General features: G+C 35.8%; 1 protein-coding gene across 1 annotated transcript; it reads right to left on the reverse strand.

The window, feature by feature from the left end:
• Positions 1–39252: 39252 nt before the first annotated feature.
• Positions 39253–102191, reverse strand: LOC141506713 (radial spoke head 1 homolog). Its single transcript, XM_074213715.1, has 7 exons — positions 101771–102191; positions 91781–91894; positions 91573–91678; positions 87714–87804; positions 76127–76262; positions 64098–64169; positions 39253–42171 (listed from the first exon to the last, which is right to left on the reverse strand). Exons 1-7 carry the CDS (start codon positions 101828–101830, stop codon positions 41932–41934), a joined length of 819 nt encoding a protein of 272 aa, XP_074069816.1. The 5' UTR covers positions 101831–102191; the 3' UTR covers positions 39253–41931.
• Positions 102192–130431: the final 28240 nt, after the last annotated feature.

Below are 130431 nucleotides of genomic sequence, written 5' to 3' on the forward strand. Positions count from 1 at the left end.
TGCACTGTCAAATGATTCAGTGTCTGAAATAAATGATTTTATCAAAGTGATATGAGGAAAGTACATTACCATGTGCTTTGCCACTGTACCCCCCAAACCATGAAACTATTTGATTTGACTTGTAACTGAAACCTCTCCTTTTTGAAAGTTATCTTCTTGAGAGCAGGGTCTGTATCTTCATCACTTAGTATAATGCTTTTGCATTTATTTTCTTATTCATTCATACATATATAGATATTTTTTCCAGTCCCCTATAAATGCTTTGGGAATTTGAAGGTGAATTTACATATTTCTTTTGGTTTCATAAATTCAAATAACAGTTAAGCACCAAAAGATAGACTCTCTGTAGCTTGGGGGAAAGGAGGAGAGAAAGTGGTTATATCCTGTAGGTGTTTGCAGTATACAAAGATAGAGCAATCCAAAGCAATAGTAGAGAGATTCTTACTCACAACCAGAACTGTAATCATACTGGGGCAATAGGCTTCTGTGTGTGTGTGTGTGTGTGTGTGTGTGTGTGTGTGTGTGTGTGATTTCAAAATTATTACTATATGGCAGATATCCAATTATTTCTTTGGGGTGTCTGTTTCCTGCAAATTATAGGCTACCTTTTCAGGGGAAGGGTTCTTTAATGATTTTTAAATTTGTCAGGCATTCAAGGAAATCAGATCCATCATTTAATGTTCTTGGATGCATACGGGGTAATCATAGAACACAGCATGAATCAGTGGAAATACTAGTCAAAGTCTGAAATGTTGTCAATGCTGTTTTTCCAGTATCTTAGCTATCTTTCTTCTTTTCCCAGGTTATCTTACCTGCCCCTTCTTGTCTCAGGCCTTGTTCTGAATCCAAAGTTCTGTTTTTAATTACACTTTCCTATTTAGCTGTTGTTAAAACCTGGAGAACTGGAATTTTCTTATTGAATCTCCAACAGTGTAGAATGTGCTTAATAGTATGTAATACAACTGAAGTTAGAACGTTTTTAGACAGGAACAACAAAGAGCATAAGAACTTTTGTTTCCATAGTCTTAACTGAAAAAATCCAGAATTAGTCATGCCTGAAAAGAAATAACTTTGAAATATAAGAAAATCCATTTCCTCCTTTCTGAAGGGAGCTCCCTCTAGTGACCATTTTACCTAATCACAAACTTCAGTGGATTTCTTTACTAGTACAAGATTCACTTTAAAAATAGAATTAATTCTTTGTGCATCTGATAGAATTACAAAATGGTTTTACAAAAACAACAAAAAATCCTATTCATTTTAGGAAAATTTTATCTATTTTTTTCTGGTAGGCAACTGATCAGCTTCATATTTTTACAGTGAAGTGAACTTTTATTTTAGCCTTTGATTGCATCTTCCTATGGAGGATATGGATATATTCTTTTTCACAAATTGCTTGAAAGGATGGACAGAGTAAATACCTAATAATTCTGTGATCGTGGGCAAGATATTTAACCTTCTCAATTTCCTCCTCTCATTTTATGAGAGGATTAGGTTCATTGATCTTCCAAGGTCCCTTTCAGTTCAGAGTCAGTGATCCTAAGATCTCAGGGTCCCAGGAGATCTGTATATTTGTCAACTAATCCAAAACTCAGTGAGGATGAATGATTTCCAATGAGAAATGAATTGGTTGACTCATTTGTATCAGAACTTTCCCTTTATTCTGGGTTTATAAAAGAGAGCTGACAAAACTCAAACTTTTATTTTTTGCTATTGAGTTGTTTTTCAATCATGTCTGACTTTTCATAACCCCATTTAGGTTTTATTATCAAAGATACTGGAATGGTCATTTCCTTCTTCATCATTTTTCAGAGGAAACTGGAGGCAAACAGATTTAAGTGACTTGTCCAAGTCACATAGCAAGGAAGTGTCCCAAGATGAGTCTTCCTGGCTCTAGGTCCAGTACTCCATCTACTGTATCACCTATCTGCCCCTGTCTACCTTTTTCAGATGTCTCAAAGAGAGAAATGTTCACAAGTCATATACCAATGATCTAAACTCAGACCTGAGACAAACAGAAATCTTTCCACCAACTACTAATGAGGCACATTTAAGTTAAAGTCTTGCCCTAATAGCCTGGGAAGATGGGGAAATTCTTAGCCCCAGCTGTGGAGAGGCTGTAGTGAAACCTCAACCTGAAAGATGCCAGGTAGGACAAGAGATATTTGTTGACCAAGCAGTTGGAGTTCCTGAACCTGAGAGTGGAGGAACTAGTAGGAACTGGACCATAATATGGAGGAACAAAAGATCTGATCATTTACCTTTACAACTACCATGAGTTTATTTGAACAGTGCAGGTCCCTTGGAAAAGATCATAGTTTTTCAACCAATCCCAAATTCTTTTCCTTCTTTAGGGATTAAAAACCCTTAAGCTAGCACCACAAGACCAAAGGGCTATGTGAATCCCTGAGGTGAAAAGGGACTCATTGGAATGCTGAGAAAGGAGTAGTTTTTCTAAAAAAAAATGCTCATTTTTCTTCCAAATCTATACTTATACTACTACTAGTAGTATAAGACTAGAGTAATATACTGGTCCCTGTAGTGAAGGGGGACTTGTTGTAAAGGTGAGAGTAGACTATTATGATTTTTTTTCATCTTCTGTGGGGAAAAAAATCATTGCCTTCAATGCTTTCCTAGGAATCATGGAACCTTTTGTCAATTTCTCTAGAGACCTAGGCATGAGCAATATTCACAGAAAAAACTCTGGGTGATGGCGAATGAACAAAAGAAATATAATCTTGGGGCCACCTCCAAGACTGAACCCAGTCCATATATACCACAGTTGTCAAAGGCACAGTTTCAGTCTGCATGGGACCCACAGCATCCAGAACACAGCCAGAACCAGATTAAAATACAATTGGGAAATATTAAGCAAAACAAATAAAAATGAAATAAAATATAAGGTTCATATGTGGTTTTCTGAATCAATATGTAGTCTTCAGGGATCTTTATGTATGACTCAGTGGCTTCCATTTCTGTTTGAGTTTGACACTATAATTGTCCTTGAGATACTGTGGCAAATTATAATTATAATTCTTATCATTTGCTGTTGTTTGGTCATTTCAAACATATCCAACTCTTTGTGACCCCATGTGATTTTTTTTTTGGCAAAGGTATTGGACTTGTTTGCCTTTTCTTTTTCCAGCTCATGAAGAAATTGAGGCAAACAGGGTTAAAGGAGTTGCTCACATGGTCTGTAAATATCTAGAGTGGGATTTGAACTTAGGTTTTCCTGTCTCCAGATCCAGAACTCTATCCACTGTTTCATCTACCTTCTCTAATTCTTATCATTATACTTAATATATTGTAGCACTATAAAAATATTCATCACACTGATGAGAATTATCAACATAGATTAATTTGGGGTCTATTTAAAACATTATTATTGTTTTTTGAATTTTACAATTTTCCCCCCAATCTTGCTTCCCTCCCTTCTCTCCCCAACCTCACAGAAAGCAGTCTGATAGTCTTTACATTGTTTCCATGTTATACATTGATCAAAATTGAATGTTTTGAGAGAGAAATCATATCCTCAAGGAAAAAATAAAATATGAGAGGTAGAAAAATTACATAATAAGATACCCTTTTTGAAAAAAATTAAAGGTAATAGACTTTGGTCTTTGTTTAAACTCCACAATTATTTCTTTTTATTCAGATGGTATTTTCCATCACAGATACCCTAAAATTGTCCTGAAATGAAATAAGCAAGTCCATTAAGGTTGATCATCACCCCCATGTTGCTGTTAGTGTGTACAATGTTCTTCTGGTTCTGCTCATCTCACTTAGCATCAGTTCATGTAAATCCCTCTGGCTTCTCTGAATTCCCATCCCTCCTGCTTTCTAATAGAACAATAGTGTTCCATGACATACATATACCACAGTTTGTTCAGCCATTCCCCAATTGATTCACTCAATTTCCAATTCTTTGCCCACCACAAAGAGGGCTGCTGCAAATATTTTTGTAAAACTAATTATCTTTAAATAAGAAATTTATAATACCTTGTTGTAAGGCAATATCTATTATGCTATGTTATGATTCTATGTTGAGTAAGGCATTAATAGGGGACCATTTGTTAATTACATCCATATTTGTAGTTCTAAATAAAGGGTAATCATTTATTACCTAAATAACACTATGCTTCTTCTTAAAGACATGTTAAAATAATGATTGAGACTAGAACCTTCGATCTCACAACTGCTTTTTGAAATTTAAGAATAACATCTATTTAAAAATTTTACCTTTTATTAATTACCCTTTAAAATATATCACAACCATTTTCTTTTCTGATCTTTTCCTACCCTTCCCCCATCTTCCTATTCTCTCTTGTAACCAAAATGGGCAAGCAAAACCAAGAATGACTATTCACATCTGCCACATTTGGCATCTGTAGTAGTCATCTGATCTCTCAATTAAATATTGGTTACTGAATTTATTCTGAGTCCTTTTGTGTTGTTTTTAACCACATTACTGCAGTTGTGTATATTATTCTGCTTTATCTGCTTATTGTTTGCATCAATTCCTACAAGTCTTTCCGGATTTTTCATGTAGATTGCTTCTCAGAAGGATAATAATTTTCCATTGCATTTATAAAGTGCATGGTCTCTTTAAGACCATTTTCAAAATAATTAATTAATAATGAAAAAGCAAAAAAAAGAATTTTGCAATAAAGAAGAAATTTATATTGATTGCTAAATGATGTGGAACACTGTGTGTGATAGGAGAAGAAAAGAACTTTATTTTATTTAATATAGACTCCTAAAGTATCTGAATAAAGAAATAGCTTTCATTTGGAATATGAGCATTTTAAAAAATAATATCAAGTGATAACTCACTTGTGTAGGAGCAGTTTATTATTGTAAAGAAGCAGAAAAAGATCTTTTATTCATTAAAGAGTAGAGAATTGTGATTAAAAGAAACAGTTCAAAGGCATCAGAGGGATTCATTTCTGTATTGAGGGCTTCAGTATGATATGTACCTCTCTTAATTTGCATGTACATAATGTTTTTTCTTAAGAGCTAACAAAATGAAAAATCATAAAATACATTTTGAAATATAATTTTTAAGAATGATAAATTTGATAGAGACTATTTTGGAAGTTATGATAGATAAAAGCAAGTCACTGAAAGTAAAGTGATTTTCATTTAAGTCAAATAGAGTATAGCAAGAGACCAGTAGGAGTGGGATTTTAAAAAGAATTAAAAAAAACAGCAGAGGGAATGAAAAATTGTTCTGTTGGCAAATCTAGGTGAGACATGAGGTTCCACTTTGTCTCATTGTTAAGACATTTGTTATACTTCATTGAAGGGGCATCAAAAGAGATCTTTCCCCATTAATAGTGTTATACTATTGATCATATAACAAAATTTGTTCTACTTTTTATTTGGTGGACATTCAATTTATTTCCAGTTTTTTGCTACCATAGAAAACATAGCTCATCTTCCTCCACTTTTACCATATCTGACTATTTGAAGAGTATGAGGTAAAATCTTAGGTTTTAGGTTGCATTTCCCTGATTATTAGTGATTTGGAGGGGTTTCCATTAGAATTACTAATCATTTCTGTTTGTTCTCTTGAAAAATTATTCATATCCTTTGCCTACTTATTTCCTAGGGAATAACTCTTGGTCTTACTCTTGTTAATTTCTTATATGCTTTTTTTTTCTCTCCTAAGACAATCCTAAGACCCTTACCCAGGGTCACACAGAACTAGTGTCAATTGTCTAAGGCTAGATTTGAACTCAGGTCCTCCTGACTATAAGACCAGTGTTCTATCCTGTTAGTGCCCCTGTGCCACTTAGTGTCCCTGACTTTTGGGGCAGCTAGGCAGTTAGATAGAACAACAGCCCTTGGGTCAGGAGGACCTGAGTTCAAATCTGGTCTCAGACACTTAATAATTACCTATCTATGTGATCTTGGGCAAGTCACTTAACCCCATTGCCTTGCAAAAATAAAAAAAAAGTCCTTGACTCTTTCATAGGTTTTACATTTTTTTTCTCATTTTATAATTTATCTTATTCCTTATCTACTTTCTTCATACAAAAGCTCTTAAATTGCATACAATTGAAAGGATCAGTTTATCCTTTATTAAATCTTCTGTTCCTTGTTTCATTCAGAGTTCTTCAAATAGCCATAATTATACCTCTTTCTATTATCTCTTTTATTAAAGATGACCATATATTTAAGTCATGTATACATGTGGAGCTTAATGTGGTATATGGACTAAGAAGCTTGTCCAAATCCATTTTTCTGCTAAATTGCTTTCCAGTTTTTGCAGTAGCCCCTGATGAAAAGGAATTCTTTACGTCTAGGTATGGCTTGTTTATTTTGCTCCATTTCCACTTTTTTAAAAAATCAACATCAAATCATATTCATAACTACTACTTTGTAGTATAATTTGTAACCTAGTAATGTTGATTCCCCTTCATTCTTTAATTTTAAAATTATTTCTCTTGAGATTCTTGACCTTAGTTCTTCCAGATAAATTTTCATATTATTTTGTCTTGTTCTCTGAATTAGACCTTTGACAGTTTTCTGTAACATTCAGTTTGCAAATTAGGATCATATGATAAGATATCCAGAACTGGAAGAAACATCAGAAACCATCTAATTCAGGTCCACATTTTATAATTAGGAAATTGAGATAGGAGTATTAAATTAAATATCATAATTTTTATTATATCGATGAGGCAGCTTTAAATAGCAAATATATCTTGTTATTTAATTCTTTTTATTATGTAATGAGTGCTTTGTAGTTGTGTTACCCAGTTGTGTATGCCCTGAGTATGTTTCTAAAAGTTAACTCTAAGGCATTTTATGCTTTTGGTAGTTATTTTATTTTATTTTTTTTAGGTTTTTGCAAGGCAATGGGATTAAGTGGCTTGCCCAAGGTCACATAGCTAGGTAATTATTAAGTGTCTGAGGATGGATTTGAACCCAGGTACTCCTGACTCCAGGGCCAGTGCTCTATCCACTGTACCACCTAGCTGCCCCTTGGTAGTTATTTTAAATGGAGCTTCTTTTCCTTTCTTCTTCTCCTAGGTTTTGTTAGGGACATATAGAAAAGATTATGATAAGATATTTTGCAATTCAATTATTGAATAAACAAATATTTATAAAGTTTCTCTTATGTACCAGACACCATACTGGTTCACAAAAACAAAAATAAAAAAAAATTAGTTTCTTCACTTCAATAGATTATTTTTTTCTTGGGAGACACAAAAGATGAAATAGGTACAGATAAAATTATTTATAATATAATTTTTTGGGAGGGGACACTAGCAGTCAAAGGGATCTTGAGAGCTGTCATATAAGAGGTGGTACAGAAGGAAACAGAATTTAAAGAGGTAGTGGTGAGGAAAGTGGGCATTTCAGCCATGGTAAATGACCTATGGAAAGAGTATAGAATCAAGAGATGAAATGTCATATGTGAGGATTAACAAGAAAATAATTTTGACTGGATTTTAGAGAATAACATGTTAAGGCTGTGCTTTAAGAATTTCACTTTAGGACTATTACTTTCAATTTAGGAAAAAACTGTTACCTTATTATGTAATTTTTCTTTCTCTTATGCTTTATTTTTCTTCCTTAAGGATATGATTTTTCTCTCATCACATTCAACTTAGGTCAATGAATACCATGGAAACAATGTAAAGACTAAAAGACTGCCTTATGTGTTGGGTGGGTGGAGTGGATAGAACTCAAAATAAATAAAATCTTTCTTTAAAAAAAGAATATCACTTTAGGGGCAGCTAGGTGGTACAGTGGATAGAGCACTGGCCCTGGAGTCAGGAGGATCTGAGTTCAAATGTGACCTCAGACACTTAATAATTGCCTAGTCATATGACCTTGGGCAAGTCACTTAGCCCATTGCTTTAAATAAAAAAAAATTAAAAATAAGGGAAAAAAAGAATATCACTTTGGCAACTATGGAAGATAGATTTAAAAGGGGAGACAGGCAAAAGATCAAGCAAGAAGCTGTAGAATAATAGGTTGAGACCTATAGAACTGAAAGGGACCTTGGATATGAGGTCATCCAGTCGAACTCTGCCATTTTATAGATAGAAGTGTCCAAGGTCTCACAGATGCTCAAGTGGCAAAGTCAAGATCTGAACCTGTTATTAGACAATTAGACAATTACCACAACATCATTTATTAGGGATGCCAAATAAATGATATTGTGGTAATTGTCTAATAACAGGCTCTTCAGGGATAAACAAAACAATGTACACACAACACACTTTTATATTTAATCTCTTCTTGTAACATTTTCTCCATATATAGTTTTTTCCTGCCATCCCACTCCTCTGCCCCACTGACTCAGATCTATGAATTTTTCCTTTTCTCTCTTTTTCGCTTCTTTCCCTTTTATAGTCTTCACTTTGTATCTCCCCACCTACTTAAACTCTTTCTCCTTCCTTGTCTTAACCCCAGTTCCTTTTTTTCTACCACTCTAGATTTATTTTATTATTGTTACTTCAGAACCACAACTCGACCTTCTATTATCACAGAAATGAGAACAGGGCAAAGCTTCTGTTGCCAGACTGAGCACAACCAGAGACTAAAATCTCATACTTCTACTTTCAGACCTTTGACCCAACTCAGACACCTTATCTCTGGGTCCATAGCCTTCTTAATCAGTCCCTCACTTCCAGGATCAGAGCCACCACCAGACCCTCACCTCAGTGGGTTCTAAGGAACAATATTTCAGAGAGATAGACAAATTCATCCTTGTAATGAATACCAGCAAACAGTAAAATGAAGCAACTTTGTCAGAAACTAACCCACCTCCATATTTGACCTTCAGCATCAGTGGTCTCCTCAGTACAAGGGAGAAAAATATGTTTGATAATATTCATCTGATTATTATATGGATTTTGAGTTTACCTGCTTCAATGCAATGTTCACTTAATTTATTACTTCTCAACTTTAGGAACATAGCCATAGGCATCCAAGTCCTTTACTTCTAGAATATTTCACCTACTGGAACAATCACTGATATCAAGTCCAATTTCTTGTATTTCTTGAACACTTTGAAAAAGAACTGATTTACTCTTCATTATTCACAAGACTCTGGAGGGTGAGAGTTCCAGTCCCAAGGTCCCAAGCTAACAAATTCTTATCTTTAACTCTTCAATTCTCACTCATACAGAATATATTACTGCTTAAATTAAAAATCATTTTCTTCCATTACTTGCTGTTCTCTCATTGCCATTCATTTTAACCCTACTCCTTCATTGTTCCCATCCAGCACTACCTTTTCTTATTTTATTCTTGTTACTAGAATATTTACAGGAAATAACATATTTCTGAGAAACTTAAGAATCCATGACAAAGCAAGAGGGGAGTATAAGGACAGATCATATCATGCAGGGAAGGACTTTTCCTTTGTCCCAGAGAGAAGAAAATATTTATCTCTATCTTATTCCTGTCTACTGATACTATTGTGGACATAAAAACAAAGGACCTGTAGCCCAGAGTCATAGGATTCCACCTCCATGACCACAGGGAAGTCCCCATGTCTCCAGTGATTCCCATAGGGAGTAAGGGGTGCTCATCAGTGTCTGTCGAGATAAAGGATATTAAGACCCTACACATAAAATCAGAGTGGTTCAAGGAAGAGTTGAGTGGGGGAATTTAGGTACCTCTTTCCAACCTCACCTCTAGCTTTCTATGTTGGGGTTTTGGCATTTCCTTGTATCCTTAACAAACTTCAGTTCATCTTTGACCTAAGGTGACTTCCTTACATCTTCTGGTTCAAGTTGATTCAAGGTAATCTCTGGCTATTCTTTTTTTAATCCTAGTTGTACCTCTTTTCATGTTACCAAATACATGGATCCTAGAAGGAATGTCAGCATATTCTAAATATATTAATCTCTTCAGATGTGGGATGCAGTTATCATCCTCTGAATTCCATCTCCCACCCTTAAACAGGTTAATGTTCTCTCAAGTACCCTGACTTTCCGATTCCTCAGTGTCCTGAACTCCCATGAGTTACTACTACTTCAGTGCACTTCAACAACACAGAAGATGGTCATACCTAGGATCCCACCCTCATCTAGTAGTGTTCTTTGACAATCATCAAGAATTTTGGAATTCCTATTCTTTATCATGATCACCTTTGATTCCATCTATCCCAGAGATTCCATCTATGCCTTATGCTTCCTTTTCTTAGTCTTCATTTTCATTGTTATCACTAGACCCTTAGTATTCTCCTGGGTCATCACCTCTGTTTTTCAAATTGATTTTATTATTGTCTGGTTTCATTTTATACCAATAGTATCAAATTCAAATAGCACCAGACCTGTGAGTCACATTTTAGAAAATCCAAGTCATTTAAAATAACTTAGAAAAACCACAATTTACTATTATCTATGTTGTATTTTAAAAGTTTTATTAAATATTTCCCAATCACATTTTAATCTGGTTATGGCTATATAGGGGAGGGTCAAGATTTTGACACCTCTACCTTACAATGTCCTCTACTTTCCATTCCCTCATGCCATTGCTGCTCTAGCCTTGCAAACCTTATCCTTGAATTGCCCCTACCATTTGCCTTCTCTGTTCCTATTCACATGTTATTAAACTAAGTTGGAGGAAGATATTCCACTAGCTGATCAGTTCCATTCCAACTCTGTTAACTGAGCTTAACAGGACTCTCATTGCCTTAAGGAAATACCATTGCCCCAACTGATTTCCTATCACACTTCCCCTAGCTGCTGTTACAAACCTTCAAGCTTCCTACCATTCAGTATAGGACTTAATTTCAAAATTTACTGAGAAAATAGGTCTCATTCACTGTGAGCTCTCTCTCCCTCATGCTTTTCATCTCACAAGTCATTGACATCATTCTTTATTCTTTCATCCTTCCACAAAACTACTTCTATGCCCAGGAAATCTAGTTATTTACCTTTTCTTTCCCAATGACTCCAGTGCTTTAGTATGTATAGAGTTCCAACCTAGGAGAACATAAATTTTTATAGTAGGGTTCAGATTCTTTTTATTGACTTCTCTGACTCTTAAATCCTAGGGAGAATCACTTAAAACTTAGACATGGCTCATCTCTAGATTATTCTCAAAAAGTGAGAAGAAAGGATCTCAGTATACATTATTGATCAGCTATTTATTTCCTCCATACAAAAGAGTTTCCTAACAGGGAGAAGCAGGAGTAGTTATGTCAGTCTAGTCAGGAGGTGATGGTACCTTTTCTATACTGTAGAAGGTACTAGTAAGTGGAAGTTGGGAGAAGAGAGGAAGTCTTTTGGAATGCTCCTCCATCATTGCTGCCTAGTAAGTCACAGAAGTGGGAAAATAGAAGGTCCTGCCTATATATTTCACTAGAGAAGGACTTGTTAGAGACTTGAGGAAGTTGTTGGTGGCAGCCCAGCACTGGAGATGATCCTGTGGAAAGGTCTACTTACAGATAGAAAATCTTGGAGGCTGGTTCCTTTCTTGGAACTTAGCATTGGAGATAATACTAGGGCAAAGCTAGGGTAGCAAATACTGTCAAATATTCAAAGGATAACTAACCCAATTTGATATGTTATTTGTAAAAACAGGGAAGGATAGCATTCTATCAAACTACTATGAATCAATTCTGGCCCTGATATTCAAAGCAAAGAGAGATAATTCAGAGAAAGAATTCTATGGAACAATATTTCTAAAAAAATATTAATGCAAAAATGAATAAAATATTAGAAAAGAGTATAACATATTAAAAATATTATATACTATGACTAGGTTGACTATAGAAATGTATCATAACATATAACTCCCAGAAATTTAGGGTGATTCAATATTAGGAAAACTATAAATGTTATAGACCATATTAAGAGCCAAAATAAAAATCAAGACTATAGAAAAAGATTTAAAAACAGATTTAAGAAACTTTTGTTAAAATATAGCGCATATTTATGCTAAAAGCATAGAAAGACGAGGTTCCTCAAAATAACAAACAGTAAAGTTCTAAAACAAAGACCTAGCACATCAGAAATGGAGAAATATTGGAAACCTGTTCTTTTTTTAAAAGAATGATATAATTTTTCAATTTCAAATTTTCTGGTTAATCAAAATCTGCATTTTCTTCCTCCTATCCTTACCCCTCCATGAAAAGAGCAAAACAAAGCTCTTTGTATATTTTTATATATATACATATTTTAAAATATATGTAAATACACAGAATCAACATAAAAGAACTCAAATTGTTCAAGTCTGAAAAATATATATGTCTCAGTCTATACTCTGAATCCATCACTTTTCTGTCAGGAAGTGGGTAGCTTATTTCATCATGAGGTATCTGGAATAACAGTTGGTCATTTTATTGTTCAGAGTTCATAAGCCTTTCAAAGTTGTTTATTTTCACAATATCAGTATATTCCAGTCTTTCATTACACTGGTGATAGTCTAGTTCATGAGAAATATTTTTTTAAAAAGAAGGAAAGTGCATTTTTATAATATGAAATATATGGAAATAGGGGATAGAAAGGGGGAAAGGGATGTGGTAGTAGGATGTAATGTGACATAATGGAAGTTATTGGAGTTGAGGATTCATGGGTTCAAATCTTTCCTCAGATACTTGCTATTGATATGACTGAACAAGTCATTTAATCTCTCTTGGTTTCAATTTCTTTATCTTTAAAATGGGGAGACTAGGATTCCCTATCAAGTGGGGAATGTCTGGGCAAGTGGCATATGATTCTGATGGAATATTATTGTGCTATAAGAAATAATAAACAAGATTATTTCAGAAAAAACTGGAAAGAATTTTATGAACAAATGCAGAATGAAGTGAGAAGAACCAGGAAACCTCCATACAAAAGAGATTCATAACAGAGAGAAGCAGGCGTAGATACGTCAGTCTAGTCAGAATGGTACCTTTCCTATACTGGAGAAGTACATAGTAACAGCAATATAATATGATGATAAATTATGAATAACTTGGCTATTATCAGCAATACAATGATCCAAGACAATGCTAAAAGACTTATGATGAAAAATGCTATCCACCTTCAGAGAAAGATCTGATGGAGTTTGAATGCAGATTGAAGTGTACTATTTTTCACTTTATTTTTTTTTCATGGTGGATTTCTTGTCTTTTTTCTCAACATGACTATTATGGACATATTTTTTGCATCTTTACGCATTATAACCTATATCAGAGTGCTTACCTTCTCAAGTTGGGGAGGGAAGTGAAGGAGGGAGAGAATCTGAAACTAAAGTATTTTTTAAAAGATGATTGTTAATTGTTTTTACATGAAATTGAGAAAAAATAAAATATTATTAAAAGTAAAAATGAGAATAATAAAACTTCATTGGATCACTGAAGGGAATAAAATAAATACTATATCTAAAGCACTTTTTGAACCTTAAAGGTCTATACATTTTAACTATTTATATAAAAAGAGGCTCTTAGATATAATTACAGCATTAGTGGGAGGAAAAAACAAAAACAGAACAATACATACTGGGTAGTGAGGGTTCTAGTGTAACTTCTCTAAATTTAGGAGTCCAGATGGGTTCAAGGTCATATAGGACTCTGTGGGGAGGGGCCTTGATTAGGAGTCAAGGAAGTTCAATAAGGGGGTATAAAGAGATACCTGCGGCTAGGTGGCATAGTGGATAAAGCACCAGCCTTGGAGTCAGGAGTACCTGGGTTCAAATCTGGTCTCAGACACTTAATAATCACCTAGCTGTGTGGCCTTGGGCAAGCCACTAAACCCCATTTGCCTTGCAAAAAAAAAAAAAAAACCTAAAAAAAAAAATAAAGAGATCCCTGTAACTAAATACAAGATCTAATGGACCGAGTGTGGCAATATCTGGGTCCTAGGACACTACATAGAGAATACTTAAATTCTAAGACTTTCCTTATTTCCTTTAAACAGTTTGTTATCATTTCTGCCCAAATCTTTTCTTTTTTTAGGCTACACAGTTCTTTCAACTGATCCTTTTATGGCATGATTTCAACTTCCCTCAGCATCCTAGTCAGCCTCCTCTAGAGATGTTCCATCTTGTTATCATCCTTCCTAAAATATGATAACCTAAAACTGAACATTATATTCCAGATTTAGGTCTGTTCAGGGTGGAGCACAGCTGGATTGTTCTTCCTCATCCTAGACACTGTTCCTTTGTTAATTCAGTCTTAGCCTGTTAGATTTTTTTTAGTCACACTGTTGACTCATTGAATTTGAGGTCCACTAAAATAGGTCTTATCATGAAGATAATGATAGCTAGCCTCTATAAAGTTCCTACTATGTGCTTTGCAAATAGTATCTTATTTGATTTTCACAAAAATCCTAGGTAGTGACTATTAGGTCAAAACAAAAGGTGTCATTTTCAAATGATGGCACAATGGATAGAGTTCTGGGATTGGAGTTAAAAAGATCTGGGTTTAAATTTGGCCTCAGACACTTCCTAGATGTGTGGCCCTAAGCAAGTCATTTAACCTCTGCCTCAGTTTCCTTATTTGTAAAATAGGAATAATAATAGCAACTATCTTGAAGGGTTATTGTGAGGATCTTTACCATTTTACAGTTAAGGAAACTGAAGCAGGGGTTGTGACTTGCCTAGGGTCACATAGCTAGGAAGTGTTTGAGGCCAGTTTTGGACTCCAGTCTTTCATATTCCAGCTCTAGGACTCTATCCATTGTGTCAACAAGCTATATTTCACACAAATTTTTGTCTAGCCATGGAGTACTTTTTGTACTCTGGTTTAGGACTTTATATTTATTTGTGGGTAGGATAAATAGAGTAAGTCAATAAAGTCACCCCTCCCCATTTAAAGTAGGTGATTTAAATGCCTGTTACTTTACAAAAGGTAAGAACAAGTCTCAAGCAATCAAACAAACCCTTTAGATCTAGAGTAAATAATCCTTGGATAAAATGGAGTGATGTTGACTGGCTGGTGGAGGAAACTTAGTCATATTCTATGCGTCTTTTATAAAATAGAAGTCCAGCTTGGAACCCAAGTTTTTCAAGCCTCTGACAGAGATTCAGATTCCAAAGAATGGTATGAGGAAACAATGTTCCTACTAACCTTCCCTTGGAAGTCTCAAGGGGTGGGGATTAGGAGGTGGAGAGGGAACAACATATCTGCTTCTGACTTGGTTTCCTCCCTCTCCTCCTGACTTCTTTGCTAGAGTAGGACCTTATAAATTTTGCAAAATCCAAAGAACCTTAGACTTCCCATTTTCCCATGGTTAGTTCCCTACCCTTTATCCTTAGTACTGTAGTAGTAAGCAGCAGAATTTGCTTTGGGAGCCAAGGAAAGCCTAGATATAGATTCATTACTCTACAGAGAGCCTAGCAAAGAAGCTATACTATACTTAAGGGGAACTTCTGGAACCTTCTATGAAAGTGAAGAAAAGTCCTTAAAAGTTATTCTTTTGCCACATGGACTCTCCAGTCCTGAACTCACTTTTCCATGGAAGTACTTGTGGGTCAATGTATCACTGACATATTTTCTGTCAACTGTTCTTACTATATGTACCCCCTTAGTAAATATCCCTTTTTTAAAGAGCTACTTTTATCTTGCTGAAGGAATGGTTTCCCCCCATCATCATGGGAGGAAATCCCAGTGGGGGTTCGTGAGCTACATAGTATAGACAGTTCTAAAATAACACTTGTTTAGAAAATGAGGATTTCTTCTGGAATGATTGATCTATTAGGGAACATTTTGAGCATAACTCAAATTTCAAATTAACTTATTTGGAATTTCTTCCTCAAGAAATACAAAGAATGAGCAGTCAGACTTTTTAAAAAATTAAAAAAAAAGAAATACAGAGAAAACTGTCCCCATTCCCAATGACTCCTAAACCATAACCCTTTTGATGTCATTGACTTTAAGCAAACTGGGCTTTTTCAAAGTAAATTACCATATTTATTGCATGTCTTTAGTACAATTGGAATTGTGGAAAATGAACTGGTCCTTGTTTACCTCCTTCCCTATTTTCTACCATTACTGAGACCCTCCAATCTAATGGAATAGTCCACCAATATGTCACCCTCTTGCCTAGCCTGAGCTGAGTAATGACTGAAGTCCAAGGATATCGCCACTAATTATTGAAATATTTGTGTATCTCCTAACATTTAGCATGTTTAAAACTGCACTACCATTTTTATTATATTCCTGTCTCTTTTCTTTGTAATATATCCTTGACAATTGTTTCTCTTAACCTTGTTTTCCCCCATTAACCCCTGTGGTTTTTCTTATGAGAGTTTGCATATCATCATGTTTTTTGGAAACAAAAACCCACAAATAATCATGTTAGACAAATCTCCATACCCTCAGGGTTTTCTCTAGAACCCTGAAATGACATTATAGCAGAATTCTGCAGGTCAGACTCATTAGGACTAGCTTTACTTTTTTTTTTTTTTTTAGGTTTTTGCAAGGCATTGGGGTTAAGTAGCTTGCCCAAGACCACATAGCTAGGCAATTATTAAGTGTCTGAGGTTGGATTTGAACTCAGGTACTCCTGACTCCCAGGCTGGTTCTCTATCCACTGCACCACCTACTCTCCTCTACTAGTGTTACATTTAATAATAATAATAATAATTGAGTGAATGATTGTTGTCCTTCATCATAATAATAACAGATAATATTTACATAGTACATACTCTGAATCAGCCACTTTACCATCTCATCTGAAACCCACAACAAGCCTGTTTTTAACACATGAGGAAACTGAGCCAGATAGGTTATACAGCTAGCTCAGAATCACAACAAGCTAGTAGATATCTGAGAAAGGAGCTACTTAGGAGTTCAAGGGTATTTTGTATGGGATCACACACTCCTAAAACTATAATTCGTGAAGTCCTACCAGTGAGCTTATCTTTGAGTCAGATAATAAAGAATTCAAAGCACTTAATAAAAGAACTTAGAGAGAATAGTAATTAGAAAGCATTGTCTCCATAAACTTGGGCTCTCCTCTTCTAAAAAATATACAAATATACAAAGTCCTCCTAGATAATTCATGGTTCTGGTAATGTAGCACTCTCCTGGCTTTTCTCTTCCCCTAATTCTTCATATTGCAGGTATAGACATAGTTTTTTAATATAGTTTAACACACCAACCCTTTTAAATTCTCTGTTTTCTGACTCTTCTTGACTTTCTAGGAGTATAATCTACTAGACTGGAGAGAAAGACAATTTTTCCCCCCTTCACTTTATTTTAGCCAGTCCATTTTTTTTTTTACTGCTATGACTTACCTCAAGATAACCAATAGTAACCAATTAGTATTGGTGAATTACTGTGAGGCTAAGTAATTGAATAAGACTAGATTATTATTGTTTTTCCTGTTCTTATTCTTATTACTTAATGTCTTTTTTTGAATTATAATGATTTCATTTATTTTGAGTTTTACAATTTCCCCCCAATCTTACTTCCCTCCCCCCCCACCCCCCACAGAAGACAATTTGCCAGTCTTTACATTGATCCAAACTGAATGTGATGAGAGAGAAATCATATCCTTAAGGAAGAAGCAAAAAGTATAAGACATAGCAAGATCAGACAATAAGATATCAGTTTTTTTTTCTAAGTTAAAGGTAATAGTCCTTGATCTTTGTTCAAACCCCACAGTTCTTTCTCTGGATACAGATGGTATTCTCCATTGCAGACAGCCCCAGACTGTCCCTGACTGTTGCACTGATGGAATGAGCAAGTCCATCAAGGTTGATCATCACCCCCATGTTGCTGTTAGGGTGTAAAGTGCTTTTCTGTTTCTGCTCATCTCGTTCAGCATTAGTTCATGCAAATCCCTCCAGGCTTCCCTGAATTCCCATTCCTCCTGATTTCTAATAGAAGAATAGTGTTCCATTACACACATATACCACAGTTTGCTAAGCCATTTCCCAATTGAAGGACATTTACTTGATTTCCAATTTTTTGCCACCACAAACAGGGCTGCTATGAATATTTTTGTAAAAGTGATGTTTTTACCCTTTTTCATCATCTCTTCAAGGTTTAGACACAGTAATGGTATTGCTTGATCAAAGGGTATGCACAGTTTTGTTGCCCTTTGGGTGTAGTTCCAAATTGCTCTCCAGAAAGGTTGAATGAGTTCACAGCTCCACCAACAATGTAATAGTGTCCCAGATTTCCCACAACCCTTCCAACGATGATCATTATTCTTTCTGGTTGTATTGGCCAGTCTGAGAGGTGTGAGGCGGTACCTCAGAGAAGCATTAATTTGCATTTCTCTAATAAGTAATGATTTAGAGCAATTTTTCATATGACTCTGGATTGCTTTGATCTCCTCATCTATTAATTAACTTTCCATATCCTTTGACCATTTATCAATTGGGGAACGGCTTTTTTTTTTCACATTGCCTTTTGTAAGTGCAAAATCGAATCTCATTTTGAGAGACTCCTTTCCTAAATAGAAGAAACTTTTGTACTAATTATGACCTGTAATAATTTTTGCTTGCCTGCTGAGTTCATAGTAGTCTGTAATACAATCTCTTATAGTGAGTAGCATTAGCATAAAGCATGATGCATGATTTCATTTTATCCTCACAATAGCTCTAGGAGGTAGGTGTCATTATTATTACTTTATTATTAAATTATTATTTTATGAATGATGGAATTGAAGCAAATAGATTAGACTAAGTGACTTGCTCAGTTATACATTTACAACAAGTTTGAGGTCTCAAGTTTTTTTTGTCAAAATTCAAAGTCAAAAATAATTTTTTTTTGCTAATTTTGTTTTGTTTTGTTTTTGGCAAGGAAGTGGGGTTAAGTGATTTGACCAAGGTCACAAGTCTGAGTCTGAATTTGAATTTGTTTCCTCCTGACTCCAGTTCTGGTGCTCTATTCACCATGCCACCTAGCTGCCCCTCTTTTCCAATGAGATATTTCACATTTTCATCTAATTTTTTGACTTTTTTTGAAAGAGTTTTATTTCTTCCTGATTTCTCGCAAAATCATCAGTTTCCTTTAGTTCCATTCTGCACTTGAAGATGTTATTTTCTTCAGAGAGCTTTTTTTATCTCCTTTTCCACCTGGCCAGTTCTGCTTTTTAAGGTATTCTTCTCATTTGCCTTATGTTTTGCTTTTTTCCATTTGGCCTAAACTGGTTTTTAACATATTATTTTCTTCAGTATGTTGATTTGATTTTCATGATATATCTGCATTGCTATCATTTCTTCTTCCAGTTTTTCTTCCACCTCCCTTAATTGCTTTTCAAAGTCTTTTTTTGAACTCATCCATAGCCTGAGCCCACTTTCTATTTCTCCTAGAGGCTTTGGATACAGAAGCTTGAGTTTGTCATCTTCTGAATTTTCCTTTTTTTTTTTAGGTTTTTTTTTGTAAGGCAAACGGGGTTAAGTGGCTTGCCCAAGGCCACATAGCTAGGTAATTATTAAGTGTCTGAGACCGGATTTGAACCCAGGTACTCCTGACTCCAGGGCCGGTGCTTTATCCACTACACCACCTAGCCGCCCCTGAATTTTCCATGGGACCAAAATAATTTTCTTTGCTCAGATTCTTCTTTTTCTGTTGTTTGCTCATTTTCTCAGCCTAAGACTAATTTATTGCACTTCCAAGGCTTTTGGGGGAGGTTTTGAGACATCCCCACTGGGACCTTTATTCTTTCAAGGTCTTATGCTCCCTAGCTATGCTTTGATATGTAGATGACCACAGGCACTCCCCTCTGCTCTGGAGCTGTGAGGAGGGTCCCTGGCTACCTTAGTATGAAGCCCAACCTGAAACCTGGATCTGAGTGTGGGCAAACAGCTGAGTCCTGTCCCAGGGAGAGCAGAGAGATTTCTGCAATCTCCCCCTACCCCCTTACTATCTGTGGGCTGCAGGCTGGCTTCCCCATTCCCACTGTAGGTTCTCACCACAAGGCTGTTCTGAGGCTCCACCCTCTGGTGCAGCAGAATCCCGTCACCTCCCCTTCAAGCTGTTCCTGGCGATCCCTGGGCTGTATTGTGTTGTGCTATGGCTGCAGCTTTTTCCAACCCCGTCCCAGTGAAATACGCCTTTCCTGCAGAACTTCTAAGTTGTCTTGGACTAGAAAATTGTATCACTCAGTCTTTCTGTGGGTTCTGCCCCTCTAAATTTTGTTTAGAGTCATAATATGAGGCTTTTGGAGTTTTGGGAGGAATGAGTTTCAGGGAAATCCTGCCTTCATGCCACCATCTTGGCTCTGCCCCTAGTTGTCCCTCTTTTACAGGGAATTTTTGTCAACCTCCCACCTCTACCCAAGATAACAATAGTTTCTTTCAATGTTGGTCCCAGGATACTTATTTATACACAGATTGTTCATCCTGAGCTGACCACTACTTTGAAATGTCCCTCATTTATCATTCTTAGGGTTAATTATGAGAACTAGTCTAGCTTTGTTTTCTCCCAAATTAAAAGGAGCATATATCTGAGGTAGATGAGGGTGAGACACCAATCATGAGTACAGAAAAGAATGTCCAAGGCTAGGTTATGTGCTCTGATCAATTAGCATTCAAGTTAAGGCTCTATCACTTGGAAAACTGGGACTGATAAATCTTCAAGAACATTTGAAGAGCTGTAGGGTCTTGCTAATAAGGTCTGATGTCAGAAGCAGAGCTTTTTAAAAAAAATTCTATATCTATAGGAGCAATTCAGCCTCAAATCACATTACTACTAGAAACCCTCAGAAAGCCAACATTTGAGACAGGATCAGAAGAAACTTAGCAGGCCTAGAAGATTGTGTGCCCTTTATCTGGAAATACCAACATAGATCAAGAAAAGTAAATTACATTCCAAGAATTTACCATCTACCTGAGATTTGGATACCTATAATTCATCTCTTGGAGCAACAAGGTGGCAAGGCAGATAAAGCACTGGGCTTGGAAACAGAAAGACTCAACTTTATGAGTTCAAATTCCATCTCAGACACTTCTAAGCTATGTGACCCTAGGTAAGTCGTTAAACCATATTTGTCTCAGTTCCTCATTTATAAAATGCCCACTTGGCAAAGGAAATGGCAATTTGAGTATATCTACAAAGGAAACTCCAATTGGGGTCATGAAATATTGGACATGACTGAGAAAACAACAATGTAAGTTCATATATGTGATAACATATCTTTTTATATATCTCACTGAATTAAACAAAAATTGTCTGTTGGATTTTTGTTTTCATCTTTAAAGGGAGTTGTGTTTGCCACTTAACTATTTATAGAGCTTTAGCTGCTAAATGTTGGGGAATGACTAGGAGATATTAATCACCTCTATAATCCTTGGAATTATCCCACTGAAACTAAAATATTCCCCCTTCCCATCTCTATCCCTATATTCCTCTAAAATAATTAAGAAAAACTACATTATAAAGTGATTTCAACTGTGGGTACATATCATTTTCTGCATCTATTATTTGTCAATTTTTAATAAGAAGGAAAAATTTTTACTTTAACTTTTATAATTTCCCACCAACTTTGGCAGTTATATTTGAACTGAATTTTATTGCTTTTTAATATAATCTTTATTTACAAGTTCTATTAATTTGCATTACTCTGGATCTTTGCTCTTAATTATTTCTTGTGAGCTTCCTTCTCAGAATATTTCATATTTACCATTTTTATGTTGTAATAATACTTAGATTACTTGTATACTGAAAGGTCAAAAGATGAATCTGTGGTACAAGTTGTACAGTAGCTACAAATGGAAGTGAATGAAAAACTGTTGAGGGAAAATACAATGGGCTGGGTCTGAGCATACTCCAGCATGGGTAGTGGGGAGAGCAAGCCTTTTCATAGGGTATGGGATATAGGAAGTAGGGTGGTATTCTTTCTGCAGGGACTGAGAATTGTTTGGGGTCTCCGTGGAGGATATGTTTTGTTTGGGGTCAAACAAGATGAGATTGGGAGTTGTTTGGAGAGGAAACTCAATGGAGTTCTACCACTTCTGCTGGCCAAGAGTGAAACTGAGGCCTAGATCCAACATATACGATAGCTTGTTCAGGTATTTCCAATCTGTATTGTATATAATTTTTGTTATTATATATAATGGTGCTAGGAATATTTTTATATATATAAAATTTTGAAAAATCAGAGAGGAGATTAATAAAATTAAATAAAGACTATGGGAATGACAAAGCAGTTATTTTTAAAAGACTATGAAATAATCAATGAACATACATTAATTAAGCACTATCATGTGCAAAATACGGGGCTAGTTGTTGAATATACAAAGATATAAATAAAATAGCTCTTGTTTTCAAGGACATTGTTTTGTTGAAAGAAACATGTCTTTCCCATATCTCTGCATAAGTACTATATATACAAACTTCAATTATCTGTTAGTCAATGAGAGAGAGAGAGAGAGAAAGAGAAAAAGAAACAGAAAGAAGAAAACCAACTACCAAGATAAAATAATGAAAGAGTAGAATTAAAGATAAGTGGAAAGAAAATAATAAGAAATTACTTTATCCAACCACATGCCAATAAACCTGCAAACTTAAATGAAATGAGTAAGCATCTACAAATATATAGAATACGCAAATAAAATAAAGATATTTTGAGTCTGAGGACCCCAATCTTGGAAAAAGAAATCGATCAAGTCATAAATTAACTCCTAAGGAAAAAGAAAGAAAGCTTTCAATACAGAAGAATTTAGAAGTGAGTTGTGTCAAACTTTTAAAGAATAAATAATCTTTTAACCGTATGTATTTTTCCTAGAAATAGAGAAAGAAGTCAACCTACTAAATTCCTTTTATGACACTAATTAAGGAAAAAGCAGGGAAAGTGAACTTTGGATTGATATTAATGAATATAATTACAAAAATATTTAATAAAATCTTATTGGTGATAGCCACATAGCTAAAAGTATCCATTATCATAAATTAAATTTACATCCAAAATAACAATGTGGCTCAATATTTGGAAACCAATTAGCATAATTAATTACATTAATAAGAACACTAAGAATGAGCACTCTTTTATGTTAAAAATCATATGGAAGCAAAGGAACTTTCCCTAATATAATCAAGGAAATTTATCAAAAACACAAACAATTGTGTGACCTTAGGCAAGTCACTTAACCCCATTGCCTTGAAAAAAACCCCAAAAAAGATGCATACAGATATCTGTAAACTTTAAAATGAATGAGAGGAAAATAAGGCTGCCCACTGTCTTTATTATAATTTGATATAGTATTAGAAATGCTAGCTATAGCGATGAGACAAGAATAAGAATTAAAAGAATAAGTATAATAAAAGAACAGGAAAATTTATCTCTAATTTTGCATTATATATTTGAGGGAAAGGAATGTTTCATGTTCTTTCACCAATGTGTACTTAGTTTAGTACCTGATACATAGAAGGCATTTAATAAATGTTTGTTGATTGGGCCTGTTAGTTTTTTAACTAGTCATTTTATCAGTTTAATAATCTTTTAATTTCAATTTTATTAATCTTTTTTATACCCATGACTGGTATAATGTATATTTTTAGTAAATAATTATCTAGAAATGCCAGAGAAAAAGAATAAGAAAAATCAAAACAATTACTAGTTTGATAAAGTAGTGTGAGGGAAAATTAACATTGTGGATAAAAGACTTCTGGTGAATACTTGCTATGTTATTGCCAGCAAATCATTTAATTCTTAAATGGTCTACACATGTCTCTAGGCTATATTGGCAAATGAATTGCCTGATTGAATAGATTTTTCTGTGCTAGAGTTCCCAGCACTGATAAATCACAGACATAGACAAAATCCATGAAAATCTCAGTATTTCTACAGAATTACTAAACAAATATGCCTTTCCTGTTTTTCTTAAGAAAAATTAAATTTGCAAATGGTTTATTGATTTTGTTAGAGAGAAAAAAAACTTCCTTTTGTTTTGAGGGGAAAAAGAGACTTCCTTTTGTTTATCAGCTAAATAAAAGCTAATTTCATGGAGGATGTCCAGCAAAGTCCAAATGGAAGAGGACAGTGAGATTTTCCAAATGTTCTTGTTCACTAATGTCATTGCACTGATTGTATCAGAGCTTTTTAAATTAGATTTCCCATATTTTTTTGGACCTAACCTGTGATTGATTACATAGGAATAAGGAACTTTTGATGAGGAAACTCCCTTACCAATGCATACTGCTATATAACAGCCTCAAAGAGTCGACTAGTGCAATATGAAAGGAAGAAAAGGAACAAATATCTTTTAAAGACTATCATGTTCTAGGTAGCTAGATAGTGCTGTGGAGAGTGCCAGACCAGGAAGATTTTAATTTAAATCTAGCCTCTGACCTTTATTAGCTGTGTGGGATACATCACTTAATCCTGTTTACCTCAGTTTCTTTTCCTGTAAAATGTGATGGAGAAAGAAATGGCAAACCCCTCCAGTATCTTTGCCAAGAAAATTCCAAACAGGGTTATGAAGATTCTACACAAATGAAAACAATTCAACAAGAATATCATTGTTCTTATATACTTAATATATACTATAAATATCACCTTTTCCTTATGGAACATCTTTTGACAGACATCTACTATACCAACCAGTCACTATAATTCTATGAGCATATAATTCTATGACCTGACCCAATATATGCCAATTATGCTGTGTAAAAATCATGATGATATTACAGGACCTAAATTGGAGATCATCCTTGGCATGCATCAAACAGTAACATATAAATCAAATCTAACAAACCAAGTTCAGGTGGCATTGTAGGTAGAACACTGGGCTTGAAGTTGGGAAGACTTTGTTTCAAATTCTGCCTCAGATAATTACTAGCTCTGTGATCCTTGGCAAGACACAACCTCAGCCTGCCTTGGTTTCCTCAACCATAAATGGGGATCAAAAAAGCACCTTCTGGGGGCAGTTAGGTGGTGCAGTGGATAGAGCACCGGCCTTGGAGTCAAGAAGATCTGAGCTCAAATCTGGTCTCAGACACTTAATAATTACCTAGCTGTGTGACCTTGGGCAAGTCAACTTAACCCCACTACCTTAAATAAAAATAAAAAAAGAGAACCTTCCTCTCAGGATCAAAGAAAATAATATTTGTATTGTGGAATATGTATATGATGGAAGACTATTGTTCTATAAGAAATCATGAGGCATGAGATTTCAGAAAAGCCTGGAAAGATTTGCATGAATTGATGTGGAGAGAAATGACCAGAACTAGGAGAACATTGTACACACTATCATCAACATGGGGTGATGATCAACTATGATGGATTTGTTCATTTCAGCAATTCAATAATGAAAGACAATTTTAAAAAAATTATGATGGAAAATAGCATTCATACCCAGAGAAGGAACTGTGGAGTTTAAATGAAGACCAAAACTTATTATCTTCAATTTTTAAAAGTTGTCTTATATATTATTACTTTTTTTCTCTCTCTCCAATGTTTTCTTTCTTTCATTTGGATATGATTCTTCTCTCACAGCATGATCAATATGAATCTAAGTTTAGCATGGTTTTAAGAGCCTATATCACATTACTTTCTATAAGAGAGTGGGGTGGGAAGGGAAGGGGGGGATATAGAATTCAAAACCTGGCAAAAAATGATTGGTAAAAACTACCATTGCATGTAGTTGGAAAAACAAAATAAATAAAACTGATAAAAAAGAAAATAATATTTGTAATGCACTTAGGACATAGTAGGAGCTTAATAAATTCTAATTTTCTTCCCACTAGTTTAAGTAAGCAATTAATTAATATTAATTTGACTTTTGTTTTGGAACTTCATTTGATTTTTTTCAATCCCCCTGGAAACCACCCAGTCTCTTTCCCAGTACCTGTCCTATAGTTTCAGCATGTTTAGGAGAATCATTTGGAGAAATTTCCCAGATTGGGTCCTTGGCAGTGTTAGTCAACCAGAATTTAATAAACACCTAGTATTTTCCAGGCTCTGGCAATAGAAAGAAAGGAAAAAAAATCCAAAAACCAAAAAGTCCAACACCTACTCTAAAATAGTTCATAATCTAAAGGGAGGAGAAAGCATGCAAATAAACCATTGGGATATAATGTATACAGGATAAATTGGAGATACATAGCAAAGGGAAGGCCCAAAGATTAAGAAGTGAAAATATTTATTATAAAAAGTGGGCATTTATCTGGAATTTGAAGGAAGTCAGGGAAAAGAAGAGATGAAGATAAAAGAGAAGGTTCCAGGAAGTGGGGGCACAGCTAATGAAAGTGATCAAAATTAGGAGATGGAGGGTCAAGAGATAGCAATGAGGCCACCATCACTAAATCACAGAGTATGTGGAGAGGAACATATCAAAAGAAGACTGGTAAGTTAGAATGGGTCAGGCTATGAAGGGTTTAACCAAAAAGGAAACTTTGCATTTGATAGTAGAAATGATAGGAAGCCATTGGAGTTTACTGAATGGAGTGGAAGGAGAAATGCTGTGACATGATCAGAGGTGTGCTTTAGGAAGATCAGTTTGACAGCTGAATGAAGGATGGGCTGTAGTGGGAAGAAATCAGACTGAGAGATTAATCAGCAAGTTGTCCAGGTTTGAGGTGATGAGGGTCTGCAGAAGGGTAGTTGCAGTGTCAGAGGAGAAAAAGGGGGATATAGGGAATTGTTACTAAGAGGGGAAACAACAGGATTTGACCTGTTTGGCTGTAAGGAAGGAGAGTGGGAGTCTGTGTATCATGATGGCAGTGGAATAATGCCATAGCAACCTTCCATCACAAAGTTCATGCAGACACATGCATGGAGAAAAATTAAGGAAAAGAGTCCTGAGGGCCAATCCACCAATCTATAACTATTCCTTTAGCAAGCCCTCAACTATTCTTTTAGTGAGTCATTACATTACTTAATCAGGTCTGAAGTACTATGGGAGATGGAAAATTCAGAGTATTCTATATTCAGGTGAATAATCTCTGACTAATGAGGAAATGAAATGCAAACCTTGGTCTGAAAAAATGATAGACAAAATTCTCTGATGAGAGTCAGCATGGTATAATGGATAGAGCAATAGATCTGAATTCAGGAAGTCCATCTGTTACTTCTAGCTGTATGATGTTGGGAAAATCCTTAACTTCTCTCTGCCTCAGTTTTTTCATCTATAAAGTGAGGGGTTGGAATCAATAGTCTCTACAAATCCTTCTAAATGTATGATCCTATGAATGAGATGGGAAAATTCAGTGAATGTCACACTGGAAGAGACCTTAGAGATTGAGTCCAATATGTTCATTTTACAAAGTAAGGCTCAGAGAGATTGTGACTTGTCCAAGATCACACAACTAAGAGAATATCTAAGTTGGGATTTGATCCTGGGTTTTCATGAGTTCAAGGCTAGCTCTCTATCCAATTAACCAAGGTGCCTCTCACAAAGTTTTTGAGCTTAGGGAAGGACAGTAATTAAGGCAGCCTTCATTGTATGTTGAGAATAGAACGTCTAGAGCAAGTGGGTAGAGAATTCAACTCCACGGTTAAAAGCAAAACCCATCAGGCAAACCAATAAGGACAAACACAAGAAAACGAAAACCAAAGTATATTCCCTGAAAATAATTAGCAAAGCAACATAAAAGAGAGATTATGATTAGCAGCATATTCCTCTATGTCCATGGTCATGGGTTTTCTCCTCACATGAGTACCTTCTTTACACTAATGGTTAGAGTATAATACTCCACAATTTCCAGCTACTTAGCTGTAATGTTTACATAAGTCACCAGGTGGTGCTCAAATATTAAGTTTTTTTCAGCTCTTTTCCTTTGTACAGGTGGGACCTTATGAAGCTTTGTCTTCTACTTTTAAAAAATTCTTTAGAATTCAGACTGTTTTCCATTTCATCTTATTTGCATTTAGGAGGAAAAAATTTAGATTATCATAATTTCCTTGGATTACCTGCCCCAATCACCATTAAGATTCTAATATCTTCAACTACAATGGACTTGCTCATTTCAGCAGTACAATAATCAAAGACAATTCTAAAGGATTTGTGGTAAAAAATACCACAACTAGAGAAGGAACTTTGGAATCTGAATGCAGACCAAAGCTTACTATTTTCAATTTTTAAAATTTGTTTAATGTTTTATGCTTTTTTTCCTCTCATGGTTTTTTCTCTTTTTATTGTTATTGTTCTTTCTCAAAATGATGAATATGGAAATGTTTAACATAGTTGTACGTGTATAACCTATTAGGTAGCTCTCGGGGAGCTAGGTAGCCAGTGGACAGAACACTGGTCAGGAGGACCAGAGTTCAAATCTGACCTCAGTTACTCAATAATTGCCTAGCTGTGTGACCTTGAGGAAGTTACTTAATCCCATTGCCTTGCCAAAAAAAAAAAAAAAGATTGCTCTCTGTCAGAGGTAGGGGGAAAGAAAAGGGAGGGAAAGGAAAAATGTGGAACTCAAAACCTTACAAAAAATGATTGCTGAAACTGTCTTTGTATGTAGTTGGAAAAAAAGATAATTTATTTTTTTTCAATGCAATGGGGTTAAATGACTTGCCCAAGTTCACACAGCTAAGTTTTAAGTGTCTGAGGTTGGATTTGAACTCAAGTCCTCCTGACTTCAGGGCCTGGATTTTATCCACTGTACCACCTAACTATCCCAATAAATTATTTTTTAAAAGAAATATTCTAATATCCTTTCCAGTGGTTCTTCTTGCTGCTTCTCACCCATATCTAACTCTTTATTGTGACTCCATTTGAGATTTTCTTGGCAAAGATACTGGAGTGATTTTCCACTTCCTCCAGATCATTTTACAGATGAAGAAACTAAGGCAAATGTGGTTAAGTGACTTGCCCAGGGTCCACTTAGACTAGTGTGTGTGTGTGTGTGTGTGTGTGTGTGTGTGTGTGTGTGTGTGTGTGTGTGTGTGGCTAGATTTGAACTCAGGAAGATGCTACCACCTAGCAGCCCTCCTAGCTTCTAGGGATGTGCAAAGTATTAAATACTTCCATTGTTATTAGAGTACATTTACATAGTGGAATTGAAATTAAAAGACATGTCATCAAAATTCCTGATTTTGCTGGGTTCAAAGGTCTGAAATCTCAACTTTTAGTGGCAGCAAATCTGAATCATTTGCCACTATACTTTTTCTAAAGGAGCAGATTCATCCAGAACTCTTTTGCAAAGGAGGGCTATTAAGCATTCCTCTCCAATAGAAGTCCCAAAGAAGTACCATTATAAGTAGCAGTGCCATCTTACTCTAGTTGTTACATCATTTGCTTTCTGATCAGTCATCTGAAGAAACCTAGAGTCTGAGGTGCCTAAAAGTCAAACTGCAAGCCCCCTAGTAGTCCATGCTGTGTGTCAGTCAAGTTTCCTACACCTCTTACCTTGATTTCTTGTTGGTATGCATCCTCAGGATTTCAGGGGACGTGATTCAACTAGTAGACAGGCTTCCAGTTCTGACCAATAGGACAGTATATCCTCTATTTAAATGGTGGGATGATTTCCTTCCTGTACCACATATCAAGTTTACTGACATAGATTTCATAGATCTAAAGCTGGAAGGATCTATGGGGACAACTAGTCCCACACAGTTATTTTAAATGGGGAAACTAAAATTTTCAGAAGATAAAGTAACTTCCCAAAATCACAGTGAATTTCAGAGTTAGAATTTGAACCTAGGTCTTTTGACATCAGTCAGGGTTCTTCCCATTGTATCATTCTACCACCAAATTACACATCATTATGGCATATCAGACATGTTTTCCACAAAGCAAGAGCCTATTTTTAAATGTCCCAATATAGCAGACAGTGAATAATTTTTTGGCAGTTCCATTTATGTAAATACCCTGAAGCTACTCAAACCATAATTTTCCTATCCTTTTGGCACCTTCAGGATGAGAATAATGCTGGGAAAGGGAAATTTTGAGAAAAATATCACTATTTAAAATAAGCAAATCTTTCATCGACAATTTGCTTCCCAGTAAATATCCATAAAGAGATATTAGACTTTTTACAATTAGGAAGCTTATAAACAACTTTGTATGAGGCAAGCAATTCTTCCAACATCAGAGATACGATTTTTTTAAGTCTGTTTTTTCTTTTTAAAAATATCTAATTTGGGGGTGGCTAGGTGGTACAGTGGATAGAGCACCAGCCGGAAGTCAGGAGTACCTGAGTTCAAATCCAGCCTCAGACACTTAATAATTACCTAGGTGTATGGCCTTGGGCAAGCCACTTAACTCCATTTGCCTTGCAAAAACCTTAAAAAAGAAAAAAAAAATATATATCTAATTTGCTCTGGAAAGAGAATTTCTAATAGTACTCTTTGTAAAAGAGAATCCAATTACCTCTCTGGAAACCATGATTTAATAGCAAAAGAATTTAAGACTTGTTCAAAAGAAAAATAAAATTTTTAAAAAAGAAGAAATTAGGAATTTCTCTGGAAAGAGATTTGATTCATTCTCCTTTAGATGCATCAGTGTTGTGTTTGTTGAATCTTTTCCATTTCAAGTAATCAAGTTATTTATTTTATCATTTGTGATTCCCTTTTTAAAACTCTAATTTGGTTAAGAATACATCTCTTACCCATATTGTAAGAATTATATGATCTGTTTCTCTTCTAATTTTTTTATAGTTTGATCATTTACATTAAGTTTCAAATCCATTTAGAATGTGTTACAGAGTGTGGCATGAGGCTTGGTCTAAGCCTAATTTACACCAGACTGCTTTCCAGTTTTCTCAGCAATTTTTTTTCTTTTTATCAAATAGGAAATTTTCCCTTAAGTAACATATTTTCCATTTTATCAATGCATTATTGAATTCTATTGGCTCTTTTATTTAAAGATTTTTCAAGGCAATGGGGTTAAGTGGCTTGCCCAAGGCCACACAGCTAGGTAATTATTAAGTGTCTGAGGCTGGATTTGAACTCAGGTACTCCTGACTCGAAGGCCAGTGCTCTATCCACTGTGCCACCTAGCCACCCCTCTATTGGCTTTTTAAATAAGTTTTTTTGTGTTTTCTTGTCTAATCTTGTTTTACTGATCTGTCTTTCTATTTTTTAATACTGCTGATAACTGCTGCTTTATGAATTTTAAAAATGTTATTTCCCCAGAATTATTTTTGGCACATATCATATATATATGCAATCAAATGAACCTTTTTAACTATATCTATTGCTTCATCCATTAGCATTACAAAATTGGAAGATTTTTCTTTCTCAGATTAATTCTTTTTAGAGCAAATGATCCCAAATTCTTCAGATATATATATATATATACATATATATGTGTATATATATATGTATATATATATATATATATATATATATACAGTATTTTCTTTCTAACCTTATTGTTTGTAAGTGAAGCCATTCAAATCACAGTGCTTCATTTTGGACACCATGTTTTATAGTAATCATGCATACTTTCAATTATAACAGTAGTTGCAGATAGTATAAATGTTCCTCCTATCAAGTTAGGCTTTTTATACTTAGCAGTCCTATAAACAAACTTTTACAAGGCAAGCAATTCTTTCAGTCACAGAAATGGTTTTTCTTTTTTCTTTTTTTCAAAGATTTTATTTATTTTTAGTTTTACAATTTCCCCCCTAATCTTACTTTCCTCTCCCCACCCCCTACAGAAGGCAATTTGTCAGTCTTTACATTGTTTCTATGGTATTCATTGATCCAAATTGAGTGTGATGAGAGAGAAATCATATCCTTAAGGAAGAAACATAAAGTATAAGAGATAGCAAGATCAGACAATAAGATATCAGTTTTCCCCCCTAAATTAAAGGTAATAGTCCTTGGTCTTTGTTCAAACTCCACAGTTCTTTCCTCTGGATACAGATGGTATTCTCCATTGCAGACAGCCCAAAATTGTCCCTGATTGTTGCACTGATGGAATGAGCAAGTCCATCAAGATTAATCATCGCCCCCATGTTGCTGTTAGGGTGCACAGTGTTTTTCTGTTTCTGCTCATCTCGTTCAGCATCAGTTCATGCAAATCCCTCCAGGCTTCCCTGAATTCCCATCCCTCCTGATTTCTAATAGAACAATAGTGTTCCATGACATACATATACCACAGTTTGCTAAGCCATTCCCCAATTGAAGGACATTTACTTGATTTCCAATTCTTTGCCACACTAACAGGGCTGCTATGAATATTTTTGTACAAGTGATGTTTTTACCCTTTTTTCATCATCTCTTCAGGGTATAGATCCAGTAGTGGTATTGCTGGATCAAAGGGTATGTGCAAGAAATGGTTTTTCAAAAATGACTTTTCTTATAAAAAAACATCTAATTTTCTTTGCACAAATTTGTTTTGACTTGTCAGTGTATCATACAGGTATAATTTAAAGATGTTTCAGTTTGTTAGATTATATAATATCTGTAGCATAGGCATTCATACAAGACAAATATTTTTTCTTCCCTATCAGTGATTCAATTCTATATGATTGAATAAATCAGTTTTCAAATATTATGAATCCCAGTGATTTATTAAATTGTATTTTCTAGATGAGTTTTTTACTTTGTGTTTTTGTATTTTTACTACTTAAAATATTTAATTACTTTTCCTTATACTAATTTAAATTTCTCAGTATGTCTTCTTTTTAAACTAGTTTTGTATTGATTCATCATACAGGATATTTAGCTTGTTAAAATCAGGAAACAAAAAATAAAAGAACATCAAATTAAAATTTAATTATTCTTAATTTTAAAAAACACTCATCACAATTATTTTGATTTTTTTAAAAATTACAGGTTTTAAAAGCCATTTTATTATATTATGCTTACCAAAATGAAAGGCAATGAGGAAATAGATATTAAGGGAGTTTTAACTTTCTATGAAAATAACTTGTGCTTTATAGATTCAAATGAAGCAAACCATATCATAAAACTTATGTGTCTTATGACTGACAATGCAGATTGTATCTTCATTAAGATTCAATGTGCATCAACTCAAATTTGACTTCTTTTCCTCACATTGAAAAGAAAAGATTTAGGGAAAACATGTTAGCTATTTTCAAATATTTAAAAGACTTTCATATGGAAAAAAGGATTAGACTTGTTCTGTGTCATTCCAGAGGACAAAACTGGAAGTAGAGGTCAAAGAGGCAGAGTTAGTGCAAAGAAAGGAGAAGAAAAAAAAACAAACTTCACAATTGGAGTTTTCCATTGTGAAATGAGTTACTTTAAAGGATGAAAGACCTCCTGCTACTGGAGGTATTCAGGCAGAGACTGGATGACCATTTGCTTTGGATTTTGTAATGAGAATTATATTTTCTGTTCTCTTGGGATGTGTATCAGCCTTAATTTATCTCTGAGAATCATGTCTTCATGGTTAGTTGTTTTGTTTTATGTGTTATTTATGTGGATTTTTTTGTTGTTGTTGCCCTTTGATTCTGTTTTTTCACCTGTTGTTCCATTTATTTCTGTTATTCTCTCTGAGACTTTGCTTCTTTGGAGGTCATCATTATGTATTCATTTTTTCTTACCCTGTTCTGTGTGTGTGTGTGTGTGTGTGTGTGTGTGTGTGTGTTTTATTATTTATTCCCCCTTCATTACATGTAAAGGTAGTTTTCAACAGTCATTCTTTTGCATACTTTAGAGTCCCACATTTTTCTGTCACCTTCCTTTTCTTTGCCCCCATGGCAGTGAGCAAGCTGATATAAATTGTACATGTGTAATCATATATTCATGTTATGAAAGAGGAATTAGAATGAAGGGGAAAACTATAAGAAAGAAAGAAAAATATAGAAATTTGTGTATGTTTTTTAATTTACTTGGATAGCTCTGATTTATGCCCCAAATTAATTTCTAGTTTCTTCTGTGAAGAATTTTATTTTTGTTTTGAACAAATTCTGGAACTTCTTTGCTATTAATCTATTGTCTCTAGAATATGACTAGTCTATTTTCATATTTCATTTGTTCAAAGTTCTTTGCTTTCTTTAGGAGATTTACTTATTCTTTTTCTTGTCTATGTATCTTTCTGTGTCTATATTTGATATGCTCATAGGCTTGATTTTTATAAGGTATTTTTCTAAAACTTTCTGATTTTCCAATTTTTGTCCATTTCTACTGTCATATAGAAGCCTATGTGTTATCATACATCGCAGGCCTTCTGGTATACCTAAGATTTTGACCGTTTTCTTCTCCCTTTCTTCATCTGGTTGGGCAGAATTAGTGTTTGTCATAGGATCAGAAGGGTTTGGGGTAGAGTTATTGCTATGAAGAATCCTGTCAGAAGGACTTTGAATCAAAGCCTTAAGTACTTGTTTATGGAATGTGGAATTTTGGGGGGGGCAGGGAAGCAGAGATTAATTCTCTGGTGATAATCCATGAGATTTTTTACCTTGGTTAAATATTCTATCTTCCTAGCTGTGGATTCAGTTACAATTTATGTTAGGAGAATAATTCCTTTCCTTTGAAGCTTTTACATAATCCCTTTGAAGATTGCTAACTTAAATTTGTAGAAAGCAACTATTCAACCATCTTGCTTATGACTTTTATTTTCTTTATAGGATAGTTTAAAAAAAAAGACTTACGGGGTAGAACCAAGATGGTGGCATGGAAGCCGGAATTCTTAGACGCTCTCCTCCAGAACATTCCAAATGCCTTAAAATTATGACTATAATCAAATTCTAGAATGACAGAACTCCCAGAAGACAAAGTGAAACTATTTTCTGGCCTAAGATAGCTTGGAAGATCCATGGGAAGGGTCTATACTACTGGGGCTGGAAGGGGCCACAATGCAGCCTGCACAAGAGTAAATGAACTCCAGCCTTTCAGAACAGCCTGTGGGCCTCCTGGCTTCCCAGGGGCACCTGGGTCCATGGCAACAGGAATAATTTCCAGACCTCTCAGCTCAGGGATTGCCAAGGACAACTTGGAAGTTCAGTGGGAAAACTCTGCCACAGTGGAGCCAAGACCAGCGCAAGCCTCAGGGCAGCCTCTGTCTGGGATCTTGCGGAGCCACCCAGCAGCTGCTTCCAGAGCACTCAGCCCACAGATGGTAAGGGGATTGGGAGAGACTGTAGAGATCTCTCTGCTCTCCCTGGGGCAGGACGCTGTTGCTTTGTCCATACTCAGATTCAGGTTGTAGTCTGGCCCTAATACTATCATAGAGGAGCAGGGACCCTCCTCATAACTCCAGGGCAGAGGGGAGGGTCTGTGGTCACCCACATCCCAGAGCATAGGCAAGAGAGCAGTCAGAGCTCCTTATAAGACCTTGAAGGAATTAAGGCCCTGAGGAGGTATCCCCCAAACACTCAAAAGTTTGGGAAGTGCATTAAAACCAGATCATAGATTGGAGAAATGAGTAAACAATATAAGAAAAAGAATCTGACCTTAGACAATTACTTTGGTCCCATGGAGGATAAAAACACACCCTCAGAGTATGACAAAGTCAAACATTCTGAATCCAAAGCCTCCAAAAAAATAGGAATTGGTCTCAGGCTATGGAAGAACTCAAAAAAGATTCAAAAATCAAGTAGGTGAAATAGAGGAAAAATTGGGAAGAGAAATGAGAGTGATGCAAGACCTTTGACTCTCACATATTTGAAGCCTTTCTAGTTTGGTAGAGCTTACCACACTTTGTGAACCATTGATATAGACTTCAAGAACCAATGAAGCATCAGGGTTAAACTTAAGAATTTTCCTGAGCATCAGGGAAAAAAGGAAGGAAAAAAATCAAATCATGTTGTCAGAAATAGTAATAGTTATAATCATAGATATTCATGGCACTTTAAAATTTGCAAAATGCTCATAACAAACTTTGTAAGTTAGGCATAATAGATATGCTTATTCTTATTTTGCAGAAGCAAGCAAGGCTTAGAAAAATCACATGACTTGCCTATAGTGATATGGTCCTTTGGTAATGAAGCTAGTAGTAAAGGAACTGCCCTAAGAGAGAGTTTCTCTATGTTAGTCTCCTCTCCTTTCTTACTTATGAACCTGGAAATTAATGAAAAGGTTTTGACATCTTAGGAACAGCAGTGGATAATGGCAATGTCTGCATCAGGAACTGAGAGACATCTTGGGATCAAACCAGACATGAGGTGGAATCATGATCTCTGCAGAGTGGAGCATCTTACAGATGCCTTAAAGGTACCAATCCTTGAGAGCTACAACTAAGGGAAACTTCATGATGACTCTGTAAAGGAAGGATAAGTGTTACCCCTTTACAGAGATGTGCTAGAGCCAGCTTATGTTAGTTCATGAGAATTGATTGTCAAGTAAGTGTTGCCTCCCAGAAATCAATATATGCTACAAACCAGGCCTTGATTTATTGTTTTGTTGATTGTCTATATTTTAGAAAATGATAGAGAAAATGTTAATAATGTGAATTAAACTTAAAATGTACAGTGTCTCTATTTCCCCCACTCCAAAGAGCCTGTTATCATATTTGCTAGCCCACCTCTACCCCTTTATCACATTTATATACATCATTAATTTTGTGAAGTGCTTTACAAATATTTGTCTTCACAGCAATCCAAGAAATAGTTTCTACTATTATCTTTATTTTACAGTGTGAAAACTAAGGCAGATTAAAGTTAAGTGACATGCCTAGTCCAGGCAAGAGTTTGTGAAAGGAATTGAACCCAGGTCTTCTTGAATCCAAGTCTAGAACCTCCATTCACTTTGCTACACTACATATGTATCTTAATATTTTTGTATTTTCACATTTAAACCTACCTCCTTAGAGACCTTTTGTGTAAAAAGGGAAAATATTCTTCTGGGTTAGAAGAGGGTAGATTGTTTCTATAATTGTTCTTGCTATATATGCTTAGCAAATACTCTTTATATTAGATAAGTATGACTGGTAATAAACAGGAAGTTTATGGTAATTCATAAATGTCAGAAAAACTCAGAACCACTGAGTTGCTTTCCTTAGTTGTAGAAGTGAGATGCTCTGTAATGACCTGAGCTGTGACTGCAAATGAGAGTTAGACAACTAGACTCAGAAAGTGGACAGTACTATGGGTGTAAGGCAAGATTTGAACTCATGTCCCTTTGATTCAAGTTTGCTATTGTATCTACTCTAGTGGGGTAAAGATAATCCAAGCCACCGTAAGGCCAATAAAGGCCAACACTCACATTAGTTTAAAGGATGTGTAACAGATGATTTTTTTTTTTTAGTTTTTGCAAGGCAGTGGGGTTAAGTGGCTTACCCAAGGCCACACAGCTAGGTAATTATCAAGTATCTGAGACCAGATTTAAACTCAGGTACTCTTGACTCCAGGGCCGGTGCTCTATGCTGTGCAACCTAGCTGCCCCAACAGATGATTTCTTAAATAAGCAACATTAAAGTCTTTATTAGCTGATTCAAACAAATTCAGAAAACTATATTAAGTAAAATTATTATATAATTTTAGAAATCTGGCATCCAAGATCCTTTTTTATTGGTTTGCTCATTTTGCTTTAGTGATTTTGATTATCTTTCTTCTCCCCTCCCCCCTGAGCCTTTACTGTTGGAAAAAAAATGTGAGGAAGATATATTATAATCTTAAATAGTTTTCGAAAATGAATGTTTAAATAAATGTTGGTTGACTGTGGGGAAAAAAATTAAACACTTTAAAATTCTTATTTTACTTAGCTAAGTGTTAGTGAATATACATATGAAACTATGTATATTGTTTTAAAAAGAATAAAATTAATATCCATTATCAATATATTCTTAATGCCAAAAAGTAAAGATAAGTTGAATTTCATTCTAAGAAACATTGTAGTACCATGAATTCAGAGAATTAACTCTAAGGCTATTGGGTTATGTAACACAGCCTCCCAATCATCTAGGGTACATAAGTCCAGACTATGAGAAATCAGTGTCCGGACTTGATGTATGTCTTGCTGAGAAGACTATATGTGACCAAAACCACAAGGCCAATTCTCAGCATAACTATTTTCTCACTCCATCTATTAGGTCAGTCACCAAATAATTCTAATCTAATCCTAACACCTTTCAATGGTGCAAATCATTGCATTCCATAGGTTCATGCAAAATCAATTGTACTTGGTGATGGTCCATATTTGTCAACATAATATGTTACTTTAGTAACCAGATAGCCATGAAACTGACCATTTACTCATAATTCATAATTTTATAGTGTTCCCTGTTTAAGCATCAATCTTTTTACTAAATGTTCACATTTACTTTTAAATCTTGGAATGTGATAAAACTTTTGAGCCAAATTGTTTGCTGTATTTAATTTAATGCTCAGGTTCATAGATAAGATTAAAATAGGAAATTTGGTTTGGTTGAAGTAAAACTGGTTTTAGTAGTCAAGATTATGAGCAAAGTACTGTACTTTGACCTGGCAACCATTATTCCAAAATATCTGAGACCAAGATATCCCCAGGTGCCTTTCCTTTTTCTCTTTTTTTCCTCCAAAGAAAGTAGTCTACCAGAAGCAGTCCTGAGTGGAAAATAAAAATCCCCACTTCAGTGATAGAGACCCAGAGCTTTCCCACAACAATTCAAAAGTTAATTTTAGAAGATGGAGGGGGAAAAAAGAGTGAAGATAGTCTGCAAGCTATGCCAGTTGGTAGATTTCAGTTGTGATCTATCATTGAAGATTGCATAAAAGGGATAAAAAAGAAAAAACAAGCAGAGTGTACAAAAACTATGGACTGTTGTGATGCTTTTATCTCAAATGCAGACTAGAATGCCCAGAGGAAGAAAAGAGATTTTTTTTTTTATCCTTAACCACCTTGGGTCCGGGTTGTGGAAGAAGGAGAAAAGACTCTTAAATCTTTCACAAATAGTTCAACCACAATTTGAACATAATCCATTTTACAATCCTACTAATCCTCCTGTTCTACTTAATTTTACCAGATTATCAGCAAAATCTCCTCTCTGTTTCTCCAAAATAACTGCATGTGTATTCCAGTAGTTCCAGTAACTTATCATCTAACAGAAATATGCAATGACATTATTCCTTTCCCGCAGACAAGCCACCTGCTATAATAGATATTTTCATGGCACAACAAATCAAACAATAATAGGATGCTTTATCATGGATTCCCTGCTCCATTATATATGGGTAGGTGGGAAAAAAACTTTAGGAGAAGGCTGGAAAATAGCTATGATTATTGGACCAAGCAATATCATATGAAGAGATACTTTCGACAGAATCACTTCACATGAGACATTAATGGGGAGGGCTTGTCTGGGGAATTATTTATGCCTTTATGTATGGATCTACTATAAATATATCAGTAATGGATGTTATTACAAATGTATCCTGTCTAAATTGTACTATAACAGAATATATTGGTAGAAAAACCCTAGGAACAATATTTATCATTACTAGGCCAAGGTATGTGATGATACCCATAAAAGACCAAGGCTGATATCAAAGTAGGGCTGATCACGTGTTTTCTGAGTTAGAAAAAAGGATTTCTCAATATCCTATAGAATTAAGAGAAAAAAGATGTATTTCATGTGTTATTTTAGGAATATCTTTATTAATATCTATTATTCATCAATGTAAGCACTGTAAAAAATGAAATAGTACAGGCTCAATTTCTAGAAGAGTTAGCTAAGAACATTTCTTTGGGATTTAAGGAACAGCGAATTTTAAATAAGAAATTTTATAAAGCCATCAAAGCATTAAGGGACCCTATTGAGAATGTTGGGGATAAAGTAGATATGATAGAATATAAGGTTAGTTTGGCATGTGATTATTGATATTCATCTTTTTGCTTGACAAAATTATAATGAGTCTCATCACTCATGGGAAAGAATTAAGAATCATCTTAATGGAATTATAGATAATGGTAATATTTATACACAAATTGAAGATTTATATGAATTAACACAACAAATTAATGATGCTCCTAAACAAGATCTTTTACTAGATAAGACAGCTCAAAAATCATTGATTATTTTAGTCATCTATTTTTTTCCTTCTTGAGGACAGCACACCTTATATGCCATTGCTACCTCTATAGGAACAACCCTTCTGGTTTTAATCATACTATCATTTCTTGCTCAATTTGTGTGGTCTGCTTTACAGAATAATCTTGATCAAACAAAGGTCCAATTATGGATAAATAAAAGGGGAAAATTTTTAGGGATCCTTGAGGGCTACAGTTGTGAAATGACAAAGTTAATGGTTTAAAGACCCTCTTGGTCTCTTGTTTTGTAAACACAATGGCTTGGTTTCTCAGGAGACCAGCATGACCCAAATCCTTTTGCTTTTCTATTAGATCAGCATCAACCAGCTCCTTTGTATCTCCTGACATTGATCAAGAACTGCATTATGGCAAAAGCAAAGAAGTATGCATAAGAATGTGCAACTATTCAACCAATATGTAATAATCTAACCAATATGTAATCTTTAATATGATTGGTGCTTAAGCTGGTAGCATGAGTTGTCCACGAATACAGAAGTAGACTAGGATATAAGCTGTTGTGTGACTCTAATAAAATTTGGAGTGCTTTACCATCTCTGCCTCCTGTCTCATTCACTGCAAGCTGAGACCAGTTCTCTGCTGGCCAGAGAACTCAACTAGCTGATGCACCCATAACAGTGTAACTAGTCTAACCAGGATTGATGGCATCTCTGCCAAGACTATCATTGCCTAAAATATCTCACAAGCTCTCCCTAGTGATCAGGTTGTAAGATCCCTCAGTATAATGTAGGGTCTTTGAGGGCAAAGACTTTCTTATTTTTGTCTTTATATTTCTAGAGCCCTGGAAAGTATGCTTCACATATAGCAGATAATTAATAAGAACTTACTGATTGATGGAATGATTGAATGTTTAATTCCATTACTTCCTATTATTAGTTTAGATAATTGAGACTTGTAGATAAATTACCATGGATAAAATATTTTCTTTAAAAGGTCAATGACAGGAAGAAATTGTTTGGTTGTGAATGATACATACTCAAAAGATCTCTCAATTTACTGTTTCCCCTGATAAAAGCCAAGATAAAAGTTTGCTATTTAGTTATTATTTTCACTGATTTTTTTAGCAATTTTAAGAGAAAATTCTATTTCTTCTTATCAAGGTCTTTTGTGCTCCATGAAAAAATATAGTGTAATAACTGTCAGAATAATAATGTTCTCTTAAGAGAATTTCCTTTCACTTCAAGAGCGTAATATTAAGGTATAATATCTAGTAATTACTTAGCATTTAAAGCTAGTGATAACTAATTTTTCTGCTTCTTTCTAGTGTCTGGAGGACATACAGATCTATATTATAATTTTAGTTTTCATCTCTATCTTGCTTTCTGTCTTCTAAAGCTTCATTTGCTTTTCTACTGTTTCTTTTCTATACTTCTGAATTATCAGCAAAGGGTTGAGCAGTAACTATTTCACCAATTGAAATATAATGCCAGATGGTTAGTCTGACATTCTTTAATTTGGATCTATATTTTTGATTTAAAAATGGTCTATAATCCCTAGTTGAGATCTGTAAGGTAGGTCTGACTGTCAGAATGCTGACCTTTACCCTAATCAGTAATTGTGTTCTTATCAATAGAGACCTAAAGGTGGACTCTATCTTTCTTTCTCATTAATCTATTTCCTCTGATTGCTAGGTATACTTGTAAATTTGAGTTTTCACAGATGTGGAAAGAAAAATGAGCTAAATATGCTAAGTTTTAGTAGGAATTGATCTATTTCCCCAGAGTAGGATATAATGGTCTGTTTTCTATCCATTCTTCTCCAATGGAACAGACTTTGAAAAACAGGATACAGAAGGTATGAATTAAGATCTCTGACACCTCTATGTAAGATATATAACATGAATTGTTAGTCACCAAAATTTTTATGGATAATTGTTTAAATCCTATAAATATTGATTATTCATTTACTTTTATGTTGGTATCTGTAGGGATAACATCTACCCATAGGTTTTTGGTAAGATCCTAGAGAATAAATCTTCATTTATAAAACTAACATTGCTATCATTTTTAGCTTAAGAAAAGTTTGCTTAACAGAGACAATAAAATAGAGAAACTGAATATATAACAAGATTATCCCACTCTTTACAGCAAACTACAGATTTTAATGAATTTTTAAGAAGTCTGAAAACTGCCTCCACAACTTTAATTCTCTAGGCATACTAACTATCTTCAAATGTTTTGTTTTCTTGTGTTTTTTATTTGTCAGATTCTGGTGGCATGTCAGGTACTGGGGGTCTGTCAGATGCTGATGGCATGTCATGTGCTGGCGGTATGTCAAATACTGGTAGCATGTCAGGTGCTGATGGTGGGTCAGATGCTGGTGGTACTTCATCATGAGGTGGTGTGCAGATAGTGAATGGAGTAAGTTTTTGAGCTTTCCATATTGGAACAACAGATTTTTCATTTTCCTCTTCTTCCTCCTCTTCCTCTGCTTCCTATTTTAAGTAAAAATATATGTATAATGTTATGAAAAAATATAAATTTGGAAAATACAATGTTTCTCCTTCCCTTTCCCACTTCCCTCCTTTAATATCAACAAATGTTAATTAAGAAGTCATTTTGTAAAAGAAACAAAAATTATTATTTCATGGTATCTTAGTATATTACTGAGTTATGAGGTCAGTGTTTATATTATTTTGAGGGAAAAGGTGGAGAAAAGAGGAGGAAGATTGCAAAGAAGAAAATTTTTTATCTTTTATAAATGCTCATAGTTTTAGTTCTAGAAAGTTCCACTTAGCATGGTACAAAATTATTTATTTTGTGAGAGTAAAGTTGCATGTGCTACAGTAAAAGAACATTTTTTTTTCATTTTTTACTTCAACAATGCCCTCCTTAAATAAGTGGAGAGTTTGAAACATGATATTTCAAGAAGAAAAGGATCTAGGCTTACAACCAAAGAATACCTGTCTAGCAAAACTGATTATACTGCTAGAGAGGGGAAAATGGATATTTAATGAAATAGTAGCTGTATAAAGATTCCTGATGAAAAATTCAGAGCTGCTAAATCATTATTGATTCAAAAAATACAAATTAAAACAACTCTGAGATACCACTTCACACTTATCAGATTGGTCAATATGACAAAAAAAGGAAACTGATCGATGTTGGAGAGAATGGGAAAATTGGGACACTAATGCATTGTTGGTGGAGTTGTGAATTGATCCAACAGTTCTGGAGATCAATTTGGAACTATATCCAGAGAGCAATAAAACTGTTTATACACTTCGATACAGCAATATGACTACTAAGTCTGTATCCAAAAGATCATAAAAAGGGGGAAAGACCCACATATACTATATAGATATACATATACATATATAAAATATAGCAGTTCATTTGTAGTGCCAAAAAACTGAAAATTGAGGAAATTCCCATCAATTGAAGAATGGCTAAATGTGGCCACTAAATGTAGCATATGAATGTGATTGAGAACTATTGTTGTATAAGAAATCATGAATGAATGAACTTCAGAAAGATTAGAATGACTTGCATGAACTGATGCTGAGTGAACAGAATCAGAAGAACATCATACACATTAACAATAGTATTGTATAATAATCATCTATGATGGACTTAGGTATTCTCAGCAGTATAATGATCAAATAGAATCCTAAAGGACTTGTGATGGAAAATATCATCCACATCCAGAGAAGGAACTAAATGAAGACCAAAGCATACTATTTTTAAAATTTGTTTTTATACTTTTATACTTTTTATACTTTTATACTTTTTATACTTTTATACTTTGATTTTTTTCCCTCTCTTGGGACTTCTCCCCCTTTTTGTTATGAGATACAAATATAAGAGTAAAGAGAAGCCAAAAAATGATATAGAAAAAAATGAGAAGCCATAACAGATTTAAAAAAGGTTAAAGCATTTATATTCTTACATGAGCAGATAATACATGTGACCCTTCAAATTTTAAATTTTGATTATTTCAAAAGAAGAGTGAAAAAGATGAGGAAGAACACATTGGGAGAGAGTAGAAAAATTAGAAAGAATGAGGGTAGTTCCCAAGGAGTGATAGTGCCCAGGAAGGAAGAAGGGAGGGGAGAGAGAGAGAGAGAGAGAGAGAGAGAGAGAGAGAGAGAGAGAGAGAGAGAGACTTGAACTTGATTCTTATCTGAATTGGTCAAGGAGGGAAAACTATACAAATGAATACAAGTGAATACAGAAATATATCTTATTCAACAGGAAATAGGAGGGAGAGGAGTTTAAAGAAACAGGGATGGTTGATTAAGGGAGGTTTTAGTCAAAAGCAAAACAAACTTAAAAAGGTAGCAAGAAAAAAATGAAAAGTGCTCACAAGAAATGTATGTGAAATCAAGAGATATGCACAAAAGTTGGAGCAAAACGAACCTATCATACTTTAGCTACAGTTAAAAAAAAGTCTTAAAAACATTTGTACAAAATGAGAATAAATAAATATTAAATTTAAAAAAGTTAACATAACTATCATGATGTCAGATGGAGCAAAATCAAAACCAGACATAACTGAAAGAGATAAAGAGGGAAAACAATTTTGCTAAAAGGTATCACAGACAAGAAATAATATAAATACTAAACATATGTACACCAAATGGCATAGTGTCTGAATTCTTAAAGGAAAAGTTAGATGAGTTACAGAAAGAAAAACTCATTAAAGCTAAATAAGTAGGGGACCTCAATTTACCCATCTTAGACAGATTAATCTAACCATAAAATACTGAATAGAAATAGAAAAGGATATACCTATGTATTAGTTGTACAAGAAAACAAAAAAATGACAATCTAATGGGAATAAAAAATCTCACAAACAAATGTAGAAAATCTGAATTATTGAATGCACAATTTAGCTACCATAATACAATAAAACTTACAAGAAATAAAGTACCTTTGAAACAAAGATTAAAAATTAAAAGGAAACTGAATAATTTAATCCTAAAGAATGGTTGAGTCAAAGGACAACACATAGAAAAAACAATTATTTCATTAAAGAATAAGATCAATGAAACAACATATCAAAAATTTTGAGGTATAAGCAATGCAGAACTTAGGGAAAATTGTCAATTAATTGTCAATTAATTGAGTTTGCAACTAAGAACTATTAGAAAATCAACAAATCAATGATCTCCAATTAAACATAGTAGAGATCCTGAAAATCAAAGCAGAAATTAACAAAAATAGAAGCCTAAAAAGTTGAACTAATAAAAATAACTTTCTTAAGAAAAAACAAACAAAAATAAAATAGTAAACAATTGGGAAATTTGCTTTAGAAAAGAAATCAAATTACTAGCATCAAAAATTAAAGACAAATTTTCAAAGAAATAAAAACAATTATAACAAGTCATTTCACTCAGTTATATGCCAATAAAACTGACAATTTAAATGAAATAGATGAATATTTATAAAAGTAAAATTTGCCTAGATGAACAGAAAAGAAAATAGAATGCCTTAGTAATCCTATCAGAGAAATTGAAGAAGCCATAAATCCTCAAACCAAAAAACTCCCAGGACCAGATGAATTTGCAAGACAATTCTACCAAACATTTGAAGAACAAATTCCATGCCTATATAACCTATCCTATCAAATCCACCCTATTACACAAGTATGGCCTTGACACCTAAATCAGAGAGGGCTAAAAGAGAGAAAGAAAATTATAGATCAATCCCTAATGCATATTGGTGTAAAAATATTACTTAGAATATTGCAAAGAGACTATAGCAATATGTCACAAAGATCATATATTATGACTGGATTTATATCTAGAATAAGGGTCTGGTTGAATATTAGGAAAAAAGGAAATAAAATTGATCACAGTAATAACAAAATCACATTATTATTTCAATAGATAAATAAAAATGTTTTTTTAAACAAAATGCAATACCCATTCCTATTAAAAAATATTAGAAAATATAGAAATGGATGGAACATTCCCTAAAATGTAAGTAGTATTTAAGGGCAGCTAGGTAGCACAGTGGATATAGCACTGACCCTGGAGTCAGGAGGACCTGAGTTCAAATTTGACCTCAGACACTTAATAATTACCTAGCTGTGTGACCTTGGGCAAGTCACCTAATTCTATTGCCTTGCAAAAAAACCCTGAAAAAATGTAAAAGCTATCATTATATATAATGAAAATGAGCTAAAAATCTTTCTATAAGCTCAAGAGTAAAGCAAAGATGGCCACTGTTACCACTACTACTCAATATTTTATTTGGAATGCTAACTGTAGCAATAGAAAACAAAAAAAGAAATTAAATGTTTAATCATAGGCAAAGAGGAAACAAAAAAATACTTTTTTGCAAATAACATGAAATTTTCCTAAGAGGATCTTAGTGAGTCAACTAAAAAAACTAATTGAAAAAGTAAGAACTTCATCTAAAGTCCACATTAGTATTTCTGTATATTATCAACAAAATCCTGCAAGAAGACATCAAAAGGGAAATACAATTTAGAATGCACACTGACAATACAAATACAAATGTAGACAAAAATGCCAAGACACACATAGGAACTGCATGAATACAAATATAAAACACTCTTTACATAGACACATGTAAAGATTAATTTTAATTAGTAATAATGGAGAAATATTAATTGTTCATGGGTAGGCTGAACCAATATAATAACCATGTCAATGATATCTATGTTAATTTACTCATGCAGGGCCATGTCAAACAAACAGAGGATTATTTTATGGAGCTAGGAAAAAAATCAATATTCATCTGTTGGAACAAAGGTCAAAAATATCATGGAAATTAATTTCTTAAAAGTGAAAAGGGAGGGCCTAGAAGTGTCAGATCTCAACTATACTACAAAGTCAAAATCATTTAAAAATAATACTGGGTAAGAAGTAGAGATTGATCAGTGGTACAGATTAGACACAATAAATAGAAGTAAACAGGCACAGTAGCCTTAGTGTTTGATAAACCCAAAGATCCCTGATATGGGGACATTGTTTGACCAAAATTGCTGGGAAAACTGGCAGAAACTAGATGAAGTCCAACAACTCACACCATATACCAAAGTAATCTTCAAATGAATATATTATTTGGACAAATAGCATGTCATCATAAGAGTAGAAATTAGAGTAGAAAAGAATTTTCCTGTCAAACCCAAGAGTAGAAGAATTCATGATCAGGCAAGAAATAGAAAAGTTTGACCATTTTGAATACATAAATTTTAAAAATTTTGAACAAATAAAAGCAATGCAGTTAAAATTAGATAAGGGAAATCTTTGCAGTAATTTTCTCTGATAATGTTCTCATTTCTAATATATATATATATACATATATATATATATATATGGAAATGAATCAAATTTATAAGAATAAGAACCATTCCCTAGTTGGGAAATGGTCAAAAGATGCAAATTCTTATTTATCCTTCATTTTTAGAGAGGACAAATGACATTGCAGGATGATATTTTGACTTGTACATAAATTGTATTTAAGTGAGTCAAAGTTGCACAAAGCTGTCAATATCTCTCTCTTCTAGTCATTGAAATTCAATGTCAAGACAAAAGTCTTGCCCAAGGATGCAATAGGTGACCTTGGCATTTTTGATGTCTGATCAAGCTCTGAGGGTGCTGTTAGAGCTAAAATGCCTGCTTCAGTCATCTTCATGACTATTGAAACAAATTGTCCTCATCCATCCATTCCCCTGGGGGAAGACTTCCCATGCTTTAGAAGACATCCCTCTCACTGATCTATTTGAGACCTACCAGTTCCCATCAAACTCTTTTAGTGTGTCTTCTGAGGTCTGTTGCCCTTGCTTCTTAGAGAAACAGTGAGAATTGGATGAAACAGAGACACCAAAGATGAATGAGCAACTGTGATCTTGATAAAGGCTCTCCTAATGCTTCTACTTATAGTTAACACTATATTAATTATATTAAACCCATAAATGCTTTAGAAAAGGGGATCTGAATTTTTAGTAAATTAACATTATAAAAATATTTTAATAATGGTATTCTAATATATTTGATTTCCTTTGAAAATCTATGTATTTTATTTTATGCATGTTAAAAAACATTATTAAAAGAAGGACTCTATAGACTTCTCGAGACTGCCAAAGGGTTTCATGATATGGAAAAAAAAATTAAGAACCCCTTAAAATGAAAATTTTCTAGAACTTCCTCAATGATCACTTTATTGAAATTGTCTTAGTAATTCATCCTTATGAAAAAAATATTCAAGAGAAGATGTAGATTGTACCACAAAATCTGCAAGGCTACTAAAAATATGGAGGAATTTGATGTACTGGAAGAGTGAAAAAAAAAAAAGGAAAGATATCAACAAAACAAATACAAAAATTATATCACTTAAGAAATAAAACAGCAAGAACCATATTTCCCCATGTATATGATGTACCCTTTTTTGAAAAATTTGGCATCTAAAAACTGGGAGTGTCTTATACAGTGGCTGCAAATTTTTTTTTACTTGCATTTCCCACTTGTCTTTGCCCTCATTGTTTCACATTGTTACCAGTATATTAGGTTACATTTTGCCATGTTCTGTCCAAAAATGACTCAGAAAAAATTTTTGTACAGTGCTGAATTCAAGTTTAAAGTTATCCAATTTGCAGAAATGAATGGAAATTTTGCGGCTGAACATCAGTTTGGTCCTCCACCATCCGAGAAAACAATCTAAGGTTGCATATGGGAAAAAGAAACCCGACTGAAAATGTTATGGCAGAAGGCCCTGAGAGGCAAGGCAGCAAAATGGCCTGATGTAGAGAGGGAATTGAAGAGAAAGACTGAAGAGCAAAGGGAAATTGGGATTCCTGTGTCCACATACATCAGCATGAGGCAAGAAGAATCACTGATGAAAAGAAGTGACTGATTTGAAAGGAGGACACCACTGGTGCTTCAGGTTCATGAAACAGAATGGACTAACATACATCCATGCACCAGTCTTGTCCAGGGAGTGCTTGTGGTCAACCACAGAACAGAGCACAAGTAGGATAGCAGTCAGAGCTCAAAATACTCATCAAACACAGATGAGGCCGAGTTAATGGATGGAAGTTCTGACAATGATATGTAGTTGTATGAATTTTATGATGAATAAAACTTGAAACAATAACTTTATGTAATATATTTTTTCAAATTTCAGGCCCCCAAATTAAGGTACATCTTATTCATGGGGAAATATGGTATAAGCAAAAATTACAAAAAATAGAACAAAGAATAGTAATTTTTTGATCATTTTATTAAAAGAAAGAAGGAAAATAAAATTAGACATCAAAAATTCACAAAAAGCATAAAAATTATGGAAAAAATCAAGAAAAATAACTTGTAAGAATATTTGAGAATTCAATAAAACAAAAACACTGAACTTTAAGATAGGATTAAAAGAGATTCAGAATGTGATACCTCAAGTAATCAGCCTCAAAATACTCCAAAATATTAGAAACACACGGCAAAGTTTAGAGTGAAATTCTTCAGAGAACCAACAGAAAAAAAATAAAAACACTCAAACATAACTAACGAAGAAACTACATAGTCAAATTTCAGATCTAAAATATCAAAGAAAAATCATATATTCAGTAAAGAAAATAAACCTTAAATTTTGAAGACAAAATGATCAGAGTAGTACAGTATAATCAAAGGAAAAAAGTCAAAGGAAAAATTGAAATGTTATTCCAATAAGAAATATATAGATAGCCCCAAAATAATATTCTGTATAGATGAGCCTTCAATTCATAAATAAATGACAAGTCCTCAAAAGTAAAAAGAATCAGGATTCCTTCTTTTAAAAGAACCCTTAGGCGAACAAGTAGCACAAATACTTTCAGATAATAATAAAAAATTAATTTTAAGGTGATGATGGCAAGATAAGGACATGAATGTGTGTACATATGTGGAGAAGATTATTTCTGCTGGACTTAAAAAAAACTTTAATATCAACAAAAAGAAGGCAAAGAGAACATTAATAATTTGAAGTCAATATAGTAGATTAGGAATAGCCAGCCAGTTGAACTCTCCCAATATTCCTTTTCAAATGACTTTAATGTAAAGCCTTAAAATTTTGGAGTGGCAGAGCTAACAAAAGTTAAGGGTGAGACATTTTTCTGACCAAAGAAAACTTAAGAGGGGTGCAAGAAAAATCTGTCACACCAGAGTGGAGGTCTGGTCAGAAGCCACACGGATGACCAGCAACATTGGCAGCAGCAGCAACAGAAGCAGCAGTTTTGGGAAATTTAAGCCCAGAGAGGACAAGGAGGTCAGACAACTGGCAAGAAAGAAATTACAGGGGACCCTTTGCTGGCACTGGCTACAACTGGAGTTGTTTGGAAACTGTTGTCCATTCACAGTTCTGGATTGTAGTTCTGAAGCAGAGAGGGGAGCTGGTGGTCAAGCACAAGGGAAAAGGGGCCCTAGTCACAGTACCAAAGCAAAGAGGAGTGCTAGTGTTTACAGCTGCACACCTGCAGGTTAGCAGAGCTCAACTTTATATAAAGATCAAAATTAAGAAATGGGTTGGAAAAATTGGACAAACCAAACAAAAAAATTGACTGTAGAAAATTAATATAATGGCATAAATTCAGAGTTTATAACCATAAACTCAGAAGAAGAAAATGTGAAAACAGCTACAAGCAAAGCCTCAAATAAAAATACTAATCAGATCAAAGCACAACAATTCCTGAAAGACTTCAATAAGGAAATGTGGTAGAGGAAAAACTGGAGGTGGGGGAAGAGAATGATGTAAGAAAACTATGAAAAAAGAATTAACATCTTGGTAAAAAATGCACCAAAAATAACTCATTGGGGGCAGAGTCAAGGTGACAGAATGAAGACAGGAAATCCCAGAATATCTACTCCAGAACACTCCAAATACCTTTAAATTATGACTAACAAAATTCTAGAGAGGCAGAACACACAGAAAGACTCAGTGAAACAATTTTCTGACCCAAGACAACTTGAAAGATCTGAGGGAAGGGTCTGTTCCTCAGGATTAGAAGGGGCCACAGCACAGCTCAGGCTGCACTGGCTGCCTGAGGAAATTGGCTCCAACCATCCAGGAACAGCCTGAAAGGTACCTGGGTTCCTGGTTCTGTGACAGCAGGAGTGGTTTCCAGAACTCACAACCCAGGGACTGCCAAGAACAACTTGGAAAGTTAGCGGGAGTGTGGAGCCCAGGTCAGCATAGCCCCAAGAACCAGCAGCAGGCCTGTGAAGCCACCAGCAGCTACTTCTAGATTGCTTAGCCCACAGAGAGCATGGGGGGTGGTGGGGGAGGCTGCAGAGGTCTCTCTGCTATCCCTTGAGGCATGACTCTCTTGCTTTGCCTATACACAGATCCAGGTTGTAGTCTGGGCCCCCATATGGCCATAATGAAACTGGAACCCTCCTCAAAATTGTAGTGCAGAGAGGAGTTCTCATGGTCATTCATAGACCAGAGCACAGAACAGAAGAGCAATCAGAGCTTCCCATAAGACCTTGAAGGAAGTGAGGCCCTTGTCCTGAAAACATCTGCAAAACCCCTCAAAAGCATGAGACAGTGCAGTCTCCACCCTGGAAGCAGAGCCCCACCCTAACAAAGAGCTACCTGAGGGAATGAGCAAACAACAGAAGAAAAAGAACCTGCCCGTAGACAATTACTGTGGTCCCATGGAGGATCAAAATATACACTCAGAAGTTGACAAAGTCAAAGTTTCTATATCCAAAGCCTCCAAGAAAATAATGAATTTGTCATAGGTTAAAGAAGAGCTCAAAAAATATTTTGAAAATCAAGTAAGGGTAAAAATTGAAAAGAGAAATGAGGGTGATTCAGGAAAATAATGAAAATCAATTCAGTAGCTTGGTAAAGAAGATACCAAAAATAATAAAGAAAATAACATCTTAAAAACCAGTTAAGACTTCCAGCCAAGATGGCAGAAAGAAGACAGACACTGTGCTAAGATCTCCTGTTTTCCCCTCAAAAATAACATGAAAGAAACTTCTTAACAGAAATTCGATTGACAAAACCCCAAAAGAGAAGCTAGGAGAAGAACACCTACCAAAAGGTCTGTCTTCTGGGATTGTGGGTGAACTGGGGCTAGAGAGCAGAGAACCATACCAGGGGCAGCAGCAGCAGCAGCAGGGTGAAGGCAAAGGACTTAGTCATGGAGGCTTTCGTGAGTGGCAGGTCCGAGGACCAACTTTAACCATGGAATCTTTGGCTGGGGGAGCAGAGGTATGGTAAGTCTCAGCTGGGTGAGAGAGCAAGTCCCAGCAGAGAGTTGCATAGCATGACTGGACATTGACCTGCTGCGCCTGGGGCCCTGAGTTCCATACTTTTAGCAGAGCTCTCTTTCCAGAACAAACAATAACTGCCCCTTCCCCATCTCAGGCTCAGGTGTGGGAAGCAGAGCTCCCTCAGTTGAAAGGGAGATTAACTACTTCCTGCAGGGTCCAGCTCACATTTGTCAAGGACAATTCAGACCCTGCTGCTGAGGGCCTCAAACACTCCAGAGAAAGCAACCAGTGCCCCTTACTGGCCGGCCCATTTGGAGTTACTAAGCCCAGTGAGCAAAGCCCTCTAGGGTTTTCAAAAGCAAACCTCTGTGAGCCAGCCCCTTCCCAACACAAGATCCCAGGAAAATGAAGAAAGGTCATCAGAAGGGGGGGGGCATTGAGAAATACTTAAAAATAACAGATGCTAACCCAGAGAGATCTAGAACTTCTGAGGAGAACATGAATTGGTCTCCAGCCCAGAAAGACTTCCTTGAAGAAATTAGGAAGGAGTTTAAAAATCAATTGGAAAAATTGGGAAAGAAGCTCAAGAGAAAATTAACACCTTGCAAGAGAAAATTAACATTTTTCAACAAGAAAACAAATCTTTGGAAAATAAAATTGGACAAATACAAAATGAGAATAACTCTCTCAGATCCTCAATTGGGCAAATGAAAAAAAAGAAAAAAATTCTCTCAAAACTACTCTTGAGCAAATGGAAAACTCCTTCAAAAATAGAACAGACCAATTGGAAAAGGAGTTGCAAAAGGTAAATGAAAAAAAAGGAATGAAATCTGTGGAAACTAATGACTTCATGAGAGAAAAAAATTCTGTTAAACAAAACCAAAAGATTGAAAAAATAGAAGAAAATGTAAAATACCTCAGCAGCAAAACCACTGACCTCTAGAATACATCAAGAAGAGACAACCTAAGAATTATTGGTCTTCCTGAAAACATTGAAATGAAAAAAAAGCTTGAACTTAATATGACAGAATTTAGTGATGGAAAACTGCCCTGATATCATGGAATCAGAGGGAAAAATATTTATTGAAAGAATACATCGATCCCCTCCAGAAAGGGATTCTAAAATGAAAACACCAAGGAATATTGTGGCCAAATTCCAGAACTATCAAATAAAAGAGAAAATCGTACAAGCAGACATAAAGAAAAAAATTTAAATACCAAGGAGCCACAGCAAGGATTATGCAGGACCTGGCTGCGTCAACATTAAGGGATTGAAGGGGCTGGAATGAGATATTCCAAAGAACAAGGGAGCTTGGAATGCAGTCAAAAATCCATATCCTGCAAAACTGAACCTTCTCTTTCAGGGGAAAAGATGGACATTTAATTAAATGGGAGACTTCCTACATTTTCTGTTGAAATGACCAGATCTAAATAGAAAATTTGGATATCAAACAGGAGACTCAAGAGACACATGAAAAGGTTTAAAAAAAGGGTAAAGAAAAAAACCTGCACTCCAATAAAATGAAAGAAACTCATAACTTGAGAATTGTAACTCTATTAGAGAGAATATACTTAGCCAGAAGTGATGGACACTCATGACATTTCTGTGATTCAGATAGAATGATTTAAAAATAATACCTCCTTAAAAAGGGGGGACAGTACGGAGATGGGAAGATGGAGGAAATTGAATGGGATAACTCTCGTTACATTAAGAGGTCCAAAGGACTGATTGCAATAGAGGGGAAGAAGGGAGGAGGTAAGAACCTCTTGAATCTTACTTTCATCAGATTTGGCTTAAAGTTAGCATACATACACTCAGTTAAGTTAAGAAACTTATCTCACCTTTGAAGTGTTAAAAGGGGAAAGGAGGATGGGGGAGGAAAAGGGGAACTAACAGAAGGGAAGGAAGAAGGGGAAGGGGGGTTGGATATAGGAGGGCAAACACACTGAAGGTGGTGATATTCAGAAACAAAATACTGGGGGAAATGGATAAAGGGAAAAAAGGGGGAAATACAAACAGGGAAGATTACATGGAGGAAAATAAAGAGTTAATAATTATAACTTGGATTATGAACGGGATGAACTCTCCCTTAAAACATAATCAAACAACAGAGTGGATTAAAAACCAGAATCTTACAATATGCTGCTTACAAGAAACTCATTTGAAGCAAAAAGATAAATATAGAGTAAAGGTAAAAGATTGGAGAAAAAATATATTTTGCTTCAGCTGAAGTGAAAAAAATAGGGATAGCAATCCTTATCTCAGACAAAGCAACTGCAAAAATAGATATCATTAAAAGAGATAAGGAAGGAAACTATATCCTTGTAAAGGTACCATAGACAAAAAAGTCATTTCAATACTTATGTATAAACCCAATGGTATAGTAGAGGAGAAGTTGAAGGAGTTACAGGAAGAGAGAAAAAGCAAATCTCTACTAGTGGGAGACCTCAATGTCCCACTCTCAGATTTAGATAAATCTAACCATAAATTAAACAAGAAGGAAGTTAAGGAGGTAAATAGATTGTTAGAAAATCTAGAAAATCTAGACATGATATACTTATTGAAACTGAAGATAGAAAGGAATATACTTGTTTTTCTGCAGTACATGGCACTTACACAAAAATTGACTTACACAAAAATGTTCTAGTGCATAAAAACCTAATAATTGCAGAGAGGCAGTAATAGTGAATACATCTTTCTCATATCATAAGGGAATAAAAATCATATGCAATAATGGGCCAGAGAGCTATAGACCCAAAACTAATTAGAAACTAAATAACCTCATTTTAAAGAATGAGTGGATCAAACAACAAATTATAGACAGAATTAATTATTTCATCCTAGATAATGACAATAATGAAACAACATACCAAAACCTATGGGATACACTCAAGGCAGCTGTCAGAAGATATATCTTTAAATACTTACATGAATAAATTAGAGACAGAGGAAATCAATGAACTAAATATGCATTTAAAAAATCAGAGAAAGAACAAATTAACCCCTCTAATTAAATACCAAATTAGAAATTCTAAAAATTAAAGGAGAAATAATAAAATGGAAAGCAAGAAAATTATTGAACTAATAAAAAACCAAGAGCTGGTTTTATGAAATAAAAATAAAATTGATAAACCTCTGGTTAATTTGATTAAAAAAAGAAAGAAGAAAACTAAATTTCTAGTCTTTTAAATGAAAAAGGTGAACTCATCACCAACGAGGAAGAAATTAAAGTAATAATTCGGAATTATTTTGCCCAACTCTATGCCAATAAATTTGACAATCTAAGTGAAATGGATGAATATTTACAAAAATATAAACTGGGCAGGTTAAATGAAGAGGAGATTAAATACTTTAACAATATTATGTCAGAAAAAGAAATTCAACAAGCCATTATTGAACTCTCTAAAAAAAATCTTGGGGAAGCTAGGTGGTGCAGTGGATAGAGCACTGGCCCTGGAATCAAGAGTATCTGAGTTCAAATCCGGCCTCAGACACTTAATAATTACCTAGCTGTGTGGCTTTGGGCAAGCCACTTAACACCATTTGCCTTGCAAAAACCTAAAAAAAATCTCCAGGGCCTCATGGACTCACAAATGAATTCTATCAAACATTTAAGGAACAATTGGTTCCAATTCCATATAAACTCATTGGAAAAAAGAGGTGAAGACAGAACTCTGCCTAACTCTTTCCATGACACCAATTTGGTGCTGATACCTAAACTAGGAAGAGTTAAAACAGAGAAAGAAAATTATATCCCTATCTCCCTGATGAGTATAGAGGCAAAAAACTTAAATATAATCTTATCAAAATGACTACAAGTTATCACTAGGATAAAACATTATGACCGAGTAGAATTTATCTCAGGAATTCAGGGTTGATTCAATATTCGAAAAACTGTTAGTATAATTAATTATATCAATAACAAACCTATCAGAAACCATATGATTTTATCAATAGATGCTGAAAAAGCTTTTGACAAAATACAGCACCCATTCCTAACTAAAAACACTGGAGAGCATAGGAATAAATAGATTGTTCCTTAGAATAATAAGCAGTATCTATCTGAAACCAACAACAAGTATTATATGCAATGGGGATAGGCTAGAGGCATACCCAATAAGATCAAGGGTGAAACAAGGATGTCCATTATCACCACGACTATTCAATATTGTATTAGAAATGTTAGCTTCAACAATAAGAGAAGAAAAAGAAATTGAAGGAATTAGAATTGGGAAGGAAGAGACAAAACTCTCACTCTTTGCAGATGACATGATGGTATACCTAGAAAATCCCCCAAAATCATCTAAAAAACTACTAGAGGGTGCAGCTAGGTGGTGCAGTGGATAGAGCACTGGCTCTGGAGTCAGGAGTACCTGAGTTAAAATCCAGCCTCAGACACTTAATAATTACCTAGCTGTGTGGGCTTTGGCAAGCCACTTAACCCCATTTGCCTTGCAAAAAAAAACTTAAAAAAACTACTAGAGATAATTAGCAACTTTAGTAAAGTCGAAAGATATAAAATAAACCCTCATAAATCCTCAACACTTCTATATATGACTAACATGATGCAGCAGAAACAGCTAGAAAGAGAAATCCCATTCAAAATATCTTCAGACAATATAAAATACCTTGGAGTCTACCTGCCAAGGCAGACTGAGACACATTTTGAAAACAATTACGAAATATTTCTCACACAAATAAAATCAGATTTAAATAACTGGGCAAATATCAACTGCTCATGGATAGACTGAGCTAATATAATAAAAATGACAATTCTACCAAAATTAAACTACTTGTTTAGTGCCCTACCAATCAAAATTCCAAAAAAAACTTTAATGAGTTAGAAAAATTTGTAAGTAAATTCATATGGAGAAAGGAAAAAGTCTAGAATTTCCAGGGATTTAATGAAAAAAAAGTGAAAAGAAGTGGCCCTACCAGATCTAAAATGATATTATAAAGGTGTCTTTTGGCTAAGAAATAGAGTGGTGGATCAGTGGAATAGACTAGGTGCATTAGCAGGAAATGATGATAGTAAACTGCTGTTTGATAAACCCAAAGAATCCAGCTATGGGATAAAAACTCTCTCTTTGATAAAAACTGTTGGTACAAATATTCAGTGAAGAAAATAATTTCTTAAAAATTTAAAATTGGACAAGTGAAAGCTAATAACTTCATGAGTCATCAAGAAATAATAAAGCAAAGTCAAAAGAAGGAAAAACAGAAGAAAATGTGAAATATCCAATTAAAAAATAACTCACCTGGAAAACAGATCAAGGAAAGGTAATTTAAGAATCACTGGATCATCAGAAAGTTATGATCAAAAAAAGAGCTTAGATATCGTATTTCAAGAGATTTTCAAAGAAAATTACCCTGATATCTTAGATCTAGAAAGTAAAATAAAAAATTGAAAGAATGCAACAGTCATTTTCTGGAAGAGATTTCAAAATGAAAACTCCCAGGAATATTATAGCCAAATTCCAGAACTCCAAGGTCAAAAGAAAAAACAAACAGACTTCATACAGACAGAAAGAAGGAATTCAAATATTATGGAGCCACAGTCAAGATCGTACAAGATTTAATAGCTTCCACATTAAAGAAGAAGGTTTGGAATATGATACTCTGGAGAATAAAGGAGCTAGAATTACAAACAACAATAACCTACCCCGTAAAACTGAGGTAGTCCCTTCAGGGGGAAAAAAAAGCATTCTTGATGAAAAGACCACAGTTGAATAGAAAATTTGTCATTCAAATACAAGACCCAGGGGAAGCATGAAAAGGTAAACATGAAAGTATAAACATAAGAGATTCAATAAAGTTAATTGTTTATTTACATCCCTATATGAAAAGATGATGCATTTAACTCTTAAGAATTTTGACATTATTAGGGAAGTTAGGAGTTTACACAGGCAGAAAGAATGGGTGTGAGACAAAAGTATTGGAATGATGTCCCCTAAAAAACTTAGGAATGAGAAAAATGGGGGAAATTTTCTCACATAAAAGATGTGTGCCAAGAGAGCTTTTACAATGGAGGATAAATGCAGGAATGGTGACTAGTTCTTGAACCTCACTCTCATAAGAATTGGTTCAAAAAGAGAATACATACTCATTCTCTCTGTCTCTCTGTCTCTCTGTCTCTCTGTCTGTCTCTCTCTCTCTCTCTCTCTCTCTCTCTCTCTTTCTCTCTCTCTCTCTCTCCTTGTCTCTGCCTCTCTGTCTCAATTGAGTAGAGAAATGCAACTTACCCAACAGAGGAATAGGAGCATAAGGAGATTATAGAAAAGGGAAATGGGGATGATAAAAGAAGGGGTTGTTCAAGGTGACAGTGAATAGAAGCAAAATAGACTTTTGAGGAGGGACAAAACAAAATAAAAGGGGGGGCAGAGCCAAGATGGCGACAAGAAAGTATCATCTCTTAGGTGCTCTCTCGTAAAATTTATAAACTAAGGACTCTAACTAAATTTTCAAGAGACAGAACTCACAGAGGGACCCAGTGAGGCAGTTTTCCTACTCAAGGTAACCTGGAAAAGAGCAGAAAGGCTCTGCTCCCCGGGGTTGTAGGGGTGGCCCGTCAGAAGGGTTGCCCCACCAGAGTGAAAGAACTTCAGTCTCCTGGAGGCAGCCCCAGGGCACTGGGAGCCAGGGCTCACAGCAGCGGGGGAGTTTCCTGAACTACACCCCTGGGAGCATCAAGCACAACTTGGGGGAACAGAGGGGGACCTCTTCTAGAGTGAGCATGTGAAGCCCAGCCCTCAGGGCACACAACCAGCAGCTTGGCCAGGAAGCCCAGATCCAGGAACAGGAAGCAGGCAGAGTCAGTAAGCAGGAGCCCCCAGGGCATGAGCACTGAACCTAGGGAGAAGAGTAAAGAGAGACTGCCAAGCTCTGTCCTCTGTCCCTGAAACAGGACTCTTGAACTCTGCATTCAGATCCTGATCGCAATCTAGGGCCCCCCATAGAACAGCAGGGCCCCTCCCACCTCAGCCCCGTGGCAGAGCGGGGTGCTTATGGTTATTCAAAGACCAGGAGGGAGGACAGAGCCTCACACATTGAGATCCTTTTGGGGGGGTGTCCCAAAAGCTCAGGAAGCACCCCAAAACCAGGCTCAGGATGGAAAAATGAGCAGAGGAAAAAGAGGAACACCATTGAGAAATATTTTGCCTGTGAGATCAAGAAGGATTAAAACACCCAGTCTGAAGATGAGGAAGCACAAGCTCCTGCATCTAAAGACTCCAAGAAAAACAGAAATTGGGCTTAGGCCATGACAGAGCTCAAAAAAGACTTTGAAAATCAAATGAGGGAGACAGAAGAAAAACAGAGAGAAGAAATGAGAGAGATGCAGGAAAAACATGAAAATGAAGTCAGCCGCTTAGTCAAGGAGATCCAAAAAAATGCTGAAGAAAGTAGCATGTTAAAAACCACCTTAGGTCAAATGTATAAAACAGTTCAAGAAGTTATTGAGGAGAAGAATTCTTTAAAAAGCAAAATTGGCCAGATGGAAAAGGAGATAAGAAAGCTCTCTGAGGAAAATAAATCCTTCAGACAAAGAATAGAACTCAGGGAGACTACTGAATTTACAAGAAATCAGGACTCAATACTTCAAAAACCAAAAGAATTAAAAATTAGAAGAAAATGTGAAACATCTCATTGAAAAAACAACTGATATGGAAAACAGATTTGGGAAAGATAATTTAAAAATTATTGGAATACCTGAAAGTCATGATCAGGAAAAGAGCCTTGACATCATTTTCAAACAATTACTACAGGAAAATTGCCCTGATATCCTAGAAGCAGAGGGCAAAATAGAAATGGAAAGAATCCACCAATCCCCCTGAGAAAGAGATACCAAAAAAACCAACTCCCAGGAATATTATAGCCAAGTTCCAGACCTCCCAAGTCAAAGAGAAAATATTACAAGCAGCCAGAAGGACACAATTCAAATACTGTGGAGCTGCAATGAGAATCTCACAGGACTTAGCAGCAACTACATTAAAAGCTCGTAGAGCTTAGAATATAATATACCAGAAGTTTAGAATGCAACTGAGAATCAACTCAAACATCCAGCAAAACTGGATAACCTCTTCCAGGGAAAAAGATGGACTTTCAATGAACCAGGGGAATTTCAAATGTTCCTGTTGGAATGGCCAGAACTGAACAGAAGTTTTGATCTTCAAATACAGGACTCAGGTGAAGCATAGAGATTGGAGGAGAAGGGGCACATATGAGGGACTTAATGATGATGAATGGCATCTACTCCTGTATAGAAAAATGACACTGATAATACTCATATGAACCTTCTCAATTAACAGAGCAGGTAGAAGGAGCTTTTATAGATGAAGCACAGGAGAAAGCTGAATTTGAAGATAAAATATGGTGTAAAAATGGAGTCAATAGAAAAAAGGGAAATGTAATGTGAAAAAGAAAAAAGGAGAGGGGGAATAGGCCAAGATATTTCATATAATAAGATTTTTCTTTATTACAATGAGCTATTGCAATGATATGGAAGGGGGGAAGGCAAGGGGGAATGAGGGAATCTTTCACTCTCATCAGAGGTGGCTAGGAGAGGAAACAGCATATATAGTCAATGGGGTACAGATATGTGGAGTAAGAAGGAGGGGGGACAGGGGGAAGGGGTGGGGATGTGAATGATGGAGGAGAGGATGGGCCATGGGGGGAGAGTGGTCAGATATAACACATTTTCTTTTTTACTTCTTGCAAGGGGCTGGGATTGGATGGCCTATCCGGGATCATAGGACCAGGTGGCTACTGGGCCTAAGGGGTGGTATGGGGGCTTGGGGCCTCTTGGGCCCCAGGGCCAGGGATCTGTCTGCTGTACCACTCAGTTACCCTACAGCAGAGTCAGAGTGAAAGGAGAGAGAAAATATAGTACACGGTAGTGGAGAAATACGAAAGGAGGGCGTTGTGATCAGCAATGGCAATGGTGGAAAAATATGGAAGTAACTTTTGTGATGGACTTATCATAAAGAATGTGATCCATCTGTGATAGAATTGGTGATGTTGGAACACAGACTGAAGCACATTTATAATTATTATTATTTTAAGGTGGGTGCAGGGTAAATGGGGCTGGGTGGCCTGCCTGGGGCTGCATAGCAGGGTGATCTCTGGGTATCTGAGGCTGGATTTGGACCTGGATGCTCCTGGCTGAAGGGCCAGTGGTCTGTCCACCACCCAGCCACTCCTACTATTATTACTATTTTATTTAATTTTGGGTCTTTTTTTTTCTTTTTTGGTTTTTGCAGGGCAGTGGGGTTGGGGTGGCTTGCCTGTCATACAGCTGGGTGATTGTTGGGTGTATGGGTCCAGATATGGGCTTGGGTGCTTCTGGCTCCAGGGCTGGTGCTCTGTCCACTGCGCCACCTGGCCATACCTACAATTATTACTATTTTTTTTAAATGTTACTTTTAATTTTTTTCTCTCCCCTTTACTTTATCACTCAAGTGAATCTATATTTTTTTGGGGAGGGGGTATTTTGTTTACTCTTAAACAAGAATATTTTATTAATGTCTAAAAAACATTATTTGTACAAAATGAGAATAAATATTAAATAAAAAGAGAGAGAAAGATAAAGAAACAGAAGAAAATGAAATAATGTGTAAAAATACTGAAGGATGAAGGGTTAATCTGAGATCATCCCTATCCATAGTTACGGTCCAAAGAAAAAGAACTTCTCAATGCTCAATAAACTGAGGCATGATTAATCAAGGTATGTTCCAGGGCTGTAAGTGCTGAGGAAAATTCCTAGTAAACATGTTTTTGGATCCACACCTGGGGATTTGGTTCATCCTGGGTTTTTACCACAAAACACCTGGAGAAAGCAATTGTACTCAGTATCTGAGGGTATTTTGGCTGAAACTCCTGGATCATTGAATTCAGTCCTGTAAAACCTTGGAACTGTGCCACTTTTGCTTGAGCACTATAAAGGTCTTACTTGGGAAAGTTGACTTTGGAAGTCATCATCTCTGGAGGGGACACTCTGCTGAAGGGACTTTCCCAATTGAGACCTTGGAGGCTATGTTGTGACTTGACTTCCTCAGCCAGCCAAATTTCCAGGTGTTGGAGACTCCCTAGTTTGGGAAATTCTGTTCTATTCTTTATCTCTTACCTTTGCTTTCCTTTATCTATGCTGATGTTTTTCCTTCATATATGCATTTATATAATAATATATCTTTTGGTTATAAGTTATATATGTAATTGTTATGATCTTAGGTTATAAGTTTATTAATCTTGGGTTATAAGTATATTAATCATTAAATTATTATTTAAAGATTTAAGAGAGAGAGAGAGAATGTGTCATTGTGGGAAAGATTGGAGCTGATCAAATTAAAAGTATGCATAGCAGGGGCAGCTAGGTGGCACAGTGGATAAAGCACTGGCCCTGGAGTCAGGAGTACCTGGGTTCAAATCCGGTTTCAGACACTTAATATTTACCTAGCTGTGTGGCCTTGGGCAAGCCACTTAACACCATTTGCCTTGCAAAAAAACCTAAAAAAAAAGTATCTATAGCACATAACCCTTTCTGTTACAAAATGGGATCGATCTGAAATGAAAGCAGATTTTGGAATAGATTATAAAACAAAATACAACAGTGTATTTGAAACCCACTTGAAACAGAGATTCACACAAGTAAAATAAACAGTTGGAGCAGACTCTAATATGCTTCAACTAAATTTAAAAAGGTAGATCATAATCTCAGAAAAAGTGAAAAGCAAAAAAAAAAGCTAATTAAAAGAGATTATCAGTGAAACTACATTTGCTAAAAGGTACCACAGACATAACATCAAAAATATCTGAATACAAAAGCATATAATTTTTTGCTTCATTCCCTTCTTTCTTTCTCTCTTCCTCTTTTTTCCTTTCTTCCTTCCTTCTTCATGTCTTCTTATACAAAATAACTGATATGAAAATGTTTTACATGATTGCACATAACAGGTTGCTTGCTATCTCAGGGAAGGAGAAAGAGATAGTATTTGTAACTTAAAACTTTCAAAAACCCAACAAATATTAAAAAAAGTTTTTACATGTAACAAGGGGGCTAAGATATTAGTTTTAAAAATCAATATTATAATGATAGGAACGCAATATAGAACATCTATCTCTAAGATAGAAGGAAAAATCAAATGGGGATGCAATAATGATTGGTCAGTGTGTGAAAGGAGAGTTAAGACAAGAAGTTTTCAGTTTCTATGCTTCTGGAGTCACAGAAAAATAGGGAAAAATATTGAAGGGATAGAGTATAGATGAAGATTGAGAGTAGGGTATAATCAACAAAGGGGGAATAATCAGTAGTAATGCAACATAAGTATTTTAATATCAGATACTATTTCATTTTTATATTTTTCTTTGTAAACCCAACACTTACCACAATGTTTTGCACATAGTAGGCATTGAATATGTTTGTTGAGTAAAGGAATACTTCTCTGAATTAAACTATAAACCAGGAACAATAGTCTATTTATTTTAGAATTCATCCTCATAGTACTTAGCAAAGTGTATTGCGGTCATTTGACCAAAAATTTCATTGTTGGAAGGAGTTCCAAATATTGAATCTTTCTCCAGTGATACAGATCAGCAGCCCTGGCTATAATTTATATTCTTAGAATGGGGTTATTGGCCTAGGATCTGTGAAAATTTTAAAATATTTTATTTGCTGTGTTTCTATGTAATTTGTTTCTTTTGTAATTCTATGTATTTTATTTAATACACCTGACAGCAATCTGAGAAGGAAGTGGTAGTCACACAAAATTAGTGAAGAACACCAATTTAAAGAGTTGTTTGGCTACAGTGGGAAGCTAAATAACCTGACCATAGTCACTCAGTTATGTGTCAAAGTCGAGTTATATCCAGGTCTACCTAATGCAAAAGCTGGATGATTCTCTGTTAAATTGCTTTCCCTTGATATATTACACTAGTTGTTGTTTAATACTAATTGTTGAATGAATAAATAAATACAGTGGCTATCTTTTTAAAAACCAAAAGACTACAAAAAAGTATCAATTTCTCATCTTTAATAGACATGAATAAGTTAGACATTAGAAATAGTATGCAAATGACAAGTACACACACACATCAGGGAAATTTAATTCTGAATAATGTTAACATTAGCAGGATAATGTTCATTATTGACCCTTCAGTCTGGATAATATTTAATTTAATATTAATTATATTCTACTCTACAACTTACCGTTTGTTTAAGTTCATATTCACCATGCTGCTCACATCCAATATCAAAAATATACTTTCCAGGACCCACTGGCTGTGCATAAAAGAAACAAAATGTTACCTTAAACTATGATGTTTCAATTTAAAATATAGGTAGAATATGCTTTATAACCATTTCCCCCCCTAGATTTGTGATTTCATTCATGTTGAAACTCCATTTATGAATGCAGATCAATATCTTGTCTATAAGTTCTTTTTTTTGGTTGTTTAAATTTTATTTATTTGAGATTAAGAGTGACTTGCCCAGTAAAAATAGCACTTTTACAAAAATGTTTATAGCAGCCCTGTTTGTGGTGACAAAGAATTGGAAATTGAGTGAATGTCCTTCAATTGGGGAATGACTGAACAAATTGTGGTAAATGCATGTTATGGAACACTATTGTTCTATTAGAAACCAGGAGGGATGGGAATTCAAAGAAGCCTGGAAGGATTTGCATGAACTGATGCTGAGTGAGATGAGCAGAACCAGAAGAACATTGTATACCCTAATGGTAACATGGGGTTGATGATCAATCTTGATAGACTTGTCCATTCCATCAGTGCAACAATCAGGGACAATTTTGGGGTATCTGTGATGGAGAATATCATCTGTATCCAAAGAGGGAATTGTGGAGTTTGAACAAAGATCAAAGACTATTATTTTTAATTTTTTAAAAAAAGTTATCTCGTGTAATTTTGCTATGTCTAGTATTTTATTTTTTACTTAAGGATACGATTTCTCTCTCAGCACATTCAATTTTGATCAACGAATAGCATGGAAACAATGTAAAGACTATCAGACTGCCTTCTATGGGGGGTGGGGGGAAGGAAGAGAAATTGGGGGGGAAATGTAAAATTCAAAAACAACAAAAAAATGTGACTTGCTCAGGTCACACAGCTAGGCAATCATTAAGTGTCTGAGACCAGAGGTTAAATGACTTCTGTGACTTACAACCAGTTTGCATAAGGGTAAAAGTTGAGCTCAAGTCATTCCAATTACACGGTTGACCCTCTATCATTATATTATAATGCCTCTCCTAGAGCATACCACAGCAATAACATCACCTACACAATATGGAAAAATTAAGGGAGGAAAAATGTAAATGATATGATATTTTTATCAATTAATGATTATTACAAAGTCAAGCTCCAGAGCTAAGTCTAATTTACATTGATTTAAGCATATCTCAAAACATTGCTTTACCAAGAAAGCTAAGTATTTTCCAAATAATCTTGGCACCACTAATTTTCTTAGCAAATTCTTTTTATAATTAATGAAATATAAAGTTTCAGTTCATCTCTTGATCAAACTACCATGATTTTCAGACTAAGTAGTTTGAATTAAAAAAAATTTCTGTATATTGCATTAAACTACAATATAATATACAGAGAAAAAAGAAAAACTTACAAAATGCCAAATCTGTATTTTAAGACTCTTGAAGAACATAGTAACAAATGATACAATATAAGTAACCTTTCTTATACATTATGAGAATATTAATAGCATCTAACTCAATATTGTTATGAAAATAAAATGAAATATTTGTCTGGGGAAAATTATTATACAGCATGCTCTATTTGTTCTGTTATGTCATATTAATGCTGTCACTTAATATACTTAGTTTTTCTCCACTTACATTGTAAATTATAGAAAAATCTGACAAAATTATCTACAAAAAAATCAAGTTTTCATGAGGTACAGTTAGGGTACATCACACAAAAAACATTTAAAAATGAAACTACATAGGAATACATATACATATGCATATATATGTATGCAAAACAGAACAGCAAATGAGTGGGGGAAACATAACAGATCATATTGCAATTTATAAAAAGGTGATGACGAAGAAATAAAACATTACTAATTCATACTTGCTTTCTTACCTCTACAAAATCTTGATGCAAATTGATCTACAAGTAAACATTTTATATATATTTGCATATGTGTGTATAAATATACACATGTATCATGTACATAATTATACACATGCAGAAATATATATATTTATCATCCTAGATGACAATATAAGAAGAAAACAGGCAGACTTTCACAATGATAATCTATAACAGATCACATTTTTAGAGTGATGCAAATTAGTGAAAGGTATATAGGACCCAAGAACAAGTTGTATTTATGGCTTGTTAGCTATTTTTTAAAAAAAATGTTTGATTGAAAAAAAATATTTGGAACAAAAAAGCTCACTTTAAGACTTTTCTCACAATAGAGCATTTCTCATGTATATGTTAGGATCATAGATTCCACCAAAAAACTGAAGTCAGACTCCCAAAACAAACAAAACTTTTGTTCAATGATCTATTTAATGTTAAATGGAGTCCCAAATAAGGAATTCTAATAATGGAGAATACTTACATAAGATCCAAATGTAAGACAGATTTATCTTTATTTTAGTGAGATGTTACAGATGATTCCATATAGTGATAACAAGAATTTGATCAAATTAAAACAGATTATTTTAAAGATTTCTAATTGAGAATTCAAAATCTGTCAGAATCGGTTGATCTAATAATCTCTATAGGATAAATTAAATGAATACAAATGTTTAGATTATGTAACACAGTTGGATAGACAGAATATTGAGATGATCTTTTTTACTTATATTGTACAAAATGCATTTGGGATCAGAACTTAGAAGAAAGCAAATTCCAGACTTCTTGATGAAAAAAAAAAGCCTCCATCTTTTAAGCATGATGTCATTTCAAGGACTGCCACAATCTCTGAATAATCAAAATTAGTCAATATATAATTCAAAGATATATTAATTGCTCATGGTTGACTGAAAATCTATCTCTTGACTTCCTGACATCTTTATTGTGTAATACTGCAATTCTAATGTTTAATACAGTCCTTGGAGATGCGAATTTCTATTTTGTTCCTTAAATAATCTATGGATTATTGATCTCCACTTATCCTCTATTTTAAATACTTTTGAGAAGTTTTCATAAATTCCTTTCCTGCTCTGTGCTATTTATGATATCCATTGTGTTCTTATGAGAGACCTGTGGTCTTTATTTTTATACATTACTTGCAAAATATCTTTAGCCAAACCATCCTACTTCAAAGTCAGTTTCTCTGGCTAGGTGTGAAGATTGCATTTTACCATGATATCTTTTGATCTTGTTCAATTGCCCTCTTTCCTGTATTTTGAATTTCAAATCTGCAATTCCCTTTTTCAGAGTCTTTAAATTCTTTCGAAGAGATTTTCTGTGAGGTGTTTCAAATTTTCTACTTTCTTATTTATCTTATTTTTTCTTTGACAGCTTTATTTTCTGCACTAATTCTCATTTCTTCTTTTAAATGTTTTTCCTTATCTTACAGATTTTCTGCTATTGTTCCATTATTTCTGGGGAGCACTGCAACATGCATACATTTAGCTTTGGGTACCTTAAAGCATTTACATAATTTTATTAGTAATCTCATTTTTTAAGTTTCTTTTTTTTTTTGCAAGGCAAATGGGGTTAAGTGGCTTGCCCAAGGCCACACAGCTAGGTAATTATTAAGTGTCTGAGGTCAGATTTGAACCCAGGTACTCCTGACTCCAAGGCCGGGGCTTTATCCACTACACCAGCTAGCCACCCCTTAGAAACCTCATTTTCACTTTTGTGTTGCAACTTGCGTATGCACAGCTATGTCCAGCAAAGAAAAAAATGAGAGACATATCATGCAGCTTTGTGGAGTGACTGGTATTCCTCTGGTCTCATTCACCCTAATATTGTAAAGGGTGTCTCATGCATTCATTACATATTTTAATTCTTAGCTTTTAAAACTCAAGCTTTGTATTGCAACTAAGCCCCCAAAGTGAAGTACAAGTCCCTTGGACTGTAAACTCAGGTATGAAAAGTCAGTGATGCAGCTTAGGGAGAAAATAAGGATGGTGCTTGAGAGTCTAGCTGCCAAGAAATAGTTAGAAACTATATGAACACAATTCCAAAACACTTTTCACATAAATAAAACCAGAACTAAATAATTGGACAAATACCAATTGCTCATGGGTAGACTGAGCAAATATAATGAAAATGACAATTCTACCTAAATTAAATTACTTATTCATTGCCATACCAATCAAACTACCAAACAATTACTTTATTGAGCTAGAAAAAACAACAAAATTCATATGGAGGAACAAAAAGTCAATTAAGGAAAAAAATTAAGGAAATTAAGGAATTAAGGAAAAAATGCTAAGAAAGGTGGCCTAGCTGTGACAGTTATAGTACTATATTATAAAGAATCAGCCATCAAAACTGTGCTTAGCAACTGGCTAAGAAATAGAGAAGTGAATAAGAGGTATAGATTAGGTACAAAAGAAATAGTAGTAAATGATTATAGTAATTCTCTGATAAACTCAAAGACTAGCTTCTGGGATAAGACCTGACTTTTTCACAAAAGCTGCTGGGAAAACTGGAAAATATTATGGCAGAAACTAAACATAGATCCATATCTCACACCCTATACCAAGATAAGATGAAAATAGGTACAGATTTGGAGATAAAAGATGCCATAAGCCAGTTAGGAGAACAAGGAATACTTTATCTGTCAGATTTATGGAAGGAGGAGCAGTTTACATTAAAAAAAAGAATATTATAAAATGTAATGTAAATTACATTAAATTAAAAAGGTTTTGCACAAATAAAACCAATGCAGCCAAGATAAGAAGGAATGCAGAAAACTGGAAAACAATTTTTACAACTAATGTTTCTGATAAAGGATTCAATTCTACATACAATAAAGAGAACTGAGTCAAATTTACAAGAATACAAGTCATTTCCCAATTAATAAATGGTCATAGGATTTGAACAGGCAGTTTTCAGATGAAGAAATTAAAGTCACATGAAAAAATGCCCAAAATCATTATTGGTTGGAAAAATACAAATTAAAACAACTCTAAGGTAACAATTCATACCTATCTGATTGGCTAATATGACAAAAAAAAGGAAAATGATCAAGGAAAACTGAGACTAATGCATTGTTGGTGGAGTTGTGAATTGATCCAACCTTTGGAGAACAATTTGGAACTATTCCCAAAGGGCACCACCCTTTGATATAGCAATACTACTACTATTATGTCTTTTTCCCAATAAAATCATTAAAAAAAAACAGGAAAAGTCCCATATGTTGAAAAATATCCATAGCAGCTCTTTTTGTAGTGACAAAGAATTGAAAATTAAGGGAATGCCCACCAATTGGGGAATGGTTGAACAAACTGTAGCATATCAATATATGGAGTATGATTGTTCTGTAAGAAATCATGAGGGGAAAGACTTCAAGAAAAGCCTGGAAAGACTTGCATGAATTGATACTGAGGGAAGTGAGCAGAACCAGAACAATGTGTAACAGCAACATTGTGTAATGATCAATTCTGATGGACTTGCTCATCTAAGCAATACAATAATCAAAGACAGTTCTAAAGGATTTGTGATGGAAAATACCATCCCCATCCAGAAAAAGAACTATGGAGAGTAAATGCAGATTGGTTTTTAAACTTAGTTTTCAGTTTTTTAAAATATTTTTCCTTTCATTTTTTTTTCCTTTTTTGTTCTGATTCTTCTTTTACAACATGATCATTATGGATGCTTAACAAGTATGGTTATACATATATAATCTATATTATATTTCTCTCTGTTGGAGGAGGAGGGAGGGAGGAAAAATGTGAAATGCTAAACCTTACCAAAAATGATTGTTGAAAACTATCTTTGCATGTAATTGGGAAAAATAAATTAATTAATTAAAAAATAAAAGTTGGAAAATAAGCTTCATATCAGAAAATCTATGTTAACAAATCAACAATTTGCTCTATTTTTAAAAAGGAGAAAAGTATTTCAAGTTTGTCCAACTTTCATGATCTCCAGTTTGTTCTACCAGTTGCAAAGGACAGAGTGTCAGAGACAATGCTGAGATTTGAGTAGTCTTGGTATCTTCCAACAGAAGTTACTAAAACCTGAACAATCAATCTCTTCTTTGGTTTTCAGAGGGCTGCCAACTCTCATGTCACCATCTGATATAGTGATATAGCAAGATTCAAGTTAAAAAGTGTCTTAGTTTTAAGAATTTTGTTATATAGAATTTATGATACTGTGTATTTCATGTATTATGAAAAGTAATATTGCATTAAATCAATAATGTTATTTTAATTGATGCTAACACAAAAGGTCACAGAATTCTAGGGAATTACTAGTGAGAAAAATGTTTTATATGTTATTTAATTTTATAAATGGGATGTTATGGGTTATTTCATGGTCACTTAGGAAAAGTGCATATTATCAGATTTAATATTTTTTATAAATATTTGAAGAAAACGTATTTTCAACAATTTTAAGTGAAAGATTAGTTTTGGGTGATCATGGGAACCTATTCTTCATATGTAGCAACACTTACAGTTTTTTAATTTTGTGTTGCTTTCTAGTAACAATAACCCTGTGAAAGTTGAGAACTAATTGTATCTAGTACTAATTGTATCTAGTCTGTTTTTCCCATTGAAGATTTTCATCTTTCACCTACATATTGAATGTATTACTAGCTCTTTCAGATTGCTTGTCTGTTTTTCTTTGTAAATTCTGTTTGTGGTTTATGTTGTGAAAAAGTAATTAGGTGGGGTGGCTAGGTGACATCGTGGATAGACCACCAATCCTGGAGTCAGGAGGACCAGAGTTCAAGTCCAATCCTAGAAACTTAATACTTACTTAGCTACATGACCTTGGACAAGTCATGTCACCCCATTGCCTCAACCCCCCCCCCAAAAAAAAAGAAAGAAAGAGGAATTAGGACTATGGGGAAAAATATGAGAAAGAAAAAGAAAAGAAATTTTAAAATTTGAATACCACATGCTTTACTCTGCTTTCAGACGCCATGATTTTGGTTTTTTGTAGCATTTTTTTGGATGTAAATCTCATTTTCCATAACAGATGTCTCAGGTTATCTTTGATCACTGAACCGTTGAGAAGAAATGTGTTCATTATAGTTGATCTAGCTCACAGTGTTACTATTAATGTGTATAATGTTCTCCTGGTTCTGTTCATTTCACTCAGCATCATACAAATCTTACCAGGTTTTTCTAAAGGCCATTGGCTCATGATTTCTTACAGAACAATAGTTCTCCATAATATTCATATTCCATAACCAGTTCAGCCATTCCCCAGTTGCTTAATATTCTTTTAATTCCCAATTCTTTGCCATTACAAAAAAGAACTGCTATATATAGTTTTGAACATGTGGGACTTTTCCTGTTTTTATAAACTCTTTGGGATATAGCTCTAGTGTAGTATTGCTGGATCAAAGGGTATGCACAACTTTTTTATCCTTTGGGCATGGTTCCAAATTGCTCTCTAAGAAGGTTGGATCAGTCCACAACTTGACCAGCAATGCATTAGTGTCCCAGTTTTCTCTTCCAACATTGTTCATTTTTCCTTTTTTGTCATATTAGTCAATCTGATAGATGTGAGGTGATTCCTTAAAGTTGTTTTAATTTGCATTTCTCTAATCAGTAATGATTTAGGGAATTTTTTCATGTGACTTTATCCTTACTTTCTTCATCTGAAAACTGCCTGGTCATATCCTTTACCATTTATCAATGGGGAATGAATTGTATTCTTGCAAATTTGATGCAGTTCTCTATATGTTTTAGAAATGAGTTCTTTATCAGAAATACTAGCTGTAAAAATTGTTTCCTGGTTTTTTGTATTCCTTCTAAACTTGGCTGCATTTGTTTTGTGTGTATAAAAGCTTTTTAATTTAATCTCTGAAATTATCTATTTTTCAAATTTTAATGTTCAGATCACAGATCATAAACTTCTCTCCTCTCCATAGATCTGATAGATAGACTATTTCTTGTTTTTTTAAAGGTCTAGTAGTTCTTTTTTTACTATAATTATTTTTATTTTTGTACAAATGATTTTTTATACATTACTAAAATATTCTTGCTTAAGAATAAGCATAATACCCCCTCCCAGCAAAAATACAGACCCTCATGAGTAATAAAGGAAAAAGAAAAAAATTAAAATTAAAAAATAATAATAGGGGCAGCTAGGTGGTGCAGTGGACAGTGCACTGGCCCTGGACTCAGGAGCACCAAGCTCAAATCCAGCCCCAGACACACAACAATCACCCAGCTGTGTGACCCTGGGCAAGCCACCCCAAACCCATTGCCCTCATATTTTACCCTTTCTCCTTCACTCTCTATGCTTCACCTGAGTCCTGTATTTGAAGATCAAACTTTCTGTTCAGCTCTGGTTGTTTCAACAGGAACAATTGAAATTCCCCTGGTTCATTGAAAGTTCACCTTTTCCCCTGGAAGAGGATCTTCAGTTTTGCTGGGTAGTTGATTCTCAGTTGTATTCCAAGCTCTTTTACCTTCTGGAATATTATATTCCAAGCCCTACAAGTCTTTAATGTAGCTGTTGCTAAGTCCTGTGTGATCCTGACTGCAGCTCCACAATATTTGAATTGGTTGCTTGTAATATTTTCTCTTTGATTTGGGAGCTCTGGAACTTGGCTATAATATTCCTGGGTTTTTTTTATTTTGGATCTCTTTCCTAGGGAGATTGGTGGATTCTCTCAATTTCTATTTTGCTCTCTGCTTCTAGGATATCAGGGCAATTATCCTGTAGGAATTCTTTAAAAATGATATGAAGGTTCTTTTCCTGATCATGACTTTCAGGTATCCCAATAATTTTTAAATTATCTTTCCTGAATCTGTTTTCCAGATCAGTCATTTTTTCAATGACATGTTTCACATTTTCTTCTTTCATTGTTTTGGTGTTGAAGTATTGTCTTGATTTCTTGTAAATTCATCAGCTTCCTTTAGCTCCATTCTACATCTGAAGGATTTGTTTTCCTCGGAGAGCTTTCTTATCCCTTTGTCTATCTGGTCAATTCTGCTTTTTAAAGCGTTCTTCTCCTCAACTTTTTGAACTGTTTTATCCATTTGACTTATGCTGGTTTTTAACATGTTATTTTCCTCAGCATTTTTTGGATCTCCTTGACTAAACTGCTGACTTCTTTTTCATGTTTTTTCCTTCATCTCTCTCATTCCTTTTCCCAATTTTTCTTCTATCTCCCTTACTTGATTTTTCAAAATCTTTTTTGAGCTCTCTCATAGCCTGAGCCCAATTTCTGGTCTTCTTGGAGACTTTGGATGCAGAAGCTTGTACTTACTCATCTTCAGAGTGAGTATTTTGATCCTTCTTGGGATCATAGACAATGTATTTCTCAATGGTGGTCCTCTTTTTTCTCTGTTTACTCATTTTCCCAGTCTATGCCTGGTTTGGGGGTGCTTCCTGAACTTTTTGAGTATTATTGGGACAACTCCTCACACACAAGGATCTCAGTGTGTGAAGCTCTGTCTTCCCTCCTGGTCTGTGAATTACCACAAGCACACACCTCTGCCATGGGGCTGGGGTGGGGGGCTGCTGTTCTATGGGGGGGCCTAGACTGTGATTAGGACCTGAGTATGGTCAGAGCCCCAGAGTCATGTTCCAGGTACAGAAGACAGACCTCATAAGTCTCTCTCCACTTGCCTCCCTTTGGCAGGCACTCAAGGCTCAGTTGCCTGGGGGCCTCCTGCTTACCAGCTCTGCCTGCTTCCGTTTCCTGGATCTGGGCTGTCAGGGGCCACTGCTGCTCCCTCAGTGCCCTGAGGGCTGGGCTTTATGTGCTAGCAGAGGTCCTCCCACTGATCTTCCAAGTTGTGCCTGGTGCTCCTTGGGGTGTAGGTCAGGAAACTGCCCCTGCTGCTGTGAGCTGTGGCTCCCAGGTACCCTGGGGCTGCCTCTGGGAGGCTGAAGTTCCTTCACTCTAGCAGTCCACCCCTCTAACCCCATGGAGTAGAGCCTTTCTACTATTTTCCAGGTTATCTTGGACTGGAGAATTGCCTCACTGGATCTTTCTGTGGGTTCTGAAAATTTAGTTAGAATTGTTATTTTATGAGTTTTGAAGTATTATAGACAAAGAGCACCTAAGAGAGGTTCTTCTCCAGTCGTCATCTTGGCTCTGTCCCCCCCATTTCTTGTTTTCTTAATTGACCTATGGTATCACCCTTTTTGTTTAAATCCTGTACCCATTTTGACCTTACGTTACTATAAGATATGAGATTTTGCCATACTATTTTCCAGTTTTCCCAGTTTTTTTGGTCAAATAGTGAGCTATCTCATCTCAAAAACTAGAATCTTTGGATTTATTAAGCAGTAGATTACTCTAGTCATTTCCTACTTTTTCTTTTGTACTTATTCTATTCCACTGATCTACTTCTCTCTTAGCCAGTATCAGACATTTTAATGACTGCCAATTTAGAATATAATTTTAGATCTGGCACAGCTAGGTCAGCTTCTTTATTATTCTTTTTTATTAAATCTCTCAGCATTCTTGACCTTCTGTTGCTCCAGATGAATTTTATTACTATTTTTTCTAGCTCTGTTAAGTAGTTTTTGGTAGTTTGATTGTTATGGCCCTGTATAAATAATTAAATTTAGGTAGAATTGTCATTTTTATTATATTAGCTCAGCCTTATCATGGACAATTGAGACTTTTCCAATTGTTTAGATCTAACTTTATTTTTATGAAAAGTGTTTTGTAATTGTGTTCATATAGTTTCTGCTTGGGAGATAGATTCCCAAGTAGTATATGTTATCTGCAATTACTTTAAATGGAATTTCTTTATCTCTTACAGTTGTTCTTTTTTGGTCATATATGGAAATGCTAATACTTTATGTATGTTTATTTTATATCTTGCTACTATGTTAAAATTATTGCTTCAAGTAGTTTTTTAGTTTATAGGAATTTTACTTTTAAGAAGCTTCTCCATCTGCCACAGGACTAGGATTATCACAAATTGATGCTGACTGTCACAGAATGTAAAAAAGATAAAAAAGTTTATATTCAATTATATGAGGAAAATGATTATTAATAACTGATGATTTGGGGAGATACAAACCATCCTCCCCCACCTGTTTCTAGAACCTTCATTTCAAAACTTGATTTCTGAAGGACATTACTAATAATGAGATTGAATTAACTTTATTCTTAATCTTCTTCAGATCCCACTCAAGTCAGGAAGTCCAAACAGCTCTAAAGAGTTCTTGGTGAGGATGAATTCATTAACTAGATGGCCCAAGACTGGGCAATTTAGAAGTAAATGACATAGAAAAGGTTCACTTCTCATTGCAATATTCATTTTCTTTTATTAATTAATCAGTTGATTACCACTCTTAGGAATACTCACTTTTCCAAGGCAAAGAAACAGTGAGCTCACTACCATAATTCTCTTTGGCATTCAAAAGTGTCACCGACCCATTTTAATGGTAGAATACTAACATTGTTAATAAAATGATTAATTACTCAGAAACAATGTCTCTCAATAATAAATGAGCAAGAGTCTTTTCTGAAGAATAAGCACTTGATTTCCCAATTTTTGAGGAGAGAACATATTTATTTAAAAAAAGGACTGAAAAGGGTTGATTAATATATTTGGAGAGGGACAGTGAGGTAGCAGGAAAAGGAATGTGAGAAAAAATGTTATTGGGATACTCAGAGACCAAGTCTCAATCCATCTAAATCTTGTTCTTCTGTTAATAATAAAAGCAAAATGTCAAGATGATGATTCATGAAGAGAGGCCAAGTACCTTAATTGCTCTCATACATCAATCACATTTCCTTTCTCAGAGTACCTCTCTCTCTCTCTCTCTCTCTCTAGCTATCTATCTATCTATCTATCTATATATATATATACTTCATTTTAGTTTTTTATTTTGTAATTTTTACATGCTGACAGATATTTTGTTATCTTTATTAAAATTAAAAACTTTTAAAAAATGTTAAAGTTATACTTTTGGAACAGCTAGGTGATGTAGTGGATATACTACCAGTCCTGGAGTCAAGAGGACCTGAGTTCAAATCCAGATTCAGACACTTAATAATTGCCTAGTTGTGTGATCTTGGGTAAGCAATTTAACCCCATTGCCTTGAAAAAAAATTTAAAAAGTTATACGTTTAAAATTACTTACATTTTTCCCCAGGAACTTGCCCTGGTATGTATGATTTTGATGAATGAGTTCGCCTATTCCTTCTTGTTGTCCATTTACCCAAGCACCAGTATACTTAGAGCCAGTCTCAGCATACACATAGGTTCCTTGCCCATGCCTGTTAAGGAAGAATACTTTAAATTTTGCATAGTTTAAAACTGAAGAGTTTTTTGTTTAATTGATTGGAAAATAAAGTTTCACTACTGAAAAAAATTGAAATCAAGATAAAGTCAAATTACAGGACATAAAGGGAAGAACAGGGGATTTTGAAGTCAAATGATTTGGGTTCATTTGCCTGACTCTTCTACTAACTGTGTCACTTTAAACAAATCATTGTAGATTTAAAGTTCAAAGGGACTTTGGAGATCATCATTCTGTATTTGAGGCACTTTTGGGAGATAGTCTATGGGCCTCAATTTTCTCATCTGCAAAGTTAATGGGTTGGACCAGATAATGTCTAAAGTCCCTTATAGCACTAAATAAAAAAAAAGAAGACTGAAATTCATTATAACCTTCCTCTTTGGCAGATGCTTATAAACTCATAGTTTCTCAGAGTAGGAAGGGCTTCCAAAATGCTTAGCTTGATCTAGTTCAATTTATAGCTAAACAAGAATACATTCTACAAAATCCCAAAATGAGTCCATTGCTCCCTCTACATAACTCTGATTTTTAGAAAGCTTTTTCTTATAGCAGAATTTGAAACTGTCTTTGCAACATTCACTTATTATATTGAGTTGCATTCTCTAGGACCAAGAGGACTTGTCTAATCTCTCTTTCACATGACAATACTATATAATCTTGAAAACAATTACTGTCAACACTTCTGTTATATTATATAAATATCCTGAATTCTTATAAAGGATCATTGCATATTACATGTTCTCAAATCATTTTGCTATCCTGGTCACACTCCTTTGCTTGTCTTTCCAACTTATTAATGCTCATCCTAAAATGTATCAACAAGAATTTAATTCTTAATTTAAATATGGTCTGATGAGAACAGAATACAATAGGACTAACACTTCCCTATGCCTTTATCAAAGTAGACTAATACTGAATTTGTCTATTTCATTGTTAATACTAGATAATATATAATGTCTATTCTAACTTGAAATCCAAAGAAAATTATGAATTATCTGTTGGTCTTCCTCTTTGATGGATGTTTATAAACTTTATACACCCTTACTGATCTTGAAGTCTAGATCTTTTATGGATGAATTATTGTTTAGTCATGTTTTCCTCATCTTGTACATAATGAAGTTTTTTTTTTAATCAAGAGTTAAGATGTTGGTACAACCCCACTAAATTTCAGTCTATGAATAATAATAGTATATGTAAATGGACCATGTTCTAGACCTGGTTTCGGGAAGACATAGATGTGATTTCTAAATATTCTTCACTAACTGCAGGCTCATAGAAAAGTCTCAGCCTCTCTTTACCTCAGGAAATTAAAAAAGTTCTAAGTGATAGATATTTTACAACCTGCATCAGAAGAGGTCATTTTACACAAAAGAAATCATAGGCTCTTGACACAGATTTCATCTTATTAAATTTGGCCTAACTTCTAGCCTTCTGAATTTTTCTTACATTCTTCTGTGTTATTTGATTAACATTCTCATTCAGTTTTGTGTGATTTTCAAATTTAATGATATTATCCATTCTTCTCTCTATTGATAAAAATGTTAAATAAATTCTGCTTCCTGATTTCCTTCAAGTCCCATGCAAAAATTCTATCTTCTTCAGGAATTCTTTCCTGATTCCACTTAACTCAAGCACCTTTCCTTTGTTGATTATCTCTGACTTCATAATGTATCTTGTTTTTACTTAATTGTTTGCTATCTTCCCCATTAGACTGAGACTGTTTTGAGAGTAAGGACTGGTTTTTTGCCTTTTCCCCTCCAGCATTTAATATAGAGCCTGATGTATAGTAGATGCTTATGAAATGCTTATTGACTAAATAAATGATTCAAATAAAAGGGACAAAAGCAAATCCTTGGGACACAGAAACAGAAACCTTCATCCAGGTTGATATCAAACTTGTAACAATTGTTTTTTGAGTACAGTTACTGATCCAGTCCTAAATCCACCTAGTTAAACTTTTTTTTTTTACAAGGCAATGGGGTTAAGTGGCTTGCCCAAGGCCCCACAGCTAGGTAATTATTAAGTGTCTGGGACTGGATTTGAACTCAAGTACTCCTGGCTCCAGGGCTGGTGCTCTATCCACTGTACCACCTAGCCTCCCCCTAGTTAAACTTTTAGCCCATTTCTAATCAATAAAAACCATAAGAGACTTTTCAAATACTTATCTAAAATATAGATGATCTATAGTTTATTTATAAAAAATGCCTTATCTGCTAATCTAGATTATAAAAAAAATTTGGTTCAGAGGGAATAGAAATGGATAAGTTCTGCCAGTCCTACACTAACAGACTTTGTTTGCTGTCTTTGGTTTTGTTCTAGAATTTTTTATAGTCTCATAGAGTTGCTGATTTCTATTTGGTCCATTCTAATTTTTAGAGAAGTAGTTATTTGGGCAAAATTTTGTTTCTTTTCTTTCTTCTTTCCTCTAGAACTTTCATTTAATTTATGTCATTTTAAAACTCTTTTCATTCTTCTAGGAAATCTATTAAAGTGTGTTGTCATACTTTTTTGTTTTAGACTTTACTTATATACATTGTGAAATTTCTTCTGGGTTTGTGGCTTGTATATGCTCTTTTGGGTCAGTGTCTTCTTCTGATTGTTCATTTTTCTATTCTTACTTCCTTCAGTAGGACTTTGTGTCAGGGCCAGGCTCTGAGATCTTTTAGAAGGAATAGTAGAGTTTTGTTTGGTCCAGATCTGTGTTATCTGGGTTCTTACTCCTCTTATGGGAGTAGTGCTGAGTTGGTACAAGTCAGTAGAAAGAGGGGATCTGACCTAGAGCATGAGTTGATAGCTGTCCTCCTTGTTAAGAGTTTTGCAGTTTCCTGACCTCAGTCCAGAAGATTCCAGGTATCCCTAGTCTAAACTCTAATCTTAATACTCCTAAATCTGCTTCTGGAGGCATGCTTTTCCTGTTCCTAGGCTAGGTTTTTCCAACTGAAGTTTTTCCCTCATGCTTTTAAGTTTCTAGCTCTTTCCTTCTCTCAACTTGGGCTGGAAGAATCAACTTAAAGCTTAGAATATCCCCATTAGAATATGAGTTCCTTCAAATCAAAGACTGCTTTTGTATCTTTATAGCCATTAGCACAGTAATATTTACACATAATGAGAAATAAATTCATTTATTCACGTATCAGCATTAAAACATTCAACTAAGCAAAAGTTATCTCAAAGGAATTATTCAGCATGAAAAAGGAAATGTGCTGTCCAACATACTGTCCAATTACTATTTAAAAAAAAAGAGAAAATAAATTTTTTTTTCTAGTGGATCCTTACCAAAGAATGGTATTCAAACAGTACAATTTCAGATGGAAAATCTTTCTAGAGGGGTCTTTAAATGTAAATATCCCAGTTGGCCACACAATATTACTTCCTCTCTAGAGCTTCCCCATACCTGGATCCAGAGAGGAATGGTTGTTACTTTGGTTTCCCGGACTAAGCTTGTGAATGAACTTCCTACTATGATATCTTCTAAGTCCTTACCTGTGTGATTCATTTTAATAATTAGCAAATTGACAATCAGTTTTTAACCAAAAGAATTTACAAAGATTTTAATTAAGAATATTTGGAACAAAACATTCTTCTTTGGACCTGGAACACACTCTCTCATAAATGTACTCAAAATCCATGGGATGAGTGGACTCAAACTTAGTGCAACCAATAGTCAGGTATATATAATTTTCTTGAAACAGGTCTTTAAAAAAGTGTGATTATGACACCCCCCTCAATAAACTCCAGTGGTTTCTTATTGCCCTTAGGAACAATTTCAAAATGCTGTTTTCCTCCTCTACTCCAACTACTGACCTCCCTGGGTTCCTTTAAGTACAAACTAAAATCTCACCTTTTACAGGAAGGAAGCCTTCCCCAATCCTTCTTAATTCCAGTGCCTTCTCTTTGTTAACTATTTTCTATTTATCCTGCATGTAGCTTGTTTTGTATATATTTGTTTGCATGCTGTCTTCCCCATTAGACCATAAGCTCCTTAGTATTCTCAGCTAGGAGTTAATTATTTGAGATTTGAGATTATATATATATATATATATATATATATATATATATATATATATATATGTATGTATATATATATATATATATATATATATATGAGAAAAAGTAATTCTAACTCTTGTATTTCATGACCTCGAAGTCCTTGCTCTGTGGAGTCATCATGTAGCTATCCTTAGGTTCACTGTTTCTGTTGGATACTACACTGCACTGCTAGTTGAGACTTGCTTCTCTGACATTGAATGGGTCTATCTGTTGGGACTCCCTGGGCTTATTCCTCATGGACAAGTATAGCCTCTACCTCCTCCAACTTTAGTTAATCAACTTCAATGCTCAAGTCTTGGTTTCCTCTGAGATTTGCCCATCTCCCAGGAAGAACATGGGAGAAGAGAAGTTCAGCCTTTCTTTTCAACAACTCTCCCTAGTTCAGGGCTGGGTTCTGTAAGTAAAATTATTGGTACAGCAACAAACCAGAACCAAAAACAAAACTCCAAACCAAACCATAACTCAAAACCAATAGCATAATTTAGGAACCAATGAAGTTTGCCAGCAATTGAGCCCCACCCCAAATGACAGAGTGGGAAGGATAAAGGAACAAAAGACAACGTTTATATTGGTTTCAGTTTAGGCAGGAAGTGAATTGGGTATGGAGTACCTCTGAATTAGAAAGGGTTGATGAAGGGGGACTCCAATGTAGGAATAGGAGATGTGGTTGTCCTTGCCTTTTCTGTAGTAAGGAAGGTCACAGACAGAGTGGGGTTCGCAAAACAGAGTCAGGGGTAAGATAGAGAAATTGTAGACAAACTGGAGTTGCTTTAATATTTTCTGCTCCTCATAGTTTCTTAGCAAGCAAATTCATCTTAACTTTTAGTAACCATTTTTCAAATTTTCATCCAAAACCAGCCAATGACTATTTGCCTAATAGTAGCCAAACAACTTTGGTGTTCAGGGTTTCCCAGACAGTCTATACTAAAGGAAAAAAGTCATTCTCTTGGCTACTATTTTCATATGCAAATGTTTTACTCAAAGCCTAGATTTATTATGAGGTATAGAATTACATGGGATAGGCCAGCTTTGTGACAAGTGATTAGAGTGAGGCTGTGGCCTCAGACACTTACTTGCTATTAGACCCTGAACAAGTCACCCTATTTGCTTCAACTCCTTCAAATGTAAATGAGCTGGAGAAGGAGATGTCATACCACTCCAATATCTTTGCCAGGAAACCAACTGGGGTCCTGAAGAGTTGAAATGATTGAGCAGCAATAGTATTACCTAAAAGGAACTCATCATTACATCTTATTGTCTTGAAAATTTGTTCCCTACAACTTAAATAGTAGCTTGGTTCTTAAAGAGGCACAACCTTATAGAGGTGAGTTCTACAACACTGCTGGTTAGGGAAAAAAATACTTGCCCAGTTCAAAGGACAGCACTACTAAAAATAAGAATGAAAACTGGCAAAAGGAAGCTGGTTGCACCAGGGCCCTTTCTCTGCCCACTCACAGAAGTGGGTGGATGGGAAGATTTAAGAGTTTGAAGTTAAGAGAGGAACTGACCTTGCTGACAAATGAATTGTGGAATCAGTGAAGAAAAAAACATTCTGTAATAAAACATGTTTTTTCATCCTTTTATTTGATCCTTTCAGAGAGATGGAGACAAAGGTAAAACTTCTAGTTTCCCTGTTCTCTACTGCAATGAATGAATAAATGAAGAGGTATTTTTAAAGTACTTGGAACACTTTGTTCCAAGCTCTGTGCTAAGTGCTATTGATAGAAATATTACCATTGAATAAGAGAATACAGTATAGGCACACCTCAGAGATATTGCTGATTGACTTCTAGAACACTTCAATAAAGCGAATATTGCAATAAAGTTAGTCACATGATTTTTGGGTTTCCTAGTACATATAAAAGTTATGTTTATACTATACATACAATAGTAGTAAGTTAAAAAAACAATATACATACCTTAATTAAAAAATTAAAGTTAAAAAATATTTAAAAAATATTAAAGTTAAAAAATATTAAATTTAAAAAACAATATATATATACCTTAATTAAAAATATTAAAAATTTATTGCTAAATATGCTAACCATCATCTGAACCTTCAGTTGATTGTAATCTTTTTGCTGGTCGGGGGCTTTGCCTCAGTATTGATGGCAGCTGACTGATCAGAATGTTGGTTACTGAAAGTTGAGGTGGCTGTGGCAATTTTAAAAATTAATATAACAATGAAGTTTGCCACATAGATTGACTCTTCCTTTCACACAAAATTTCTCAATCACATATGTTGCTATTGCTGCTTTTTCAACTAAGTTTTTGTAATATTCTTCAATATTATGTTTCAGTACATAGGGAGGCCCGAGGAAAGGAAGAGAGATAGAAGAATAGCTGATAGGTAGAGCAGTCAAAACAGAGACATTTATCAGTTAAGTTCACAGTCTTATATGGGCATCGTTTGTGGCACCCCAAAACAATTACAATAATATTAATGACCATTGATTACTGATCATCAAAACAAATCATAATAATAATGAATAAGTTTGAAATATTGTAAAAATTAGCAAAATGTAACATAGAAACATCATGTGAGTACATGCTGTTGGAAAAATGACTCATAGACTTGCTAGAGGCAAGTTTGCCAAAAACCTTTCATTTGTAAAAAACCAACACAACCCAATGTTTGCAAAAACACAATAAAACAAAGTACAATAAAACAAGATATCCCAATATAAGGAAGTGATGGTCAAGGAGGAATGTTTTGGTTTGGAAGAGTGCAGGATTTGTGAGCAGAGTAAAAGGAAGCATAATGACCCATTCTTTTCCAGAGAAATGATAGAGTTGATTTAATGATAGATACATAACTAACAGGAAAAGGGGTAAAACATGTGGTGGCACACTTTGCCAGATGATGGCATATTAAAACAAAAGACAGCATTATGGGAAGGAGAATTCAGCCTGATTGTTCTAGTGTGGGGTAAGGTCAGATTTCTATCTGGGATATATTATATATAGGACTTCTGGGACACGCCACCAACAAGATGGAGGTCCAGACATTTTCTCTGATTCTTACTATTTCTCAAACCTCTCCAAATAAGAATTATGTGTTATTATTCAGTTGTTTTTCAGTCCAGCTCTTCTTTGGGTGTTTTCTTAGCAAAGATACTGAAGGATCTGCCATTTCCTTCTCTAACCTATCCAATATATTTTACAGATGAGAAACTGAGGCAAACAGCTAAGTAATTTGTTTAGGGTCACACAGCTAATAAGTGTTGGAGGTCAGTTTTGAGCACAGGTATATGAGTACAGCTAGCTGTCCTATTATATACAAGAGGTGAACTAATTAGAACTATTTTCACAGATCAAGAGTTTAAGACCTCTAATAACATAATAAAATGATGAATTAACAGCAGAGAAAGTGAATCCATAATCCTTAATGCACTAGTACTCAAAAACTCCTCAACCAACCCATGTGCTCTGTCTGGAAGGGATGTACAATGTGAATGACATGCTAATGCTCTGGATTTTCTTAGTAATTCTCTTGCTTCTCTAAGAGTCTCTTCTGACAAATCCCTTTGCCTTTGCCTTCCCCTTGGCTTCCAATTGAGAAGGTACTCCTTATTATAGAGTCTTGTGTGTGGCTCTAGGTGTAATTATGTGATTAGAAAAAGGAAAAACAAAAATTCCCGGCATATAAATAATAAACAAGGAAATAACAATATGGCAAAAGGAACTATAAATATCAAATCAATAGCAAACTCATATGCTTTAAGATATAAATTTATAAAGAAAAATAATGAACTGAATTTACAAGAAGTATATAGTAATAGCAGGAAACTTAATTCTCTCTCAATTTTGGACAAATATAAAAGAAACATAAACAAAAGGGAAACTGTAGAATTGTACACAGTGCTGGAGAAACTAGATTTAAAATATCTATGACATTCTTTTAAATGGTACTGAAAAGGAATATATATATATATATATATATATATATATATATATACATATATATATATATATGTATACTTATGCATATAAAGAATACATATATAAGTTGTTGTTTGTAAACAATATATAGACTTCCAACTAAGATGGTGGAGAGAAGCCAGGGACTGTGCTAAGGTCTCCTGGCTTTCCCTCAGAAATAATATGAAAGAAAGCTCTTAAAAGAAATTCAATCAACAAAACCCAGAAAGAGAAGCTATGAGAAGAGCATCTATAAACAAGGTCTGTCTCAGGGGAGTGTGGGTAAGCTGAGAGAAGAGAAGAGAGCCAGCAGGGGCAGGGTGAGAGCCAGATTAACCTGAGATCAGCCACAAAGGCTTTGACTGTGGGCATGGAGGTCTGGGGAGCTCTAGTGGAGCTGGAGGGTGATTCCCAGTACAAAGAGCTGCAGAGTGTGGCTGGACACCAACCCGCTGGGCTGGGCTGGCCTGGAGAACCATGAGCTCCATACTTTCATTTCAATGGAGCCCTCTTTCCAGAACAGAAGAACAGCCACCACCCCCCACCACCCAGGCTCAGGCATGGGCAGCAGAACTCCCTCAGCTGAATAGAAAGATTAACTACCTTGCCCCAGGGCCCAGCTCACATTGTTCTAGATAACAGTATACAGCTGGGCCCCACACCCCCTACAGGCCTAGGGAGAGGGCCTCAAATCAAGGTCACCAGACATGCCAGAGAAAGCAATCAGCAACCCCTACTGACCAGCCCACTTAGAGTTACTAAGCCAAGTAAGCAAAGCCTCTAGCACCCTCTACTGACTGGCTAACTTGGAGCTACTAAACCCAATCAGCAAAGCCTCTAGGGAGCTCAACACCAAAGAGCTGTGAACCAGCCCCTCCCTCAATACAAGATCTTAGAAAAATGAAGAAAGGCCAGTTTAAAGGGGGGCCCATTGAAAATTACTTTGAAGGCAAAGAACCTAACTCAGAGAGATCTAGAACCTCTGAGGAGAATATGAATTGGTCTCCAGCCCAGAAAGACTGCCTTGAAGAAATCAGGAAACAGTTTAAAAATCAATTGAAAAAATTGGGAAAAGAAGCTCAAGAGAAAATTAACATCTTGCAACAAGAAAACAAATCCTTGGGAAATACAATTGGATGAATGCAAAAAGAAAACAATTCTCTCAAAACCTCAATTGGGCAAATGGAAAACTCCTTTAAAAATAGAATTGACCAATTGGAAAAGGAGCTGCAAAAGGTAAATGAAGAAAATTCTTCTCTTAAAAAAAATGAAATCTGTGGAAACTAGTGACTTCATGAAACAACAAGAACCCATTAAACAAAACCAAAAAATAGAAGAAAATGTAAAATGCCTCATTGGCAAAACCACTGACCTAGAGAATAGAACAAGGAGAGACAACTTAAGAATTGTTGGTCTTCCTGAAAACATTGAGGAGAAAAAAGCCTAGACTCCATATTATAGGAGTTAGTGATAGAAAATTGCCCTAACATCATGGAACCAGAGGGCAAAATAGTGATTAAAAGACTACGTTGATCTCCTCTGGAAAGGGATCTCCAAATGAAAACACTAAGGAATATTTTGGACACATTCCAGAATTATTAGATCAAAGACAAAACCCTGCAAGCAGCCAGAAAGAAATGATTTAGATAACTAGAAACCACAGGAAGGGATTACACAGGACCTGGCTGCATCAACATTAAAGAATCAAAAGGCCTGGATTGAGATATTCCAAGAGCAAGGGAGTTTGGAAAAACTGAGCTTTCTTTTCCAGGGGAAAAGATGGACATTTAATAAAATAGGAGACCACCAACTTTCCCTGATAAAAAGACCAGGGCTAAATAAAGAATTTGGACATCAAACAGGAGACTCAAGAGACACATGAAAAGGTCAAAAAAAAGGGTAAAGAAAAAAACTACTCTCCAATAAGATGAAACTGGCTATATCCCCACATGGGAGAAAAATTCTCATAACTCTTGAGAACTGTAACTCAATTAGAGAGAATATATTTAGCCAGAAGTTATGGTCATTCATGACTTATCAGTGACTGATAGAATGTGTTAAAAACAATATCTCCTTAAAAAGGGGGACAGTAAAGAGATGGGAGGATAGAAGAGATTGAATGGGGTTAATCACATTGCATAAAGCGTACAAAAGACCTATTGCAATAGAGAGGAAGAAAGGAGGAGTTGAGAAGAATATATATAGCCTTCTTAAGTATTCATATTTCCTATGTGTATGCTTCTCTACTTTTGACCTCTATGTGAATATTGCTTTTTCAATTAATGTTTTGGGTTTTTAAGGGATAGTACAATCCAAGTTTATTGAAAAGATATTTTATTACTATACCTTGCATTACTTACAAGCAAAAAAGTAAAAAAAAATTACAAAAAAATTTTACAAATAAAAAGTAGATGACTCTTGGTCAACTGTATCCTCTGGCTGATTTTTGTAGGCAAACTCACTGGTGAGATCTCCTGAGCTAGAGTGCGGAACCACTTGAATACCTTGAATCCTCTGAGGCCTCAATATGCCAAAGTGACTTGGAATGGTATCCCAGACAGGAAGTTACATAGTTACAAAACGAGAAATATTTGTTCTCTGGACAAAGAGGTTGAAAAATCCTGTCTATGCTTAGACAGAGGAGTCAACCATGGAACCAAATATAGGTTTTTAAACATGATGGTTGGTTATAGTAATAGTATAACACTCTAAATGGCACACAAAGAAATTCCTAGAAGTTGAGTATGGGATTATAATTCTTCTCTGTTTCAACACAAGCCCTCCTATGACAATAGCTATATATTTATATGGAATACTACATTTTACTAAGTGATGTATATACACTATTTCATTTGAGATTCACAATGATACTATGAGATAGATATTACATATATTGATATTCCATTTTACAGATGAGAAAACTAAGATTGAAAGAGGTTAAATGATTATCTCTGGTCAAATAGAGTTAAGTATAAGAGGATAATTTATAATTAAAGTCTACTCAGAGCTATAACTAGATTTTTACACACAGGAAAGTTTTATAAAATGATGGACAAAGTAATGATGCAGAGAAAAAGGAGAAAAGAGAATAATTTCCTAATTATTTTTTCTACCTTAGTTCTAAACTGTTTTTGTATACATTACTAAAGGTAAGTTCCATGAGCACTCTTTAGATTTCAGCACCCTGAATTGAACTGACCACCATAACCCGAATCTAAGCTTAGCATTCTATCTCCTATAGTCTTCTATGCTCTGTTGATAATGAGAGCATAGTGTTCTTGAGAGGCAGATATTTTCCAGAATGTTTTCTTTCCAACTCATGTAAGCATTTGAGAATTGTAGATTTTATTGTTATGAATTTTCAATAATAAATCTGAAAACATATTAGAGACTTCTACTTACCAAAATAAAAATATAAGCTTGAAAAAACAATAAAACAATAAATAAAAAAACAAACCTTTGGCCAGCAAACCATTCTCCTGTATATGTATCCTTATTTGGATAGCGATAAACTCCAAAACCACTTTTTTCATCATTTACCCAGTCTCCTGAAATTGACAATGCAAAAAACAAAAACAAAAACATGTCAGCATAAGAAATACAATCTTGTCTGTCTTTGAAATTTTATAATTCACTGTTGTAATACATATACATCTGAATAGAAATATTGTTTGAATAATAAAAAACTTTTGACTATAGGAAATCATAGCTTTCAGAGCAAGCCTAAAACCCATCCCTAAACATATAAATGGCTAGAAGATATGACTTCAAGTTACTAAAAAAATATGAAAAATGTTTTGAATGACCAATAATAAGAGAAATGCAAATTTAAAGAACTTTGGAATTCTATCTCATATCTCTCAGAATGGTAAGTCTGGAGCAAAACAGGAGAGGAGAAGGCAGCTAGGTGGCACAGTGAAGGGCAGCTAGGTGGTGTAGTGAATAGAGCACTGGCCTTGGAGTCAGGAGTACCTGGGTTCAAATCCGCCCTCAGACAGTTAATAATTACCTAGACATGTGGCCTTGGGCAAGCCACTTAAACCCATTGCCTTGAAAAAAAAATCTAAAAAAAACCCCTTAAAACAGGAGAGGAGTACAAAGTTGGTGGAATTTCAGATTTGTTTATGCACTCTGGAAAGCAGAGAACTAGGTCCAGGAAGTTGTTAAATTATACTTTTGCCCAACTATACCACTAGTAGACCTACATCCCAAAGATGTCAAGAAAAGAGGAAAAGAATCCATTTGTTTAAAAATACTTATAGAAGCTCTTTTTAATGATAGTAAAATTTGAGACTAAAAGTGCATCTTCCTATCACAGAATAGTTGAAAGAAAAATGTATTTGTTTGTGTGGATGTAATAAGAAATAATGAAATGTGCAATATTTAAACAATGAGTAATGATAGAATGAACAATTTCAGAGGACACTGGGAAGATCTTTATTAATTGATGCAGAACTATTAGAACAATTTATACTATGATTTTACAGAGAAAAACAATTTTGAAAATTTTTAGAATTATGATCAACACTCTTATAAGCCAAGGGTACAAAAGAATGAAGAAGATATATGACACTCGTTCCTGACAGGGTAAAAAACTTAATATGTAGAAAGAGACACACATTTTTAGATACTGCTCATGTGACAGTGTCTTTATAGGATAAATAGCTATATACTGAGAGATTTGTTTTTGTTTTACTTTTTAATAGTTTGTTCAGTGGAGAAGTGTGAATTAATGATAGTAGGAAAGAGATTCATAAAATAAATGTTTGTTACTTGAAAAATAAAAATAATAAAATAGTTAAAAACAACTGAAGGCGATATAAAAATCAATAAATTTTTAAAATGTATATAATGTGATTATTTACTATGCTATATTTATATATATATATATATATATATATATATATATATATATATACATACATACACATACATATACACTCAAAGTAAAGATACAGCAATTTTGGAAGAGGATAGAAGCATTAGCATTTGGAGAGACTCAAAGTAAAGCCCCTGAATTGAATTTGGAAGGTCAACTGTAAATTCCAGAAAGTTGAAGTAAGGAAAAAGGCACAGTGTACGGAAGAGGCACAGATATGCAGATAGAATAGTCTGGCTACGAAACAACAAAAAGGTCATTTTGGATGCAATATAGACCTTTTTTTTTTTTTAGTTTTTGCAAGGCAATGGGGTTAAGTGGCTTGCCCAAGGCCACACAGCTAGGTAATTATTAAGTGTCTGAGGCCACATTTGAACTCAGGTACTCCTGACTCCAAGGCCGGTGCTCTATCCACTGTGCCACCTAGCTGCCCCCAACATAGACCTTTTTAAGGGGAGTAATATATAATAAGCCTAGAATGGTAGGTTGGATTTAGAATATGAAGAATTTTAAAAGCAAAATGTAGGATCCTGAATTTGAGCATAGGGTCAATAAGAAGTCACTGAATCTTCTTGAACAAGGAAGAGTCATGCTTTGGAAATATTACCTTAGGGAGTTTTATGGTATCTAGAAGAATTCACTGAAAAGGAGAAATACTTAAGGTAAGGAGAACTATCAGAAGGCTATTGGAAATTGTTTGGACAAGTAGAGATAAGAGAATAAGTATCAGAGCTGTGGATGTAGAATCCACCAGACAAGGTTATAAGAAATGTGAAAGAGGGACCGCTAGGTGGCGTAGTGGATAGAGCACCAACCCTGGAGTCAGGAGTACCTGAGTTCAAATCCGGCCTCAGACACTTAATAATTACCTAGCTGTGTGGCCTTGGGCAAGCCACTTAACCCCATTTGCCTTGCAAAAAAAAAAAAAGAAAAGAAAAGAAATGTGAAATAGAATAAGATTCTAAGATTATAAGCTTAAATGCCTTGGAGGATAGTGATGCTCTAATCAAAACAAGAAAATTAAGGTCAGTTAAAGATAATGGCTTCTCTTTTGGATGTGTTGAGATGAAAAATTGCATAATTATGTTCCTCCATAGTTCCTGATATTTCTTCTTCAGAGCAGGTTCTTTGTTGATCAAAGATAGATTTAAGAATGTAATTTCCTTTATATTTTCTCTACCTTTAGAATATACCAATTAAATTTTTAACTCCTTGAGATCAGGGCCTGTATGTTTCCTTTCTTCATTTATCCAGTACTTAGCACAATGTTTGTCTTATAGAAGTGATTAAATAAATACTTACTGAAATATTATCTTTGACAATGAAGGCGAAATTATTAGTAAGAAAAGTAAAGAATTTACCTGATGCGTTTTTTTAGGTGAAAGAAAACTTCAGGATAAATAAATAAATAAATTCAGTTAAATAAATACTTTGTAAAGACCTTCATCAAAACTGCCTCAATACCAGCTTTTGCTGTGTTTTATGAACTTACTATTCATTTCTTCCCAATTAATTTGGAATAATCCTAAAACATATGGATTATACCAATCATTTACTCCAAATCCTTCGATTATTTCTCACTACTTACTAGATAATGTCTTTGTTTTTTAGGTTTTTTCAAGGCAAATGGGGTTAAGTGGCTTGCCCAAGGCCACACAGCTAGGTAATTATTAAGTGGCTGAGGCCGGATTTGAACCCAGGTACTCCTGACTCCAAGGCCGGTGCTTTATCCACTACGCCACCTAGTGGCCCCATAGATAATGTCTTAAACTACTTAGCTTGGTACTAGAGGGCACAATCTAGCCCCAGTAAAACTTTGTAGGTTTTTTTTTTTTTTTGCCTCCCATTGTTTCTAAACATGACCATTATGTTTTGGTCAGACTTTTATTACTCTCCAATATCTCCAACTGATCCTTTGCTTGTGTCATCCCCCACATTCAGACTCTAGCTAATGCTATTCTCAGGTTTTTTCTTCTTTATATCTCTGAAAAGTGTTTTTTGAACATACCAACACAAAATGAAATTTTAAAGCGATGATTATTTTTGGCATTTATTAATAAGATACCTTAAGTCATTTCTCTTTATAAGTTCAAATAATTTTACTGCTCAGATTATAAAGTTTTTTTTTATTTTTAACAAGGCAGCAGTGGGGTTAAGTGACTTGCCCAAGGTCACACAGCTAGTTAATTATAATGTGAGACTGGATTCAGATTATAAAGTTCTTGAAGGAACTACATTTTCATTTCTCTAGTATATCTGACAGTGATATTATAATGCCAGATACTCAATAATTGTCTTTTGACTGATTGAACCAAAGAATTTGGAGCTTCCCTCATGTACTCCAATATTCGCAGATAAGCTCAGTCATCAAATGAAAAAAATCAAACTGGCTTTCTTATGTTGAAATAGTAATATTTAACTTATGAAACAATTTTACCTTCATATTGTGATCCATCTGCATAGAAAAAAGTGCCGTGACCATGTTTTTTATTTTCTCGATATTCCCCAATGTATCGAGCACCATTTTTAAATCTGTAGATCCCCTGAAACATATTTTTTTTGTAACTCCAGAGTTAAAATATAACCTAAAAAATTCAAGATACAATTTTTTAGAGGAAAAATTCACTCAAGACATTTAATCTTACCTGACCATGTCTTTTGCCATGTTCATATTGTCCTTCATACCTATCCCCATTGGGCAATCTTGCTTTCCCATATCCATGTCGTTCTTTCGCCTCATTGCGTTCTCCTTCATATTCCTGGAAAAATTTGATAATCAAAGTGAACTGATTTGTTAAACAATTGAGCCTGTAAAAAGTAATATAATGAAAGTAATTTTTAAAATATTTAAGATATGAAATATTTTCAGGACTGACCTTATGAGTTATCAGAGTAGTAGCCTATCTTGTATAATTTCAGGAATTCTCAAAAGACTTTACTATTCCTCTAAATATCTTTCCATATGCTCATTGATACCTGAAATTCTTTTTATTTTCAATAAAGTTCTTTGGTTCACAGTTAGAAATAGAAACTAAATTTTCACCCAGAAATAACACAGTGCCTTGAACTCACAATAAAGCTTAAGCAAGTGACATCAGATTCTTTCCTGAGAATTATTGTACAATTGCGTGAGGTATAGTGAATTTATAAGCTCTTGCTCTATTATTTACTGTTTTTATGAAAGCATGTCACTTAGTAAAACAAAAGACAAAACTGAAGACCTTCTACAGTCAAAGAGTCTTCTCCACATGTGTAAAAATTTTACAAGGCTTCATGTACAAAATGTACAAAATTTATATAATACATGCAATCACCCAAATAAATTTATAAAATGACCCACTTAAGTTTCAATACTAAATAAGAATCAGAACAAGGAGATCTAGGCTCATCTAAGGTATTGGTCAACATCATTAAAAATGAGAGATGTAGTGGTGGAGAGTACACTAGGGATGGTGTAACAGAATCTGTATTTGACTAGCAACTCTAACACTTACTCCCTCTATGACAAAAAGGATAAGCTCCAATTAAAAGATAATATTGTATTAATCACAGTGGGACTTGGTAGCATAGTGGATAGAGTCCTAGGCCTGAAGTCACAAAGACTCATCTTCCTGAGTCCAAATATGACTTTAGATAATTACTCTGGGGAAGTCACTTAGCCCTGTTTGCCTCAGTTTCCTCTTCTGTAAAATGAGATGAAGTAGGAAATGGCAAATCCCTCCAGTATTTTTGCTAAGAAAATCCCAAATAGGTCATGAAGAGTCAGACAACCCTGAAATGACTGAACAACAATCATAGTAATCTCTGCTACCCTACAAAATATTTTCAGTGAAATCCACTACATTGTGAAAGCAACAATCAATATAACCAACATTAAAATCAGTGACAAACCCCAGAGGAATAGAGTAAAAAAGGCAGTATAGAATAACAGACAATACTGAAATTGTAATCAGGAAACCCAGGTCCAAATCCTTACTCTGACACTGGATATCTATGTGACAAAGTATAGATTGCGCTGGGCCAGGAGATAAGAAGATAAGACTATATGTGGGAGTTCAAATCTAGACTCAGACATTTACTAGTTGTGTGACCTTGGGCAAATCATTTAATCTCTCTTTGATTCAATTATCTTAACTATAAAATGGGGATAATAACTCCTATGAGGATGGGGTCTGGGTAGGAACTTGGAGCATTCCAACACAAGTTAAGGCTGTGGACCAAAGATAAGTGTTTATTGTCCTCCACATTTGACATCCTCTTTACAATTCTAGTTCGCAAACACAGGTCAAACTAAGGAGGGGATACTTGAGTAGGCATGCTATACATTGGTGGGAATGGTAACAGGTCCTAACCCATTTACAAGAGAAGCAGGCAGCAACAGTGTGACTTAGACCCCAGGAGCAAAGCAGAGTCTCAGTTCTAGTGTCTACTCCATTCTGAAACCTTCAAAACTATTAGGGTAATCTCATACCAAAAGTTCTGTTCCTCTGAACAAGCATATGCTAGTGGCTGGATCTAGCAGTAATCTACTTGCTCTGATTTTTTAAAATTTTATATATATATATATATAATTTTATTTTATTTTTTTCTCATTTGTACAAATTTTTTACATTAATAAAATATTCTTGTTTAAGAGTAAACAAAATACCCCTCCCCCCATGAATATAGACTTGCTTGGGTGATAAAGTAAAGGGGAGAGAAAAAAATTAAAATTAAAAAAATATTAGTAATAATTGTAGGTATGGCCAGGTGGTGCAATGGACGAAGCACCAGCCCTGGAGCCACGAGCACCTGAGCCCACATCCAGCCCCATAGACCCAACAATCACCCAGCTGTGTGACATGCAAGCCACCCGATCCCCACTGCCCTGCAAAAACCAAAAAGAAGGGAAAAAAAGACCCAAAATAAAATAAAATAGTAATAATAACAGGGGTGGCTGGGTGGCAGACAGAGCATTGGCCCTTGAGCCAGGAGCACCTGGGTCCAAATCCGGCCTCAGACACCCAAAGATCACCCTGCTATGTGGCCCCAAGCAGGCCACCCAGCCCCATTTGCCTTGCACCCTCCCCCAAATAATAATAGTAAAAAATGTGCTTCAGTCTTTGTTCCAACACCAACAACTCTGTCATGGGTGGATTGCATTCTTTATGGTAAGTCCATCACAAAAGTTGCTTCCATATTTTTCCAAGGTTGCCATTGCTGATCCCAACTCCCTCCTTTCTTATTTCTCCACTACCATGTACTATATTTTCTCTCTCCTTTCACTCTGACTCTGCTGTAGGGTCGCTGAGTGGCACAGCAGACAGATCCCTGGTCCTGGGGCTAAGAAGCCCTGAGCCCCCATACCACCCCTTAGGCCCAGAATCCACCTGGCGCTATGGTCCTGGACAGACCTTCCAATCCCAGCCCCTTGCAAGAAGTAAAAAAGAAAATGTGTTATATCTGACCACTCTCCCCCCATGGTCCATCCTCTCCTCCTTTATTCACATCCACACCCCTTCCCCCTTCTCTCCCCTCCTTCTTGCTCCAGATGCCTATACCCCATTGAGTATATATGCTGTTTCCTCTCCTAGTCACCTCTGATGAGAGCAAAGGTTCCCTCATTCCCCCTTGTCTCCCCCCTTCCATAACATTGCAATAGCTCATTGTAATAAAGAAAAATCTTATTATATGAAATATCTTGGCCTATTCCCCCTCTCCTTTTTCTTTCTCCCATTACATTTCCCTTTTTTTCTATTGACTCCATTTTTACACCATATTTTATCTTCAAATTCAGCTTTCTCCTGTGCTTCAACTATAAAAGCTCCCTCTACCTGCTCTATTAACTGAGAAGGTTCATATGAGTTTTATCAGTGTCGTTTTTCTGTGCAGGAATACATACAGTTCATCATCATTAAGTCCCTCATATTTCCCCCCCTCTCCTCCAATCTCCATGCTTCACCTGAGTCCTGTATCTGAAGATCAAACCTTCTGTTCAGCTCTGGCCATTCCAAAAGGAACCTTTGAAATTCCCCTGGTTCATTGAAAGTCCAACTTTTTCCCTGGAAGAGGACATTCAGCCTTGCTGGGTAGTTCATACTTGGCTGCATTCTAAGCTCTTTTGCCTTCCGATATATTATATTCCAAGCCCTACGAGCTTCCAATGTAGTTGCTGCTAAGTCCTGTGTGATCCTGACTGCAGCTCCACGATATTTGAACTGTGTCCTTCTGGCTGCTTGTAATATTTTCTCTTTGACTTGGGAGTTCTGGAACTTGGCTATAATATTCCTAGGGGTTGATTTTTTGGGATCTCTTTCTCGGGGGGATTGGTGGATTCTCTCCATTTCTATTTTGCCCTCTGCTTCTAGAATATCAGGGCAATTTTCCTGTAGTAATTCTTTGAAAATGATGTCAAGACTCTTTTCCTGATCATGACTTTCAGGTATTCCAATAATTTTTAAATTATCTTTCCTAAGTCTGTTTTCCATATCAGTTGTTTTTTCAATAAGATAGTTCACATTTTCTTCTAATTTTTCTTTTTTTTTTTGTTTTGAAGTATTGATTCCTGATTTCTGGTAAATTCATCAATCTCCCTGAATTCTATTCTTTGTCTGAAGGATTTGTTCTCCTCGGAGAGTTTTCTTATCTCTTTTTTCCATCTGTCCAATTTTGCTTTTTAAGGCATTCTTCTCCTCAATAACTTTTTGAACTGTTTTATCCATTTGATCTAAGCTGGTTTTTAGCATGCTATTTTCTTCAGCATTTTTTTTTTTTTTTGGATTTCCTTGACTAGGCTGCTGACTTCATTTTCATGTTTTTCCTGCATCTCTCCCATTTCTTTTCCCAATTTTTCTTCTAACTCCCTCATTTGATTTTCAAAGTCTTTTTTGAGCTCTGTCATAGCCTGAGCCCAATTTCTGTTTTTCTTGGAGTTTTTAGATGCAGAAGCTTGTGCTTCCTCATCTTCAGACTGAGTATTTTGATCCTTCTTGGGCTCATTTGCAAAATATTTCTCAATGGTCTTCTTGTTTCTTTGCTTGCTCATTTTCCCAGCCTGGGCCTGGTTTTGGGGTGCTTCCTGAGCTTTTGGGACACTCCCATAAGGGTCTCAATGTGTGAGGCTCTGTCCTCCCTCCTGGTCTGTGAATGACCAGAAGTGCCCCCCCTCTGCCACGGGGCTGAGGTGGGGGGGGGGGGGGGCTGCTGTTCTATGGCAGGGCCTAGACTGGGATCAGGATCTGAATGTAGTCAGAACACCAGAGTCCTGTTCCAGGGGCAGAGGACAGAGCTCTGCAGTCTCTCTTCACTCCCCTCCCTCAGCTCAATGGGCTCATGCCCTGGGGGCTCCTGCTTACCAGCTCTGCCTGCTTCTGTTTCAGGATCTGGGCTGCTGAAAGACCAAGCTGCTTGCTGTGTGCCCTAAGGGCTGGGCTCCACATGCTCACTCTGGCAGAGGTCCCCCACTGTTCCCCCACTTTGTGCCCAGTGCTCCCCGGGGTGCAGCTCAGGAGACTCCCCCGCTGCTGTGAGGCACAGCTCCCAGCACCCTGGGGCTGCCTCCAGGAGGCTGAAGTTCTTTCGCTTTGGTGGGCCACCCCTCTGGCGGGCCACCCCTCTGGCAGGCCACCCCTCTGACCCTGGGGAGCAGAGCCTTTCTGCTCTTTTCCAGGTTACCCTGAATAGGAGAACTGCCTCAATGGGTCCCTTTGTGTGTTGTCTCTTGAAAGTTTAGTTAGAGTCCTTAGTTTCAAGTTTTATCACAGAGCGCCTAAGACTGGATCACTTCTTGTCGCCATCTTGGCTCTGCCCCCCACTTGCTCTGATTTAAAATAAGGTCAAGAACTTTCAGAGTTTAGACTAGGTGGACAGTCATTTGACTTTGCCCTTATATTAGACCACTTTGGGAGCACTGAAACTTTCAGGTCACTAACCTGAGTTGATCTGAGATAATAAAATAACACTAGTCACAAAAACTCATCTTCCTGAGTTTAAATAATTACTCTGGGCAATTCACTTAACTCTGTTTGCCTCAGTTTCTTCAACTGTAAAATGAAGCCAGGAAAGGAAATAACAAACTACTCTAGTATCCTTGTCAAAAGACTCCCAAATGAAATAATGAAGAATTAGGTATGACTGAAACCATCTAACATCAATGTGAGAAAATGCTGTTGGTTAGATTTCCATAGATCATTATCAGAACAATGTATCAATAAAGGCAAGGACCTTTGGGTGATTGATGAAACTCATATGGCATAAGCATAGGTGTAGGAATGTAAAAGCAAGATAAGAGGAAGGGGATAAAACAACCCTGGTCAATCACAAAACTAGTGAAATTCTTCAAGCCCTTCTTGAAGGTGCCTATGCCTAAACCAGCTCAAATTGAGTGAAGGTCAAAGAAGCACCCATGCTAAATAAGCTTCATGCATATTAACTTACACTCTTCTGTGATGATTGAAGTTTATTAACATAACATGCTTTGTGTGATGAGGGAAGGGGGAACGTATCAAGGAGTGGTGTGGGTTTAGTGTATTAGTTATACTCTATCCTTTTAAGGGCCTAGACTAATCTGGATCCTGATGGGAGGAGTAAGGCTTCTCTCTCTTTTTTTAAACTTTTTTTTATTTCTGATAAACATGTTTACAGATTAGTCATTTTTGGTATATGGAATTAGGATTAAGAGAAAAAGATACATAAGAGATAATTTTTATAAAGTGTTCATCAGATTCTGAAGGTTTTTTGTTTTGTTTTTCTTCCTTTGGATAGGGATAGCATTGTCTATAGCCAGTCTAATGTGGTTATCCTAAGGCTTTTCTAACCATATATAAGGCTGAACCTTTTCTGTTTTGCATGTGATTCTTCTTTCACTCCAGATTTAGTTTTGTTATTAAGAGTCAGAACTATTTGGCAATTTAGCATTGCAGTTGAGAAGATGGTGAATAGGAGTAGTTTGTTAGGGCCAGTTTCCTAGCTTTGCTGAAAAGAGGGTTTTGGAGTCCCATTTCTAACAATCAATCTTCTGAAAGAAACTCAAAAAAGGAAAACTCACAGGAATCTTATAGCCAAAATCCAGAGGTCAAAGAAAAAAACATTAGTAACTCAGAAAGAAAGAAAGAATTCAAGTACCAAGGAACCACAGTCATCCACACAATTTAGCAGACACAATGAAGGAATGGAAATCTCAAAATACAATAATTTGGTTATTGGTTTTCAGTTAAGAATAATTTATGCAACAAAAGAATATAATCCTGCAAGGGGGAGAATGGATCTTTAATGAAAAAGAAGACTTCTAAGCATTTCTGATGAAAAGATTTGAGCATCATAGAACCAGAGAAGTTTAGACATAGAATTTAAAAGAAAGATAAAAAGGTAGTTACAAGTCACAGTGGGACTTGGTGGCATAGTGGATAGAACCCTAGGCCCTATTCATTGAACATGAATTCTGAGAAATAAACAAAGGCTTCAGACAGAGGTAGAGTAACACAGAAGGAAAATTGCAATTAATCTGGATCTTGAAGAATAGACTGTGTCAGAAAGAACATCCTAAACCTAGAGTGTTTCAAACAAAGGCATGGAGGTATTAGGAAATGTTCTTGGTGCCCAGAATAAATCCAGTTTGCTTCAAGCATAATTTGTGAAGGGGAGGAGCTTGAAGCAGTGGTATTCATAATGGGATTCAAGAAAAGTGGGATTAAACCCTAGCTCTGACACTTCTTAGATTTGTGAATTGAATTGAAATAAACCTATCTCTCTCTCTCTTCCTCCTCCTCCTCCTTCTCTCTCTTCTCTCTCTCTCTCTCTCTCTCTCTCTCTCTCTCTCTCTCTCTCTCTCTCTCTCTCAGCAATAAGAGTTAAGTGACTTGCCCAGTATCAAACAGTTAGTGTCAACAAGTGTCTCATGTCACATTTGGACTCAGGTCTTCCTGTGTGTTCTATCCATTGTGACACCTAGCTGCCCCTCAACAAATATTTATGAAGCAACAGACAGCACCAATACATAAGCTGCCAAATAACACCATTGTGTTAAACACTGAGTCAGATGGAGCAAGTCACTTAATCTTCATATCAGTTTGCTCATCTCTGAAATATTGCAATATTAGATTTTATGGAGTACTTTATAAACTTAAAAGCACTAAAAGAAAGGGGTATTACTGGAAAGACACAATGCAAAACTTTGAATGACAAGTTTGACTCTATAGTGTAAACAATGGGAATCCAGAAAAGTTTTTCAAAAATAGAATGGTGTTAATTACACATGTAGACCCTATATATTAGACATTTTTTTATAGAATAAAATGGTGTGACCACTTGTGGAAGAAGAGAGAGAGGGAGAAAATCTGGTACTCAAAATCTTATAAAAATGAATGCTAGATATTGTTTTGACATATAATTGGAAAAAATAAAATACTATTAAAAAAGAATACAATGGTGTGACCAGTATCTGGAAGATGGATCTGATAGTGGCATACAGTCTTTTTTTCTGAAGGTTTGTTAGGGAGCAGGAGAATAATGAGAAGAAATGAAAAGGAGAAAGACAAACATTAAAAAGACAAGTCCTTAGAAGTGATGATGTGATGTGATGTTTGTAGTTTGTTCTTGGAGAAGACCATGACATCAGAGGAGCTGATTCCATGACAAACATATGAACTGGGTTTGAGTGAGAGGGTGCTGTGCTGTCATCAGCCTCAGTGTTTAGAAGGAACAGGGAGGAGGGATTGGGAGGGAATTTGGGAAAGACAAGAAGAGGAAATGAATGGGCTGGTAATTACTGTCAATTTGGAGAAATCAGGTATCAAATCAAAAACTGAATCTTGAACATTATTCTAGTCCCCATCACAAAGTTCTGACACTTGTTTCTACTGAAGCTATGGATCTGGCCACAGTTTAGATCTCCTGGGATTTTAGTTGGGGGTGGGTAGAGAAGAAAGGAAAAGATTTGCAAAAAGTCTTCCTATCACAGACTTTGGAAAATATATTTCCCACTTTTTGGCTCTTTCCCACACTCCAGTAATCCCTCCTCAAAATCCACCTCCCTTCCTTTCCCCAGATATCTGAGGAGGGTGCAGTACAAAAGCAGGGACCCAGGCAAAGTCAATCAAGCACCTAAGTTTAAAGCATAGTGTGTGTTGCTCAGAGACAGAGGAAAACAAACAAAAATAGTGCCTGCCTTTCAAAGAGTTTATGGGGGATAAAGCACTTACATAAGTAAATACAAGAAAGCACATGCACACACACACACACACACACACACACACACACACACACACACACACACATACAACCCCCCCCCCCACAAAACTAGAGAGATAAGGAAAGACTTCGCATTGAGTTGATGCTTAAGACTATGAGAAAAGGTTAGAAGAAGTTAGGAAGGAATGTGTTCATGTATTCTAAGCTTGGAGGACAGTGCAAAAACATTAATATACTATGTTGAAGAGTTCTGAAAACAATGAGCCAGCCATTTTGACTGGAAAGGAAAATTCAATTCTAGAAAAGTAGGCTAGAACCAGGTAATGAAAAGCTTTAAATAACCGAAGGAGTTTGTTTTTTATACAAGAGGTAAGAGACCTCCACTGAAGAGAGCAGAGACCCAGAAGAGAGAAGGGGGGGTGGGGGATAGATCAGTTAGCAATCGTTGGCAACACTCTAACAGGAAGGAAACAGATGTGAGGGTTGTTGAGATAGAAATGACCAGATTTAGCAACAGAATGAACATGGAAGTAATTGAGAGAAAAGAGTGGAGAATTACTACAGGGTCGCAAACCTTAGTGAAAGGATGATGATCTCTACAAGAAATAGTAATGGGAGTGAGAGAGTATATAAGCTTAAGATGTCAGGTGAAAATGTCCAGGAGGTAGTTGGAAATAGGACTGAAGCTCAGAAGAGAGAAAAGAGGCAATGTGGTGTAGTGAATAGAGAGTTGACCTCAAAGCCTGGAAAATCTGCTTTTAGATTTACCTCTGATACATACTGGATGACACTAGCTACCAACAACTTCCATTTACATGGGTAAAATGCAATCAATTGGTCTCTAGACAGGTGTATTTATATTTATGTATGATGTATGCATAGGGTCAAAGCAACATATTCAGGTCTTAAAGAGATTTCAGAAATCATCTAATGCAACCTACTCATTTTACAAATGGAGAAGCATTGGTTAAAGGGTTTTTCCCAAAGGATGGATGTTATATACACTACCATCTGCCTCTCAGAGTAGAAAGGTTTAGTCTCAAGTGACTGATTCAAATTCAGTTCCCCCTAGATTCCAAGCTCAAGGGGAAAGTTCAACACTTTTTCCACTGCATTACACCACCAATTGAGTAGATGAGATCACTGAAAGAGGGAGGGAGGGAGGGAAAGTCAGAAGACAGACAGAGCAAAGAGAGATCCTTGGGACAAACACAAGAAAGAAGGCAAGAAACGAGGGTCCTTTAAAGAAAACAGGATAGTTTTCAGAAATGTTGGAAGTAAACCAGAACATAACTCTTTTAACCATGATATTCGCACTGCTAATAAGCCAAGCAAAGAGAAAGCATCCAGGAGGAGAGAGTTGATATTGTCCAAAGCAGAATTCCCAGGAAAAGCCCAAATGCGCCCCGTCCCCGCTTCTCAGCCTTCAATCGCTTCCCTCACCCTGAATTCATAATCTTCATTCTTACCCCAAGATCATGCAATTTCTTCTCCTCCTCCTCTTCATATTCATCAGAAAGGTCAGACATGACTTCACCACCACCAAGAGTCCTGCCTCCAGTGGGGTTTAGTCACTTGGGGCAGCAGGTCTCAGTCAGCACGCACTAAGTAGATGAGGTGCATTGGTGCACCTTCCCTCCTTCAACCCGAAACTAGTCGCCCCCAACCTCAGCCCTGAAAGGGGGCGGGGGAATAGCCGAAGTTGAGAATCTGGAAAAGAACAAAAGACACAAAAGGGGGAGGAGGAGTTTTTGAATGGAAGCAGGCGATGCTGAGCGTGCTATGGTTGTTATAGCAATGGAGACACCGTCTTGTTTTCCTGCCTGTTCCAAAGGAAGCTAAATAGAGAGGGAACCAGAATGCGCAAGGGAAGGAATCGAGAACATGCATGGTCATAGAATATCAAAAATAAAACAGTTTCTTAGTGGGAGACACGCAGGTTCTTTGTGACGTCCTTTCCCACTCTCCACCCCCAACTCCCCACGAAAAGTGATTTTGAATTCAGTGTCTTCCATAGCAACACATTCCACTTTGAAGTAACTCTAATTTGCTAGGAAATTGTTCTTACGTGGAACCTAAATCTGCCCTCTGTAATTTCCGTCCTTTTTTCCTGGTTCTCTGGAGTCGAGCAAAACAAATTAATCCATCTTCCCTCATGAAATTGCCCTTTTAAATATTTCAAGATAATTATCAAAGCATACCAAAACCTATTATTCTCCAGGCTTAATATCCTTAGTCCTTTCAATTAATCCGGTAAGGCAGAACCTCCAATAATTTTACCTGGTTGCCCTGTTTTGGGGTGATCTCATTTGTCAATGACCATCCTGAAACTTGGTACTCTGAACTAAAGACATATTCTAGATGTTGTCTGAAAGAAAGACATTCTCTAGATGTGGTTAGTATAGTAGGGCTGTCACCTTCTTGGTCTGAACATTATTTTATATATAGTTATTATGGTACAAGTGGGATTCCCAAAACAGCTACCCAGGTTCATAGTACTCTGAGTCTATATCCACCCAAAACAATAGTTCAAAAGTCACCACTGATGTAATTACTTTTTCCTCACTTGGAAAATACAATTATTATTCAGCAAAAATTTTAATGTAGTAAGATTTGTCATAGAACACTCCTATCATAGACCTAGAGTACACAAATATATACACCATATGTAGGGAAAATAAGCTTGCATAAGGATCATATTTATATTTGGGTATGGAAAGTCAACTTACACTTCCTGCATGGTAGGATTCCCGATGTCTTCTAAGTGTAATGATACTGCTGCCTTTAGGTCTACTTGATCTTTGCTGATAAGTAATTTCTATTGAGTTCACTGAGCCTGCTCCTTTCTGGACCTGGCTGGCACCTCTGTTCTAAAGGGTGCCTGGTTTCACCAAATAATCTCTAATGGTGGTGGTGGTGTTTTTGAAGAGGACCAATGACATCATGAAGATGATGTCTTGACTTGCATGTAAACTGGATTTAAGTGAGGCAGAGAGAAAAACTAGAGACAATGAGGCACTGACCCTGGAGTCAGGAGCACCTGAGTTCAAATCCCACTTCAAACAGTTAATAATTACTTAGCTATGTGACCTTGGGCAAGTCACTTTAACCCCATTGCCTTGCCAAAAAAAAAAGTGAGGCAGAGATGCACAAAACTGAATAGGTGTGCTACTCTGTGGATCTCAATTCCTTATTCATAGATGTTGCTTCCTGCTAATGTCTATTGGGTTCATTTCATCTGTGTCAGTCAAGCCATCTCAGCTAGAATATAGTCCCTTGAATGTCTGATTGCTTTAGTCAAAGCCATCAAACCTAGCTAATGAAAGCCAGATAGGAAATCTTCACACTAAATCTTTCCCTTTTGTCTAAGTAGGAGATCTAAATCTTGAGCATCTTTTCAGGGACTTTTCAGCTGATAGATGATCCTTCTGATAAGGAACCTAACTCTGAATCACAATTAAGTGAGATGCTATTCCTCCCAAAAAGAATTCTGTTCTTTTTTTGGTAGACCTCTATTTTTTAAAAATGTACTTTATTAATAGTGTTATATTTTGGATTTCATCAATAAAAAGTTTGTGAAAATTTGTCATTATGTAAATAGCTACTTAATAGCTTTGATTTTGTTTCTTGGTCTACAAAACCTAAAATAATTATTTTCTGACCCTTTATCAAAAAAGTTTGCTAATCTTCTGTTGATTATTGCTAATTTATCCTGAAGATAGTTGGTTTGTACATAGTTATTTGCATGTTAAATTATGTCTCTGTTATAACCTCCCATTAGATTATGAGTTCTTTGAGAGTGGGATTATCTTTTGTCTATTTTTGTATCCACAATGCTTAACATGGAGCCTGAGGTATAGAATTTGCTTAATAATGCTATTTGACTGATAGCACAATAGTAGGATATAAAGTGAACCCACCTAAGTCATCATGCTTTCTGTATGTATCACAACAAAGCCTAGCAGATGTGAAGCACAGTGTACACTTATAACTACTGATATTAGCTTTACCTTTCCTTTTGCTAACTAATATGACTGAAATACTACTTTTACACTTCTCAATAATACCTATCAAATTTCATTAAATCAGTCATTTCAAATGATAGAAACTATAATCTTATAGTGGCAACAGCAATATATTATAGAAAAACCTCACAACTCATTCTATTGTTGCACATAGGAAGTGTTTAAAAATGAAATCTAAACTTGGGATTAAAAATATCCCAATTGCTTCTAGAACCAGACTTTATAAAAAAAATTTTATAGTTGAACATGAATAATTAGAACATCTTAGGTGACTTTAAAAATTTCAACAGGTGTTACTAATTTCAAATATAACAAAATAGTCATAAGAACAAATCAGATTTCCAAATAGAAAAATTCGTGAATTATTATATTTTACTCATCAGTGTTTTCATATTCAAATCTTATTTCTTAGAACAATAGTCAAAGCAATATAGAGGTTTTTTAACCTTATAAATATGACTTATATATTTTTGTTTTATAAGTTCTTCTTCCCGATATATTCCTATCATTCTCAAGAAAAATGGTTCTTCAGGAATTTGAATTATATACTTGTGATAAATTCAAACATTAACATAGTCCTTTCTTATACCATGGAAATGCCAACAAATTCAGAATAAAAAACAGCAAAAATCTTTTTACCGACAATAATTTAGATACTTGTATCTAATGACAAAATATTTCACAGATAATAAACTCAGCTATTACAGAAATTCAAATTATAATTTTTTTACAAATCAGATAACATGACTTTAAAACCACTTTAAACTGACAAGTTACCTAAAATAATGATACTAAATTTCAATTTAGCATTTTTTTGCACAAGAAGTATAATAGAATTCCACCCACTACTTTTTTTTATTTTTTATTTTTGTAAGGCAATGGGGTTAAGTGACTTGCCTGAAGTCACATAGCTAAATAATCAAGTGTCTGAGGTAGAATTTGAACTCAGGTCCTCCTGACCACAGGACTGGTGCTCTATCCACTGCACCACTTCACAGCCATAACCCTTTACTTTTAAAGACATTGTTATACTAAATCCCTATTTCTTTTAAACTACAAAAGACTCTAGGAGGCATCAGTGACCTACTATAGAAAGTGGCATTAGTATTATTAGATTTTGACACCCCCTTTGGGTTGTTCTTGGCAAAGATACTGGAATGGTCTGCCATTTTCTTCTACAGATCATTATACAGATGAGGAAACTGAGGCAAACAGGGTTAAGGGACTTACCCAAGGTCACATAGCTATTAAATGTCTGGAATTGAGGAAGAATTCAGGCCAGACTCTCTGTCCACTGTGCCACCTAGCTGTCCTATCCTAAAGTGATTTAGGCTATATTAATATATGTAGGAAGACTGAGGCTTTAGAGTTTCAATGGACTTTGGCTGCCAGATTTGCATAATAAAGACAGGAATTCAGACTAAGTGGATCTCCTTAGCCTGCCATTTGTTCTGGCCTGAATTTCCTTGTGGCAAAACCAGAAAAGAATTTTGTGAATATGTGAATTTGTCAGAACTCCAAGTTAGATAGTTACTTCTATAGAGAAAAGAAAGATATTGTTTTTTAATAGCATTGAACTGTTCGTTCAGGTCTGGGTCATTTCATAGATGTGCTAGGACAAAATTCTTCCAACTCTTGTTTGATCCCAAGAAATGTCAGGCAAATTTCATGTTCTATAGATTAACAATTGGGAAATTTTCTTATTCAAAAGGGAATAGTGGGGAATGAATTGAGAATATCCTAGCTCTTCCTTCATAGGACTATCTTCCTAACCAGGAGCAAGTTTAAAGTGTTAAAATGTTACAGAGTGCTCCAGTAGATGCCTCACTGGCATGTTAGATTTCTGATTCATATGCATTAAATTTCCTTACTAGGTAAAAGGTGAAATTATAAAGATAAATATGTATAGTCTCAAGGTGGTTAAAAGTTTCATCTTTTATAACAATTTCCATAGCATTAGAGTTCAGTGAAATATAGTGAAAGTCAATTAAACCTGAATGACATTGCAGTTATTCAAAATATTCATATTTGTACTCATTAAGTCAAATATTTTCTAACTTTCTTCTTGTGTGGGATCAGAGTTGGGCATTCGGTTCTCCTTAAACAGAACAATCAGAAGACCTGGACCCAAGAACAAGAGGGAGTTGTTTATTTACTCTTCTCAAGGAGAGAGCACAACCTAATAACATAAATTACAGCTCTAGAAGGAGTGCAAAGTGCTGAGACATGCAAGCCCCCTTTATCCTAGTCTCTAATGCAATCCCAACTCCTGACCTGCTACCTGTTGGTTAGATAGCTTGACTCACAATCTTTCTGCAAGTATCCAACCAATTGACACAAAGCATTTTCAAGCCCTATTTGCATAATTATTTAGATTCAGTTTTACCCTATCAAGAGAGAGAATTCGTTTTATCCTATCAGAGAGATAATTCTGCATCCTTCCATATATGGAGTCAATCAACAGAGTGCTGTGTAATCTTTGTTACCACTTGACCTTGGGAAGTGTCAACTTTACAACTCTTGCTGACATGACTTTGGGAAAAAGGAAGACCCATTGAAACCATGAGGGAGGCTTCACTCAATTATAGTCACATTCATTCTTAATTTAAGTCAAGATACATTTATTTTAAGTACTTACTACATGCCACATGGAATGACTAGATGGTACAATGAATAAACTACCCAACCTAGACTCATCTTCCTGAGTTCAAATGTGGCCTTGTTGAAGGAGAAATAGGTCTAGTTTTTTAATATGAAGAAACTGTTGATAATTAAGAAACTGTGCATGTCTATATTTTCTGAGGGCTTCCATAAGTTCAATCAGATATAAATTCCCTCCTGTTGTTCAACGTAACTCCTTGTTTTGTTTTGTTTTGTTTTTTGCAAGGCAATGGGGTTAAGTGGCTTGCCCAAAGCCACATAGCTAGGTAATTATTGTCTGAGGCTGGATTTGAACTCAGGTCCTCCTGACTCCAGGGCCAGTGTTCTATCCACTGTGCCACCCAGATGCCCCATAACTCATTGTTAAATGTAAGTTTGCCAAGATAAGAGAAACCTCAGCCCATCCTTCTACCCTTCCTCCAGCTTCCTGCCTCTCAATCTTCCAAAGTGGGTACTTAATTCTAGTCACATAGAGGCAGTGGGGCTCTCTTTTCCCTGACTCTTCCCTGCACAGTTTTCCCTTTGGGCTAGACTCATTCATTCAAGTATGAACTCATCCACTTCTTATACTGTTTTCTTTTCTCTCTTTCCCCTCAAGCATTCTCTCCTAGACCTTTGTTTTTCAGTTTGTCCTCAAGTAACTTAATTGTCTCTCTGGAAAAAGTTTAATCTGCAAATTTTGCAGCCTTGTATAAGAAATACTTATTATTATTATTATACTTCTGCATAAAGTAATTCTTGTCACATCAGGAAGAGTTATAACAAAAGTTATTCAAGCAGGAAAATGGGGGGGTGACCATTGAGAAGAAAGGTAGCATCCTCTTTAGATTCTGTTTTTCTCCTCAATGGCAAGAACTGGCTCTAGCCAATCTTATGTAGGATAAGGGTTAATTGAAAAATCAGGTACACATGCTTAATGTGTGTGATTGACACACCCTACATAAAATTAGAGCTTCATTAACTAATCATGGTTCACATGATGAAGGGGAGTAGTTTATGGGGTAGTAGTTTATGGGCCGAAAAGGAAGATTGTCCCCCCCCCCAAGGAAAAAAACCAAATCAATCAGGCCTGGAAGAGAGGGGCTGCATCATTCCAATGGTATAAAGCTTGCTTTTGCTTCTGTATTAGACACATTTTTTGATTTGTAAGTATGTCTTTTTCTTGCAACAAAAGTAAAGTTTCATTATTGAGCCTGAGTTCCCAACAAGAAGGTCTCAAGTGTTATTGAAGTGTTATTTCTAACACTTGTGAAATAAAAAAAATCCTAAACTTTCATACTTTCAGGACTAGTTGTGTGTTTCACTTCCAAGAACCCTGATCTTTGTGGTGGCACCACCCAATTCCCCTTCATCAACCTTAGACACTTCAGAGTTCTGTATCCCTGGATAAGCCTCTTAACCATTTGCCTCAGTTTCCTCAGCTGCAAAATTGTTGACCAGGGAAATAAATGTGCTCCAGGGTCTGGAGAGGCTGAGAACTAATTAAGAACAGGCTAAATAACAAAGATTGAAGCCCTTGAAGGGAAAGAGGAAAGGACTAGGAAAACAGTCATCAAAAAAAGACCTGCAATGGGTCCAACATGGAGGAAGATGTTGGTCAAACTTTTATAGTCTTGCAGGGAGCAGTCAGGAGAATGGGGGTCAAAGAGTGACACTCTCCCCTTTAAGTGGCAACTCAGGTATTCACTTTAGAAAACTGAGAGCCAGGAAGGTGGAGGATGAGTAGGGAAATGGGCTTGATGTAGGAAATTATGAATATAGGAGATTTTGTAATCCTTTATACTGTTAAATTTTGTAAAAATATAATGTTATCTGCTCCTGAGATAGAAAATGACTCCTATTGTTCTATTGTTAAATGTAAAATTTGTACCATCTCCTCATTCCCAACCCCCAGTTCCCAACCTTTTACCTGATTTTGGTAACACAAAATGGGGAGGGATTTCCCCTTTGCCCTCAATCTTCAGACCCTTCCATGCTTACAGAATAGTCAAGACTATAAAAACCTGGCCTAAAATCCCCTCATGGCCTCAGCACCCTCCACCTAGTCAGATCTCCCTGACTGTCTCTCTCTTTCTTTCTGTCTGTCTCTGTCTCCAAAACCTCTTTTGTATTCATTTCAGTCCTCAAAGTGCCTGCTGCTTTTCTAGAAGGAGCAAAGATTTTAATTTGTATACTTTGCAGCCATCGAAAATAAATCCTGAGCAGTTTTAAAATCCTAGGGCTGTATGTGAATTCATTCACTTTTACCAACTCTCAATCTTCAATTTGAAGACACCAATCACCTCTCAGGACAACAAGCTGAGGTTGCTTTCTTTGTTGAATTTACATTTAACAATGGGAAGGTTGCATGGAATTTATATTTGGAAAGAAGATTATGCTGAACAATTACAGTAAGAGGCTCACAGAAAGTATTAGGCAAGTACACAGTTAATATTTCCTTAATATTAAAAAGGCTACCAAATATTTTTTTTTAACAAAATGAGTTGGAAAAAGAAATGACAAACCAACATCTTTGCCAACCCCCCCCCAACCCCCAAACGGCAGTCATGAAGTGCCAGACATGATTGAAAACAACTGAATAACAACAGAGCCAAGTCACTAGGGTTAAGGGGAATTGAGAAAGGCTTCTGATAGAAGAAGATTTTGATTGAGACTTGAAAGCCTGGAGGCAGAAATGAAAAGGGAGAATATTGAAGACCCAGACAAAGTCAGTGAAAATGTGTGAAGTCTGGACATACAATTTGGAAGATTTGAATGCTTTTAGACTATTTGACTTTAAGTAGACCGTAGTGGATTAATTGCACCATCATAAAGTTACTGTGCTGGTAATATTTTTGTTTTGACTATAAGATATATAAATTCTAAATGCCTGAAGCCAACTCAGACCCAATGTCCATGACTAGGGACATAGGTAGATTTATCAAATAATTGCTTAAGAAATCATTTGATTAGGAAAGAGAGGAAAACCTTGCTGACCCTATGTCCATAAAATTGTTCAAATATAATTCATCATTTCTTCATATAACTGGGAAGTAAGAAGAAATGCTATCTAGGCTGAGATAATTACAATGCTACAAATACTTCTACTAACCTTTCTCCTATTTTTCTTTCTCCCCTCCTCCTCACTCCTAGATCACTGCCCCCAATTGTCAATTTTTAAGACAATTATAAAAACTAAATATTGCTGAAATTAATACTCAGTTCATAATATTCCTGGGCATCCTAGAGTCTTTAAAATACTAATACTTGAAATACACAGTGGTTGTAAACTTTAAAAAGTAAGAATTGAAAGCCAGGGACCTGCTATATAACTGCCTATGGGCAATCCTCAAAGCATCAGTCTGTGAAGATTTCCTAGAATTAAAGGTCTCTGTACAATCATACTTGCCCAAAAAATATTGATCGGATTTTCAGGATCTGAAACATAATAGAAAATTTGACATACAAGAACAAAGAGAAATATAAGGTAAAAATCAAAGACTAATTATAAGAGACTCAATAAGGACAAATTGTTAACTATCCATAGGTAGAAATCTAAATCATATTTCCAAGGTTATTATTAATAATTGGGTTAGTTAGAAGGAAAATTGGGGTAGAACTGAGTAGGATGGTGTGCAGGGTATTGAGACCCTAACCCAAAATGAATACTCGGAGTCCTCTCAAAGTGACAGCAAAGAGTTAAAATTTAATTTGATTCTTGCAAGAAGCAGGGCAGTTCCTAACTCTCTATGAGAGAGAGAGCAGGAAAAGTCAAATTACAGAAGCTGAAGCAGGGTTAAAAAACCGACAAAAACCACAACCCATTCCCCCTCCTCTTTTCTGTTGACCCTTACAACAATTGGTTGTTGCAAGGGGAGTGTACCTAAGCTTTCCCAGGAGGGTCTGTCTTTGTTTATACCTTATATGGTTAGGGTGACATGACTTTTCTAGCTGGAGATCTGGGTTCTCACGCTCACCTGATTCTTGAGAAATAGAAACTGAGGCCTATGGCTTAGACTAATTTAGCACTATGTTTCTGAAAAGTCATCATTTTTGCCCCTCACAATGGTGATGCTGGGAAAGTTGGTGGTGCTGACATAAAGATAAGAGTTCTTGAAAGTGAAAAACTCACAGACTAGCTATGAAGTTAGAAAAGTTCAGGATTTTTATAAGTCAGCAAAGTTCACAGATTAAACTTTTTCCTGGAGAAATAATAAACTGCTTGAGGACAGTTTAAATAACAAAGGTCTAAGCGAGAGTGAAAAAGAAAAGTAGACATAAGAGCTAGCTAGAGTCCAGAGAGTCTGGCCACATGGAGCGGAGGCCAAAATGCATCAGTGGCATAGACTGGAAGCACATGACTCTAGTTTAAAGAGAGAAAGTAGCCATCTTGCAAAGAAGAGAGGAAAGAAGGGAGAGAGAGCTCCACTACAGAAGACCTTGCTTGAATGCATTTTCATAGTGAATTAGATAAGGATGGTTTTGGGTATTGGTTCAGCATCTGACTCCAGGTCTCTTCCAAGAAGTGACCAAGACAGTTCTCATAGCATTTGAGTGGCAGTCTATATTCTAGTCTTTCCTATCCCAAAGGGTATGATCTTCAAATCCAATATAGTCATATCCTGTGCCCTGCTTCAATGGGAGTCTTAAAAGTAAAATGCACTAGGAAAAGTTTTTTTTAAGACTTTTCAAGGCAATGGGGTTAAGTGGCTTGCCCAAGGCCACCCGACTAGCTAATTATCAAGTGTCTGAGGTCGTATTTGAACCCAGGTACTCCTGACTCCAAGGCTGGTGCTCTATTCACTGCACCACCTAGCCACTCTTAGGAAAAGATTTTAAATAAGAATTATCATCTTTTACAAATGAGGTGTGACTGGAAGAACTGATGGAGGAATTATGGGTAAAGAAGACTGGTAGTACTGGAAACCTACACTTGTTGCCAGAAAAATGTGACTGGCTAAAATGAAAGATTCACTTAAAAAAATCAACTCTGATCCAGAAGAATTTAGGGACAAAAAGTTTATTTAGATCTTGCTGTGGTTAGTAGAAGCTAAGGGAGAGAAAAATTAGCAGCAACAGCTGCCCTGAGAGGATAAGCTGTAAGAAGCATAAAGATTCATGTTCCCCAAGAGCAGGACTGGCCCTTCTAAAGGAAGACTAGCAGCACAACTGAGGACAGGTGAACATTTAAAGGGGCAAGGGACAGGAAGATGAGATAATCAGGGATGTGAGTGTGATAGCTCAGAGAGCAGAGATGAGGTAATTAGGGACATACAGAGGAGAGGCAATAGCTCAAAGATTTAATCCTTTCAGGCCTGGGCAGGGTTCTGTTGTTTTGTCAAAAGTGACTTGTCTTGGAGGGGGAGAGGGGAGGGATTTACTGAATCCTTGCCAGGGAGGGGCAAGACATTATACTAAAAAGTTCATTGACTTCAGGCTTGATAGCTTGGACAATGTAAGACCAGTTTAGAAATTAATTATTTGACATGGTTAGTGCAAAAGGAACAGATCAGTTAAAGTATATAATTTTCTGTCCAATATTTTCTCTACTACACTCCCATTGAGAAGGGGTTAAAGAAGGAAAACATCTATTTGTATAAAAACATTTTAAATTCAGAAAGAAATAAGAGGAGGGGAAAGGGAGGATACTGAATTAGTGGGTGAGGGAATAACATAAGAGGGTTTATAGAAGAGTGTGTAGAACAATGGATTCTTGCAAAGGAAGGAAGGATTCTTGGAAGGGTAGTAGATTGAGAAATAGAAGGGCAATGTAGTAAGTAGAAGTAGAGTAGAAGAGTGAGGAGAGATTATAGTTTTTAGAAAATGTTATAAAAGTGAGAGATACAAACAAACTAAATATAAAGATATCCATGAATATGTATGTGCATATGCTCAGAAAAGAATGTACTTGTCCTATTCTCCTGGTACTTAAACTCAAAAAAAAATATCTCCCTTAACCAAGACAGAAGGATGATTCTCTTTCATATCAAATAAAAAGAGTGTTATGTATATTCTGTTCTCCTCCCCTTTCTACTGTATAAATTTTCTGATCTCCCTCCACTTGGGGTGATCATTACCAGAATGACCAATACCTATAGGTTAATGATAAATTAGAGAATAAAACTTCATGTCTAATCTATATTTTTGCCATTTTATTTTAATCGTATATTTTTAAGGTTTATAGTCTTTGGAGTTCAGAGCTTCTATGTATCTGTATATGTATGCAGGTATATGTATAAATATATAAATGTCTATATGGGTGTATATTTCTGTGTGTAGGTATATGTGAGTATGGCATTGGGGGGTTGGGAGGGAAAAATAAAGTAATCAATGTATGACAGAGAACAGAAAAAACCTACAAGGAAGCAAAAAAGAGGGACAGTTTTGAGCACAATGTGTAGTATTAATTATATAGGTTTTTCTTGAAATGAAAATTTATTGCTTTATATTATGAATCCTTATATTTTGCTGCATACATGGGTGTTTTTTTAATAAAAGAAATTGCATTTATAAAAAAAACCACTGGTCAGTCTGTCTGCTCAAGGGATGAGTCTGGGAGACCCCCAGTACTATTGGTGGGCATTGCTGCCAATCCTATCTACCTCAGACCACTTCAGTGTGCCTCATTTGTTTCTAGGACTCTGTTCTGGGTTCATGGTTCTGTTGCTTTTGACTAGAGTCTGCCATTGCCCAGAATAACAATGGGTAGTTTTTTGTTTTGTTACATTTTGAAGATTGAGACAAGATTGACTAGGGTAGTAATCAATGGTGTGCTTTTCTAAGGTTAAAGCCTGAAATCCAGAAAGGTGATAGATCTAGATTATTCTGAAACTATTTTCCAGAAATAAACCCCATGCTATCCTCTTGCCTCCTCTACTCCATACCCCGAACCCCCTAGATCAAGTGATCTTTATCTGAACAATAGCAAAAAACACCTAGGAGTCCAGAAACTCACAATTTAGATATATGGCACAATGAATTTGGAAGTCTTCACAGTTCAAACCTAGTTGGAATGCATTCTCTATGCAAAAGGCAAGGCCCTAGGACTCAGGTTAATCATTTCCCCTGATCTCTCAGATAGGGCTAAGGGTATAATTGTCTTTTCTCTGTATTTTTCTTGGCAATTGCTAGATTACTTATTCAGTTACTCTCTCTCATATAACTTTGAAATCTAATTGACTAATTCCCTATTGTCAGGAAGACCTGAGTTCAAATCTAGCCACAGACACAATTTAGCTATGTGATCCTGGGCAAGTCATTTAATCTCTGTTTGACTCTTTCCTTAACCTCTTTCTTTAACTATAGAATGGTAATAATAATAATAATGATGATGATGATAATAATAATAATAGCACCTATCTCCCAGAACTGTTGTGAAGATCAAATGAGATAGTATTTATCAAGTGTTTAGCATAGACACTTAATAAATTCTTGTTTTCTTTTCCTTCCCTGAATCATCACTTTTGCACTATTAAATTCTCCAAATAGTTAACTCTTTTCAAGTTCTATCCATTAACCTATCTCCATGCTACACCTCTTCAACCAAGCATCACCTCCAGTGGTAAATGTGACTCAATTCTCTCTTTTTTTCCCCATTCCTCAGCCAACCTCTTTCCATCTGCATGACCAATGGCAGTCTTGAGGCTATTTTCTGATGAATAAATGAAAAACCAGTTTTAAAGCACTGCCTATATTCCAGACATTGTGGTAAGCTCTGGGAATATAAATACAAATGGTAGACAATTCTTGACCTCAAGGTGCTTACATTCTCATATTGGGAGACAATACATAAAGGGAAGGGGCTACTGCTGATGCTTGTTTTTCCTTCTTGAAGAAGACCATGACATCAGGGAGGTGATGTCATGACATGCACATCAATTGGATTTGAGTGAGGAAGTGCTGTGCTAAGTCATCAGTCTTACTTTCTCCTCCAGAGTCATCTGGGTCCAGTGGCCAGACATGTGGATATGAGACAATCAAGGTTAAGGGACTTGCCCAAGACCATACAGCCACTAAGTGTTTGAGGCTGGATTTGAATTCAGATCCTCCTGACTCCAGGGCTGGTGCTCTATCTACTGTGCCACCTAGCTGCTCAGGGAAGGGGCTAAGGAAGGAAATTTTGGAGAGTCACAGGTATGGTGAATTGATGTGTAGATATGGAGCAGGAATCAAAGTACATGATAGCAGAAGAGAAAATGACATAATCTGAGTAGATGGCTGTCTGGGATAGTAAACATGGTCTGGTCTGAAAACAGTTGTATATAATGGGCCACATGGTTTTACATTCAAGATTTCCCAAACTGAATGGATTAAATGTCTCAGGACCTGGTGACTAGTCTGAAAGTCTGGTAGTTCCAGGTGGGGAGAAGTGGGAAAATGGCAAGGTAGATGCCAATAAATTCATATATGACCTGACTGGTAGCCAAATGGAATGTGAAGCCTGATCTGGTCTCATGCCTTTAAATAGTCTGGGACTATTTAAGGAGACACCCTGTCTCTCTGAGCTAATGACCCAGAAAGCTTGGCATAGCAACAATCCTTTGCACTCACTCCCTTGATGATCTCACCCTCTGGCAAACATATTGCTTTGACCAGTATAGATGTTTGCTGAGGGATTTAGGATATTCATATTAATCAATAATTGTTTAGATTTCTTGTAATTCTCCCTAATTCCCAAGGACCTAAGAACCAGAAGCAGATGATGTATTCAGCAGAAAGACATCCATCATACTTCCTGACATGTTCCCAATCCTTGTTTCTGGTAACTGCCTAATTAACCAAACAAGGTAGTGCACTTCTGTTCCCATTACACTAACTCTTGTTCCATACCCTACTGAATAATCAAAAGGCTCAATGACCTTTATGCAAGATTTTAATAACTTAAAGACAGCTCTCATAAGACTCAAGAACATCTGCACTATTTCAAAACCACCTGCATACACTTCAGACTGCTGTGGGAACTGTTCAGGAATGATTGTGTATTGGTCTAGTCCTTTGTGGGATTTTTTTAAAAGATATAAGCCCTAACAATTTTAGGGTATCTGTGATGAAGAATATCATCTGTATCCAGAGAAAGAATTGTGGAGTTTAAACAAAGACCAAAGACTATTACCTTCAATTTAAAAAAAGTTGTCTTATAAACTATATAATTTTTCTATCTCTAATATTTTATTTTTTCCTCAAGGATATGTTTTTTTCTCTCAACATATTCAATTTTGATCAATGCACAGCATGGAAACAATGTAAAGATTGCCTTCTGTGGTGGGGGGAGGGAAGGGGGAAAGTGTAAAAGTTTGTAAAAAAGTATAAAAAAGTGTAAAATCATCAAAAATGATAGGTAGAAAGTACTATTTTTTAAAATTGGAAAGCAAAAAACATTTATATAATAAAAAAAAAAGAATATAACCCTATGGGGCATCTAGGTGGCACAGGGCCCTGTAGTCAGGAAGATCTGAATTCAAATTCTTAATAATAATCTAGCAGTGTGACTTTGGGCAAGTCACTTAACCCCATTGCCTTGCAAAAAACAAAACCAAAAAACCAAAACCAAAATAAGAATATAAGTCCTGGGGCAGCTAGGTGGCGCTGGCCCTGGAGTCAGGAGTACCTGAGTTCAAATCTGACTTCAGACACTTAATAATTACTTAGCTGTGTGGTCTTGGACAAGTCACTTAAACCAATTGCCTTGCAAAAACCTAAAAAAAAGGAATCTAAGTCCTAAAAGCTGGGATGTTCATGCATTGTTGGTAGAGTTGTGAATTGATCCAATCATTCAAGCAATTTGTAACTATGCCCAAAGGGCTATAAAATGATGCATATCCTTTGATCCAGCAATACCACTGATAGGTCTGTATCCCAAATAAATCATTAAAAATAAGGGAATAGGACCCACACATATGAAAATATTTATAGAATTTTTTTATGGTGGCAAAGAATTGAAAACTGAGGGGATGTCCATCAATTGGGGAATGGCTGAACAAGTTATGGAATATGAATGTGAAAGAATACTATTGTTCTGTAAGAAATAATGAGTAGAAGCACTTCTGAGGAGAAAATAGGTGAAAGAAGAGAGAGAAGAGAATAAATGGAATTGGGGGAATAGGATGGAGGGAACTATAGTTAGTACTAGCAACTGTCAGGAGAAAAATATTGTAACAAGTTTCTCTGATAAAGACCTCCTTTCTCAAACAGAGACCTGAGTCAATTTTATAAAAAAAAAAGTCATTCCCTAATTGATAAATGATCAAAAGTCATGAATAGTTTTCAGATGATATTATTAATATTATCTATTTAAAATGTCCAAACTCACTATTGACAGATGAAATACTGTCTGAAACAATTCTAAGTTACTACCTTATACCTACTAGACTGACTAATAGGACAGAAAAAGAAAATGACAAATATTGGAGGTGATGTAGGAAAAATGAGACACTGATGCACTGTTGGAGGAATTGTGATTCTGGAGAGTAATTTGGAACTATGCCCAAAGAACTACAAAATCTTGCTTACCCTTTGACCAAGCAATGCCTCTACCAGGTCTATATTCCAGAAGAGATGAAAAAAAGGAGGGTAAAGGACTTATATGTATATGGATATTTATAGTATAGTAGCTCCTTTCTGGTGGCAAGGAACTAGAAACTGAAGAGACGCCCATCACTTAGAGAATGGCTGAACAAATTGTGGTATGTGATTAAGATGAAATGCTGTTCTAAGAAATGATGGGGACAACTAGATGGCACAGTGGATAGTGGACCATCCCTGGAAATCAAGAGGACCTGAGTTCAAATCCAGCCTTGGATACTTAATAATTACCTAGTTGTATGACCTTGGGCAAGTCTTTTAACCCCCACTGCCTTGCCAAAAAAAAAAAGAAAGAAAAAAAAATGGTGACTAGGATATACTAAAAAAAAAAACTTAAATGAATAAAGGCAATTGAAAATGTTACTATATACAAAATTGTAGGATTGATCAGCATTGAATGACTCACTTTTTCTCCACAATGAGTGACCCAAAAGAACTCTGAAAGACGTGATAAAGAATGCTATCCATCCCAAAGACAGAGCTGATAGTGTCTGAATATAGATTGAAGCAAAATTTTTTTACTTTATTTTTTTTTGAGTTTCCTATTTTTTTGGGGGGGGGAGGTTATATTTACTTTTACAACATGATTATTGTGGTAATATTTTTATTTACTGTACATTTTTAATCTATATCTAATAACTTGCTGTCTCAATGAGAGCGAGTAGGTGGGAGGAAGGAAAAGAATTTGGAATTCAAGGTTTTAAAAATGAATGTTGAAATTTGTTTTTGCATGTAATTGGGGAAATAAAATAAAATTTAAAAAAATTATAATACAAGAAAAAAAAGAAATCATGAGTAGGTGGATTTAAGAAAAACCTGAGAAGACCTACCAGTACTGATGCTGAATGAAGTCAGCAGGAGAATGTTGTACACAGCAACTGATAGACTTAGGGCTGTAAAGCTCAACTGATAGACTTAGCTCTTCTCAACAACACAATGGCCAATGACAGTTCCAAAAGACTTGTGATGGAACATGCCATATATATCCAGAGAAAGAATTATGTAGTCTGAATGCAGATAAAAAACCATGCAATTTTCACTTAAATATTTTGGTTTGGGGCAGCTAGGTGGCATAGGGTGGATAGAGTACCAGCCCTGGAGTCAGGAGGACCTGAGTTCAAATCCAGCTGTGTGACCTTGGGTAATTCATTTAACCCTACTGTCTTGCAAAAAAAAAAGCCCAAACCCTCTCCCCCAAAATTTTTGTTTTTATTTTTTCTTTCTCATGTTTTTCCCCTCACTTTGTTTGGATTCTTCTTTCACAACATTGCTAATATGAAAATGTTTGAGATGATTGTGCATATATAACCTATATCATATTACTTAATGTCCTAGGGAGGGGGAAGGAAGGGACAGAGGAAAAATGTGGAGCTCAATAATTTACAAAAAATAAAAGTTGAAAATTATCTTAAATATAAGTGAAAATAAAATAAAATAAAAAAGAAGATAAATCCTACCTGTGCCCCAGTGAATTAACACCTCCAACTTGATGGGAAAGGGCAAGGAAGAGTTCAGTTGACAAATCATTTTCCTCACTTTGAAATTAAACTTCTGTTTGATTCTTGACTCTTGTCTCTGGTCTACTTTATTCAGTTCCAGTCACCCATAGGTTATATCTGCTGAAATATCCTCAGCAATTCTTTTTTTTTAGGTTTTTTTTTTTTTTGTAAGGCAAACAGGGTTAAGTGGCTTGCCCAAGGCCACACAGCTAGGTAATTATTAAGTGTCTGAGACTGGATTTGAACCCAGGTACCCCTGACTCCAGGACCAGTGCTTTATCCACTACACCACCTAGCCACCCCTCACCCATAGGTTAAAGATGGTTCCTGTAGAACTGATATAACAGATTTTTGTTTCTTTTCCTCTACTTTCTGTTTAGGTTATATACTTTGTTTTTTGTTAAGCCCCTTCCATCATCAGTAGTTAATATAGAAGATTAGGCAGGAGAGAGTATGACCTGGATCTATAAGCAACAGGTCTAAAACTAAAGGAGTCCACATGAGAATCAGGTCAGGAAAATATTATGAAGGGGGTGGGGTGGGGTGGTAATATGGAGCTTTTATCAATGATAGTTTGTATCATGCAAAGAATCAACATGAGTCTTGTATGTATGCCTGTGTGTGTGTTTTTTATTTATTGTTCTTAGAACCACTGAATTTGACACCTGAACTGAATAGCCTTTTGGTAAACATTTCCCATGGAAAATTAGATGAAGAAAAGATTCATCAATTCTGATCCCCTCAGGTGCTAATGCCCCCCAAACAATTACTTTGTAGTTCTCAGATAGAATATAAGATCCTTGAAGTTGGGGACTCTTTTTTGTTTGTCTTTTCCCTTAGTACCTACTATCTGGCATATATTGGATATTCAATAAGTGTTGGATAAATTAATGAGTTGTTTAAAATTGAGTGTCTTATAGAGAGCAATAAAAGATTTTTTGCACAAAGAAGGGAACCCAAATTCTCCATTGACATTTCTTCCACATTAATTCATTTTAAAGGGCATCCTTCTAAATCTCCTTCATTTCTTTGCATGCCAGGGAATACCCTTTATTAGTTCTGGCTAGCAGGGAACATTAAGTTTCTTGGATAGTTTCTGGTGTCTCAGTATTGAAAGATTTGGATCTTTTGGGATGATAGCAATCTTTTGATCTTCCGTGACAGCAACAGGGAAAGGGGGTTATATAAGAAAGGATTGTTCACCAAGCCAGGAACAACTAACAACTTAATAGGCCTTAAAAGGAGTGACTTTAGTCTCTGGATCTTTCTTTCTTAAGATGTGAACCTCATCTTGTTTCAGAATGCCCATGGGGATACCCTCTTCTCTCCCTTTCTCAAAGTCTATTGCTCAAATGTGGTAGCTAGAATAAGAGCTTAGCTCTGAAATGGACTAATATCTTTTATTTTATATTATTTTAAAATATTCCCCCCCCAGCTACATGCAAAAGCAAGTTTTAACTTTTACTTCCAAAACCTTGAGTTTTAAATTCTCTCTCTTTCTTCCCACCCTCCCCTCATTGAGAAAACAAGTTACTTGGTGTGGGTTAAAAATAATGTAGCTGATGCAGGGAATCATGAATATAGGAGATGTGATTAGAAACAAATTTTGTAGAAGGAAAATATTATCTTGCTTTTCTGAGTGTTCTCTGTTATTCAAAGTAACTCCATGGTTGGGTGTAAATTTGCCAAAATGGGAGTGGCCTCAGCTCATTCCCCTCCTCCAGCCTCCAGTCTTTACCTGAGTTGGCCATTGATGGGTCAAGCTTAGGTTGGTGTGACAATCATCTTCCACAGGAAATGACTGTCTTGGACTTAGAGGTCACATACCTTGGGACAGGAAAGACCAGCATGTAGTTTGCCTAATATCTGGAGCCAGGTGCTGTACCACTCCCCAAGTGTCATTCTTGTCCAGTTCACTATAGAAGTTAAGTGCAGAGACCTGGAAGTGAAGGTCTTCTCCCTGCTGCCCTCATTCTCAGGATAGACATTTTCTTGCTCTTCTTAAGCTCAGCTTTCACAGCTTCCCAGGACTATGTTCCCGGCCTAGTCCTTTGGAGAACCATGGTCCTCTATGCCATGTGGCTGGACTAAGCCAGTCCTTTTGGCTATCTATCCTTTCCCTCTCAGCCAGGTCTCCTAGTTATTTTCCTTTCCACTCTTTTCCTTCCTTCCCCTTCTAAGATGAACATTCTGTCTTCCTTAAGCTACATTTTTCTGCCTAGAAAACTATGGCCCTTCCTCCCTCACTCTCAGCCAGCCTTGCCTAGATCTTTGTTACTCTCATTTTCCTCACATGATTTATTATCATAATCTGTAAACTTTTTCAGGTTTGTGAAAATAAATCCTAAACTTTCACTCCAGGGCTAAAATGTGCTTTCCCTCAAATCTTAATTGGTGATACCAATCCTCCCACAAGAAGATGACTTGATTATATTTAACATACTTGGTAACTGTTGATATGTTTAACTTTAAGGACTAAATTTTCAATGATTTTATTTGGCTATTTCTTTTTCCTCAGTCCATTTCTTCTATGCTGATTTCCAGTTCACTCTTTTTTCTTGATACAGTCAAGTTTTCCTTCATATCAATCCTAGTTTATCTTTCATCACAGTCAATATTCCACAACTTTAGGTAATTACCACACAGACAGCAAGACCAGATTTCTGCTTCCCTGATTCAACCACAACTTTCCTGTTTTCTCTTGACCCCTTCAAACTATGTATACTTGAGATATCTCTATAGCAGAGATGTACTAGAATGAGCTCAAATCTTTCAGTGTGATCATTTTCACCATGTATATATCAACAAATGGATATAAATCAGGGCTTCCTAATAATGCAGATGAAACTTAAAAGTATGTTGTGTGAATATTTTTTTCAGAGAACTAGTTGTTAAACCTTTACTGGCTGAGTTCAACCTCTTATATGTACTGAGGAGCATGATACTTTGGGCACTTGAGAAAGAATCATGGCAAAGGTTGGGTCCAGAATGTAAATATGACATACCCATTACTAACTAGATTTTTTGAAAAAAGAGGATCCTAAAGTTTGGCTAATAAAAGATAAAGCTAAGATAAATGCACTTGTTTATTCACTTGGGCCCCCCAGAGTTATTATGTGCAAAAGGAAGCTTCACAAGGTGAACTTGAAAAGAGCCTCTTTCTTGGGGTACATATATACTATAGTGGCATGGTCAGAGGTGGAGTTTTCAGTAGGTATGCTCAAATTATAGCCTCTGGCTACTTGTATTTGGTTCTGCCTATGAGGAATCATATTCAGACTCAGGAAAGGATGGGTGTAAATAAAACAAAAATTTATTAAAAAGGTTACAAGACATAGGAAGGGAGAGAGAGAGAGAGAGAGAGCCAAGCAGCATTGGCTGGGCCACAGGTAGAGAAGACTGTGGCCCTGAGCTGGATCAAGCTCAGGTTTTTATGTCTTGCCTCTCAACCAAAAGGCAAAAGCTGAACTCCCTTTCTCTTACTAGACCAGGAATTAGGTAAAGCCTAAGGAGATCAGGATACAAACTTTACATTAAACAATAAATCAATGGTAATGGGGATCTCCACTCAATTTGAGTAGACTTTAAGATTACAAATTGTTTCTGTTACAATCATAAATCTATACTTCAAGTCAATTTACATCTCAAGAGTAGGTGGTAGTCACCACCCAATTTCTACATTCACAATTCTCTTCATCTTTCCCCTGCATTAAAACTGATGGTGATTTTTAAGATTTAGAGATTGAAGACAGAAGATTTAAGGCCACTGAAAAAGTGAAATTCACAGCACTCTGGGATGTTAAAACTGCTCAGGATTTTATTATAGAATATAACAAAGTAAACAAATTAAAAAAATACTCCCCTCAAAGGGCCAGAAGCACTTAATAAAGATTGAATAATGATGTCCTAGTAAACAGAGTGAGGCAGAGATAGAGAGAGGGTTAGGTAAAAAGAGAGACAGAAATTAAAGAACAGTCAAACAGAGTTGACTGGACCAGAGAGAGGTGATCAGCCTTTAGCTGAGATTCAACTCAGGTTTTATAGCCTTGCCCCTCATCCAGAGGGCTAAAAGGGAATTCCTTTCCTCCCTTACCCCACTGGAATTAGGTAGAGGGTTGAAGACTGAGGAGATCAGGATACAAATTTTACATTAAACAATGAAACAATGGGAGTCCATTTACATCTCAAGAATGGAGAACCTCCACCCATTTTAAGATTACAGATTTTGTTTTTGCTACATTCATAATTCTCTATATCATTTCCCTACATCAGAACCCAGTTCAGAGAGGGAGGGATCCAAGTGGGATCATTGTCAATAATTTCAATAACTTCAGAAAAGGTCTCTCTTTCCTCCTGACTCTGGGTTTATGTAAGTCAGGAGCTTTTCTTCTGAATGCAGATTCTGGATTCAGACAGACTAAAGAAATGCTACCTGGGGGAAGGAGATTCAAAATGTTTATTCTGCAGCCCTGGAGAAAGGGGGAGTCCTTCTCAGGCTCATTCACTTCTGGACCCTAAGGCCTTCTGTTGTTTCCTTCACTGCTACCTATGAGGGTCAGGAGCCTTTTTTTCATCTCTCTGGTTTAGACAGAGAAAATTCCATCTGCCCCCAAGTCCCATAACTGCAACAGCCAGCCGGCTAGGGCCTTCCTCTCCACCACCTGGAGAGGGGACTGGGAAGCAGAGCCACCCTCTTTCTCATCTCCCTGGGCTTCAGCCCCCTAGGACCCTGTTTTGCACTTCTTGGGGAGCAACCAGAGACAACAGTCCCTCCACCCCAGCAGTAGTTTGAATGCTACATTTCTCTCTGGAATCAGGAGGGCTCCCTAGTGCCTTCTCCATGGAGACATTCCCAACACAAAGTCTCAGTCCTGGTGAAGTAGTGGAAATTGGACAGAGAAATGTTATGTAATTATTAATCTGTACCCTCTTTCCTGACCCTGTATTACCTTTCCCAATTCCACTGCATTATCCAAGCTAAGAGAGATCAATGAGCTTTTGGTAAAGTACCTTGCCCCTCCCAGACAAACTACTATTAAAAACAAGGGATCCCCATCTTAACCTGAAGGGATTAAGTCTTTGAGCTACCATCCCTCATCTGTATATCCCTCATTAGTTTTTCTTTGTTCTTTGAAACACTGCCCCTCATCAATACACTTCCCTCCATGTACATCCTCCTTAAAATCTTAGCTCACTCCTCAGCTGAGCTGCTCCTCTGCTTTTGGAGGGTAGCCTACTCTGGGGGAGTGACATCCCTATGCTTTATTACTCTTCTTTACCACTCATGGTGGCTCACCTTCTTTTAGGGGTCAGCCTGCTTTGGGGAAAGCATCATCCCCCAAACTTTCTTACCCCCTTTGCTCTTCTCTACCACTTGTCTTGTCTACTACTTCTATTGCTAGTCTTCCTTAAATTCACTCTTGGGAAGTTTGAGGACAGGGACTGTTGTGTGTGGGAGCACTGTAAATTATCTTCACCTGTTGTCCTTATGCACCAGTCTTATTTTACTAAGTACCATGGGAGTGGGAGTAGATTAAGGGACTGGAGAGGTATTTAAGCACTGGTATTTGGTTCAATAAATGGAGACCTTGGAGTACAGGGAGTACTTGGGGATCTTGGAGAACTTGGAGAACTTGTCATCCTTGTCTCCTGCCCCTTCAGTGCTCACCTGGGGAAGACTGTGGGAGTTCAGATAGGGATTCAACATAATGGAGCCCAAACAGGGACCATAAAGGTGGAGTTATCTGAATAAAGTCCTGTATAAAGATACAGCAAATACAAGTAAGAGGAACCAGGAGACATCTTGGAAGACTCTGGAGAAGGTAGCAGGTAACAGGTTGATGTTACCAGGGGCTGATTTTAAGTTGGAACAAAGAGGTGTAAAGTGAAAGTGAGAAGACAAGTATTCAGTATTAAGGAACCAGGGAAAGTAAGTTAGCATTAAGGAAAGGGAAATGAGAAAAAACAATTAAGTATTAGCCATTGAAGAGTCAGGGGGAAGTGGAATTTCAGAGGCAGTGCCACAGGGGACCGACAGAGCTACTTTGTCAGCAGGAGCCGTACCATGAATGGGATAAGGAGGACCTGCTTGCTGTTCTTTTTGGCCACAGCTGCTGACCTGACTACACTAAGCGCATTAAGCTTGATCCAAATCCCTAAAACTATGGGCAACTTTAGAGACTTCTCATCCAAAGACCCTGATGCTTAAAACAAATTTTACTCCAGAAGACACAATGATCTTCACTTTTCAACCTACAGCCAGATACAACTCAGACTATTGTTCCAGCAGCAGAGGGTTGTGAATTGAACACTAACTACACAAAGGTCGTTATTGGCCAGTTATGGTGAGGACTATTGATCAGTGAATGCAACAACTCCAAATTGTACTGTTGCTAACAATTTAAGTAATTTCAAATGCTCTCTCTCATTCTCTGCCCTTCCCACCCTCTGCAGGGGGAAGGGGGAGGGAGAAGGGAAATCTTCCTTTTTGGAACTTTGAAACTCAAGCTTATTGTCTCAGATGGAATGTAGGCTTTGCTACAAGGACAAGACCCCTCCAAAAATTTATTCTACAAATAAAGGGACCCCCATGACTTCTTCCTGGTTCAGGGAGGAGGAGGGGGGTTGGGCAATGACTGTTTTTCAATAGGATTATTGGGGGGCAGCTAGGTGTCATAGTGGATAAAGCACTGGCCTTGGAGTCAGGAGTACCTGGGTTATCATTACCTAGCTATGTGGCCCTTGGGCAAGCCACTTAACCCCATTTGCCTTGCAAAAACCTAAAAAAAATAGGTTATTGAATGGGAAGCTTCATGGTTCAATTAGTTAAGAGAATAGGGGAAGATTTTTTTCTGGGATTAGGAAATTTGGATATTGTCTTTTGAAGGAAGTCTGTGCTTATGGTTTTGGGGTGTGTGTGTGTGTGTTTGAACATTTATAGGATGTTTTAACAGCTCTCCACTGGTCTGAAGAGATGGGAAAATGTTTCTATATTTTGAGATTTTGAAGCAGGCCAGGGTGTCCAACAATCTCACTTTGATAAGTTTGAAATACAAAAGAGTTGTTTTCTGTGTTTGAGAGTGTGGTTAGTGTTTAGACTCTGAAATAGGTAAAGTTAAATGTTACTCCTTTTAGTTTGAATTTGATTGCTTTGAACAGTTTTTTTTGTTGGCAAAAGAAAAAACTTTGTAATCTTTGTAAGTTGGGGATAAAATGTTTTTCAAGGAATTTGGAAATATTGTTTAACTGACATTTGTGTATACTATTTTTCAAATTTTGTTTACAATTTATGTGGCATTCAATTACATAATTTGTTTCAAAAAAACAAGAAGGGGGATATGTTAGGGACTGTTTTGTGTGGGAGCACTGTAAATTATCTTCACCTGGTATCCTTGAGCACCAGAGTCTTGTTTTACTAAATGCCAAGGGAGTGGGAGTGGATTAAGGGACTGGAGAGGTATTTAAGCACTGGTATTTGGTTCAATAAATGGAGACCTTGGAGACCTTGGTGTATAGGGAGTATTTGGGGATCTTGGAGAACTTGTCATCCTTACCTTCCTTGTCTCCTGCCCCTTCAATGCTCACCTGGGGAAGATTGAGGGAGTCCATATAGGGACTCAATAAACTCCCACCTTACTCTTCTCTACTGTTAGGAACCATTGTGTATGGGGAGCATTGTAAATTATCTTCACCTGGTGTCCTTGAACACCAGAGTCTTATCTTTCTAAGTGCCATGGGAGTGGGAGTGGATTAGAGACTGGAAAGGTATTTAAGCACTGGCATTTTGGTAAATAAATGGAGCACTTGGAGATCTTGATGGGAGTACTTGTCACCTTTGTCATCTTGTCTCTTGTTCCTCCAGCATTCTCCTGGGGAAGATTGAGGGAGTCCAGAAGTGGGACCTCAACACTGTTACTTGCTTGTCTTCCTGTGGGAAGCCAGCCTGCTCAAGGGAGCATGATTCCCCAAACTCTCCCACCCTCTTCTTACTTCTATTGAAACTATCTTATTGCTTCTCCAAAGAATGTAACTTATGAACTTTTTTACTATTTGAGCAATTTCTGAATTAAAATTTCTGATTGAGAGTTGATGAGTTCTTCATTCCAAATGAACCTGATTTTTAAGCACCTCTACCAAGCTCCTATTTGACATCTTCACTGGTGTGGCACCTAGGCTAACAAGATGATGTCCAACCACATGCTGGTTTTGAGCCATCCCTTCAGTCCCCTCTCAGTATTCATAGTGTTCTGAGCTGAAATTTTGCCAGCTATGCCTACTATGCCTATTATAAGCCAGGAACTTTACTCCTGAGTACAGTTTCTGATTCAGACAGTCCAAATAAATTCTGGCAAGTTTGGTGGGGGATATTAAATTCTTTATTCTATAGCTCTGGCTATGTGGCAGGCCCCCAAGGACTGCCCTCAGGGCATATAGAACATAGAATAAAGCCTGAGACCAATTTCAAGATCCATAAACAAGCAATTAAAACAGTGACTAAGGTAAATTCTCTTCTGGACACACTCTCTCTCTCGCGCTCTCTCTCTCTCTCTATATATATATATATATATATATGTATGTATATATATATGTGTGTGTGTGTGTTTATCAGTAATGCTAAAAAAGATCTTCACAATTGATGGGGATAGGTTTCATCTTGACGAGAATAGCTGCCATTAAAAAAAACAAATTACATCTTATTCAAATGCTGAATTACCAGGAAACTTTTTTTCATGACCAATGACCTTTCCATTCACCTTGTTCAGACATAAATTAAATAGATTTTATAGGGGCACCAGACATTGTTCACATATGGATGAATTTAAATGCGTTAAAATGAAACACTAGTTATTTTTTTTTCTGCTGAAGGGGTTATGTTGGCTTTCTGGCCTTAACATCAAAATAGGTTTAGGTGTAATGGAATTCTAAGGAAAGAGTCTAGCAATAAGAGGAATGACTAGCTTAAGGTTTCTCTGTCACTTTGTTTCATTATTTTCTCAATTTCTTGGAAAAACTTTTTAACATAATATTTGTCTCAGTTAAATTAAGGAGGAGGATTTTCCTATACTTTCTCAGAGAATTATAGAGAAAGGCCAGGTTCTTTGGGTTCACTACTAGAAGTAGTAGGGAAATAAGGAAGAAATCTGAAATCTACCCTCTGCATCTAAATGATTCATCCTTCAGTGACAGCTGTTGCCTTCTTTCTAGTGCTATAGTTACATATTCACTTACATTGGTACATTATTTATTTCACACAAGACTTCAAGATCAAATGGCATGCTTGCTTTATAATTATGTCAACCAAATATTTATTTAGTCAATTAATATTTATTGTATATTATGTTCAAGACATTGTACTAAGCACTCTCATGAATCAATTTATATTACTGCCTTGCAAAAATTTTATTCAAGTGACACCAGTTTAACATTTATTTGAAGGGGTGTACAAAGAAGGGTTTATGGGATAGGTGATCTCAGTTTTAATCTGGTAGTTTTATTGTATAAAAGGTAGTGACATCACTTGACCAAGTCATCTATTTATCTACTAATAATTATTTCCTGAGCTTTTGCAAGATAAAAGCTGGTCCACAGTGTCTGGGGATGATACCTTGCAGACTTGTGATAGCTTTTAGAGCTATTTCTGTCTTTTCACCTTCTCAGTCATAGAGCTAAGGTCAGAGTAAGATTGAATTGTACTAGACTAGAATCACTGGGTCAACTTTAAAGCAAACTTACAACTGAAATAGCTCAATTTATCAGGACTAATCAGGAATGTAGTATGTGGTCACTGTGAGAGTAGGATACATCAAGTGATTTCAGATATTGTTATCATTCTGACATTTTCTGGGTCATTCCTGAAAAAATTTGGAAATGTTGATTTTTTATCTTCACATGTAACCGTGGACAACTGCAGAACTACCTTCTGGGCACTGGAGGGGAAAAGATATGCCTGTATTGTATATTAATACTTGTTGATTTGGATATTTTATTTGGAGATTTAAAAAGGGCAAAAAACAAATCACACTAATTGCAATTATATTGATTGTAATACTTATTGGATAGCAAATTTTATTTTTTATTCTTTTTATAGGTTTCAATGTTACCCCTGTTAACCATTATTTCCCCTTTGGCTAAAATGAGACAACAAAGGTAGATTTATAAATGAAGCTTAATTCTCTAGGATCTTACCAAAACCCATGGGTGGACAGCATCCTTTACAAATGCCAACATTTACCCAACATTTCAGGGAATTTTTATACAATTAGGCAAAGAGCAGTAAAACTTTAGGTAGGCAACCAATGAGATTTCACATAGATGACATGGTGTTATAAATACAATTCTCTCAAATCCTATAATATGTACTGAAAATTCCTAGTGACAAGAATTCCACTTATGCTGAAGAGTAAATAGTTAACACACAACAACAGGATTTTCTCTTTGCTCATCCAGGATGACCCTTATCAAGTTTTTTGATCAAAGTACTAACAGTGTAGTGAACATCTTTGGAGACAGGCCTAAACATAGCAGACTGCATTTTATAACCCCTTAGTTAAAGGTTGAGACAAACTTCAGATCAGAAATATATTGCTCAAGAAATATTAATTTTTTTTTAGTTTTTTTTTGCAAGGCAATGGGTTAAGTGGTTGCCCAAGACCACACGGCTAGTTAATTATTAAGTATCTGAGGTTGGATTTGAACTCAGGTACTCCTGACTCCAGGGCTGGTGTTCTATCCACTTTGCCACCTAGCCACTCCTATTAATTCCATCTTTTGGGGTTTTTTTTTTTTTAGGTTTTTGCAAGGCAGATGGGGTTAAGTAGCTTGCCCAAAGGCCACACAGCTAGGTAATTATTAATTGTCTGAGACCGGATTTGAACCCAGGTACTCCTGACTCCACAGCTGGTGCTTTATCTACTACGCCACCTAGCTGCCCCTCAATTCCATCTAAAGAACATCAGGTTATACACTACTATTTGGTATTTGAATAATCTTTGAAGGACAATATTTCTCAGAGTTCACTTAATTCAACTCCTCTTAGGAAAAAAGAATTGTTTGATATTTCATATACCTAATAAATGTTTATTGTGAGCTTACTATGTGCTTACATGCTGTAGAGGATAAACAAATTGATATAATCCCCTTGTAACAATGTCCTTCCTTTTACTTTTGATATAAATGGTTCATGAATACTTGTTCAGAGTAATTAAAATGACTTTTTTATTAAGATATCTTAAAAAATGGCACTCCTGCCTCATGATGGGAGAGAGGAGCCCTGAAACCCCCAAATGATAGATGTTATATGTGCACTTAAAGGCTTGGTTCCTGCCTTTTCACAATGATCATATGCTGATCATGAATCTAATTGATACATTCACACCCCGCCCTGCC

The sequence above is a fragment of the Macrotis lagotis genome, chromosome 1, assembly GCF_037893015.1.
Source record: "Macrotis lagotis isolate mMagLag1 chromosome 1, bilby.v1.9.chrom.fasta, whole genome shotgun sequence".
Taxonomy (NCBI): Eukaryota; Metazoa; Chordata; class Mammalia; order Peramelemorphia; family Peramelidae; genus Macrotis; species Macrotis lagotis.

Bases quoted from the DNA above. Each gene is read 5' to 3' on its own strand.
- LOC141506713 (XM_074213715.1), bottom strand. From the start codon at position 101,830: ATGTCTGACCTTTCTGATGAATATGAAGAGGAGGAGGAGAAGAAATTG. The intron at 91,895-101,770 runs GTAAGAATGAAG...AAATTTTTCCAG, and splicing joins AGAAATTGCATGATCTTGGG to GAATATGAAGGAGAACGCAA. The intron at 87,805-91,572 runs GTAAAATTGTTT...TGTCAATTTCAG, and splicing joins AGATGGATCACAATATGAAG to GAGACTGGGTAAATGATGAA.